Source organism: Odontesthes bonariensis, chromosome 19 (genome assembly GCF_027942865.1).
Source record: "Odontesthes bonariensis isolate fOdoBon6 chromosome 19, fOdoBon6.hap1, whole genome shotgun sequence".
Lineage (NCBI taxonomy): Eukaryota > Metazoa > Chordata > Actinopteri > Atheriniformes > Atherinopsidae > Odontesthes > Odontesthes bonariensis.
The window spans coordinates 8,249,892-8,371,787 of NC_134524.1; the positions used below are offsets into that span (position 1 = coordinate 8,249,892).

General features: G+C 41.3%; 16 protein-coding genes and 1 long non-coding RNA gene across 19 annotated transcripts; 6 read left to right on the forward strand and 11 right to left on the reverse strand.

The window, feature by feature from the left end:
• Nucleotides 1-7,517: 7,517 nt before the first annotated feature.
• LOC142369010 (putative E3 ubiquitin-protein ligase RNF144A-A) lies at nucleotides 7,518-8,612 on the reverse strand. Its single transcript, XM_075451229.1, has 2 exons — nucleotides 8,495-8,612; nucleotides 7,518-7,995 (listed from the first exon to the last, which is right to left on the reverse strand). The coding sequence occupies exons 1-2, from the start codon at nucleotides 8,555-8,557 to the stop codon at nucleotides 7,540-7,542; spliced, it is 519 nt and encodes a 172-aa protein (XP_075307344.1). The 5' UTR covers nucleotides 8,558-8,612; the 3' UTR covers nucleotides 7,518-7,539.
• A 9,842-nt stretch (nucleotides 8,613-18,454) lies between these two features.
• LOC142368667 (E3 ubiquitin-protein ligase RNF19B-like) lies at nucleotides 18,455-21,796 on the reverse strand. Its single transcript, XM_075450869.1, has 3 exons — nucleotides 21,737-21,796; nucleotides 19,535-19,708; nucleotides 18,455-19,001 (listed from the first exon to the last, which is right to left on the reverse strand). The coding sequence occupies exons 1-3, from the start codon at nucleotides 21,794-21,796 to the stop codon at nucleotides 18,567-18,569; spliced, it is 669 nt and encodes a 222-aa protein (XP_075306984.1). The 3' UTR covers nucleotides 18,455-18,566.
• Nucleotides 21,797-32,427: 10,631 nt separating this feature from the next.
• Nucleotides 32,428-36,012, reverse strand: LOC142368825 (E3 ubiquitin-protein ligase RNF19B-like). 2 transcript variants are annotated; one of them, XM_075451023.1, is made up of 5 exons: nucleotides 35,992-36,012; nucleotides 35,594-35,755; nucleotides 35,254-35,354; nucleotides 33,626-33,799; nucleotides 32,428-33,091 (listed from the first exon to the last, which is right to left on the reverse strand). In XM_075451023.1, the coding sequence occupies exons 2-5, from the start codon at nucleotides 35,682-35,684 to the stop codon at nucleotides 32,636-32,638; spliced, it is 822 nt and encodes a 273-aa protein (XP_075307138.1). In that variant the 5' UTR covers nucleotides 35,685-35,755; nucleotides 35,992-36,012; the 3' UTR covers nucleotides 32,428-32,635. The 2 variants fall into 2 exon arrangements, with proteins under 2 accessions (XP_075307138.1, XP_075307137.1); XM_075451022.1 differs by lacking the exon at nucleotides 35,992-36,012 and having other exon boundaries at nucleotides 35,594-35,977.
• Nucleotides 36,013-36,410: 398 nt separating this feature from the next.
• Nucleotides 36,411-39,010, forward strand: LOC142368870 (uncharacterized). The gene is made up of 2 exons (XM_075451072.1): nucleotides 36,411-36,628; nucleotides 38,722-39,010. Exons 1-2 carry the CDS (start codon nucleotides 36,484-36,486, stop codon nucleotides 38,853-38,855), a joined length of 279 nt encoding a protein of 92 aa, XP_075307187.1. The 5' UTR covers nucleotides 36,411-36,483; the 3' UTR covers nucleotides 38,856-39,010.
• A 2,406-nt stretch (nucleotides 39,011-41,416) lies between these two features.
• Nucleotides 41,417-46,431, forward strand: LOC142368495 (uncharacterized). Its single transcript, XM_075450672.1, has 10 exons — nucleotides 41,417-41,544; nucleotides 41,649-41,770; nucleotides 41,974-42,044; nucleotides 42,136-42,261; nucleotides 43,268-43,363; nucleotides 43,471-43,602; nucleotides 43,694-43,825; nucleotides 43,938-43,978; nucleotides 44,464-44,501; nucleotides 44,612-46,431. The coding sequence occupies exons 1-10, from the start codon at nucleotides 41,513-41,515 to the stop codon at nucleotides 46,078-46,080; spliced, it is 2,259 nt and encodes a 752-aa protein (XP_075306787.1). The 5' UTR covers nucleotides 41,417-41,512; the 3' UTR covers nucleotides 46,081-46,431.
• A 6,644-nt stretch (nucleotides 46,432-53,075) lies between these two features.
• On the reverse strand, nucleotides 53,076-55,192 carry LOC142368843 (E3 ubiquitin-protein ligase RNF19A-like). The gene is made up of 5 exons (XM_075451039.1): nucleotides 55,099-55,192; nucleotides 54,673-54,782; nucleotides 54,378-54,478; nucleotides 54,137-54,280; nucleotides 53,076-54,022 (listed from the first exon to the last, which is right to left on the reverse strand). The coding sequence occupies exons 1-5, from the start codon at nucleotides 55,104-55,106 to the stop codon at nucleotides 53,567-53,569; spliced, it is 819 nt and encodes a 272-aa protein (XP_075307154.1). The 5' UTR covers nucleotides 55,107-55,192; the 3' UTR covers nucleotides 53,076-53,566.
• Nucleotides 55,193-57,855: 2,663 nt separating this feature from the next.
• LOC142368649 (uncharacterized) lies at nucleotides 57,856-60,604 on the reverse strand. The gene is made up of 5 exons (XM_075450854.1): nucleotides 60,339-60,604; nucleotides 59,923-60,032; nucleotides 59,719-59,819; nucleotides 59,478-59,621; nucleotides 57,856-58,880 (listed from the first exon to the last, which is right to left on the reverse strand). Exons 1-5 carry the CDS (start codon nucleotides 60,362-60,364, stop codon nucleotides 58,398-58,400), a joined length of 864 nt encoding a protein of 287 aa, XP_075306969.1. The 5' UTR covers nucleotides 60,365-60,604; the 3' UTR covers nucleotides 57,856-58,397.
• A 747-nt stretch (nucleotides 60,605-61,351) lies between these two features.
• LOC142368860 (E3 ubiquitin-protein ligase RNF19A-like) lies at nucleotides 61,352-64,909 on the reverse strand. The gene is made up of 5 exons (XM_075451060.1): nucleotides 64,775-64,909; nucleotides 63,558-63,690; nucleotides 63,330-63,430; nucleotides 62,458-62,601; nucleotides 61,352-62,354 (listed from the first exon to the last, which is right to left on the reverse strand). Exons 2-5 carry the CDS (start codon nucleotides 63,646-63,648, stop codon nucleotides 61,902-61,904), a joined length of 789 nt encoding a protein of 262 aa, XP_075307175.1. The 5' UTR covers nucleotides 63,649-63,690; nucleotides 64,775-64,909; the 3' UTR covers nucleotides 61,352-61,901.
• A 1,262-nt stretch (nucleotides 64,910-66,171) lies between these two features.
• On the reverse strand, nucleotides 66,172-68,939 carry LOC142368651 (E3 ubiquitin-protein ligase RNF19A-like). The gene is made up of 5 exons (XM_075450856.1): nucleotides 68,753-68,939; nucleotides 68,256-68,377; nucleotides 68,009-68,109; nucleotides 67,768-67,911; nucleotides 66,172-67,653 (listed from the first exon to the last, which is right to left on the reverse strand). The coding sequence occupies exons 1-5, from the start codon at nucleotides 68,776-68,778 to the stop codon at nucleotides 67,198-67,200; spliced, it is 849 nt and encodes a 282-aa protein (XP_075306971.1). The 5' UTR covers nucleotides 68,779-68,939; the 3' UTR covers nucleotides 66,172-67,197.
• Nucleotides 68,940-69,847: 908 nt separating this feature from the next.
• On the forward strand, nucleotides 69,848-70,799 carry LOC142368803 (uncharacterized). The gene is made up of 2 exons (XR_012767426.1): nucleotides 69,848-70,016; nucleotides 70,252-70,799. It is a non-coding gene; the product is annotated as an uncharacterized LOC142368803 (long non-coding RNA).
• A 346-nt stretch (nucleotides 70,800-71,145) lies between these two features.
• oxa1l (OXA1L mitochondrial inner membrane protein) lies at nucleotides 71,146-76,989 on the forward strand. The gene is made up of 11 exons (XM_075451908.1): nucleotides 71,146-71,261; nucleotides 72,784-72,918; nucleotides 73,198-73,302; nucleotides 73,389-73,662; nucleotides 73,774-73,917; nucleotides 74,012-74,097; nucleotides 74,993-75,157; nucleotides 75,254-75,358; nucleotides 75,436-75,598; nucleotides 75,703-75,783; nucleotides 76,548-76,989. Exons 1-11 carry the CDS (start codon nucleotides 71,151-71,153, stop codon nucleotides 76,667-76,669), a joined length of 1,491 nt encoding a protein of 496 aa, XP_075308023.1. The 5' UTR covers nucleotides 71,146-71,150; the 3' UTR covers nucleotides 76,670-76,989.
• slc7a7 (solute carrier family 7 member 7) lies at nucleotides 76,916-87,654 on the reverse strand. Of its 2 annotated transcripts, XM_075451909.1 has the most exons (11): nucleotides 87,404-87,654; nucleotides 86,863-86,903; nucleotides 85,227-85,840; nucleotides 82,415-82,540; nucleotides 82,132-82,276; nucleotides 81,019-81,142; nucleotides 80,825-80,928; nucleotides 80,643-80,739; nucleotides 80,386-80,535; nucleotides 80,074-80,257; nucleotides 76,916-77,492 (listed from the first exon to the last, which is right to left on the reverse strand). In XM_075451909.1, the coding sequence occupies exons 3-11, from the start codon at nucleotides 85,693-85,695 to the stop codon at nucleotides 77,419-77,421; spliced, it is 1,473 nt and encodes a 490-aa protein (XP_075308024.1). In that variant the 5' UTR covers nucleotides 85,696-85,840; nucleotides 86,863-86,903; nucleotides 87,404-87,654; the 3' UTR covers nucleotides 76,916-77,418. The 2 variants fall into 2 exon arrangements, with proteins under 2 accessions (XP_075308024.1, XP_075308025.1); XM_075451910.1 differs by lacking the exon at nucleotides 86,863-86,903.
• Nucleotides 87,655-89,942: 2,288 nt separating this feature from the next.
• On the reverse strand, nucleotides 89,943-96,655 carry LOC142369549 (uncharacterized). The gene is made up of 3 exons (XM_075451907.1): nucleotides 96,325-96,655; nucleotides 91,367-94,671; nucleotides 89,943-91,255 (listed from the first exon to the last, which is right to left on the reverse strand). Exons 1-3 carry the CDS (start codon nucleotides 96,398-96,400, stop codon nucleotides 91,031-91,033), a joined length of 3,606 nt encoding a protein of 1,201 aa, XP_075308022.1. The 5' UTR covers nucleotides 96,401-96,655; the 3' UTR covers nucleotides 89,943-91,030.
• A 2,703-nt stretch (nucleotides 96,656-99,358) lies between these two features.
• Nucleotides 99,359-104,040, forward strand: ccnb1ip1 (cyclin B1 interacting protein 1). Its single transcript, XM_075450946.1, has 4 exons — nucleotides 99,359-99,658; nucleotides 99,771-99,917; nucleotides 100,161-100,335; nucleotides 103,726-104,040. The coding sequence occupies exons 1-4, from the start codon at nucleotides 99,362-99,364 to the stop codon at nucleotides 103,890-103,892; spliced, it is 786 nt and encodes a 261-aa protein (XP_075307061.1). The 5' UTR covers nucleotides 99,359-99,361; the 3' UTR covers nucleotides 103,893-104,040.
• A 943-nt stretch (nucleotides 104,041-104,983) lies between these two features.
• ttc5 (tetratricopeptide repeat domain 5) lies at nucleotides 104,984-108,327 on the reverse strand. Its single transcript, XM_075450847.1, has 9 exons — nucleotides 108,066-108,327; nucleotides 107,309-107,441; nucleotides 106,996-107,207; nucleotides 106,734-106,884; nucleotides 106,540-106,631; nucleotides 106,244-106,444; nucleotides 105,644-105,858; nucleotides 105,399-105,543; nucleotides 104,984-105,312 (listed from the first exon to the last, which is right to left on the reverse strand). Exons 1-9 carry the CDS (start codon nucleotides 108,126-108,128, stop codon nucleotides 105,193-105,195), a joined length of 1,332 nt encoding a protein of 443 aa, XP_075306962.1. The 5' UTR covers nucleotides 108,129-108,327; the 3' UTR covers nucleotides 104,984-105,192.
• A 195-nt stretch (nucleotides 108,328-108,522) lies between these two features.
• Nucleotides 108,523-114,339, forward strand: mettl3 (methyltransferase like 3). Its single transcript, XM_075450852.1, has 11 exons — nucleotides 108,523-108,769; nucleotides 109,714-109,904; nucleotides 109,998-110,465; nucleotides 110,557-110,732; nucleotides 111,463-111,676; nucleotides 111,787-111,974; nucleotides 112,434-112,472; nucleotides 112,569-112,677; nucleotides 113,791-113,856; nucleotides 113,939-114,051; nucleotides 114,142-114,339. The coding sequence occupies exons 1-11, from the start codon at nucleotides 108,664-108,666 to the stop codon at nucleotides 114,242-114,244; spliced, it is 1,773 nt and encodes a 590-aa protein (XP_075306967.1). The 5' UTR covers nucleotides 108,523-108,663; the 3' UTR covers nucleotides 114,245-114,339.
• Nucleotides 114,340-114,475: 136 nt separating this feature from the next.
• On the reverse strand, nucleotides 114,476-121,691 carry LOC142368648 (uncharacterized). The gene is made up of 3 exons (XM_075450853.1): nucleotides 121,467-121,691; nucleotides 115,594-115,689; nucleotides 114,476-115,486 (listed from the first exon to the last, which is right to left on the reverse strand). The coding sequence occupies exons 1-3, from the start codon at nucleotides 121,576-121,578 to the stop codon at nucleotides 115,314-115,316; spliced, it is 381 nt and encodes a 126-aa protein (XP_075306968.1). The 5' UTR covers nucleotides 121,579-121,691; the 3' UTR covers nucleotides 114,476-115,313.
• Nucleotides 121,692-121,896: the final 205 nt, after the last annotated feature.

A 121,896-nucleotide genomic window follows, 5' to 3' on the forward strand; every position in this document is an offset into this window, starting at 1 on the left:
TCATACTCGAAGAACATATTATTTACATTAAAGTGTGCATGTATTATTCAGCTCGTCGTTGTTTGAGAGAGGTGTGATTTGTTCTACGAGGACGCTTAATTTTAGAGGTATTGATTCGAAAACTGAGAATAAGTGAATATCTGTCCAACTTTACTGAACCGAAGTGAAGTTGGCGAGACGAGGAAGAGGGAGGAGAAAATAGAAACGCGCATATTAAGTTCAGTTGCATAGTTCCATCTGCTCGACAAGAACAGCGCGGGGGAGAAACCTGGAAAGAAGAGAAAATGGTTGTCCAGGTCAAGGTGATTGGATTTGAGGGGGAAACGATGAGAATCGATCTGTGCAACAGCGAAGAGGAGTTGCAGACCATGACTGTGCTGCAGCTGAAGAAGAAGATAGTTGAATGTTTCGATGATCCTGAAGGTAAAATCTCTGAGTTTGTACACTGACGTGGTTAAAATAAACACTACAGAGTAGTTTTCAGTCAAATTTTATTGTGGCTGTACACCAGTTCAGTTTATTTTCTTTAGTACAGCCGTTTAGAAGCTGTGATCGGTTTTGAAACGGGTGCTATGCCAAAAATGAAATGAATGCCAGAAATGACTGCAGCGAGCGCACCGCCTTCTTTTTCGCGCAGTCTCTGAGATTAAATAAAGAGTTGTCCTTGAATTTATGTTCAAATTTGTGGATTATCTACTGCTCACTGATATAGATCGTTATAAATGTATATGACGCTTAAGTTGCCTTCAATTAATGGGATGGGCATAAAGGGCTAGTTCATTGCATGCTGATCACATAAGCTTAGACCCTGTATTAAAATTACAATCGTTAGAAAGCTCAAATCTGAACATAATCATTCTAAAAAGGGTATACATTCAATAATACCTTATTTGGGATTTGTGAAAACTGAAATAAGGGCCATTTCACTGCTTTCTTTTACCAAATGTATGTGATCAGCATGCGAAAAATGCAGTGAAATGGCCCTTAATGTCCATCCCTTTAATTCGTGATTCAGAAGCTGTGAATCGGAAGACAACTTCAGAGTCCTATAAATGAAGCCACTTTAATCAGATAGTTTTCCATTTACCAAAGCGAGACAGCTGCTCCCAGCTTTTGGCTTTACAAATGTTTCTGCCATAAAATTGCTCGATTTAATTCAAGAGAGTTATATGGTACAGATTGCTAAAGGCCAACTGGTTATTTCCATCCACCAAAATAATCTTTAAACTAAACTTATAGTTGTTTTATGCCAGCAAAAATGTGATTGCAGCATTTCCTTGTTGTCTTTTCCTTTTTGAAATAAACATTGGGTTCACATATGACCCTGCACATAGAAACTGATACTTCTCAGGAAGGAAAGTATCTATTATTATTATTATTATTATTATTATTATTATTATTATTATTATTATTTTATCATTGAATTTGTAGAAAAAGTCTCAAACACCAAAGCTTGGGGCAGAAGGCACGTCTTGGTGAAGTGGAAAGCTCTATTATAAGAACTGACATCACAATATTGAAATGGCTTCATTTATAATGATGTGTGAACAGTTGATAATTGACAAACATTACCATAAATTCAAAGGATACCCTTTATTTAATAAGTTATGAACACACCCTCCATGTTATTTTCACTGTACTCTCTACACACAAACTGGCAGAAGGCAAAACAAACATGGAGCCAAAACGCTGAGAGGAACAGCCCTAATCCACAGAAACTGAGTGAAACGAGCTTTAACAGGCAGCACGCACTCCCTCATGTTTCATTGATCACTTTCTGACAGATCATCACTTTTTGGCACAGCATTGGTATGTAGGCCTGTCATCAATAGTGAGATTAAAAGATATTCACTCTACTCATTTTTTCAGTATTTTTCTTTAAACTTCTTCATAACTAGTGGATTTTTACTTGTTTTCCTTCTGCTTGGATTGTTTTTGCAGCATTCTTAAAAGAAACTGGGGACAACGGCAGTGCAGGTAAACTATTTATGATATTTTCTTTTTTTATAAAACAAAGAAATGGAGATTTAAATAGTTTCACTTGAGGCCAAGTACACAATTCGAAACCAATCGCATCTGAATTCTTGACGAATGAAAGAAAACTATAAAACTTTAGATAATTAAAATGTAGATGCAAGACATACAAATGTCCAAATCTGATTCGTCACAATGGTTGAAATGTTATTTGTTCAGCTAAGGGATTAGTTTAGTCAGTTTTATTAATGTGTAGTTCCCGTGTCAGCAACCTTTCATTAACGAATTATTGAAAGTGAAGTATATGAATTTATAATGATCTTTTTTACTTTAATGGTCATCTGAAGAAGCCAAACTTTATGTGACTCTAAGTTTGGGAAGTAGCAGGTCGAACTACTTCTTACACTTTTTTAGAGTTCTAGATGATAGATAGTTATATAATTATCTTTATCATTATTATTATTTGATTACCCTGGATAAATGCTCAGCCTTGGATGGCTGTCAGAAACTGGTTTTAAAGGCCAACTTCCACTAAAAACAGGTTTTACTCGCTCCTTCTGAAAAAGGGAGGCTCACCCCTAGTTACATACACATACTAGGCTTCCAAGTGTTGCGTCACCTCCACAGGCTGTTTTCCCGAATTTACAGAAACAATGCAGAGCCACGAGCGAATCAGAAAAGCCTGTACATTCTACGTAGAACTGAAAAAAAGGCGTTGCCCACTTGGGATTATGCCCGCCCTCCTCGGACGGGCCCTATAACTAAGCAGAAACCTGTAGTCTGTCATTCCTCCTCATCGAGCCTCTCACTACCACCTTTCCATAAACTACATTTGACACTGAGCATATACAGAATGTTATTTTCAGGAGTTGCTAAAAAAAAACAAGCAAATAACTAGTTTAACCTTTCCTTGGCTAACCTAATACTAACGCTGCACACGGAGACTTCACAGCCACCATGGCAAATTACATAGACCGGGGAACGTGTTTGAACAAGGGGGGGCCACAATTGCAAGAGGGGGTCACCAAAATTTTAGGTCGGGCATTATGCATAGCCGAGGCTCTGCACAGTATACACAGACACGCACGTCAGCCAGCACGGAACAGCGCAGAATAAAATGCACAGAAAGGTACCTCGTTGGTCGGTGGTAACGCAACTGAAGCTGCTTGCTTGTACCAGTACTAAAGCACTATGAGAAACACTGAACCCAGAGAAGTGCACGTCCTGTAAGATGTTAACTCAACTCAAACTCGCTTGTACAATGCAGAATAAAAAGAAGAGGGACAGACAGGGACGTTTGGGTTTCTCTGCTCAAGCTGCTGCCCCGCGACCCGATCCCAGGAAAAGCGGCAGATAATGGCTGGCACACAGCGGTGCTAATAAAAACATTGGCTTACCCTTAAAACTTCCCAAAGGCTTGCCTGCGTCTCAATGTCCACCACTACTCCGAAATCACGCTGGTCGAAGCGCTTATCGTTGTGAAAAACCTGTCCCTTGCACCTTCCTGGTTCTTTTTAGCACATCGGAATTGCTTGGTTGATGAGGCGTTGTAAGATCCCTGCTAGCCTCACTTGAACAGTGCCCATTGCTAGCCTCAGCGAGCTTTGGTTCGGTTAGCGTAGTAGTTGAAGAACATTCGTCACTAGCCCCTTTCACACTGAGACCTGCTACCATCGCGGGTCCAAATTGCCACTTCGACCGCGTCGAGCAATGTGAAAGCTTGGCGTGTTAGGTGACCTGTGTAACTTGATGTTAAACAGAGTGAAATTAGTCCTCACATGTCGCTGTTGTTCTGAATCAGCTGTGCATTCTGTCCTCACGTTACGTCACGCCACTCCGACCCGCGTCAATTGCTGTCACATCAAACTCAGCTCGGCAAAAAGCTTTCCCATCAGATGATGCTGTGCTTTTTACTTGTTTTGCTTTTAAATATTCAAAAATAGGTTTGTGCCTTTTCATTTTGGTTGTATATTCCAGCCACGAACAATCGCGCAATTTTCAGTGCTGCGCGGTATAGGCTCTCGGATACACACAGAGCGGGGAGGGGGGGGGGGTTCCTTCATTCATGGGGGGAGCCAATCAGAGACGCCTCATTATCGCGTCACGGATATGCAGGAGAAATACCGGAAAACCCTGTCGTTTCTTGTCAAGCCATTCTTCCTGCCCACAAAAACAGCTTGAAGCAAAGCAACCATAATGTTTTTTTAAACAGAATCGACGCCTAATGCATTCAATAACAATGGTGAACACAACAGTATTAATGAAATGACGATGGAAGTTGGTCTTTAACCTTTTTTTTGTATGTGTGTGTGCATTTTAGGGCAGATGCTTATCCATGAAGGAAAGCGGTTATGCAGGGACTCTGATCTGCTGTCTGACTTTGGAATCACACACAACTCCATCATACACATGGTTATGAAAATGAAGGGCGGAGGATGTCCTTCGGGAGAGAGCGGTGATGGGATGGGTGACAAGGACGGTGAAACCCGAAGAAGTCAGGAGAAACTTGCTAACTTTCAAAAATGCAACCTACAATAACCTTTTTTTGGCCGTATGCATCATTTCTGTTGGTCGAAGGTTTGTCAACTTGTGATGCACTAACCGTAACCACCACATCCTCACTGAGCGTGCATCAAGCCTCCTTCCCAGGACTTTCAACCCCACAGCAAAACAAGTCACCTGGAGATTTAGCACCACTTGTCATGACAATTTTTAAGTTTCTACAAGAGAAAATGTGCCTTTTTGTTTAAAGTTTTTGTGGTTTACTCTGGCCATAAAGCCTTTTATTTGGGTCCATGGAATTGTAGCAGCACAGATGCATGAACAGTTCCCTCACCTGCCTGTAGGGCATGCTGTCAATTATTCTATCAGAGGAGTGGCAGTATAAAAGGAGCCCTCCCTCCTGCTTTCCATGTCTGCTTCCATCGAATTGTCTGCTTCCGGGTTAGGGGTCATTTTCCCGACAAGGTATGTCTGCTGCTGCCGCGGCATGTTCACATTTTGGTCTCTCCGGTGTGCTGATTGTTTGTTGTTGCTGCAGTGGTGGCCGTTGTGCATCCCTGGCTCCAGTGGCTCTCGGGGGGCTGTCTCCCCTCGCGGTGGTGAGTGTTTGATCTCTCTCTGTGTCTCCGTATATACGCTACATTTTTATGGAGTTAAATAGCTGTCAAAATGTTTGTGTGCATAAACTAGAAATGCATGCATAAATGAGTCCAAAAGTTTTGACATTAAGAATTACGAATTACGAGTTACGCATGCAAGTTCTCTCTTTTTTTTTTAATACAACTTTATTTTGCTTTACAAGATGCAAAAACATGACAACGCATGCAAGTTTTCTGCCGTAACTTTACTGTCAAAAATACGTCATCACTTTACAGACATTACTTATGGAGCAAAAGATACATCGATCCTTCCTCTGCCATCATGTTAGGCTCTTCTTCTTCTTCTTGAATCGCTCTGAGAGGTTTCTGTTCTCCCGGGCAAAGTGTCTCAGTCTTGGGTTTTACCGCGAGACTTGAACGAATGCGCGGAAGTTGGATCAATGTATCTTTTGCTCCATAAGTAATGTCTGTAAAGTGATGACGTATTTTTGACAGTAAAGTCACGGCAGAGAACTTGCATGCGTAACTCGTAATTCTTGATGTCAAAACTTTTGGACTCATTTATGCATGCATTTCTAGTTTATGCACACGAACATCAAAACATATGCATGCATTTCTAGTTTATGCACACGAACATCAAAACATATGCATGCATTTCTAGTTTATGCACACGAACATTTTGACAGCTATTTAACTCCATACATTTTAAGGCTAACGCTAGTATGCTCAGTTGACAGGTGGACTGCCGCCTGGGTCGCTCTCCTCTCCTCCTCCGGAGCGTGTGTCTGTGCGTGTCATCATAAGGTGCCGTTGTAATTTTGGTCGCACTGACCGGTAGGCTGGAGACACTACTGCTCTGCACGGAGCTTCTTATCCTGTTTTGCTGACTGACCATTCATCCAACCTGCTCTGCGTTTTTATCCATGCGGCTCAAATTGGAAGCTGTTAAATTATCACACTGCTGCGCCGATACGTGTGGCCTGAAAAAGGCCAGGGCTTGGGATTCCCTGTTTTATTATTGTTATCGTCTAGTGCTTCAGCCTTAACGGCTGCGCCCGGCGCCGACGGACGGCGGTCTGTGCGCTGTGCCTGACGCATGGAGGGTCTCTGGTAGTTTTAATTGATTTCGAGGTTACACTCCCTTAGTTTCTGTTTTGTTTTCTTTGTTAGTTTCCGTTAGCTACTTTAAGATAATTTGTATTTTGGTTTTGTTTATTTCTTTCTCAGTTGCTAATTTGACTTCATTAATTTTGTTGAGTTATGTTAATTTGTGTATTTTTGGTTTGAGTGTGACCCTTACTAATATTTGTTTTATCTCCTTCTCAGTGCTGGAGTCTGGTGGCTGGGTGCTGGTGGTCCGGGTGGTGGTCTTCCCCCTTTTTGCTGTGTTTCCTTGGGATTTGAGTTTTCTCACATTTGGGTTCCTCTAGAGGGTTTGTTGTTTCCTTTATATTTTTTGGTTAGGATTCTGCCCCCCTTCTCACTAGCCTCTGTGTCCCCAGTCACGCTCAGCACTGTTAAGGTCTTCTCTTCTTTTCCTGTATGAATGTTTTAAATCATGTTATAAAAAAAAGGCAACTATTGTAATAAAAGCTATATCTTTTTGTACAAACATCGAACTACGTCTCCACATTCATCGTATCTTAAACCTGCGTGTCCTTGAACCTAAACTTAATAATTCTCTGGGTGAAATTCCTGGAGTGGCGTTGTTGGATCACACCGAAAACCATTTGAGCTTAACCTAGTCTGCTCGGCTGCCACAGAATATTATGAGACAATCATGTGTTAATGTGAATTTATTGTGTATGTTTGTGTTGTTAATCTCTACTTATTCCATTTTCTGCAACAATTGTTTATTATTGTTCTGTGTTATTTTGCTATGCAGGTATAAGATTTTTAATGTCACATTTAAGGTGGATAAGTGTTGCAGTTTCATACACATTTGAATAAAGATTAACCACAGAATAATGTAACTTGTAAATTTATCTACACAACAAAAAATACGCTCGCATAGATTAAAATGTTCACAGCTTCACATACAGATACGAAAGGTTTCACAGTCTTTACTGAGTTCCCTTATATTCACCAGTGTTTGTGTGTTAATGAGAGCTTTCCAGTGGTTCACATCGAGGTGTCTCGATTGTTTGCGTGAAAGGTCTTCGGTGTTGTAATGCCCCTTATTGGGGCCCTCATGCCATCATGCACTTACTCGGATCAGACATCAAACAGACTTTCTGTTGAAAAGGATTTTTTTTTATTAACTAGAACTGAGAAGAGATCAATCAGGAGTAAAGAAACATAAAACACATCTTCAGTGATATAGTTAGCATCATTAAGGAACACAGGCGATAATGATTGATGCTGTTAAGGAACATGGAAAGATAGGTCTGCAACATTTGTAGCTTCTGAGAATCTTACTTTAAAATTTAAAGGGAAAGAACTGTTGTGAGCATCTGGTGCGTATTTATCTTCTGTGCCATATGGGTATGGAGGTTTGTCTGGGAGCCACACCATCGCTGCAGGGGATGAAGTAGGAGCTCGTCCTCAGGCACTCAGGAGTGAGCTTCAGGCACACGAAGCAGAACTCCACCTGGCAGCGAGGACAGATGATGTTCTTGCAGCCCGTCTTGTCGTGCTCCACCTTGTAACCGCAGGTGGGACAGGCCCGGATAGAGGGACAGTCGGAGACCCCCTGCACCTGAGTGAGGGCGCTGGTCTTGCAGGTCCTGAGGAGTTCAAGGTCTTGGTTGACGCAGCCATCGTTGTCGCAGCGATCAGAGCGTGGAGCCGTACCTTTCCACGGCTTCAAACACTGCCAGCAGAACTGGTACAGTTTCTTCTTGTCTGCCGTGCACACCGTGCACTGAACACAGAGGTTAGTCAGGTCCTCTCTTTCAACGTGAGATTTGCAACCAGGACACTATCACAAAACAAGCAAACAAACAAAACAGGCGCCCCATGTACAGAGGCTACAGTCCTCGCTGCAGCTGGCCCCGGTTCGAGTCCCACATCGGATGGCCCTTTGCTGCATGTCATTCCCCCTCTCTCTGCCCCTGCTTCCTGTCTCTCTTCAAATATCCTGCCCATTAAAGGCATAAAAATCCCCAAAAAAGAATAATAATAAAAAAGAAAAGTTAATTCTCCAGGAAATCTGCTCCTTTCTATTTGATTTTTTTCTTTATTTGATAAGATTCTAACAGTACTGCAGTAAATGCAGCACGGGTGCAGGACCTGGTGCCAGTTTTCCAGCGCTAAATGACTGCACTTACATTTTTACTCTCATCCAGGACTGTTTGTTCACAGTTTGTGTCACAGTGATAAAACAGCTGCCATATAAGGTGGCAGCCTGATCATCGGGATTAATAGAAGGACGAAAACAGCCATCAAACCAATGATTAATGATCAAGCGGGACACTTACGGTTTTAAAGTCGCAGTACTCAGTGGCAGCCAGGCGGGCGATTTTCTGTTCAAAGTCGTGCATTTCTTCAGCTGTCAGCACCGCCAGCCGACGCACCTCTGCATAAGACCACACAGCTCCACACAGTTGCACGGTGCCTTACTTTAAAGCGGGGCACTTGAATTTGTATCGGCCCTGAAAATTTAAGATGACATTGCCATTATAATGCCAGTTAAAGATAAAATGGAACTGGTTGGAGATACTGAGCACCTGTTACAGGTAGATAACAGTGAAACTGAATCAAAACAGGTCCCATAAAGCTGAGGGGCCTTTTTGCTTTGTGATATGATACATATCTATATAGATATAGGTATCTTACAGTAAAATATAAAATACATGCCCACCTTAAAACGACCTAATGAAAATCTTTTAACTTTGTTGTTCACAGTAAGAGGAATTTGACAGAAAGATAAACTGATTTATCTGTATAATATGGGCTTTCGGGTGCCATTAAAATAATTGATGCCCTCAAAGCAGAGGAAGGCTGTGAAAATCTAGAAAAGCATTTCTGGGTGGCAGTTAACAGGGACAGTGGATGCCAGTTTGAGGGCTAGAAAACCAAGATAACTCTCAAATTTCTAGAAATTAAAGGCCTCCATTGATCGTAAAAACACCCTCAGGAAGACGACGCTGAAGTTGGCCTCCGATTCGCAAATTAAAGGGATGGGCATAAAGGGCCATTTCACTACATTTTTTGCATTTTGATCGCCCTAAACTAGGTCCTGTATGGACACTACAAAAGTTACACTGCTCAAATCTGGATAGAATTATTCTAAAGACGGTACAGAGTCTTTAAAACACATTGTATGTTGGTGCACTATGAGGGTGGGCAAACCGTTAATATAATAGATCCATGGGGCAAACGGGTTTACCTTTGGACTATGTGGGGGGAATGAAATCATCTTGCTGTAAAAGTGGGGGTGACGAAACACCACCATCCCCCACAGGTGCGACACCCATGGTCCCCAGGAATGACTGCGAGATGGATGGTTGTTTGCGTCTGTGAGGCCCTGTGATGGACAGGCGACCTGTCCTGGGTGTACACTGCCTCTCACCCAATGGCAGCTGGGATAGACTCCCATCCATCCATTTCCTCACTTAATTCAATCCAGGGTTGACTGTCACATCACACATATATACTTTTATATGTGTGTCATTGTTAACTCATTTTTGTTAAATAATTAAACTGTATACCCTTCTTAAACATTTTATCATTACATTTTCATAATTATTGCACTAAAATACTGGGTCATGAAAGAACATCTGTTCATTAGATGACATAATATTCAGTTTATTTAGTGCATCATACAATCAAGTGATTTAACAGTAATTGACACTTTAATTCCAGGGAAATGGAAACTTTTCATGTTCAGACAGTGTTTTATTCTGTGTTAGCATTAATTTTACCAGTATGCTAACCACTGTTTTCTTAGCTGACCCATTGAATGGGCCTTTTTCTTTGTGTGTTTGAGACATTTGGCTGTCCATAAGGGGTGGATTACCATTGAATTACCATTATTTATGGTGCTAGTTTAGTCTTATTTCTTTCCCCACCACAGCCTCCATAGTAATGCTGGACAGTCTCCCTTTGTTTGTTTTTGTGTGGTCCTCCACGTCTTTGTTGGTCTGCTAAGCATATTTAAATGGAAATATTGTTCCCCTCCTTTTTGTGATAACCAGGATTCAGACCGCCAATTTAACCTTTTAATGCATTTAATTTCATTGTAAATAAAATCTATCTTGTCGGTCACAACAGACTAAATGTAAAATGGATGGCGCATAAATGTGGCCAAGTCACAAAAGTCAAAAAGAGGAAAAATGCAAAGACTCATTATCGTCTGAGTTTCTGTGTTTGACTTCGTCTTTTGGTTTCTTGGTTTTCTATTTTTCATCTGTCGTCTTCCTGCGTTTTATTTTGTAGTATTTATCCTCACGTGTATTCTGTTGCTTCCTAACCAGGCCTGGTCCTCAGTTACTGGTTGCCACACCTGATCCATGTTTGTTCTCACCCCCCTCGGTATGTATCCCCCAGGTTTTCCTTTGTTTAGTGACAGGCTTTCTACTCCTCCCTCTAAATAATTTCCTTGTTCTTTTGAAAGTTAGTGAGTTTGTCTTCCTGTCTTCTGTTTGTTAGTTTGATTTATTTTATGCCTGCCTTGGCTATGCCGTTACTATAGTTATCAGTAAAGCTTTTGTCTTTCGTCATCTTCACCTGTCCTCACCTCCTCAGTCCTGCATTTGGGTCCAAAACCTCCAGTTCCTCCAAGATCCTTAACACTCATGAAGGTGATGAGAGAACCGGAAACATTAAATATCTAACTTACATCGTTGCTTGATTGCTTAAAGACAGATGCAGCAAAAGTTAGAAAGAAGATGGACATCTACAGTGCTACAACATAGTCGTACATAAAACAGTATGGAGCCTCTCAATAGGCATTGTGTGAAAGAACAAAAACTGCCTTTAAGTAATTTGATCATCTTAGGTTACAAGTGAGCAACTGTATTTTATACTTGAGATACAGAACTGTATTAATAGCAATTTTAATCTTAACAAAAGGGGTAAGAAGTCACAAGAACCATGAGTTGAAAATATCTTATCATCCTTTTAGTTATATATATGTATAAATGAGCTAAGTGTCCATCCATTTTCACAAGCATCCCTGGCAAAGTGATCTTAAAAAGTGACTCACCTGATCCATGTTCAACAATGAAAAAGTGATTCAGCCAAATGAAAAGAACCCTCCATAGTTCTTTGAACACAATTGTTATACAAAGTTAGAATTAATTGTATCCGAACACACTTCAACATGGGGAGCCAGGGATCGAACAACCAATCCTCTGATTGGTCAGACCACCGTCCCTCCTGAGCTGCAGCTTCAACCCCCCAAATTTATGAAGTGATCTGAAACCTATTTTACCACAGAAACTTTAACTGAAAGGAAAAGTACTTAATTAACTTGTTGCAGTTTATTATTTACTGAATGAAAAAGAAAAGATTAAACATGGGAACAAATAAAGAAGCAGGTGGATAAATTCTTCCAAAACAAGTTTTTTTCCTGCCACAATGAGATTATAGAAGGTTATGATGGTGTGACCATCTTACCTGAGCAGAGCTAAAGACTGAAGGAACTCGCTATACTGAGCAGAACGTGTCAAGTGTTGTCCAATAAATTATTTCATGTCCATGAGATGGATTTTCCATTCACTTTGACTTATAATAATTCCTTAAAGTGCTGCAAAAAAGGGACATTTGACAATTTAAAGTGTGATTAAACTTAGCTGTTATCAACTTGAGAAACAGGAGGCAATAACAAATACTTGCTTGTTCATATTCTTTTCCAAATGTCTGATCATCAAGCTGTAATCTTCAACAAAAGCATCAACATTAAAGATAGTGTGATAGAAAATGAATAGATGCATTGTCTGAATAGATGGGAAAGTTTTTAATTTGTTCTTTTTTTATGAGCGTGTTCATGACCTTCAGTTATTGTCTCAACTCAGCAAAGAACTCTGTGTGAGCACAACCCTCACGATCAAGATCAGATTAATGCTTGATCTCGAACCTGTATATTCTTCTGAATGTTTATCTGATGTTGCTTATACTTTCCTCTAAAATGAACAGGAATAGCTGCGACTGCAGATTCAACAGATATCCAATAGGTGGCAGTCTAAGTCCATGGCAGACCTGCTGTTTTTTAAATTGAGTCGCACTTTTCCTCACATAAAAGGGGCTAAATCTCTACAAATAACATTAAATACGTTCATCTAAGTAGATGAGCAAACATGGCGTCTAAATGCCTGTTCAAAAGAACAACTTAGAAGAAACATGGTGACTGAATTACAGTTTTTGTGGATGCAAAAATCCCACCACAACTACGCCAAATAACTTCACAAAGGTATGAAATTATTGCACAAACTTGTAGCTCCCGGTGCAAAGTACAGGCTTAATGATCCTCGCTGCAGGAGACAGCTGGTTCCTGATTGGCTACTCAGCTCCTGCAGCTGTTCAGGGTCAGAACATTTAACAGTAACAAAATGATAAACATATGACAGAGAGTACAGAACAAGTTCAAGCATTGCACTATTGTTCCTCTGTTTTATGACACGTTTTTCTATTTCAATACAGTTCCAATCTGTTACTCAAATGTGTGTGTTGACTCAAGCAGGTAAACATTAAGGGGAAACTTGAATACAACATATAAACATCTTTTAAACAAAGGTAGATTTGGTGGCCACACACATGTGAAATGTAAATATTAAGTGTCTCAGAATTGCTTTTATGCTAAATGTATGTTGATGTGTAGCCTACACACACACATATATGTATATATATATGTTCGTATATATATTTACTAGGGCTGGGCAACGATTAAAATGTTTAATCTAATTAATCACATGATTTCCCTGATTAATCACGATTAATCACATTTGTACGCAAAATCCAAAAATGAATTAAAAAGTAGTGTACAGCTTTTAGCAATTAGTTTTATTTTAAATGTGCTGCCATATGAATGAAAGTGCCATAACATTTGTTGTGCAAACACACTTTTAACATCAGCATCTTTCTGTAGTTTTTATGTAGAAGCCTCGCTCCACTGTCTGTTTCCTTGAATGACTTGCTGCTATCAGTTGTGTGTTTTGCCTTTAAGTGATATTTTAGACTAGAACTACTACGCTGAGAAGACAATTCAACTTGGCAGTGTTTACAGATGACTTTGGTTCTGTCGACTCCGCCGTCTGGAAGAACTTTAAAATGAAAATGACAGAGTAAAAGTTCCGTACCCTTCTCCATGTTTGGTGGATCCGCCGATTACTTTCTTTTCCGGTTCCACAGCAGACAGCAGCAGACTTTTACAGAATAAAAGCCTGTGAGCAACAGACTTTTACAAAATAAAAGCCTGTGAGCAACAGACTTTTAAAATAAATAATAAAACCTGCGCTAATGTGCAATAAAATATTTGTCGGCGTTAAATAATTAACGAGTTAACGAGATAATAACGAGTTAACTCGCCCAGCCCTAATATTTACATATACACATTCTGCACTCATATTCAAATATATTCTTGGTACATAATTTTGTTGGGCTTACTTCCAGCCTCTTTCTCTATGGAGCTAAATCAGTTTCAATATTCACAAATGCGCAGGATAAGATTCACAAATGCATTTCTGATGCACACACAAATATAACTTGATTTACAAGCTGCTTCTGGTCTGTGGACTTCGCTGCATTTGTGTGTGAATTTTGAGACTCCCCTGACTTGCGTCAACCCACAAATATCTATTTTTTTTTAAACAAGGAATAAGCCAATAGAATAGAATAGAATAGAATAGAATAGAATAGAATATACTTTATTGTCATGTCAGCATGAAAATTGCCTTTGGTCTCACTGAATAAAAACACAAATAGACAAAAACACATATACAGATCGTTGCATCCACACCCCCCTCCAACCACCCCTCCCAACATCATATACAAGTCAGACAGTAGTTCCAGACCTATACACCACATTAAGCCATTCAAACTGCGCTATAATGTAGCCTGCGTGCCTTTTGCTGCGCATTTTTCCTCTGCTTGTGTTGTGCGGGAATGAAAAACATCTAATTTAACACGTTGGCTACTTAATCCCCTTGTTATGAGAAGTTATTTAGTTATTAATCTTAATCGCTTTAATTGTGCAACGATCAATACAAGCTGGAATCTTTATACGCATTTGTGAATCTTGAATCTGATTTAGCTCCATACTTTCTCTTCTTATACACATCTGTTGTGATATAAACAGAAGCGACTTTGTAACGCCAGTCTCACACACACCAACCCCAGATTAAGCACAAACTGTGTTTGCACAGTCAACAGGAGGCCGCTGATGACTACTTACACTGGTTATGGTGGCAGTAGAATCATTTAGAGCGGAGTTACTGAATATTTCCATAACTGGGTGTTGCACTTTGTAGACGGTCCCTTGCCACTTCCCTCTGCGCGTGGAGTCTCGTTTTATTTATCATACTCGAAGAACAGATTATTTACATAAAAGTGTGCATGTATTATTCAGCTCGTCGTTGTTTGAGAGAGGTGTGATTTGTTCTATGAGGAAGCTTAATTTTAGAGGTATTGATTCGAAAACTGAGAATAAGTGAATATCTGTCCAACTTTACTGAACCGAAAGTGAAGTTGGCGAGACGAGGAAGAGGGAGGAGAAAATAGAAACGCGCATATTAAGTTTGGTTGCATAGTTCCATCTGCTCGACAAGAACAGCGCGGGGGAGAAACCTGGAAAGAAGAGAAAATGGTTGTCCAGGTCCTTGTGTTTGGATTTGTGGGGGAAAAAATGACAATCAATCTGTGCAACAGCGAAGAGGAGTTTCAGACCATGACTGTGCTGCAGCTGAAGAAGAAAATAATTGAATATAAGCCAACACTTCAGGAAGGTAAAATCTCTGAGTTTGTACACTGACGTGGTTAAAATAAACACTACAGAGTAGTTTTCAGTCAAATTTTATTGTGGCTGTATACCAGTAGTTCAGTTTATTTTCTTTAGTACAGCCGTTTAGAAGCTGTGATCGGTTTTAAAACGGGTGCTATGCCAAAAAGGAAATGAATGCCAGAAATGGCTGCAGCGCGCGCACCGCCTTCTTTTTCGCGCAGTCTCTGAGGTATTTATTAAATAAAGAGTTGTCCTTGAATTTATGTTCAAATTTGTGAATTATTTACTGCTCACTGATATAGATCGTTATAAATGTATATGACGCTTAAGTTGCCTTCAATTAATGGGATGGGCATAAAGGGCTAGTTCATTGCATGCTGATCACATAAGCTTAGACCCTGTATTAAAATTACAATCGTTAGAAAGCTCAAATCTGAACATAATCATTCTAAAGAGGGTATACATTCAAGAATACCTTATTTGGGATTTGTGAAAACTGAAAAAAGGGCCATTTCACTGCTTTCTTGAAAATATACTACCAAATTTATGTGATCAGCATGCGAAAAATGCAGTGAAATGGCCCTTAAAGCAATACAGATTGCTTTAAGGGCCACATGAAGGAGACAGGCCAATCGTAATTTTAAAACTCATTCTAGCCGCACAATTTTTTTTCAAGCTGTTATTTTAAGGTAGAAATGTTACATAGCATTACTTTAATGTCCATCCCTTTAATTCGTGATTCAGAAGCTGTGAATCGGAAGACAACTTCAGAGTCCTATAAATGAAGCCACTTTAATCAGAGAGTTTTCCATTTACCAAAGCGAGACAACTGCTCCCAGCTTTTGGATTTACGAATGTTTCTGCCATAAATTTGCTCGATTTAATTCAAGAGTTATACTGTACAGATTGCTAAAGACCAACTGGTTATTTCCATCCACCAAAATAACCTTTAAACTAAACTTATGGGACATTATAGTTGTTTGATGCCAGCCAAAAGGTGATTGCCCAGGAGATGATTCCTCCTTAAAATGACTTGAGTTCAATAAACCCTTTAGAAAAAAGAAAAAAAAAATCCAAACAAATATTCTGGTCAAAACTTACTGGAGCTTATCTCAAGACAAAAATGTGCACAGCATTTGAAATGCAAAATCCAATTTTCTATTATTTAAATGTTGTCTTTTCCTTTGTGAAATAAACATTGGGGTCACATATGACCCAGACACATAAAAACTGATACTTCTCAGGGCGGAAAGTATCTATTATTAATATTATTATTATTATTATTATTATTATTATTATTATTATTATTATTTTATCATTGAATTTGTAGAAAAAGTCTCAAACACCAAAGCTTGGGGCAGAAGGCACGTCTTGGTGAAGTGGAAAGCTCTATTATAAGAACTGACATCACAATATTGAAATGGCTTCATTTATAATGATGTGTGAGCAGTTGATAATTGACAAACATTACCATAAATTCAAAGGATACCCTTTATTTAATAAGTTATGAACACACCCTCCATGTTATTTTCACTGTACTCTCTACACACAAACTGGCAGAAGGCAAAACAAACATGGAGCCAAAACGCTGAGAGGAACAGCCCTAATCCACAGAAACTGAGTGAAACGAGCTTTAACAGGCAGCACGCACTCCCTCATGTTTCATTGATCACTTTCTGACAGATCATCACTTTTTGGCACAGCACCTAATTGGTATGTAGGCCTGTCATCAATAGTGAGATTAAAAGATATTCACTCTACTCATTTTTTCAGTATTTTTCTTTAAACTTCTTCATAACTGGTGGATTTTTACTTGTTTTCCTTCTGCTTGGATTGTTTTTGCAGTATTATTAAAAGAAACTGGGGACAACGGCAGTGCAGGTAAACTATTTATGATATTTTCTGTCTTTTTTTATAAAACAAAGAAAAGGAGATTTAAATATTTTCACTTGATGCCAAGTACACAATTCGAAACCAATCGCATCTGAATTCTTGACGAATGAAAGAAAACTATAAAACTTTAGATAATTAAAATGTAGATGCAAGACATACAAATGTCCAAATGTGATCCGTCACAATGGTTGAAATGTTATTTGTTCAGCTAAGGGATTAGTTTAGTCAGTTTTATTAATGTGTAGTTCCCGTGTCGGCAACCTTTCATTAACGAATTATTGAAAATGAAGTATATGAATTTATAATGATCTTTTTTTACTTTAATGTTCATCTGAAGAAGCCAAACTTTATGTGACTCTAAGTTTGGGAAGTAGCAGGTCGAACTACTTCTTTCACTTTTTTAGAGTTCTAGATGATAGATTAAATAATAATAATTATTATTATTATTATTTGATTACCCTGGAGAAATCCTCAGCCTTGGATGGCTGTCAGAAACTGGTTTTAACCTGTTTTTGTGTGTGTGTGTGCATTTTAGAGCTCTTAATATTTTTCCCTGAAACAAAGCGGTTAAGCAGTGACTCTGCTCTGCTGTCTGACTATGGAATCACACACAACTCCATCATACACATGGTTCTGACATTGAGTGGCGGAGGATGTTCTCCGGGAGAGAGCGGTGATGGGATGGGTGACAAGGACGGTGAAACCCGAAGAAGTAAGGAGCGACTTGCTGACTTTCAAATACGCAAGCAACAATAACCTTTTTTTGGCCGTATGCATCATTTCTGTTGGTCGAAGGTTTGTCACCCTGTGATGCACTAACCGTAACCACCACGTCCTCACTGAGCGTGCATCAAGCCTCCTTCCCAGGACTTTAAACCCCACAGCAGAACAAGTCACCTGGAGATTTATCACCACTTGTCATGACAATTTTTAAGTTTCTACAAGAGAAAATGTGCCTTTTTGTTTAAAGTTTTTGTGGTTTACTCTGGCCATAAAGCCTTTTATTTGGGTCCATGGAATATTATGAGACAATCATGTGTTAATATGAATGTATTGTGTATGTTTGTGTTGTTAATCTCTACTAATTCCATTTTCTGCAACATCTGTTTATTATTGTTCTGTGTTATTTTGCTATGCAGGTATAAGATTTTTAATGTCACATTTTACGTGGATAAGTGTTGCAGTTTCATACACATTTGAATAAAGATTAACCACAGAATAATGTAACTTGTAAATTTATCTACACAACAAAAAATACGCTCACATAGATTAAAATGTTCACAGCTTCACATACAGATACGAATGGTTTCACAGCTTTTACTGAGTTCCCTTATATTCACCAGTGTTTGTGTGTTAATGAGAGCTTTCCAGTGGTTCACATCGAGGTGTCTCGATTGTTTGCGTAAAAGGTCTTCGGTGTTGTAATGCCCCTTATTGGGGCCCTCATGCCATCATGCACTTACTCGGATCAGACATCAAACAGACTTTCTGTTGAAAAGGATTTTTTTATTAACTAGAACTGAGAAGAGATCAATCAGGAGTAAAGAAACATAAAACACATCTTCAGTGATATAGTTAGCATCATTAAGGAACACAGGTGATAATGATCGATGCTGTTAAGGAACATGGAAAGATAGGTCTGCAACATTTGTAGCTTCTGAGAATCTTACTTTAAAATTTAAAGGGAAAGAGAACCGTTGTGAGCAGCTGGTGCGTATTTATCTTCTGTGCCATATGGGTATGGAGGTTTGTCTGGGAGCCACACCATCGCTGCAGGGGATGAAGTAGGAGCTCGTCCTCAGGCACACGAAGCAGAACTCCACCTGGCAGCGAGGACAGATGATGTTCTTGCAGCCCGTCTTGTCGTGCTCCACCTTGTAACCGCAGGTGGGACAGGCCCGGATAGAGGGACAGTCGGAGACCCCCTGCACCTGAGTGAGGGCGCTGGTCTTGCAGGTCCTGAGGAGTTCAAGGTCTTGGTTGACGCAGCCATCGTTGTCGCAGCGATCAGAGCGTGGAGCCGTACCTTTCCACGGATTCAAACACTGCCAGCAGAACTGGTACAGTTTCTTCTTGTCTGCCGTGCACACCGTGCACTGAACACTGAGGTTAGTCAGGTCCTCTCTTTCAACGTGAGATTTGCAACCAGGACACTATCACAAAACAAGCAAACAAACAAAACAAAGTTAAGCCCGGGGCGGTCGGTGGCGTAGTGGGTTGAGCAGGCGCCCCATGTACAGAGGCTACAGTCCTCGCTGCAGCTGGCCCCGGTTCGAGTCCCACATCGGACGGCCCTTTGCTGCATGTCATTCCCCCTCTCTCTGCCCCTGCTTCCTGTCTCTCTTCAAATATCCTGCCCATTAAAGGCATAAAAATCCCCAAAAAAGAATAATAATAAAAAAGAAAAGTTAATTCTCCAGGAAATCTGCTCCTTTCTATTTGATTTTTTCTTTATTTGATAAGATTCTAACAGTACTGCAGTAAATGCAGCACGGGTGCAGGACCTGGTGCCAGTTTTCCAGCGCTAAATGACTGCACTTACCTTTTTACTCTCATCCAGGACTGTTTGTTCACAGTTTGTGTCACAGTGATAAAACAGCTGCCATATAAGGTGGCAGCCTGATCATCGGGATTAATAGAAGGACGAAAACAGCCATCAAACCAATGATTAATGCGGGACACTTACGGTTTTAAAGTCACAGTACTCAGTGGCAGCCAGGCGGGCGATTTTCTGTTCAAAGTCATGCATTTCTTCAGCTGTCAGCACCGCCAGCCGACGCACCTCTGCATAAGACCACACAGCTCCACACAGTTGCACGGTGCCTTCCTTTAAAGCGGGGCACTTGAATTTGTATCGGCCCTGAAAATTTAAGATGACATTGCCATTATATTGCCAGTTAAAGATAGAATGGAACTGGTTGGGGATACTGAGCACCTGTTACAGGTAGATAACAGTGAAACTGAATCAAAACAGGTCCCATAAAGCTGAGGGGCCTTTTTGCTTTGTGATATGATACATATCTATATCTATATAGCTATAATACATGCCCACCTTAAAACGACCGAATGAAAATCTTTTAACTTTGTTGTTCACAGTAAGAGGAATTTGACAGAAAGATAAACTGATTTATTTATCGAGTGCCATTAAAATAATTGATGCCCTCAGAGCAGAAGAATGCTGTGAAAATCTAGAAAAGCATTTCTGGGTGGCAGTTAACAGGGACAGTGGATGCCAGTTTGAGGGCTAGAAAACCAAGATAACTCTCAAATTTCTAGAAATTAAAGGCCTCCATTGATCGTAAAAACACCCTCAGGAAGACGACGCTGAAGTTGGCCTCCGATTCGCAAATTAAAGGGATGGGCATAAAGGGCCATTTCACTGCATTTTGATCGACAGAAACAAGGTCCTGTATGGACACTAGTTACACTGCTCAAATCTGGATGGAATTATTCTAAAGACGGTACAGAGTCTTTAAAACACATTGTATGTTGGTGCACTATGAGGGTGGGCAAACCGTTAATATAATAGATCCATGGGGCAAACGGGTTTACCTTTGGACTATGTGGGGGGAATGAAATCATCTTGCTGTAAAAGTGGGGGTGTCGAAACACCACCATCCCCCACAGGTGCGACACCCATGGTCCCCAGGAATGACTGCGAGATGGATGGTTGTTTGCGTCTGTGAGGCCCTGTGATGGACAGGCGACCTGTTCAGGGTGTACACTGCCTCTCACCCAGACTCCCATCCATCCATTTTCTCACTTAATTCAATCCAGGGTTGACTGTCACATCACACATATATACTTTTATATGTGTGTCATTGTTAACTCATTTTTGTTAAATAATTAAACTGTATACCCTTCTTAAACATTTTATCATTACATTTTCATAATTATTGCACTAAAATACTGGGTCATGAAAGAACATCTGTTCATTAGATGACATAATATTCAGTTTATTTAGTGCATCATACAATCAAGTGATTTAACAGTAATTGACACTTTAATTCCAGGGAACTGGAAAACTTTTCATGTTCAGACAGTGTTTTATTCTGTGTTAGCATTAATTTTACCAGTATGCTAACCACTGTTTTCTTAGCTGACCCATTGAATGGGCCTTTTTCTTTGTGTGTTTGAGACATTTGGCTGTCCTTAAGGGGTGGATTACCATTGAATTACCATTATTTATGGTGCTAGTTTAGTCTGTTATTTCTTTCCCCACCACAGCCTCCATAGTAATGCTGGACAGTCTCCCTTTGTTTGTTTTTGTGTGGTCCTCCACGTCTTTGTTGGTCTGCTAAGCATATTTAAATGGAAATATTGTTCCCCTCCTTTTTGTGATAACCAGGATTCAGACCGCCAATTTAACCTTTTAATGCATTTAATTTCATTGTAAATAAAATCTATCTTGTCGGTCACAACAGACTAAATGTAAAATGGATGGCGCATAAATGTGGCCAAGTCACAAAAGTCAAAAAGAGGAAAAATGCAAAGACTCATTATCGTCTGAGTTTCTGTGTTTGACTTCGTCTTTTGGTTTCTTGGTTTTCTATTTTTCATCTGTCGTCTTCCTGCGTTTTATTTTGTAGTATTTATCCTCAGGTGTATTCTGTTGCTTCCTAACCAGGCCTGGTCCTCAGTTACTGGTTGCCACACCTGATCCATGTTTGTTCTCACCCCCCTCGGTATGTATCCCCCAGGTTTTCCTTTGTTTAGTGACAGGCTTTCTACTCCTCCCTCTAAATAATTTCCTTGTTCTTTTGAAAGTTAGTGAGTTTGTCTTCCTGTCTTCTGTTTGTTAGTTTGATTTATTTTATGCCTGCCTTGGCTATGCCGTTACTAGTTATCAGTAAAGCCTTTGTCTTTCGTCATCTTCACCTGTCCTCACCTCCTCAGTCCTGCATTTGGGTCCAAAACCTCCAGTTCCTCTAAGATCCTTAACACTCATGAAGGTGATGAGAGAACAGGAAACATTGAATATCTAACTTACATCGTTGCTTGATTGCTTAAAGACAGACGCAGCAAAAGTTAGAAAGAAGATGGACATCTACAGTGCTACAACATAGTCGTACATAAAACATTATGGAGCCTCTCAATAGGCATTGTGTGAAAGAACAAAAACTGCCTTTAAGTAATTTGATCATTTTAGGTTACAAGTGAGCAACTGTATTTTATACTTGAGATACAGAACTGTATTAATAGCAATTTTAATCTTAACAAAAGGGGTAAGAAGTCACAAGAACCATGAGTTGAAAATATCTTATCATCCTTTTAGTTATATATATGTATAAATGAGCTAAGTGTCCATCCATTTTCACAAGCATCCCTGGCAAAGTGACCTTAAACACCAAAAACCCACCTGATCCATGTACAACAATGAAAAAGTGATTCAGCCAAATGAAAAGAACCCTCCATAGTTCTTTGAACACAATTGTTATACAAAGTTAGAATTAATTGTATCCGAACACACTTCAACATGGGGAGCCAGGGATCGAACAACCAATCCTCTGATTGGTCAGACCACCGTCCCTCCTGAGCTACAGCTTCAACCCCCCAAATTCCATTTATGAAGTCATCTGAAACCTATTTTACCACAGAAACTTTAACTGAAAGGAAAAGTGCTTAATTAACTTGTTGCAGTTTATTATTTACTGAATGAAAAAGAAAAGATTAAACATGGGAACAAATAAAGATGCAGGTGGATAAATTCTTCCAAAACAAGTTTTTTTTCCTACCACAATGAGATTATAGAAGGTTATGATGGTGTGACCATCTTACCTGAGCAGAGCTAAAGACTGAAGGAACTCGCTATACTGAGCAGGTGTCAAGTGTTGTCCAATAAATTATTTCATGTCCATGAGATGGATTTTCCATTCACTTTGACTTATAATAATTCCTTAAAGTGCTGCAAAAAAGGGACATTTGACAATTTAAAGTGTGATTAAACTTAGCTGTTATCAACTTGAGAAACAGGAAGCAATAACAAATACTTGCTTGTTCATATTCTTTTCCAAATGTCTGATCATCAAGCTGTAATCTTCAACAAAAGCATCAACATTAAATATAGTGTGATAGAAAATGAATAGATGCATTGTCTGAATAGATGGGAAAGTTTTTAATTTGTTTTTTTTATGAGCGTGTTCATGACCTTCAGTTATTGTCTCAACTCAGCAAAGAACTCTGTGTGAGCACAACCCTCACGATCAACATCAGATTAATGCTTGATATCGAACCTGTATATTCTTCTGAATGTTTATCTGATGTTGCTTATACTTTCCTCTAAAATGAACAGGAATAGCTGCGGCTGCAGATTCAACAGATATCCAATCGTGTCTAAGTCCATGGCAGACCTGCTGTTTTTTTAATTGAGTCGCACTTTTCCTCACATAAATGGGGCTAAATCTCTACAAATAACATTAAATACGTTCATCTAAGTAGATGAGCAAACATGGCGTCTAAATGCCTGTTCAAAAGAACAACTTAAAAGAAACATGGTGACTGAATTACAGTTTTTGTGGATGCAAAAGTCCCACCACAACTACGCCAAATAACTTCACAAAGGTATCAAATTATTGCACAAACTTGTAGCTCCCGGTGCAAAGTACAGGCTTAATGATCCTCGCTGCAGGAGACAGCTGGTTCCTGATTGGCTACTCAGCTCCTGCAGCTGTTCAGGGTCAGAACTTTTAACAGTGACACAATGATAAACATATGACAGAGTACAGAACAAGTTCAAGCATTGCACTATTGTTCCTCTGTTTTATGACACGTTTTTCTATTTCAATACAGTTCCAATCTGTTACTCAAATGTGTGTGTTGACTCAAGCAGGTAAACATTAAGGGGAAACTTGAATACAACATATAAACATCTTTTAAACAAAGGTAGATTTGGTGGCCACACACATGTGAAATGTAAATATTAAGTGTCTCAGAATTGCTTTTATGCTAAATGTATGTTAATGTGTAGCCTACACACACACATATATATATATATATATGTTCGTATATATATTTACTAGGGCTGGGCAACGATTAAAATTTTTAATCTAATTAATCACATGATTTCCCTGATTAATCGCATTTGTACGCAAAATCCAAAAATGAATTCAAAAGTAGTGTATAGCTTTTAGCAATTAGTTTTATTTTAAATGTGCTGCCATATGAATGAAAGTGCCATAACATTTGTTGTGCAAACACACTTTTAACATCAGCATCTTTCTGTAGTTTTTATGTAGAAGCCTCGCTCCACTGTCTGTTTCCTTGAATGACTTGCTGCTATCAGTTGTGTGTTTTGCCTTTAAGTGATATTTTAGACTGGAACTACTACGCTGAGAAGACAATTCAACTTGGCAGTGTTTACAGATGACTTTGGTTCTGTCGACTCCGCCGTCTGGAAGAACTTTAAAATGAAAATGGCCGAGTAAAAGTTCCGTACCCTTCTCCATGTTTGGTGGATCCGCCGATTACTTTCTTTTCCGGTTCCGCAGCAGACAGCAACAGACTTTTACAAAATAAAAGCCTGTGAGCAACAGACTTTTACAATAATAAAATAAATAATAAAACCTGCGTTAATGCGTGATAAAATATTTGTCGGTGTTAAATAACTAACGAGTTAACTCGCACAGCCCTAATATTTACATATACACATTCTGCACTCATATTCAAATATATTCTTGGTACATCATTTTGTTGGGCTTACTTCCAGCCTCTTTCTCTATGGAGCTAAATCAGTTTCAATATTCACAAATGCGCAGGATAAGATTCACAAATGTATTTCTGATGCACACACAAATATAACTTGATTTACAAGCTGCTTCTGGTCTGTGGACTTTGCTGCATTTGTGTGTGAATTTTGAGACTCCCCTGACTTGCTTCAACCCACAAATGTCTTTTTTTTTTTAACACGGAATGATCTGCAACCAATCAGATATCTGCCTTGTTTCAGCCAATCATAAGAACGCACCCAACGTGTGAGACCATTTACTCATAAGCCAATCACATTAAGCCATTCAAACTGCGCTATATGATGTAGCCTGCATGCCTTTTGCTGCGCATTTTTCCTCTGCTTGTGTTGTGCGGGAATGAAAAACATCTCATTTAACACGTTTGGCTACTTAATCCCCTTGTTATGAGAAGTTATTTAGTTATTAATCTTAATCGCCTTAATTGTGCAACGATCAATACAAGCTGGAATCTTTATATGCATTTGTGAATCTTGAATCTGATTTAGCTCCATACTTTCTCTTCTTATACACATCTGTTGTGATATAAACAGAAGCGACTTTGTAACGCCAGTCTCACTCACACCAACCCAAAATTAAGCACAAACTGTGTTTGCACAGTCAACAGGAGGCCGCTGATGACTACTTACACTGGTTACGGTGACAGCAGAATCATTTAGAGCGGAGTTACTGAATATTTCCATAACTGGGTGTTGCACTTTGTAGACGGTCCCTTGCCACTTCCCTCTGCGCGTGGAGTCTCGTGTTATTTATCATACTCGAAGAACATATTATTTACATTAAAGTGTGCATCTATTATTCAGCTCGTCGTTGTTTGAGAGAGGTGTGATTTGTTCTATGAGGAAGCTTAATTTTAGAGGTATTGATTCGAAAACTGAGAATAAGTGAATATCTGTCCAACTTTACTGAACCGAAGTGAAGTTGGCGAGACGAGGAAGAGGGAGGAGAAAATAGAAACGCGCATATTAAGTTCAGTTGCATAGTTCCATCTGCTCGACAAGAACAGCGCGGGGGAGAAACCTGGAAAGAAGAGAAAATGGTTGTCCAGGTCAAGGTGATTGGATTTGAGGGGGAAACGATGAGAATCGATCTGTGCAACAGCGAAGAGGAGTTGCAGACCATGACTGTGCTGCAGCTGAAGAAGAAGATAGTTGAATGTTTCGATGATCCTGAAGGTAAAATCTCTGAGTTTGTACACTGACGTGGTTAAAATAAACACTACAGAGTAGTTTTCAGTCAAATTTTATTGTGGCTGTACACCAGTTCAGTTTATTTTCTTTAGTACAGCCGTTTAGAAGCTGTGATCGGTTTTGAAACGGTTGCTATGCCAAAAATGAAATGAATGCCAGAAATGACTGCAGCGCGCGCACCGCCTTCTTTTTCGCGCAGTCTCTGAGATTAAATAAAGAGTTGTCCTTGAATTTATGTTCAAATTTGTGGATTATCTACTGCTCACTGATATAGATCGTTATAAATGTATATGACGCTTAAGTTGCCTTCAATTAATGGGATGGGCATAAAGGGCTAGTTCACTGCATGCTGATCACATAAGTTTAGACCCTGTATTAAAATTACAATCGTTAGAAAGCTCAAATCTGAACATAATCATTCTAAAAAGGGTATACATTCAATAATACCTTATTTGGGATTTGTGAAAACTGAAATAAGGGCCATTTCACTGCTTCCTTTTACCAAATGTATGTGATCAGCATGCGAAAAATGCAGTGAAATGGCCCTTAATGTCCATCCCTTTAATTCGTGATTCAGAAGCTGTGAATCGGAAGACAACTTCAGAGTCCTATAAATGAAGCCACTTTAATCAGATAGTTTTCCATTTACCAAAGCGAGACAACTGCTCCCAGCTTTTGGCTTTACGAATGTTTTTGCCATAAAATTGCTCGATTTAATTCAAGAGAGTTATATTGTACAGATTGCTAAAGGCCAACTGGTTATTTCCATCCACCAAAATAATCTTTAAACTAAACTTATAGTTGTTTTATGCCAGCAAAAATGTGATTGCAGCATTTCCTTGTTGTCTTTTCCTTTTTGAAATAAACATTGGGTTCACATATGACCCTGCACATAGAAACTGATACTTCTCAGGAAGGAAAGTATCTATTATTATTATTATTATTATTATTATTATTATTATTATTATTATTATTATTATTATTATTATCATTGAATTTGTAGAAAAAGTCTCAAACACCAAAGCTTGGGGCAGAAGGCACGTCTTGGTGAAGTGGAAAGCTCTATTATAAGAACTGACATCACAATATTGAAATGGCTTCATTTATAATGATGTGTGAACAGTTGATAATTGACAAACATTACCATAAATTCAAAGGATACCCTTTATTTAATAAGTTATGAACACACCCTCCATGTTATTTTCACTGTACTCTCTACACACAAACTGGCAGAAGGCAAAACAAACATGGAGCCAAAATGCTGAGAGGAAAAGCCCTAATCCACAGAAACTGAGTGAAACGAGCTTTAACAGGCAGCATGCACTCCCTCATGTTTCATTGATCACTTTCTGACAGATCATCACTTTTTGGCACAGCATTGGTATGTAGGCCTGTCATCAATAGTGAGATTAAAAGATATTCACTCTACTCATTTTTTCAGTATTTTTCTTTAAACTTCTTCATAACTAGTGGATTTTTACTTGTTTTCCTTCTGCTTGGATTGTTTTTGCAGCATTCTTAAAAGAAACTGGAGACATCGACAGTGCAGGGAAACTATTTATGATATTTTCTTTTTTTATAAAACAAAGAAATGGAGATTTAAATAGTTTCACTTGAGGCCAAGTACACAATTCGAAACCAATCGCATCTGAATTCTTGACGAATGAAAGAAAACTATAAAACTTTAGATAATTAAAATGTAGATGCAAGACATACAAATGTCCAAATCTGATTCGTCACAATGGTTGAAATGTTATTTGTTCAGCTAAGGGATTAGTTTAGTCAGTTTTATTAATGTGTAGTTCCCGTGTCAGCAACCTTTCATTAACGAATTATTGAAAGTGAAGTACATGAATTCATAATGATCTTTTTTACTTTAATGGTCATCTGAAGAAGCCAAACTTTATGTGACTCTAAGTTTGGGAAGTAGCAGGTCGAACTACTTCTAACACTTTTTTAGAGTTCTAGATGATAGATAGTTATATAATTATCTTTATCATTATTATTATTTGATTACCCTGGATAAATGCTCAGCCTTGGATGGCTGTCAGAAACTGGTTTTAAAGGCCAACTTCCACTAAAAACAGGTTTTACTCGCTCCTTCTGAAAAAGGGAGGCTCACCCCTAGTTACATACACATACTAGGCTTCCAAGTGTTGCGTCACCTCCACAGGCTGTTTTCCCGAATTTACAGAAACAATGCAGAGCCACGAGCGAATCAGAAAAGCCTGTACATTCTACGTAGAACTGAAAAAAAGGCGTTGCCCACTTGGGATTATGCCCGCCCTCCTCGGACGGGCCCTATAACTAGGCAGAAACCTGTAGTCTGTCATTCCTCCTCATCGAGCCTCTCACTACCACCTTTCCATAAACTACATTTGACACTGAGCATATACAGAATGTTATTTTCAGGAGTTGCTAAAAAAAAACAAGCAAATAACTAGTTTAACCTTTCCTTGGCTAACCTAATACTAACGCTGCACACGGAGACTTCACAGCCACCATGGCAAATTACATAGACCGGGGAACGTGTTTGAACAAGGGGGGGCCACAATTGCAAGAGGGGGTCACCAAAATTTTAGGTCGGGCATTATGCATAGCCGAGGCTCTGCACAGTATACACAGACACGCACGTCAGCCAGCACGGAACAGCGCAGAATAAAATGCACAGAAAGGTACCTCGTTGGTCGGTGGTAACGCAACTGAAGCTGCTTGCTTGTACCAGTACTAAAGCACCACTACTCCGAAATCACGCTGGTCGAAGCGCTTATCGTTGTGAAAAACCTGTCCCTTGCACCTTCCTGGTTCTTTTTAGCACATCGGAATTGCTTGGTTGATGAGGCGTTGTAAGATCCCTGCTAGCCTCACTTGAACAGTGCCCATTGCTAGCCTCAGCGAGCTTTGGTTCGGTTAGCGTAGTAGTTGAAGAACATTCGTCACTAGCCCCTTTCACACTGAGACCTGCTACCATCGCGGGTCCAAATTGCCACTTCGACCGCGTCGAGCAATGTGAAAGCTTGGCGTGTTAGGTGACCTGTGTAACTTGATGTTAAACAGAGTGAAATTAGTCCTCACATGTCGCTGTTGTTCTGAATCAGCTGTGCATTCTGTCCTCACGTTACGTCACGCCACTCCGACCCGCGTCAATTGCTGTCACATCAAACTCAGCTCGGCAAAAAGCTTTCCCATCAGATGATGCTGTGCTTTTTACTTGTTTTGCTTTTAAATATTCAAAAATAGGTTTGTGCCTTTTCATTTTGGTTGTATATTCCAGCCACGAACAATCGCGCAATTTTCAGTGCTGCGCGGTATAGGCTCTCGGATACACACAGAGCGGGGAGGGGGGGGGGTTCCTTCATTCATGGGGGGAGCCAATCAGAGACGCCTCATTATCGCGTCACGGATATGCAGGAGAAATACCGGAAAACCCTGTCGTTTCTTGTCAAGCCATTCTTCCTGCCCACAAAAACAGCTTGAAGCAAAGCAACCATAATGTTTTTTTAAACAGAATCGACGCCTAATGCATTCAATAACAATGGTGAACACAACAGTATTAATGAAATGACGATGGAAGTTGGTCTTTAACCTTTTTTTTGTATGTGTGTGTGCATTTTAGGGCAGATGCTTATCCATGAAGGAAAGCGGTTATGCAGGGACTCTGATCTGCTGTCTGACTTTGGAATCACACACAACTCCATCATACACATGGTTATGAAAATGAAGGGCGGAGGATGTCCTTCGGGAGAGAGCGGTGATGGGATGGGTGACAAGGACGGTGAAACCCGAAGAAGTCAGGAGAAACTTGCTAACTTTCAAAAATGCAACCTACAATAACCTTTTTTTGGCCGTATGCATCATTTCTGTTGGTCGAAGGTTTGTCAACTTGTGATGCACTAACCGTAACCACCACGTCCTCACTGAGCGTGCATCAAGCCTCCTTCCCAGGACTTTCAACCCCACAGCAAAACAAGTCACCTGGAGATTTAGCACCACTTGTCATGACAATTTTTAAGTTTCTACAAGAGAAAATGTGCCTTTTTGTTTAAAGTTTTTGTGGTTTACTCTGGCCATAAAGCCTTTTATTTGGGTCCATGGAATTGTAGCAGCACAGATGCATGAACAGTTCCCTCACCTGCCTGTAGGGCATGCTGTCAATTATTCTATCAGAGGAGTGGCAGTATAAAAGGAGCCCTCCCTCCTGCTTTCCATGTCTGCTTCCATCGAATTGTCTGCTTCCGGGTTAGGGGTCATTTTCCCGACAAGGTATGTCTGCTGCTGCCGCGGCATGTTCACATTTTGGTCTCTCCGGTGTGCTGATTGTTTGTTGTTGCTGCAGTGGTGGCCGTTGTGCATCCCTGGCTCCAGTGGCTCTCGGGGGGCTGTCTCCCCTCGTGGTGGTGAGTGTTTGATCTCTCTCTGTGTCTCCGTATATACGCTACATTTTTATGGAGTTAAATAGCTGTCAAAATGTTTGTGTGCATAAACTAGAAATGCATGCATAAATGAGTCCAAAAGTTTTGACATTAAGAATTACGAATTACGAGTTACGCATGCAAGTTCTCTCTTTTTTTTTTTTAATACAACTTTATTTTGCTTTACAAGATGCAAAAACATGACAACGCATGCAAGTTTTCTGCCGTAACTTTACTGTCAAAAATACGTCATCACTTTACAGACATTACTTATGGAGCAAAAGATACATCGATCCTTCCTCTGCCATCATGTTAGGCTCTTCTTCTTCTTCTTGAATCGCTCTGAGAGGTTTCTGTTCTCCCGGGCAAAGTGTCTCAGTCTTGGGTTTTACCGCGAGACTTGAACGAATGCGCGGAAGTTGGATCAATGTATCTTTTGCTCCATAAGTAATGTCTGTAAAGTGATGACGTATTTTTGACAGTAAAGTCACGGCAGAGAACTTGCATGCGTAACTCGTAATTCTTGATGTCAAAACTTTTGGACTCATTTATGCATGCATTTCTAGTTTATGCACACGAACATCAAAACATATGCATGCATTTCTAGTTTATGCACACGAACATCAAAACATATGCATGCATTTCTAGTTTATGCACACGAACATTTTGACAGCTATTTAACTCCATACATTTTAAGGCTAACGCTAGTATGCTCAGTTGACAGGTGGACTGCCGCCTGGGTCGCTCTCCTCTCCTCCTCCGGAGCGTGTGTCTGTGCGTGTCATCATAAGGTGCCGTTGTAATTTTGGTCGCACTGACCGGTAGGCTGGAGACACTACTGCTCTGCACGGAGCTTCTTATCCTGTTTTGCTGACTGACCATTCATCCAACCTGCTCTGCGTTTTTATCCATGCGGCTCAAATTGGAAGCTGTTAAATTATCACACTGCTGCGCCGATACGTGTGGCCTGAAAAAGGCCAGGGCTTGGGATTCCCTGTTTTATTATTGTTATCGTCTAGTGCTTCAGCCTTAACGGCTGCGCCCGGCGCCGACGGACGGCGGTCTGTGCGCTGTGCCTGACGCATGGAGGGTCTCTGGTAGTTTTAATTGATTTCGAGGTTACACTCCCTTAGTTTCTGTTTTGTTTTCTTTGTTAGTTTCCGTTAGCTACTTTAAGATAATTTGTATTTTGGTTTTGTTTATTTCTTTCTCAGTTGCTAATTTGACTTCATTAATTTTGTTGAGTTATGTTAATTTGTGTATTTTTGGTTTGAGTGTGACCCTTACTAATATTTGTTTTATCTCCTTCTCAGTGCTGGAGTCTGGTGGCTGGGTGCTGGTGGTCCGGGTGGTGGTCTTCCCCCTTTTTGCTGTGTTTCCTTGGGATTTGAGTTTTCTCACATTTGGGTTCCTCTAGAGGGTTTGTTGTTTCCTTTATATTTTTTGGTTAGGATTCTGCCCCCCTTCTCACTAGCCTCTGTGTCCCCAGTCACGCTCAGCACTGTTAAGGTCTTCTCTTCTTTTCCTGTATGAATGTTTTAAATCATGTTATAAAAAAAAGGCAACTATTGTAATAAAAGCTATATCTTTTTGTACAAACATCGAACTACGTCTCCACATTCATCGTATCTTAAACCTGCGTGTCCTTGAACCTAAACTTAATAATTCTCTGGGTGAAATTCCTGGAGTGGCGTTGTTGGATCACACCGAAAACCATTTGAGCTTAACCTAGTCTGCTCGGCTGCCACAGAATATTATGAGACAATCATGTGTTAATGTGAATTTATTGTGTATGTTTGTGTTGTTAATCTCTACTTATTCCATTTTCTGCAACAATTGTTTATTATTGTTCTGTGTTATTTTGCTATGCAGGTATAAGATTTTTAATGTCACATTTAAGGTGGATAAGTGTTGCAGTTTCATACACATTTGAATAAAGATTAACCACAGAATAATGTAACTTGTAAATTTATCTACACAACAAAAAATACGCTCGCATAGATTAAAATGTTCACAGCTTCACATACAGATACGAATGGTTTCACAGCCTTTACTGAGTTCCCTTATATTCCCCAGTGTTTGTGTGTTAATGAGAGCTTTCCAGTGGTTCACATCGAGGTGTCTCGATTGTTTGCGTGAAAGGTCTTCGGTGTTGTAATGCCCCTTATTGGGGCCATCATGCACTTACTCGGATCAGACATCAAACAGACTTTCTGTTGAAAAGGATTTTTTTTTATTAACTAGAACTGAGAAGAGATCAATCAGGAGTAAAGAAACATAAAACACATCTTCAGTGATATAGTTAGCATCATTAAGGAACACAGGCGATAATGATCGATGCTGTTAAGGAACATGGAAAGATAGGTCTGCAACATTTGTAGCTTCTGAGAATTTTACTTTAAAATTTAAAGGGAAAGAACTGTTGTGAGCATCTGGTGCGTATTTATCTTCTGTGCCATATGGGTATGGAGGTTTGTCTGGGAGCCACACCATCGCTGCAGGGGATGAAGTAGGAGCTCGTCCTCAGGCACTCAGGAGTGAGCTTCAGGCACACGAAGCAGAACTCCACCTGGCAGCGAGGACAGATGATGTTCTTGCAGCCCGTCTTGTCGTGCTCCACCTTGTAACTGCAGGTGGGACAGGCCCGGATAGAGGGACAGTCGGAGACCCCCTGCACCTGAGTGAGGGCGCTGGTCTTGCAGGTCCTGAGGAGTTCAAGGTCTTGGTTGACGCAGCCATCGTTGTCGCAGCGATCAGAGCGTGGAGCCGTACCTTTCCACGGCTTCAAACACTGCCAGCAGAACTGGTACAGTTTCTTCTTGTCTGCCGTGCACACCGTGCACTGAACACAGAGGTTAGTCAGGTCCTCTCTTTCAACGTGAGATTTGCAACCAGGACACTATCACAAAACAAGCAAACAAACAAAACAAAGTTAAGCCCGGGGCGGTCGGTGGCGTAGTGGGTTGAGCAGGCGCCCCATGTACAGAGGCTACAGTCCTCGCTGCAGCTGGCCCCGGTTCGAGTCCCACATCGGACGACCCTTTGCTGCATGTCATTCCCCCTCTCTCTGCCCCTGCTTCCTGTCTCTCTTCAAATATCCTGCCCATTAAAGGCATAAAAATCCCCAAAAAAGAATAATAATAAAAAAGAAAAGTTAATTCTCCAGGAAATCTGCTCCTTTCTATTTGATTTTTTTCTTTATTTGATAAGATTCTAACAGTACTGCAGTAAATGCAGCACGGGTGCAGGACCTGGTGCCAGTTTTCCAGCGCTAAATGACTGCACTTACCTTTTTACTCTCATCCAGGACTGTTTGTTCACAGTTTGTGCCACAGTGATAAAACAGCTGCCATATAAGGTGGCAGCCTGATCATCGGGATTAATAGAAGGACGAAAACAGCCATCAAACCAATGATTAATGCGGGACACTTACGGTTTTAAAGTCGCAGTACTCAGTGGCAGCCAGGCGGGCGATTTTCTGTTCAAAGTCGTGCATTTCTTCAGCTGTCAGCACCGCCAGCCGACGCACCTCTGCATAAGACCACACAGCTCCACACTGTTGCACGGTGCCTTCCTTTAAAGCGGGGCACTTGAATTTGTATCGGCCCTGAAAATTTAAGATGACATTGGCATTATATTGCCAGTTAAAGATAAAATGGAACTGGTTAGGGATACTGAGCACCTGTTACAGGTAGATAACAGTGAAACTGAATCAAAACAGGTCCCATAAAGCTGAGGGGCCTTTTTGCTTTGTGATATGATACATATCTATATCTATATAGCTATAATACATGCCCACCTTAAAACGACCGAATGAAAATCTTTTAACTTTGTTGTTCACAGTAAGAGGAATTTGACAGAAAGATAAACTGATTTATTTATCGAGTGCCATTAAAATAATTGATGCCCTCAGAGCAGAAGAATGCTGTGAAAATCTAGAAAAGCATTTCTGGGTGGCAGTTAACAGGGACAGTGGATGCCAGTTTGAGGGCTAGAAAACCAAGATAACTCTCTCAAATTTCTAGAAATTAAAGGCCTCCATTGATCGTAAAAACACCCTCAGGAAGACAACGCTGAAGTTGGCCTCCGATTCGCAAATTAAAGGGAAGGGCATAAAGGGCCATTTCACTGCATTTTTTGCATTTTGATCGACAGAACCAAGGTCCTGTATGGACACTACAATAGTTACACTGCTCAAATCTGGATGGAATTATTTTAAAGAGGTTGTAGATTCATTAAAACCTTTTTTGGGATTTGTGAAACCTTTGTCTGATTTGTGAAAATGCAGAATAGGGCCATTTCACTGCTTTTTTGCATTCTGATCACCCTGAACTGGGTCCTGTATAGAAACTACAATAGTTAGACTGCTCAAATCTGGATGGAATTATTCTAAAGAGGCTATAGATTCATTAAAACCTTGTCTGGGATTTGTGAAACCTTTTTCTGATTTGTGAAAATGCAGAACAGGGCCTTTTCACTGCATTTTTGGTAGGTTTCAATGAATCTACAACCTCTTTAGAATAATTCCATCCAGATTTGAGCAGTGTAACTATTGTAGTTTCCATATAGGACCTTGTTTTGGTCAATCAAAATGCAGTGAAATGGCCCTTTATGCCCACCCCTTTCATTCGCGAATCGGATGCCAACTTCAGCGTCGTCTCAGGAAGGTTGAGCAAATTCTGAGGTGGTTGAACTTCTACACAAGTCTAAGATATTTTAAACACAAGTCATGTGGACTGATGAAGTTGAAAATGAGCAAATGTATGTTGAATACTGACCCAAACTGAAACTGAAACATTAATATAAGGAGACAATTAAAATAGTGAAGAAATATCTCGTTTTAGCACTACAAAACCACTGAAAAACTTTTGCATTCCACTGTGCACAGTATAAAAATGATCTGACCTCTCTAAAAAGGAGAGAAAGGGATCAAACTTGCTTTAGTTTGGATAATTAAACCCTCAACAAAAGGTGCTGTGACATGTAAGATTCGGTAGGCCTATAAAAAATAACCCTCTACATGGGAACAGTGGCGTGAGTAAGTCAAATGTAGGACAGCACCTGATCCAGCAGGCTACGACACCACCCAGTCAGAGACTCCGGGGTGACAGCATGGCCGCAGGACATCTCTGCCCGGAGGCACCTGTCTCCTTCCTCGGACGCTGAGAAGCACAGCAAAAAGAGCAGACATTGAACGCAACACTTGCCTTCCATCACCAGAAACAGTGAAAAAAAAAAAAAGTCTTCGTGCACATATTTCTTTTACAACATGACACATGAAGGTTCTTAAATAGCTTTAAATATGCACTCATCATGACAGGAGAACGTCTGAAAGTAACCAGCACGAACTGGTTAGCTACAAAATCTCGGAACATTTCGATTCGGTAGTTTGAGCGCTTACGCAGCGGATCCAGATCATCGGGTCTGTTGACGAACTTCAACGTGGTGTCATTTGGGTCATATCTTTTCTCGTCCTGACCCTGTGTGCTCATTTTGGATCTGAACAGCTCTTCTGCTCTCCGTGGACGATCCTTCTCTCTGCTCGCTCACCGGGGAATGCGCGCTGCGGCGCATAGATGTGTTTTTAGCTTTCAGTTTCTTACTCATATGACTGCAACCCCTTTGTTCCTTTTTACCGAACACAAACATGTATATTTATTATTGCTACATATTCATTTAAAACATTCCAATGAAGTTAGTAGATCAGCTGTAGTTCATCTTTATATTAAGAAATGATCTGTCGATTGCTTTTACTGAAACAACCAGAAGAAACAGCCGGTAAACATCCTAGTTACTTACTGCTGGTAAACACGGTTATTTCCAGGAATCGTCAGCACAGTTGGCATGCAAATAATTAAAAAAGCAAAACACACCCTGGCCATATTGTTTTCGCTCAGCCGCCTCTGTTTTGTTCACATATACTTTAATATGCATAACTCCCTTAATAAACTCAGTGCTGAAAACTTTTATTTCTGCACTGTGTTGTTACAGATTTTAATAAGTTGATTATCTAATAAAATCACATAAAAAAAAGATTTGTTTTTTTTAAAAGTAGAGCTTGTTCTTGTTAAAAAAAAAAAAGACAATATCCAAATGGAGTGGTTGGAATAACAACAACAACAACAACAACAACAATAAAAAAAATAGATGACTTCAAAGATGCTAATAGGCTACTGGTGAAAGTGAAAGTATTCTGCGTCCTCTCTGACGTCAGAGCCCGCGCCCCTTCCCAAACGCCAACGTCCTGCGGGAGCTTCAGAGCGGCAGAAGGAGCGCAGCAAGCGGGACGACATGGGGAAAATCTACCAGGTGGAAGTTTATGGGCTGAGAGGGGAGAGGATGCTGGTCGACCTGTGCAACACCGAAGAGCAAATGCAGAAAATGACGGTGCTGCAGCTGAAGGAAAAAATAGCCCAGAGGATGCCGGACGGGGCAGGTAAACGCACCGAGACACGATGGAGACTTAAATCATTTAAAATGCAGCCATTTGACGAACATAAGTATTCGGCAACTTCCTATTTGTTTGATCTATTTTATATCGACGTATGAAGAGCAAAACAGGTGATCAGCTGATCAACTTTGACACGAAGGCGTGTTTTCAGTGTTGAACTCTAAAGTAGTTTGTTTAGACGAGGCTGTGTCGAAGTTCATGCTGTAAGCTCAAAGTGCAGCTGAAACAAACTGCATTTATATAGCATTTCAAGTACAAAAATGTATACAAAGGTGAGATGTAAACAACACTGAGTGAAAATATCCAAGCAGAGAGCCAATAGCCAACCTGCGTTCAGTGTTGTAAATGTTCAGTGGAGTAAATAATTAAATTTTATTCTATTCCCGCTGTCACAGTTTTTAGTGACAACATATCTCACTCTGCAGGTTTAGCTTTAAGGATGGAAAGTATTTGAACTCTACAATGAAATGAAAGTAACTTCACAATTTGAAGATTTAAGTTTCAGTTTAATTGTTTTTATATGACGCAGCACTGCAAGAATAAGCTTTATACTATCCACCAGAGGCGGTCCTGGCTAGATTTACGCCCTGGGCGAACCCCCCCCCCCCCCCCCAAAAAAAAAAGTGTTGGTCATCTTACTTTAAAAAAGTAATTAGTTACAGTTAAAAATTACTTCTCCCAAAAATTAATTGAGTTAGTAACTCAGTTACCGCATTGTTACTCAGCAAAGTAACTGTGACGTTGTTTTTCATGTTCTATACGCTATTACGTTCTATAACATCTTTAACATCAAAGATGTTTATATTAACTGACTGAAGAATAAAAACACTATAAGTATTGTAGAACATTTGGTATTTATTTGAACTCAATAGATTGCAGCCTGCCATGTTAGCATGTGTTAATGTGAGGTGCTTCATAATATTCGAGTTGCTCGAGGCAGACGTGGATAAAGTCTTTTTTCCTGGGCATAGCGTGTATGTTACATACACATTCTTGCCTTTAATTTCAATGAGCGAGAAGTAGTGCCGGTACTTCCAGTTAGAGAACGCTACCTTTGAATTTCCCTGGCTCTTTGCCATTGTTGCTGTCTTGTTGTGTTTGGCAGTCAGAGCGTGCAGCGAGATAGCTTGAGCAGGGCATGATCCGGCCACCCAGCCAATCATCATCGCATTTGCAATGTGGTCATCATCCCCACCCCTGCTGATGTGACCCGACACCTTGGGCTTCATTCAACCAAATTGTAGTAATGCGCCACTTCACATTCTCAGCAACGGCGTTGCAACAATGGGAAAAGTAATTAATTAGATTAGTCGTTATTGAAAAAAAATAATGCCGTTAGTAACGCCGTTATACTCTAACGCCGTTATTTCCAACACTGGCCACCAACACAACAACATATTATATTATTTGTATTATTTTATCATCTATAATCTTAAATACAAAAAGGTACAAAAAAAACCCCAGAGAAAACACGATAAATAAATGAAATACAGTATATAAATATCAATGACAAATTCTTAAATAACCTAAAAATCCTAAAAAATAACCGTTAACCAATGTCTTGAAATACTGGTGATGGCAACTTCTTCCGTCCAACTCATTCCTGGGGAAAACAAAGTCAGCAGGTGCCTCACTTGGTCCTCTGCAAACCAGATGTGTCCGAATTCTGTCAGTCAGAACTGCAGGCCAATTAGCAGGGTCAGGAGACAGAAGCTCATCCTCAGGCACAGGTGGGATTTTTGGTTGAGGCATTTCTAATAAAGAGAAAATGGTATCGTCATTAGTATACATGTTATTTACAGCATTTATAGCATTTACAAAAGTAAAGAATTATGCAAAAAACACACATAAACACCACACATAAACACCTGAGGAGTCCTGCAAGGAATATGAGGCTGAGGCTGAGGTAGATGGCTCCAGGACCATCCCTGAAGAGGCCTGTGTGGCTGCAGGAAAGAATCTTCTCCTAAATCTGTACTAATGGATTCTACATATAACAGAACAATCAATCTCTTTGGGTGTATTTGAATCCGTTTGATTCTTCTCACCTTTATGTGTGTTTGTTTGTTCGTGGACAGGAACGGATCAAATGCGGCTGATCTTCACAGACAAGATGCTGGATGGAGGCTCAAGCTTGCTGTCTGAATATGGAATCCAGCACATGTCTGTCATCCAGATTGTGATTAAGGTCCCTGGAGGACTGACGGCATAACCGAGACCACCCACACCTTCTGCTGCTGCCGCCGCTGCCTCCTGCGATGGCTCACGAAGACGCTGTTCATAACTGTCTAACCTTGTAATAATCCTTTCAGTGTTTTAAATGTCTGTTTCTGAAGTTGCTCCAAATAAAAAAGTTTTTATTCGGAACACATTGCATTAAAAAGCCTTTATTCAACTTAAACCACGTGAACAGGACATCAAGATAAATATGAAGGAACAGGTCATAATAGAGGACCATCATGGACCCCCCAGAAGTCTGTCACAAAATAAAGAGCACAAATTATCTCAGATATAAGAGCTCATTCAATTTAGGACTCACATTAAGATGAATATTTCAGTGCTGCAGCAGGCAAACCGTCTTTCTATGTTGTGTTGGCAATATTATATAAGTGGGTTTTATTTATGAAATGTGGCAATGGAGAAAGTTTCTTATTAAAGGTAATGCAGTGCTGCAAATGTTGTGTTCAAATCTAGCAAAAAAATTAGACACAACACAATATACCTATATAATCATACAATGTGGGAAATTTCAGGTATTGGTCTCAGTCGAACATAAAGATGAATATGTATTTATATGTTATGTTGAATCTACATTTGACTGTAAATTAAGGAAAAGGCAGGCCTATGTGGCCTTCTGCAATGATCACTGACGTGAAGCCATTTTGCTTTAATAGGAACTGTCGGTCCTCCGACACCCCGTGAATGCAGCCTTCTTGCTTGTTTGCTTGATAGGATGCGAAAGAGAAAGTATGAGAATTAGTTTCAACAGCATTGAATAGCTCGTTCCTAAACGTTTTCTTTAAAGTGTGGATCTCAACCGAAGGTAGGTGCGTGTTTACACGTTTTCCTGGTATTTCTTTTTGATTCTTATATGCAATTTGACAGTTTGTCTCCTTTTTTTTGTTACTGTCAGGGTTGTAGAAGTGGACTGACCGTCAGAAAGGAGTCTACATGAACGTGTAGGAAATGGTCGACAGCATGTCTACAACGTTTACAGCTGATCCAGGTGGGTACAAGCTGGGGAGCGGTTTTGTGCCGACATAAGCAACCCTGACCACGATAAGCGACGCACCGGGAACGCGCTTAGGAAGGTTTTTAAAGGCAGGCCGATGTGAAAACAATGACCTTTGTATTTAATCGATTAAAAGTCGTGAGAACCCTTAAGAACAAAACTGCTCATAAAGATCTTGGGTCGAGTTCCGTTTGCCCTCAAGCTCCGCGTGAAAAGTCATCCTAAAGATGCGCGCGCTCGCTGAAAACTTTTTTTTTTTTTTTTTTAAGAATATGAAAGCAGGTTGAAAACTTTGTGAAAGAAACGGACTTTTTACATGCATTTACATGCATACAATGCATTTTACATTCTGAACAAACAGCTGTCTTCAGCTGTGACAGATAAAGTAATGAACACTACACTTATACTTTACTAATACTAGCACACAATACTTTAAGAGTTTTCTCTTTCAACACAGCCTTTATGAGGAAATGTGTACTCATACAAACAAATATTGTCCTGCTTAAACATGTCAAATCCTTGTTCCTGATCATATGTCGCTTTTTCAAGATATTGTCTTCTATTGTCTTCCTCCCTCACAATAAATAAGTGTAGAATTTCGAATCCTTCTTTTTGTCCATTAAATCAGGGTGAACTCATCTTGATGGCTGGGAATACACTATTAGATATATACTGTCCCCCCTTTGTTTAGATGGACTTGAGGTTCACTCATCTATCAAATTCATCCAGTTGACTTGTTACCTCTCCAGTTATTAATCCTGAAGTTTTCGTACTCCTATGACCTAATTTATTCATTAGTCGTGATGAAAAATGAGAATTTAAGCTAAAAAAACATTAGTAAAAGTAGTATTTTCGACTCTTTAACACGAAATTTCAATCTTTAGCTCTCTGGACCCCAATAAACGGGTTTCACATTCTGTCATGAGAGCAAAACAAGGTGCTGAAATGGTCTGAAAAGTTGCCAAATCTGGCAGCAAAATCATTAAGTTAGCAACACCGGCAGCGTCAATTCTTCTCTCTCTACACCAAAACTTTGTAAGTTTAAAATATTAGTTTTTAGCTTAGCTTGTGAAAATGTGAAAACATGTGGCATAAGAACCTGTGAAAAGTGTGAAATTATGTGGGCTATAGTCATGTGTCAAAGGTTATTATTGCACAATATCTTTTAATTTATCTGGACTGTTGCTTGTTTTTAAATTCATTCAAATAATTTTATTTGTTTCTCTTTATATTCTTTTATGTATTCTTAATGCTTTTATTTTATGTAAAGCACTTTGAATTGTTTTGTACATGAAATGTGCTATACAAATACATTTTATTTTATTTTATTTTATTTTATTTTATTTTATTTTATTTTATTTTATTTTATTTTATTTTATTTTATTTTATTTTATTAAAGACAACAACCTGAACACAACCTGAAGACAACAGGATGCACCTGAACACAGTTTGGGGCTAAGGTTGAAGGAGGATAGATATTTTAATTTTCAAAGTTATTACAGGTTATTACACACACTGATCATATGAAGAGAATTTACACATTTTTTTAAAATCCTCCAGCAGCTCATAGAGAATATCACGGCTTGATCAACCACGGAGCAACATGCTACCTGAACAGCGTGCTGCAGGTGCTGTTCATGACCAAAGACTTCAGAGAAGCTGTGCAAAGGTTTGTTCTTTCCAGATTTACTGGAAACTACTTATATACTATATTTAATTCAGATCAGGCTTACACTTCACTTTTTGGATGGCTAATGGCTGCTATTTCTTCAGGTTTGCCAATGACGATCCAAGGGGTGAATCTATTGATCGAAATCTTAAAGACCTGTTTGAGAATTTACTGAAACAGACAACATCCACACGTGAAATATTGACGACCCTGCGCATCGACAGAGGTACAGTATGAGCATGCAGAACAATCACTTCTTTACTAAACTTTTTATAAATCAAAGGATTTTATGTGAAAGTTACATTGACGAATGAAATTATATCTAGAGGTGTTACAGCAGTCATTTGACGATAAAACTCTTTAAGTATTTATCATAGTGGGTAATTGTGAGGTACATAGGTATGATTTTTATTCTGCCTGTTTCCTCAGTGTATGAACAGTGTGATGCTGCAGAATACTTTGAGAGGATTTTAAAGCTGACCAGTCCCAAAGCAGCGAAGGTAAATACTAAATCAGTATCGTAGAGGAAACTTGAGGTAAATTGATTGAAAAATCCCACTTATTCGGAGGCCTCTGTGCACTTGTTATCAGATCTTTCATGGTAAGTTGAGCCACACGACCACCTGTTCTAGATGCAAGTCAGAGACTTACAGAGATGGGCGATTCTGGCATCTTCCTCTTGGACTGGTGGATTCCAGCGCCGGAGACTACAGTGTGGTGAGGGTGTTTATGTTTATGCATTCAGCAGACGCTTTTATCCAAAGCGACTGACAAATGAGGATATACACGGCCTAAAATGAACATTTTCATACATGAAAAGGACCAAGAGGAGGAAATTGGGATTTGTACTTTATATACTTGCTGTGGATCTCTCTAAATCCAAACATGAAACTTTAAATGGTGAACTTTAAATTACCTTTATCAAGCTATCAAGAAATGATTGGATTGCTGTGCTGGGCATTCTGCAGCAACCCAGATGTCAGTGTTAGCAGTGAGGAAGCTTTGTGTCACCTGGTCTTTAGGTGCTGATTGCGTCACCTGCCATTTATCTTTTAATTTACTTCTCATTATATATTCTCTAGGTTTTTCTTTGTTTTCTGTTGGGCGTAGTTCTTTTCCTTTTCCTTGACAGCCAGTCTTTTGGTCTCTGTTACTTTCTGTAAATAAGTTTATTATTAAAGCCAGCGAAAATCATCTCCAGCTTGGGAGTCTTCCTTTTGGGTCCACTTTTAGCCTCTGGTGACGTACGGATGACACCAGGTGACAGGGAAATTGTAGTTAAACTTCTGCTGTGCAGAAGGAGAACATAAAAAGAAAAAAAAGTTCTTCCAAGTAGCACTTTGGCCGTCAAAGGGCCGGATGGGCCGGTGCTGCAGCATCTTTAGCGACCCCCTCTGGATGCGCATGGACTTGAAACAAAATGGCAGAAGCAGGTTAACGTAACATTCTCACACTTAGATTAAAATCATTTCCCTTGTTTGGTGCATTTTAAACTGTTTTGGATTCATTCTGTCAGTTTACTGACTTCATACATTGTTTTCTTGCATGTCGTCTGTTTGGTCATTGCTTTTTCTCTCTTGATCTGAAGGTTGGAATTGATTAATTCAGTGTTTTATGTTAAAACCTTCCTTCTTATGAAAGCATTTTTTAGCACTATTACACCAGTCATCACTTTATTGTCAGAGCTTATGTCTCAAGTAAAAGACACGGGTGAATTTTTCAGGAGGATGGCATCAAGGAGTTTTTCAAAGGCTCAGAATTCAGTGGAGAGAACCAGATGTACTGCGAGCAGTGCGATACCAAGGTCGATGCTACTGCAGTGAGTGAATAGAAAACGTGTTTGTTTTGTCTGATTTATTCATGTTAAAGTGGAAGCATAACAACACTCTTACACTTCTTGGTGGGGAACTGTGTTCTTTAATTTAGAGAAATGTAGTGGAGCATCATCCAGATGTTTTGATTCTGCTGCTGAAGAGGTTTGACTTCAGCTACCGACACATGTCTTATGTCAAAATCAACGCTGTGGTGGATGTTCCATTCACCCTAAAAATATCAGAGGTATATATTTAATACATTTCAGCACTGGTTATAATCCAGAAAAATGATCATTCCTGATTCTAATGTTTAGCATTTTTTCCTTGTTGATCAGAATCAGACATACGAGCTGTATGCAGTGGTGGAGCACTTTGGGGATCTAACAAGTGGACATTACACGGCAACAATCAAGTCTCCAGATGACGAGGACAGATGGTACAACTTTAACGACACCTGGATCACACCAGTAAGACTTTAACAGCTTTTATGCTCTTTTGCTGAGAGTTGTTGTAAAGTTTTGCATTACAACAGAAAAATTAGATTTACTAAAAACTTGGTTTGCTTGTTCTTTCCACCAGCTTGATGTCCATTCATTAAAGAGCCATGAGAACATCATAAAGTGAGTATTAGTCCCTCTTTTGATTCAAAGAATACGTTTATTAGGGTTAATAACATCATTTAGAAGTCAATGTCGTTATAATCCCCCGTCACTTATCAGTTTAATAAACTCTGGACATCACTGTCAGATGCGTGTAGGTTCACAATGAAATTTATATATGTATTCACAGCCTTACAAATCTAGCAAAAATGATCTGCGTAAACATAACTGCCTTTGTGCGTTCATACAGTTTTAATCATGAAATTACACAAAGTTCCCCCTTATGTTCAACTGACCGGCCTATAAACATGTTGAGCATGATCAAACCAAAAGTATGACAAAGAAATGGAAACATTTGACTAAAAGAAGAGGTGACGTACTGAACTGACATTTCTGTTTATAAAATGAGACACAAAATTAGGTTTTATTTATTCTTATAAATAGCAGCCCAGAGTTTACAATGGGAAGTTGTATCATTTATTTTCTTTTCAAATTTCTCCAATTAGATCTCAGAGTGCCTATCTTCTATTTTACAGAAAGAAAGGTAAGAATCAGACATTTTCAGTAAATCTATGGTGATGTGAATGACTACATCTGAGTATTTCTTACTTTGTCTGCATTGATTTAGTATATTATTTCCAATTGGTTCTGCAGATACTGTCACTCAAGAGTTCCCCATAAATGAAGGTCCGCCACTGACCAGCATACTGACCGATACAGACGAAGCCAGTGATGGCTTTGTGGCTGGTTCCATCAAAAGAAACGAAGACATTACGGAGGCATTGAGTGCTGACCCCTGCTGCAATGTAGATCCAGAAACCACGCATAGTTTTCCAGATGATCTAGTTAGAAAACAGGAGCGTGATGAGGCTAAAATAATGAGGGCTGATGAGGACAGGGGGGGAAACATTCTGATCTCTACTGAAGCTAATCCTAAAGATCAAGTTCCTGAAAATGCAGAACTAGTCATTTCTGAAGAGAGGAACTCAGATGTTAATCATGATGTTAAACCTGCAGTCATTGAACAACCGAATTACAAACAAGATGACATGAGCAATGCAGAGGGAGGCGTATTTGATGCAAAGACTGATGAGAATGAACAGACAGAAAAGAAGGAAAAAGTTAAGGATGCAGTTGATGATCACAGCAAAGGGTTTAGCAGTGTTCAGACAGTCAATGATGGTAGTCAAAGTGATGGAGAAGATGATAACCTTAAACCTGCTGATGTCAACAAAAAGGGCGACGAGAGGATGAAAACAGTTGTTAAAGATCAGAAAGAAGGAGCGACTGAAGCTGCTAAATTAAAACCTGAAAAACAAAGGCTGTTAACAATATACGACCTCTGCAGGCCCGATCATGTCATGAGTAGTGGTGACAGAGAGCAAAACGTCCCCAAAGATGATCAGAGCTGTGAGGAAAACTTTGATAAGGATCGAGATGATAGACAGAAGAAATCAGAGCAGAGTATCGGCTTTTCACGTGGAACACAAAAGGATGATGGCGTGGAGAAACGCGCCCAAAAACAGGACAATGAAGAACATGCTGGTGCCACTCATACACAGTCGGGATCGGACATAAAAGGAGGACTCACAGGGAACCAAGGAGCTCAAAGAAATGAAAAGACAAGATCGGAGATTTTACAGCCAAATACAAGAGGTGGATTGTTTTCAGGAGTTCAAGACAAAAGAGAAGAAGAATCTTTGGAGGTCCTTAGTGGTGGTAACAGAAGCACCGCGACAGAAAACATTATAGCAACTGTAGAGGAAATCTCATTTGGCAGCATTAACAAACAGGCAGAAAATAATGAAGGGAATACTGAGAGGAAGTCTGACAGAAGAGGTGCGAAATCCAGTTTCCCAACACCAGCTGACGGTATTAGGCTCAATGAGTCGCATTTCCCGGGAAAAGCTAAAAAGAAAGTGTCTGATGCAAAGGAAAAAGCAGTTGGAATGAAATATACCAAATATTGGGGCCACTCAGCAACACTAAAGCTAGTAAGAAAAAAAGATAAAGACAGAAGGAAAGACAGAAGGAAACATCTGGGAGTTTTTCTTCCAGGGAAAGACAGAAAAATGAAGACCAGGATTAAGAGACGGATTAGGATGAAATCCACTCCAAGTTAAAGCAAACAGGACATGTCTTTGTGGGGAGTCAGAGAATCTTTTAATATCCGACCTTCAGTAGCCGTGTTGCCATATCAGAAATCAAATAGCAATCAGACTGAATGCCAACCCTACAGACATGTTGTTCTTAGATAGGTTTTTTTGAAGAGTGTTGTTAGCACTCCTGTCTCTGTTCAGTCCATTTACCAGCATGTTCAGTTCAAATGTATGTTCACATTCACTGACTTAATATTTTCTGTGTCTTAGAAGAATTATTTTAAACAATTAAAAGGGTGTTTAGACCGTTTTGTTGAATTCTCTCCACTTGGGCCTGTATTTCGCTTGTCATTGAGCTTATTCAGATTACAGGTTTCATGCATGGTGCTCTCGCTGTGTTGTTGTACAAGTTAAAATTACTGAGAGCAAAGAACAACAAATAATCAAACTGACCTTCAGTATTTACATCAGAAGAGTATTAAAATAAAAAGAATACCAAATTTGAGATTTTTCTTCCAAATGCTTACCTTTTTTTTCTGCTAAATGTACAAAAACTTTGTTTTGTGTCTTGACTTGAAGTAAAAAATCTCTCGATAAACCACTCAAGTTTCCATGAGATTATATTCATTAGATATCACTTTATACGTGGTCAACAAAAACTTTGCCCTGGAGTTAACTTGCAGAGCTGACAAACACCAACATGTCATAAATCTTGAGTTTGATTGTCAATGAATGCCAAAGTAACAGGCAGTAAATTCAGATATACAACCTCAGAGAATGAAATGATTTAAAAACCTCATAAACCAACATTTTGTTCACAGTAGATGATAGAAAACATATCAGATGTTGAAAGTGACACATTTAACCATTTCATGAAATATATATATGCAATATATATACATTTTAAACTCAAAAACGTTTGGGACAGGGTCGTGTTTCCCACTTTGTAGCATCCCCTCTTCTTTTAACAGCGTTCTGTAAACATCTGGGAACTGAAGGCAAGGAGATCATGGGCATCCAATATTGATTTTCAGGTGTCTCCATATTTGCTGAATCTTTGAATGTACTTGGGTGGGATGTAGAGGATGTTCTGTCAGGTTTAGTGGACCCAAATGCAGGACGGAGAAGAGTGACTTCAGATCGTGAACAGACACCACATGAAATGATCCTGCAATGACCAACTGAAAACCTGGAGTCATGAGGTAATGGAAAACCTATGAGGCAATAACACAGGGTGTAAATACAGCTAAAAACACAAGGGGGCAACCTCTACAAAATGAAATAAGACGTACCTATGAAAACACAAAACCCCACAGACATTTACACTCTTTAATTGAGAAACACTCTATTGTAGATGCAGTTTTTTAGCTGAACCTCTGCCCATCATTATTTCTGAGAGACTCTGTCTCCCTAAGGTGCTCTTTTTATTCCCAATCATGTTACTGATATGCTACCAATTATATTCATTATTTGCAACATATTCCTCTGGCTGTTTCCTTTTTCTTGTTCATGTTGCTGCCGTTAAATCGAAGATGAGCTCATATTCAACATGAAATGTTAAAATGTCTCAATTTGAACATTTGATATGTTTTCTGTGTCTTATTGTTTATCAAAAAATATTTAATGAAATTTAAAAAAAATCACTACATTCTGTCATAATTTACCTTTCACAGTGTCCCAACTTGTTTGGAGTTGGGTTTGCATTGTATTCTCTGCCACCATTGTGGTAAAAATACTTCATTAACCACGAATATACTTTTAGAAAGTTACATTTATGCTCACATTAGAGAAAGGGATCCTTTCAGCAATTATTTTAAACTTAATGTCTCATGAAGCCGCCGACATTAATTATAGAAAAATTACAAGACGTTTATCACAAACTCAGTATCACTATTCTATGTTGCCGCCAGGAGGGGCTGTGCATTAAATAATCTGCTCTCTGTTGTGTTCAGAGAAAACAAAGAGAATGCAGGTAAACTAACAGTAGGTCACATGCTGTGTTAATAGACTCAAGGAAACATGTTGGAAGCATATAAGAACTAAACAGAATATTTCAGCTTGAGTTGAATTAATTTAGGTTGTGTTTGGAGACACCTGTCTCCTAATCTCCCCTTCCTATTGGTCACTTGTGTGCCTTTTGTAAGCTGTTGCTGAGCAGGTTTGAACGGTTCACTTTCAGAGCTTGCACTGCCAAATATGAAGGTATGGAAAGAGTGAACCAAAAACAGAATGATATCTGTAGACGTTGAGCTCAAACTTGCTGTTCAACATGCCGAAGCTGCAGATTCCTGTGATCTTTGTGGGTTAATCAGTGGGAGTGACCCCTTTAATGTTTTCTGGTTGTTTTCACAGACATTTAATATAATGTTATAGTTAAAATACAGATTATGCAGCTTATCCTGGTTGTCATGGGGCAAGAAGTGGGTATACACTGTAGATTTATAGCTGTGGAAAATAAAGTGTTTAATAGTACCTTCAGTTAAAAACTCTAAAAGGACTAAAGCTATGTAAAAAAACAATCTAAATCACCTCACCAGACCTCTGTAGGTCTTGTGAAGTAGGTCCAGATTTGTCATAGCAGTTCTAAGATGCCCCAAATCTTGTACTAACACCCAACAATGTTCTCCTTAGAACAAATGATAAAGGACCTCAAATTTACACCTATCAATGCATTCAACGCAGGGAAAGGCAATAAGCCGATACCAAAGGGCTTTCCACTGTCTGATGGGTCATTAAGAGATGTCAGAACCTGCCAGTTTTAAGTTAAAAGGCAAAGAGAGCCTCTATATAACTATTGGAGCAGCATTGTTGCTTAGCAGAGGTACACGATCTAGATATTTTTTAGATAGGCCGGAGCTGTTTGGCAACAATCACCATGAGCTTAATCCTGGGTCCAGGCCCCCCTTTTGCACTGAGCAATAAACTCAGAAGCTGTGTGCATCTTCATGGAATTCCCTGGAGATTTTGTTGACTTTTTATTACTTTCAGTCTCTCCTTAAGCAGTTAAAAAACATGACAGGGCTGCAGATTGGTGATGCGTGCAGATCCCTTCTAAGGCTTTATTTTGGCTATGAATTATTTTATTGCTCTGCTTTTGGAATTCACCTTGTTTTTTTTTTATGCTGAGCTGAAGTTCACTCTGGCACACAGAGAATACAAAGATGTGGCACACCACATTACCAGAAACTGCCCCGGTCACGTGCCAAACTGGTATATGAGGTGGTTTCCAGTTCTCTTTCACCGCTGATTAGCTCTTACCAAACCAAAACAGAAAGAAAAAAATTAGGGAAAGCTTTTGTCTTCGTCATCGTTTGCTGTTTTATCCTTATGATCACAGACAAAACTAAATAAAAGGGGACTTCTGGGGGAATTTTAACCTTCGTCTTGTGTTAGTTCCCTGTTACCATCTCTTATGTTAACGGGTCGGTTTTGACCCGTGTTTTAATTTAGTTGTAAAATACACCAAAAACAATCATCTATCATCCAATTTGTTTTCTCATCTCTTGGTTACCTTGTTAGGCTTCCTTATCCATGAAAATATTGGTTTTAATATTTTTTGTTGTGGGCCCCTGGGCCTTGTTTTTGTCAGTATACCCCTCAATTTCAATAAAAAAAAAGGGTTAGGGTTAACAAGGCAAAATGAGAATCCCCTAAAGCTCACATGATTGGGAGAGGAGCTGGCTGTCAGTGTGTTGGCTGACAGTGAACTTGTGATTTCAGTTTTGGTTCTAATTATTGCTTTATAATCTAATTTTTATAACTGGGTCGAAACCGACCCTAACAACACAAAGGTCTTAATTTCAGCATTTTCTAATTTAGTGAAAACAATTTTTTTTTGTTTTATTTTGTTGAAATAGAGGTTCCTGACAAAGTCATAAAGCCTTGATGCAATAAACAAATTTATATGGTTATTTTATGCATTTAAAACCTAAAAACGGGTCAGTGTCGACCCTAACACAAGACGAAGGTTAAGATAATTACATGCAAATAAGTTATACAACCACAGGACCTTTGCCAAACTGAGCTCACGGTTTTAAGTTGACCTTCAAACAGGCAAACTAATTCAACAATAAGGTTATTGACTTAGTTTACGGAGGTCGTAAATAACAAATGATAAAGTAGATGCACAGGGGAAACTATTTTTTCATGCATTTCACAATTAAAGGACAGGCTGTAAATATTTCTCCATTTCTCTCTGTAATGAATCAGAAAGAATTCAAAGTTATCAGGATTCTTAATGAAAGGAGCCTGTTTTCTCAGGACGAAGACCCGCCCGCTGTACTATTTGTTTGGATTTATGAAAATCGAGTTCTCAGCTGATCTTATGGTTAACTGAGGGAACCTGAAGGGGTCACAGAATAAAAAATTTTTTGCATATATTTTATCGATTTTGCACCATTTTAAAGGTCAGTGGAACACGGACAGTTTGTGTTTGTTTGTAGGAAACTTGTTTCGTGCAGCAACATGTGATATAAAGACAGAAACGACCACACTTGTGTGTTTCACGTCCTAAATCAGAACAACAGCAGCGTTTCATTTAGATGAAAATCTCTTCAGTTTGCTTTAGGAAACTCTCACATACACAACAAAAACACAAGAGGAGCAAAGAGAAACTATAAAAGCATAAATATCCTTCGGTGGAATTTAAGAATAACCATTATGGAAATCTGATGCAAACTCTTTACACTCTTTCAAGTTTGGAACAATAAATGTAGTTTTAATGTTTAGTATTTTAAAGAACAATCACAACATTAAGAATTCGTGTGAGAATGAAAAGAATCGGCAGCTGAGGGAGTGCTGAGTATCAGGTGTTAGACTGTTTGTTCCCAAACCCTCCATCGTGCCTGGACCTTAACCTGGACCCTGGAACGGCTCCAAGGTCAAAACCTGCAGATGTAAGCGGGATTTTCAGATAGTGATAGTGAAAGTTCAGTGTATTCTAACATCTGAACAGATTTTAGATAAAACTTATGATTAAAACTTGTCATCAGCTTTCTCTTTCTTCTCCCCTAAAGCAGGTATCCCTGGCCTGGTGTTGTGTTTGTTTTTGTCACCGCCCCGTCCTCTAAACCCTTTCAACAGGAAGACACTTCCAGCAGGAGGTTTCTTCCTGTTAAAAGGGAGTTTTCCTCTCCACTGTCACGCTGTTCGTGCTTAAGACAGGCGACTGAACACAAAGTGAAGATTCAATGCAGTGTGTTGGAAGGCTTCTTTCTATGAACTGGCATTACATAAATACAGTGAGAATAAATAAATATTAGGGCTGGGCGAGTTAACTCGTTATTATCGTGTTAACTCATTAATTATTTAACGCCGACAAATATTTTATTGCGCATTAGCGCAGGTTTTATAATCTATTTCATTATTGTAAAAGTCTGTTGCTCACAGGCTTTTATTTTGTAAAAGTGTGTTTGCACAACAAATGTTATGGCACTTTCATTCATATGGCAGCACATTTAAAATAAAACTAAATGCTAAAAGCTATACACTACTTTTGAATTCATTTATGGATTTTGCGTACAAATGCGATTAATCATGATTAATCAGGGAAATTGTCATGCCCATGGACTTGGTTTTTTAATATCATGTTTTAAGTTACGTTTTTGTGTTCAGTTCACGCCTTGGTTTTTAATATTACCATGGTTTTTCCCTTCACTTCCCTCACCAAGGTATTTAGGTAATTAGTTTATTCCCCTCACCTGTCCATTGTCTCCAGCTGCACTCACTCTCAATCACTCCCAGCCCTCTATTTAGTTTCCAGTCTCCCCTTTCAGTTTGTCGGTTCTTTGTTAGTGTTCATGACCTGTCTGTCCCAACCTACCCGGCTAAAGCTAAGTATTTATTTATTCTATGCCATGAAAGTTCTTTGTTTTTTTTTTGTTTTGTTTTTTTTTGAATCCGGCTTTGCCGCGCCCTTGGTTTGTACTTTGTTTCTTTGTTTAATAAATCAAGCCTTTGTTTTTTGAAATCCGCGTCCTACCTTCCCACCTTCACCCCCAACCCCAAAACCTGACAAATCATGTGATTAGATTAAAAATTTTAATCGTTGCTCAGCCCTAATATATATATATATATGGACTATAATTGGATTTAATTCAGCTGTATTTAATCAGACTTTCTCTTTATAAGGCTAAAACTGAAATGAACTGAACAGATTTAGAGATACAAAGCACATGATGAAAGAATGAGCACATCCATGAACCCTGCCTGCCCAGTCAGGTCTGTGCATGTTGAAGTCTGTGGCTCTGAACAGATGATTGATAAATCCACGGTTATCTTCATGGTGCTGCCTTGCTCCTGCCTCATAGCAGCCTGTATCGTACTCTCCTTAGAGACGTTTTATATAAGCACCGTTTCACATGACAACATGAAACAGGTCCACAAGCTTCAAATATAGTAGAGACAAGGTTAAGATGATTCACTGCCTGTTGTTTTGGTGACATTATGCTAACCTGTATTTATGTATTTAACCATATTTAAGCCAAGCCGAACCAACCACAACTGGGAAAAGGGTAAAAAAGCAATACCGGGTCAGATGGGACTCGAACTCACCACCCACTGCCTCCCTCATGAGTTAATGTCTTGAAATATTTAAATGTGTAAAATCACATTCATCACTGTTTAATTGTGTCTCCCTTAAATATAATTTCAGGAGAAATGGATATAAAACTATTTAATCTCTATAATTTACAACTATTAAATCCTTTTTTGTTTAAAAAATGCTTGACTGGTTAAATTTAATGTTGACCCACAGTGTTCAGTAAAGAAGATGATAAATGATGAATAGATGTGGTGCTTTGGGTCGAACAGAGAATCAAAGCAGAGGAAGGACACAATCTCCAACATTGTTCTGCATGTCGTGCACACCTACCTGTCCCTTTTTGTAGATGCTCTTCGTGGACACTTTTATTTTCGTGATTTCATTTCATTTATTTTGTGTGTGTGGCTTTTTTTTCAGGGATTGTTACAATGGTGAAAACAGCTGAAAAATAACTCAAAGATGCATTATTTGAGTTGGAACGTCTTATATTTATTTATTTATTGTAGTTTTCTCCCTGTTTACAGAAAAAGAGGCAAAATAAAACTTCATCTGTAGTATTCACGGTCATTATTTGATAGGACCTGTGCAGCTACAGACAGTCTCACATAATGCAAAAAAGAAAAGTTACAATTCTATTACAGCTGTTGACAAATTTGACATTTTTGACCCTTTACTGTTAAACTGACACATTCTGGTTGTTTTATGGATATCATGTATATTGATTTTATTTATTTATTATTCTAGTTTTAACCCTTTTTACTTATTAGAGATGCTTTTTCAGAGGTTGCCAGCTTAATTTTGTGTTATAGATGTCTGTACAATGACAGTAAAGATTATTCTATTCCATACAGAAATTTAATTTCTGATCTTCAAAATCACAGAAAGAAGATACAATAAGGCACAGTTATATTACCTCAGTTATTCTGATCTAAATGAATGGAGACACACAGCTCCAATATGGTGCTCATATTATTTCTTCCACCACACAGGTATAGAGGTCTGTCTGGGGGCGACACCAGAGGAGCACGGTCCAGAGATGCTGCTGGTTTTCCTACATTCAGTATAAATCTTCAGGCACACAAAACAGAACTCCACCCTACATTGAGGGCAGAGGAGGTGTTTACAGTTGTTATTGCCATGCTCCAGCAGGGAGCCGCAGGTGGGACAGGCCCGCATGGAGGGACACCCGGCGACCCCCGTTAGAGACTCAAAGACGATGTCCGGACAGGTTCTCAGTGTCTGCAGTGACAGGTCGCTGCAGCCGTCATTTTCACAGCGGTCTGACCGTGGCTGTGGACCCTTCCACTCCCTCACGCACTGCCAGCAGAAGTCATATGCTCGTCCTCTCTTTGCTGTGCACACGCTGCAGCGGACGCTCAGATTAAATAAATTCTGTCTCGCCATAATGGATTCGCATCCAGGACACTGTGAGGTGGCACATCAGTGAAAACAGAGACTTTAGAGACATTTCTTTAGCATTCAAACACAATTTTTAAGTTAAAATTTTCCACATACAGCCACTAAATACATGACACTTACTGATCTGGTGTCAGTGGCATTGAGAGCCAGGGTTTTTTCAAAGTGCTCCTTTTCTTCAGGGGTCAGAAGAGCCATTTTACGAACCTCTGCATAGGACCACTCTGCACCACAGCCAAACTGGCCACAGGCAAATTTGCTTTCACCCTGTGTTGAATTATTAGAAAGCAAAGAAGTCGACTTAGTCATCAGAGTCACAGTTTGGGAACAAGCAAGTAAATATGTTGTTAGCATGATAGCATACCTCTTCCAACTGCTTCAGGCACCACTTGGTGAGAGACATCGGGGTCACAGCGTGCCCACAGGACATCTGCGCTCTCAGAGAAGCGAAACCTTCACACAAAACTGGAAAAAGCACAAACAGAAAACTATTTAAACTATTTTAAATGATTTAAATTTTGATTTTCAGTTTAATTCACAAGGCTATACACTTTATGTTGTAGTGTTGTGCTCTACAACATCCATATATAGTTTTAGAAAATGATAACTCATTACTTCTTTGGAAATTAAAGAAAAAAATACACTTAATGACTACTTACAGTCCAGATCGTCCTCTGCATCAACAAATCTAAGCGTGAGGTCACGGGGATCATAACACTTCTCCCACTTAGTTGATGCATTTAAGTCCATCCTTTGTTGGATTAATTTACTGCAAAATATACAACATAACAAAAGATCTTCAGTCAGACAAACTGGATGAGTGAAGTCCTTCTGAAATTTATTATCCAAATACGCACACTCGCTTCCGCACGAGCAGGTTTGGTAAGATAGAAAAAAAGCTGCCACGTTTTCTCATATGACTTTCTAACACTTTTAGGCAACCAGCGACTACAGATCTGACCACAGGACTCAGAGTGCAAAGAGTTTCCTGCCATCAATTCAGCTTATAAAAGACAAAGTGGCGGAAAAACCGACAAGAATCGTGCGCGCAAGCGTTGCTGTGTCGATGAATAAAAGCGTTTTACCTGAACATTGTGCCTGAAAGTGACACGAGACCATCAACAGACGTCTGTCGTTTGCTCGTGCTGCACAGAGCTGTTGGGTGACGTAAACACTGACTCACCCCATTATGTGGGTCCAACGCTGCGTTTGCCCCATAGACTGTCCGTGTTTACCATTTTTACTCTGATGCATGAATATAAATGGAAATTCAGAGGACAGAAGAAGCTTAATGTACTGAACATTTACAAAGCTTACTGCTTCAAAGACATTTTAACAGTTGTTGGAAAAAGTACCAACAAACCAAGAATGTCAACAATAATTCACGTGACTTCTTCTAAATGATAATGAAAGTAACTCAGAAAACAAGGGACTTCCCTTGAAAGCGTTTTGTAAATAAAGACTGAACACCTTGGTTTGCATATGAGTGACATGGTACTTTTTTTAAGATAGAAGGAACGTGGCCTTTTTTAAATGTAAGCCTATTTTCTAACCCTATATAATCATATTGACAGCTATTTTAATAACAAACATTTGTGACTGTATAAACAGTGATTTGAGACTCACTCAACCAGGATCTCCTGGGAGCTGAGTGTATGTTGGTTCAAATACTGTTGCCAAATTATTATTATTATCATTTTTATTATTTGCTTTTAATTAGGGCCGGGCGAGTTAACTCGTTATTATCGCGTTAACTCGTTAATTATTTAATGCCGATAAATATTTTATCGTGCATTAGCGCAGGTTTTATTATTATAAAAGTCTGTTGCCCACAGGCCTTTTATTTTGTAAAAGTCTGTTGCTGTCTGCTGCAGAACTGGAAAAGAAAGTAATCGGCGGATCCACCAAACATGGAGAAGGGTACGGAACTTTTACTCGGCCGTTTTCATTTTAAAGTTCTTCCAGACGGTGGAGTCGACAGAACCAAAGTCATCTGTAAACACTGCCAAGTTGAATTGTCTTCTCAGCGTTGTAGTTCCAGTCTAAAATATCACTTAAAGGCAAAACACACAACTGATAGCAGCAAGTCATTCAAGGAAACAGACAGTGGAGCGAGGCTTCTACATAAAAACTACAGAAAGATGCTGATGTTAAAAGTGTGTTTGCACAACAAATGTTATGGCACTTTCATTCATATGGCAGCACATTTAAAATAAAACTAAATGCTAAAAGCTATACGCTACTTTTGAATTCATTTTTGGATTTTGCGTACAAATGCGCTTAATCGTGATTAATCAGGGAAATCATGTGATTAATTAGATTAAAAAGTTTAATCGTTGCCCTTTCCTGTGCAGTTTCCAAAAGAAAATCCCTGGATGTGTGAAATCTGCAGGATTCAAATCATGCGGTGCCACACGGTGCGTTTCAAAAGGATCTGAGACACTCAGATCATTACAGGAAATTTCCCTTCATTTCGCATTTTATTCAATGGAAAAAATGTCGGGTTTCGTCACTGTATAAAATAACATTGAGTGATATTCATTGGCATTTAGATGTCAAACTCATTTGTTTAAAGGTCAACAATGAGGCTCCAAAAACAGACCAACAGTAAACTGGGCAAAAGCTTCTCTTTGGTGAAGTGTTGGCAAAAAACAACACAATATAACCACAATCTGTCGTTAATGCTCTGAGAGGCAACAGCTCAACTCAGTGCAACTATAACAGGTTAGAGAACAGAAGATGATCACCGGATTGTTTCCTCATTCATATATACTTTGTTCTTAAAATACTGAATGTTAATCTTTAAGAAATTATGATTTTTCTAGAAAGACACTTTTGGCAATTAAAAAGGTTACAGAATATAGATCGTGACCAGTGTTAGGCCTCTCTTTACCCTCACTGAGGCAGTACAAGTCTTTGGGTGGTGCAAGGACTTAGGCGCTCTAATTGGCTTCACTGGCTGCACCTGTGAAGGTGAGCATAAATCATGCCTGGTGTGGCTTGAGGGGGTCCCCACCGCTTCACGTGCTGAGGTAAGCCTAAATGGGTTTTTAACAATGAAAGTACTTTCTTTGTCTTTTGAAGAACGGTCGCTGGAAAGGGCTCGCACTCAGTTGATCGGATATTAGAAACCTGAATCATAAAGTTAACCCTTTGCGTTCAGCCGCCTGTGTTGCAGTGTAACGAGCCTGGTTGTAACACAAGTGAGATGAGTACATGTAAAATCGTCCAGCTCAGTCCAAAGTGTGATTTTTCTTGCTGTAAAAGGATTTAAACATGTAGTTTAGGTTTAGGTTTAGGCCCAAAATACATCTGTGATATGTTCAGAGAATATAAAGCCAGCAGAGCTCTTAGATCCAAGGACTCAGGTCAGCTGGTCCAGTCCAGAGTCCAGACTAAACATGGAGAAGCAGCTTTTAGCTGTTATGCTGCAAACAAGTGGAACAAACTGCCAGTGGAGATTAAACTTTCACCAAATGGAGACATTTTTAAATCCAGGTTAAAGACATTTCTGTTCTCATGTGTCTATGCATGAAATCTGCACGATATCTTTGAATTTATCTAGACTGTTGCTTGTTTTTAAATTAATTTGAATTATTTTATTTATTTCTCTTTATATTCCTTTATGTATTTTAATGCTTCTTCCACTCTCTGCTGCAATGCTTTTATTTTATGTGAAGCACTTTGAATTGTTTTGTACATGAAATGTGCTATACAAATAAATTTGATTTGATTTAGTTGTATGTTTATATTTTGAAGAAAGAATCAACCTGAAGAGTTTACATCTGGTTTTCTTTTTTTTAATGGACAAGTAAAGGAAAACTTTATTCCGATCTTAGACTGCAACAGTGGTGGAGAAAGTTTTTATATCGTTTTAGAACAGACGCCACGAGGTAAAAGACATCTTCACAACACCCATTTAAGGACTATAACATTTTATTGATGTGAAATCAAATTAAAAGTAATCTCACTATTAAGCAGAGCCATAAAACAAAGAAATGCAGTTCAGGAGGAAACGCAACAACTAACAAAAATTATTACACATTTTAGTCTGAGATACAGAAATTAGATTTTTGATCCTCAAAATCACAGAAAGATACCGTGAGGCACAAATGTATTACCTCAATTATTCTAATCAAAAGTAATGGAGATACGCAGTGTTTATATTAAGATTACTTTTTATTAAGTACACAACGAATGTTAACACAGAATTACTCCTCCGCATTTGACCCATCCAGGTTGGCAACTGCCATGGTGGGCAGCCAATCACAGCGCCCGGGGAACATGGGGGTAAGGGTGCCTTGCACAAGGGCACTCCGGCCGAGGTGGACTGCCACGCCTCCAGTGGAAAGCGAACCGCCGACCTTTCGGCTGTTGGACCACTCTAACCACTGATCCACGGCCGCCACACATACTTCTTCTGCCACACAGGTATAGACGTCTGTCTGGGGGCGACACCCCTGGAGCATGCTTCATACTCCTCACTTGTTTTTAAACATTTACGCGTGGTCTTCAGGCACACAAAACAGAACTCCACCTTACACCGAGGGCACACAACGTTCTTACATTCTTCTGAGCTATGCTCCAGCAGGGAGCCGCAGGTGGGACAGGCCCGCATGGAGGGACACCCGGTGACCCCCGTTAGAGACTCAAAGACGATGTCCGGACAGGTTCTCAGTGTCTGCAGTGACAGGTCGCTGCAGCCGTCATTTTCACAGCGGTCTGACCGCGGCTGTGGACCCTTCCACTCCCTCATGCACTGCCAGCAGAAGTCATATGCTCGTCCTCTCTTTGCTGTGCACACGCTGCAGCGGACGCTCAGATTAAATGCACTCCGTCTCGCCACAGAGGATGTGCATCCAGGACACTGTGAGGTGGCACATCAGTGAAAACGGGGATTATTTTTAATCATTTCTTTAGCATTCAAACCCAATTTTTAAGTTACAATTTTCCACGTACAGCCACAAAATACACTGTAACGAATTGCTGTATATTTACGGTGGATTTACAACAGTATCCGAGTGTATTTGACAATAATTGTAAAATACTGTTGAATATTCATCCCTCAATTTGGTTAAATCAGTCATTTAACAATACCAGTAGATAACTGTAATTTAACAGCATAAAACAGTATTTGTAATGAATTGCTGTCCAAATCCAAAATACGTTATTATACTGTTAAAAAAATGACGGTAGATGCGCTGTAAAATGACTAAAACACAGTTATCCTACCGTCATGTACTGTAATCCAAAAAAAAAAAACAGTATTATACTGTTTGATAAATAACAGTAGTTGCCCTGTAAAATAACTACAACACCTACCATTATTCTACGGTCATATACTGTAAACCAAAAAACGGTAATATACTGTTAGAATAAGTAACAGTAGTCGCACTGCGTCCCTGCTGCCAGTATTTTACTGTTATTTTACGGGGAAATTATTTACAGTGTACATGACACTTACTGATCTGGTGTCGGTTTCATTGAGAGCCAGGGTTTTTTCAAAGTGCTCCTTTTCTTCAGGGGTCAGAAGAGCCATTTTACAAACCTCTGCATAGGACCACTCTGCACCACAGCCAAACTGGCCACAGACAAATCTGCTTTCACCCTGTGTTGAATTATTGGAAAGCAAAGAAGTCGACTTAGTCATCAGAGTCACAGTTTGGGAACAAGCAACTAAATATGTTGTTAGCATGATAGCATACCTCTTCCAACTGCTTCAGGCACCACTTGGTGAGAGACATCGGGGTCACAGCGTGCCCACAGGACATCTGCGCTCTCAGAGAAGCGAAACCTTCACACAAAACTGGAAAAAGCACAAACAGAAAACGATCTAATTCAACACAAAATGCTGTATGATTATAAAATTTGAGCTAATTATTTTATAAAAATGACTGATGACTACTTACAGTCCAGATCGTCCTCCGCGTTGACAAATTTAAGCGTGCGGTCTCTGGGGTCATAACACTTCTCCCGTTTAGTGGATGCAGTTGAGCCCATCGTTTGTCGGATTATTTGACTAAAATAAACGAAACAACAAAAGCTTTCGACTGAATATTCTTCTGTCAGACAAACTGGATGAGTGAACCCCTGATTCGTTGATGTCGCTGAACATGGAAATGTGGCTGCGGCTGAACAGATCATTTTATTATCCAAATGCGCACTCTCGCTTCCGCGCGAGCAGGTCTGGTAAGAATGAAAACACGCTGCCAAATTTCCTGGTACGACTTTTTAAATAGATAACCAGCGACTAGTTTCCTGCCATCAATTCAGCTTTTAAAAGACAAGTGATAAGCCTTGCTATTATTTAATAAAAGCGTTTTACCTGAACATTGTGGCTGAAAGAGCCATGCTGGGCGATCAACAGAGGTCCGTCGTTTGCGCGTGCTGCACACAGCTGCTGGATGACGTAAACACTGACACCATCAGAGCTTCAGCAAACACAACTTTTTTTCTGAGTTTGCGCCATAAACTGTCCGTGTTTACCATTTATACTCTGATGCATGAAGATAAATGGAAATTCAGAGGACAGAAGAAACATTCAAATACAGACAAATACCAGCAAACCGAGAATATGAACAATAACTCACGTGACTTCTTCACGTTTATGCGAAAATGAAAGTAACTTGGGGGGGAGGGGAGGGGGTTTCCTGCTAAGCTTTATGTAAATAAAGTCTGACCAACTATATATCTTTTGGAGTATAATCCTGAGAATTAATTATCAAATTAGATTTTTATGTAGAAGTAAGCTTTCGACACTTTAAAAGATTACAGAATATAGACGGTGACCAATTGATTTCATGTTAAGAAGTATGAGTACATGTTAAATTATCCATGTCAGTCCAAAATATGCAATTATTTAATTATCTAGGGGGCTGTCCATATATCTGAGGAAGAATCTAACCTAAACAGAGTGCGCACAGGTGCCTTTCTAATGCACTGATGGTAAACTTTGCTCTGATTTTGGAGTGAAACGGTGGATGAAGTATTCATTTCCTTTTAGAACAGATCCCACATGTGAAAAACATCTTTACAAGTCCTGCTTACAAATTATATATATGTAAGAAAATACATTTCATGTATTTAAAAGTAATCGTTGATCTGAAAAAATTTGACCGTTACATTTTATACAAGATAGTTTGAGTCATTTTACTCATTTCTTTGTTTAAAAGCTGGATTTTACTGTTTGAGCTTTTTGAGTCTGTTCAGCAGCTTGTTGTCATTTTATCTTTATTGCTAAAATAAACATTTTTAACATGAACAAGTTTTAGGAATTCAATGTAAGTTTGAAAAGTTAAAAAAAAGAAAACATTAATTCACAATTTGATTAATGCACACTTTATTGAAAACAAAAGCACTTGTGACAATGTGTGAGAACTTTTAGCTTTTTCCTTAATTATGATGTCAGAGTTCATGTTTGGTGCTTATTTCAGACAGACTCATCAATCAGTGAGCTCAGTGCAGTGGGAGGGTTCAAAGGTCAAGTGTGGGGTTAAAGTCCTCACCGATTAGGTTTAAGCAATATTTATAAAACAATAAATAAAAATTGGTGAGCTGCTGACATCCAACAATCAAACCTGATCACCCACTCCTGAAATGTTCAACTCCTTGTAGAAAACACGGTCATTTAAGCACTAATACTTAATATTTTATCCACATGAAATCAATTTAAAAGTACTTTCACAAGTTAAGCAGATAAAGCCAGAAAACTTTTTAAAAAAACATGCAGCTCAGGAATCACAACAACCAAACTTATGACACATTCTGGTCAGTTGTTTTATACAGAAATGTGTTTTTCAAAACCACAGAAGATACAATAAGGCACAGTTGTATTACCTTATATTTCTCATCAAAATGAATGGAGACACACAGCCTGGTGGTGTTCATATTATTTCTTCTGCCACACAGGTATAGACGTCTGTCTGGGGGCGACACCAGAGGAGCACCGTCCAAAAACACTGCTTCTTATACATTTACTCGCGTTCTTCAGGCACACAAAACAGAACTCCACCTTACACCGAGGGCACACAACGTTCTTACATTCTTCTGAGCTATGCTCCAGCAGGGAGCCACAGGTGGGACAGGCCCGCATGGAGGGACACCCGGTGACCCCCGTTAAAGACTCAAAGACGATGTCCGGACAGGTTCTCAGTGTCTGCAGTGACAGGTCGCTGCAGCCGTCATTTTCACAGCGCTCTGACCGCGGCTGTGGACCCTTCCACTCCCTCATGCACTGCCAGCAGAAGTCATATGCTCGTCCTCTCTTTGCTGAGCACACGCTGCAGCGGACGCTCAGATAAGATAAATTCTGTCTCGCCATAATGGATTTGCATCCAGGACACTGTGAGGTGGCACATAAGTGAAAAAAAAGGATTATTTTAATCATTTAATCAATTTTCAAATGACAATTTTCCACATACAGCCACTAAATACATGACACTTACTGATCTGGTGTCAGTGGCATTGAGAGCCAGGGTTTTTTCAAAGTGCTCCTTCTCTTCAGGGGTCAGAAGAGCCATTTTACAAACCTCTGCATAGGACCACTCTGCACCACAGCCAAACTGGCCACAGGCAAATCTGCTTTCACCCTGTGTTGAATTATTGGAAAGCAAAGAAGTCGACTTAGTCATCAGAATCACAGGCTGTGTTCGAAACCGCATACTACATACTTCCATACTGCATACTGCATACTCATTGATCAGCGTTTACCCACAATGCATCTCGCTCCTACCCGAGCTGAAACAGCCGGCCTCGAAGCTGATTTCGCTTAAGCTCTAAACTCTGTAAACTTTAGCAACATTTGAAACATTTTCAGGCGAGAAAGTAGTCGTTTAGATCCCCAACGTGTTGAAAACCTGACAAAATACCGGCTATTTACAATTTTGTTCCCACGAATTCGTCGCTACTAAAGCTAGCCGTAGTGAGCAACTTACTTTCGGTTATTTTCACAAAAATAAAACACCCGTTGCCTTTTATCATAGGGAAAGCCATTACGATACAATTGGTGCTTTTGTTTTGAAAACAGGAAGTGAACCTACCCTCGCTGTAGCTAGCTTGAAACTGCCGTTTTGACAGGAAATGACGATCGGCGACGTCACGTTATGTTGCATCTTGGGTAGTTTGAGTATGAGTAGTAACCTCATGATGCATACCCAACATTTCGGCAAATCTAGTATGGATCCGGGAACTTCTCGCTTACTCAAACTCGCATACTAACTCAAAAAGTGAGTATGAGTAGTAGGAGAAGTATGCGGTTTCGAACACAGCCACAGTTTGGAAACGAGCAACTAAATATGTTGTTAGCATGATAGCATACCTCTTCCAACTGCTTCAGGCACCACTTGGTGAGAGACATCGGGGTCACAGCGTGACCACAGGACATCTGCGCTCTCAGAGAAGCGAAACCTTCACACAAAACTGGAAAAAGCACAAACAGAAAACTATTTAAACTATTTAATTCAACGTGAGATGCTGTAACATATTAAAATGTTGACTTTCAGCTCGATTCATTAGAAAATTAGGCTGTTAATTATGTAAAACTTACAGTCTAGGTCGTCCTCTGCGTCGACAAATGTAATCGTGGGGTCACTGGGATCATAACACTTCTCCCGTTTACTTGATGCATTTGAACCCATCGTTAGTTGGATGAGTGAAGTCCTTCTGATTCATTGCTGTCCCTTGACAGAGAAATGCGCCTAAACAGATTATTATGTTTTCAAATACGCACACTCGCTTCCCCTCAGCAAAAAGTAGTATACTTGAAGTTAATTTTATTAAGTATGCTTGAGTATAAGTATAGCAAGTATACTACGGACCATGTAGTGTACTGGAAAGTATTCTAATTTAATACTTCTTTGGACTAAATTGGAACATTTATAAGTTTACAAAAGTACATTTTCAAGTAAAAACAAGTACACTCAATCTATATACTACTAGTGTATTACGTATATACTTCCAGTCCACATTTTAGTTTAATGAAGTATACTTTAAGTATACTTTTATGAAAAAAAAAGTATACAAGTATGTTTGCTTAGCATAATATTGATGTTAATGCATTTGGCAGAAGTTTTTTGTATACCAGACTGCAATGTAGTTACAAAATCACAAGACAGGATGTTGATAACAAGTTTGATATATTCATATAACATTTAAAAAAATACCACACAAATACCTGCTTAAATCATTAAAGGTGCATTTCAGAAATAAAGAGTCTCTATGAAATCAAGTCGTCCTTTGCTGAATCAACGACTTGACCTCATTCTGTACTTGGATCAAGATAAACTAAGTGTGAGTACTTTGTGGCAGAAAGAAGTAAAAAGTATACTAAGGTACAAGTATTAGCTTAGTATTAAAGTATAAGTGTAGTTTTTAGTATTAATGTCTAAGACTTTTCTTTATACTTTTCACTATAAGCCAAACATACTTTATTATACTATTCGTAAGTCTATCAAATATAGTATATAAAAAGTAAACTTCAGGTATACTCCCTCCGTTTTAGTATAAAATAAGTCGTAGTACACTTGAATAAACTACTTTTTGCTAAGGGTCCGCGCGAGCAGGTTTAATAAGAATGAAAACATGCTGCCAAATTTCCTGTTACGACTTTTTTTTTATAGACAACCAGCGACTACAGATCAGACCACATGACTGAGACTGCAAAGAGTTTCCTGCCATCAGTTCAGCTTTTAAAAGACAAGTAGCGGAAAAACCGACAAGAATCGTGCGCGCAAGCGTTGCTGTCGATGAATAAAAGCGTTTTACCTGAACATTGTGACTGAACGTGCCATGCTGGGCGATCAACAGAGGTCCGTCGTTTGCGCGTGCTGCACACAGATGCTGGATGACGTGAACACTGACACCATCAGAGCTTCAGTAAACATCCTGTTTTATGGAGTCTAAATCTGCGTTTGCAGCATAAACTGTCGGTGTTTACCATTTATACTATAAAGCATGAAGATAAATGGAAAAGGACAGAAGAAGCTTAAAATACTGAACATTTACAAATACAGCTACAAAAACATTTGTAATAGTTTGTGGACAAAGTCCAAAAAAAAAAATAGTTAAGAGGGAAAATGCAGAGAAACAGACGTCTCACGTTTGAACAAACCTGAATAAAGATGTTCGTTAGTAAGTTTACTAAAAATAGCTATAGAGGAAATGGCAAATACAATATCATAACAGTAAGCCACGTGACTTCTTCTAAATATCGAAACGATAATGAAAGTAACTTTAAAAAAACAAGGGAACACAAGGGACTTTCCTGCAAAGCTGCAGGGCACACAGTTTGGGAATAAAGGCTGAACATCAGATGTTGCTTTTTATGACAGAAGGAACAGAGCATATTTAAAAATGTCAGCCTGCTTTCTGACTCTTTATCATCACTTAACCAGGATCTTCATGTGTTTATTCAAACATTTTTTGCCAAATGATTTTTTGATTTTAATGTTTTATGTGCAGTTTCCAAAAGAAAATCCCTGGATGTGTGAAACCTGCAGGGTTCAAATAATGTGGCGACACACGGCGCGTTTCAAAATGATTCGAGACACTTAAATCATTATAGGAAGTTTACCTTCATTTAGCATTTTATTGCCTGACAAAAATCAAATCACATTCAGTGATGTTCAATGAGGTCAAACTCATTTGTTTTAAGGTCAACAGTGAGGCTCCAAAAATAGCCCAACAGTGAACCTGACTCAAGCAGTAACTCAATACAACAACAATGTAACATGTTAGAGAACAGAAAATGATCATTTATAGCTACTTTTAACCAGGATTTGTTCTTTAAATACTGAATATTAATCTATCTTTTTTTCCATTTGCCCCTTATAATTATTTTCCTTGAGGAAATGTATGTTTGAGCATCAAATTTAGAACCCAGAAATAATCCTGATTTAAGCAATAATCTAAAAAGGTTAGTTGTGACGTGTAACAGGTGAAAATGTTCAGCTGCAGAGTCTCACTCAAGTTCTCAGCCTGGAGTCGTACTCGGTGTGGATATGAACCTTTCGTGGAGGCGCTTCATTCCTGCTGGAGCCTTTTTGCCTTTCATGTTTATTCTGTGCAACAAAAATCCCTTTTCAGTTCTTTACAATCTAAATTTTTCACCCAGAAAAAGAAAACAAGAAAGAAAACAAACAAGCAAACAACACAGTTTCAGATGATGGCGATTTAACTTTTAATCCAACACAGTGGGATACAGTTCGACAGCCACAGCTACGTCATAAACAGTTAAAGAGTGTAAATGGAGATCAGCTAACTTTTAGTGGGACAATCAAGATGTCATTAAATCACGTCTCTGCTCAGAGGAATATTGTTTTCTGTACTTTGAATTCTCGGAGCAAAGAAACACCCAAAACAACCCTTTTCAAAAAAACATTCATTATGAATTATTTATCATATCACATTTATTGACATGATGGACGATATTTCTGTGACGTATAGATATTTCTGCTCCCGTCTCTGTGTAGGAAAACAAAAGCAGAGGTTCAAACCACAGCTGAAGCTAAACCAAGAAGCCGACCTCAGCTTCTGCACCTAAAACCTGCGGTGCTCTGAAAAGTGGACCCTGACCCACTATAAACGTCTCACTTTACAACCAAACTATTTGCAAAGCTCATAGAAGCAGGACTGTAAAAAATAAAAAGGGACGTTTTAAAATATTCTTTGTCGATTTCGTAAAACTTTGACTTAAAACTAAAATAAATTATCTCAGTGAAGTGGGAGGATACAAGTGATTTATTTTTTTCAACATGGGGTTAAAGTCCTTTCACCAAACAGGCTTAAGCAATACTTTAAGAAGAAAAATCATACATGTTGGTGGGCTGTTGCTCATATTAGCATCCAACAATCAAATCTGACCAACCGCTCTTAACGGTTGTGGGGTTTTTAAGTATTCGACTCCTCATAAAAAGCATATTTGGACTTGTTTAAGCACTAATACTTCATATTTTAACCTCATGAAATACGTCATTTCCATATTAAGGAGATATAGCCAGAAAATATGCAGCTCAGGACCCACAACAACCAACAAAGTTACGACACATTCTGGTCTGAGAATGAGTTGTTTTAAACAGAAATTTGATTTCTCATCTTCAAAATGACAGAACATACAATAAGGCACAGTTATATTACCTCAGTTATTCTGATCTAAATTAATTTAGACACACAGCCTGGTGGTGTTCATATTATTTCTTCTGCCACACAGGTATAGAGGTCTGTCTGGGGGCGACACCAGAGGAGCACGGTCCAGAGATGCTGCTGGTTTTCCTACATTCAGTATAAATCTTCAGGCACACAAAACAGAACTTCACCTTACATCGAGGGCAGAAGAGGTGTTTACAGTTGTTATTGCCATGCTCCAGCAGGGAGCCGCAGGTGGGACAGGCCCGGATGGAGGGACACCCGGTGACTCCCGTCACACACTTAAAGACGATGTCCGGACAGGTTCTCAGTGTCTGCAGTGACAGGTCGCTGCAGCCGTCATTTTCACAGCGGTCTGACCGCGGCTGTGGACCCTTCCACTCCCTCATGCACTGCCAGCAGAAGTCATATGCTCGTCCTCTCTTTGCTGAGCACACGCTGCAGCGGACGCTCAGATTAAATGCACTCCGTCTCACCACAGAGGATTTGCATCCAGGACACTGTGAGGTGGCACATCAGTGAAAACAGAGACTTTAGAGACATTTCTTTAGCATTCAAACACAATTTTTAAGTTACAATTTTCCACATACAGCCACTAAATACATGACACTTACTGATCTGGTGTCAGTGGCATTGAGAGCCAGGGTTTTTTCAAAGTGCTCCTTCTCTTCAGGGGTCAGAAGAGCCATTTTACAAACCTCTGCATAGGACCACTCTGCACCACAGCCAAACTGGCCACAGGCAAATCTGCTTTCACCCTGTGTTGAAATATTGGAAAGCAGAGAAGTCGACTTAGTCATCAGAGTCACAGTTTGGAACCAAGCAAGTAAATATGTTGTTAGCATGATAGCATACCTCTTCCAACTGCTTCAGGCACCACTTGGTGAGAGACATCGGGGTCACAGCGTGCCCACAGGACATCTGCGCTCTCAGAGAAGCGAAACCTTCACACAAAACTGGAAAAAGCACAAACAGAAAACTATTTAAACTATTTTAAATGATTTAAATGTTGATTTTCAGTTTAATTCACAAGGCTATACACCTTATCTTGTAAAGTGTAATGCTCTACAACAGAAATGAAAGAAATTTAATGACTACTTACAGTCCAGATCATCCTCTGCATCAACAAATTTGAGCGTGAGGTCAAGGGGATCATAACACTTCTCCTGTTTAGTTGATGCATTTGAGCCCATCACTTGTCGGATTATTTGACGGTGCAATATACTGCATAACAAAATCAAACAAAAGATTTCGACTGATTATTCTGAAGCAAAATCGGACAAACTGGATGAGTGAACTCCTTCTGATTCGTTGATGTCGCTGAACAAGGAAATGTGGCTGCGGCTAAACAGATCATTTTATTATCCAAATACGCACACTCGCTTCCGCACGAGCAGGTTTAATAAGAATGAAAACACGCTGCCAAATTTCCTGGTACGACTTTTTTTTATAGACAACCAGCGACTACAGATCAGACCACAGGACTGAGAATGCAAAGAGTTTCCTGCCATCAGTTCAGCTTTTAAAAGACAATTGTCGGAAAAAAACGAAAAGCATGGTGCGCGCAAGCGTTGCTGTCGATGAATAAAAGCGTTTTACCTGAACATTGTGACAGAACGTGCCATGCTGGGCGATCAACAGAGGTCCGTCGTTTGCGCGTGCTGCACACAGCTGCTGGATGACGTGAACACTGATACCATCAGAGCTTCAGTAAACATCCTGTTTTATGGAGTCTAACGCTGCGTTTGCAGCATAAACTGTCGGTGTTTACCATTTATACTCTAAAGCATGAAGATAAATGGAAAAGGACAGAAGAAGCTTAAAATACTGAACATTTACAAATACAGCTACAAATCATTTGTAAAGTTTGTGGACAAAGTCCAAAAAAACAAAAAAACAAGGGAAAATGCAGAGAAACAGACGTCTCACGTTTGAACAAACCTGAATAAAGATGTTAGTTAGTAAGTTTACTAAAAATAACTATAGAGGAAATGGCAAATACAATATCATAACAGTAAGCCACGTGACTTCTTCTAAATATCGAAACGATAATGAAAGTAACTTTAAAAAAACAAGGGGAACACAAGGGACTTTCCTGCAAAGCTGCAGGGCACACAGTTTGGGAATAAAGGCTGAACATCAGATGTTGCTTTTTATGACAGAAGGAACAGAGCATATTTAAAAATGTCAGCCTGCTTTCTGCAGTTTCCTAAAAAAAAACAATCCTGTGTGAAACCTGCAGGGTTCAAATAATGTGGCGACACACGGTGGGTTTCAAAATGATTTGAGACACTGAAATCATTACAGGGAGTTTACCTTCAGTTTGCATTTTATTCAGTCACAAAGAGCAAAGAGGATGCATGAAAAACACTAATGCACCACGTGGGGCATAATACAACCTTAATATGTTGGAATACACACCAAAGAAGGATTAATCAAACAAAATATGCATATATAAGCAACCATGATCGGGTTGTTACATTAACAAACCCGAGTCTTTACAGTTTTACAGCTTGGATTGTATGCAGTTTGATTTGTGTTGTATCATAAATGTTGATTATTTGATTTGGATTGGGTTAGTTTCAAAGGTTATAATCGCAATAGATAATGATGAATTATTCAATGAAAGGGACTTCCCTTCTCTGACGTAATCGGATGGCTATATAAACCGTCTGATCTGAAAAGAACAACACAGACTACAGCTTCCTCCCCACAAACACAGTCAGGATGTGCAGAGCAGGTACACTCACGCTTCGTTCCAACAATGGTGAACTGGGGACAATCAACCTAAACAACAAGCCACAGCAGCACACGACGGTGCAGCAGCTGAAGGAGCTTTCACTCAAGAAGTTTCCCAAGTCAGGTAGGTTACTTAAACTAATGTTTATGTATTTAAATGTCTTAAAAATAATCAGTTAGCTTTTTAAACTACTTTTAAATATCCGCAAAGTTATTTAAAGATGATTAACGACACTTAAAGAGCCTGTTTTCACGAGGACACCATCCAGTAGCACAGCAACAACTTTAAATGCGGCAAACACATAAGAAATATTTAGAGATAACCTGCAAGCTTCCGTTTTTTTTTTTCTCTGCTGCAGGATCGAGTATCGGTGAGGTGAAGCTGATCGTCAGAGACATGCCTCTCGATAATGACTCTGCGCCTCTGTGCCAATGCGGAGTCAAGCCTGGGTCTGATGTTGTGCAGATGGTGCGGAAGGTTAACGGAGGCTGAGTGACAGCAGCCCACCCCAGAGCCTTCATCACAGCGCTTCTTCATCCTGTCATTTCTGGGAATCTCTTAGATGCATTCAGGGGATGTGGGGAATGTGTCAAGACAATGATGTCGCTTTAAAAATTCACTTTGAATGGTTTCGAATAGGAATCATGACTTTGATTTTTGTTGTTAGAGCTTTTAAAATCTTCCTTTTTTATAAAATGTTTTCTGGTGTTTTGCCGTTTTACTGTATAACACCTTGTATATAATCATTCAGGATGTAAGAGGCATGTGATATTTCAATTGAAAAACTTGCTAGAAATATTTTTATTTTGATTCCTCAACATCACTTTGCTTAACGCTTGTTTTTATTTTATTTAAATATTTTTCCAAGCAAATTAACTTTGTGTATAAATAAACTTTGGAAAAATATTCTCCGGAAACATTTATTTTTCTTAAAATATTTCATTTACGTTTCTGTCATAATCAACACAGCATGCACAGCTGCATGTTTTTAATCCAGTTAATCTATCGTCAAACCTGAGAAGTTGATAGTCACAGTATAAGTTTCCAAAATGATTATTTGATGAGAGGGAAATAGTTCTTCATCGGTGACGAGCACTTCTCACTTGTTACCTGGGCTATCTGATCAGATCAGAACATAATTATTTTAAAGACCCTGAGCGAGTAAACAAAAAGAAAAAACCTGCGCAAAGTGCGTTGCAGCAGGCTAAGCGAATTGACACTTCGCGCTTACCGTAGAAGCTTCTTATTCATGCCAACATGGCTGCCATCAGGAGTGGGGTGACTCCGGGCTGCTTAGTAAGATGTTTCCTGCGGCAGACTGGGAAACCGAGCCGGGGCAACCACCATCTTTCAGACGTTTGGAACCACGTATGTTGACATTACAGTTTGGCATGCGTTGCTCTGTTCCTGCATCTGAACCACAGACGTAAACAGCGCTTCTCTGCAGCTAGCAGGCTAGCCGGCTAGCCTCCTAGCATGCTCACGGTGTTACGAGTGCGTGTCTCCTGTGTGACTTTGACAGCGACTGTGGAAAAAAACAGGCGCCCTAGCCGCTTATTTTTGTGAGATAATAGTGGTTTCCAAAGAGGACAGGATAAGTATTTTAGCTGGAGGTGCTAAAGGTTTGCTTTCATAACATGCTGCCGTTATTTATTTTTAGGACATTATTTAGTGAAGTAATCGCTGCATCTCTGTGGCTTCACAGGCCCTAAACAACCGTAAACAGCTACGTGTTTAGTAAATAACAAACAGAGAGTTCCTCATGGAGTAGACGTACTTGTTATGTTGTGAATCGTTGACTTGTTAGGTTTAGTTTTTAACTAGTCGTGGTTTAGTTTACAGCGAACTGCTGTGTGTTGTAGTAACACGGTTCTGCCGTCAGATGTCACTATATCCCAGGTTTAACTTAAACGTTCTTGGCTGTTTTTGTTTGTTTTGTTTGTGTTTTATCTTCATAAAGGGCAAATTGCTCAAATTTAAATTGCTTATTTAATTTGTTAATATAACAAATCAATTGTTTGCTTGACACGAGCATGTTATGGGTGAATTATTACAAATGCCAAACCAGTATCACACCAGTTGATTGTTACAACAGTTAAAGAAATATCTGCCTCAAATCATTTTAGACAGAAATCATTTGACAACAAGAATTATAGCAGCCATCGTTGTTTCTTTAGTGCGTGATGTTACCTTCAGTAGGTACACTAGGTTTAAAAGAAGATGGGTTTTATATAAATAAAACATCTGTCACCTGAAACATACTAGGACAACCCTCGCAGAGTGCATCATCCATGAAGGCCTTTGCACTTTTCTGCAAAAAGTGTCCCAGATGTGCCTCAAATTTCAATATTTACCCACCTATTCACAATGTTTCTTGAAATGAAACCTGGTAGTTGTTGCCAGATGTTGCCAGAAAAAGAAATGCAGCCTTCATGTTCCATCTACTCTCCCACCTTCACACACAAATAATCACCTATTTGTTGTACTACTGCAGCTATTGATGAGGAAAGTCTTGAGGTAAATGGTTAAACTATGCCAAAATTACAGATTTATATATTCGAGGTATTTAATTTTCCTGAACTGTCCATATTGTCAGCCAATCTGTGATATTAGCTGACCAAGTTTCCATTATTACCATTAAACTTGTGGAAAACCAACATGCAGTATTATTCTGCAGCTTCCTTATAAATCAGATTACAGCATGATGCATCCACCAGTCCGGATTAGGTTCTGCTGAACTTAACATTCTTTATTATTTTTGTTATTTCTGTAAAATAACGCAGGCTAAAAATCACTGCAGCTCAGAGCTGTTTAGTCCGACCCATTGCACAGCCTGAGTACTTGTAGCTCACCTTTCTGTAGATGACTGATTTTTATGGTGTCCAAACAGCGGTTACTCCAGACGTCCAACCTGCACACGGTGTTTGGGTGCAGCAGTCGCTCCACCTGCGTCCAGCTGGGCCGCAGACACCAGGGAAAGCTCCTCTGGGTGAACGCAGTCGCAGTCAGACACAACAGCTCACAGGTGAGAGTAACCTCCAGGTTTTCCTCTGCCGCTCAACTTTGCAATAAACGCAGGCATGAAACCTTTTCTATGATTTGTATTATTCCTATATCCAATAGCGCAGTTTATGTTAATAGATTATCCACAGAACAGAGCAAGCTGTACCATCTGTGATGTGATGACGTTGATCCAGCCTTATAAATGTCTTCTCCCTATAAATTCATTGTTTTAATCTTAAAACTCACGTCCCTGTTGGATTCAGCTGCTGCGCTGCGACTGACCTGTGACGGATTCTTACAGATCCCACCTGATGATGGCTCGATGGCGCCTCCTGTCCTGCAGTCGTCCCCCATCTCCGTGCCTGCTGACTCCATCCCCGTCGCCACGCAGACGCTCTCTGAGCAGGTGGCCGGGACTAAATTCACACAGTTCGGGCCTTCGGTTTATCCCCGTTTAAGCTCACAAAGTTTTTCCGTCACTGATGCTTTCAGATCCCAGTTGAAACCATTTCCGTGGCAGCGTCCGTGGCAGACGGCTCGGCTCTTCCTCCACTTGTGGACTCCACCCCTGTTTTAACTCAGCTGGTCGGGGAGCAGATGGCTGATGTGGCCCCCACTGCAGCGGACGTCCTGCAGGCCGTGGCTGCTGAATCTCGGCTCACAGAGCTCGGACTGGGCGGTAACACACCTGTGGGTCTAATCCAGAACCTGTTGGAGTTCTTTCACATGGATGTGGGTTTGCCCTGGTGGGGGGCCATTGTTGTAGGTAAGCAGCAGTTCTTTTAAAGTGGTGAAGGCAGCCTACGTCACCATCTGATTGTCACGTGTTCCTTATATTGATGCGTCGTCTCTCATCTACTTTCTTCTTTCTGTACAGGAACGGTTCTGGCTCGTATGGCTGTGTTTCCCTTCATAGTGAAGGGCCAGAGAGAGGCAGCCAAGCTGAACAACGTGCTTCCTCAGATCACTAAACTAACCAACAGAATGAATGAGGCCAAGCAGAGTGGAAACAAATTTGAATGTGAGTGTTTACTCCTCTCTTTCCTTGTATTGAGGCTTTTTTTTTTTAGGTGTCCAACTCATCCCGAGCGGGTGTGTTTTGTTTTCTGCTGCAGTTGCCAGCGCGTACTCTGATCTGAACTTATTCCAGAAGAAGCACGATGTCAATCCTCTGCGTGGCTTCCTGGTTCCTCTGGTGCAGGTGGGTTCATCTCTTCATGGCGGTGAGGCTGCAGCTCAAACTCGTGCTTCACTACATTTATTTAGCAAAGCTCAAAACCTTTGAGCTGAACAACCCATAAGAAGAAGAAAACATTAACATCAAGTTCTATAAAGGTAGTTTCCACAAGACAAATTTAAACATACATTCATCCTTATAGATCAGAAACAAACGAGTGTTAAAATCCAGGGGAAGCATTTTTAATAGAATAGTTTCCATCGCTTTCAGCTTCCCACTAAGTCAAAAACGCCACAAAAAACTATGTTTCTACATATAAATATTGGATTTTTGTAAGATAAAAACTGTCTGAAATCAAATAAATACACTTTTGTAAAACTGTTAAATTATTAAAAAGTGAACAATGAAGACGTATGAAGTCCACAACACTCATGTGTGGTATTTGTTTTCCTAGAGAAATCAGCAGGCTTTTCTTTAGAGTTCAGGAGAAAGTGGCCTCGCAACTTATTTGGCTTCGTGTCGTCGGTCAGACGCTGATATTTTGACACACTCAGCACGATGTGGTCTCTCTTTATTACCAGCCGTTTTACTTGTGAAGCCCAAGGAAAGGTTTTCCTTGTCACATCTTTTTTTTTAGTTGCATCTTTTGGTGTTGTTTCATCGTTTGCCTGATTTTCAGATCACAAACCTGCAAAAAGTACATTTTATTCAGCCTTTCTGCTCCCATCCCATCATAACTTTGAGCCCTCCACTTTGGGAACCACTGACTCTCATTCTGACTTAAAGTTTAGCGTTTTTACACGGGCTTTTATCTGCAGAATAAGTTTTGTTTGTTTAGTCTTCAGCATTTTTCTTTAACATCAGAGATTTTATCGAAAGCTGAGCTTTCTTTCTGTTTGTGTGTGTTGATGTCCCTCAGGCGCCAGTCTTCATCTCCTTCTTCATCGCTCTGAGGAAGATGGCGTACCTGCCGGTGCCCAGCATGCAGACAGGAGGTCTCCTCTGGTTTACTGACCTGACGGCAGCAGATCCTTTCTATATTCTACCTATTACTGTCACTGGGACCATGTTCTTCATCCTGGAGGTGAGCCAGCTCTTATTTAGCTCTTCTGTTTTCTGAGACGACTAAAAAAGGAATAGCTAAACCTCTTGTGGAGTACTGATCTTACTTTTTCTTCAGCTTGGTGCAGAGTCTGGTTTTGACAACCCCAATCTGCGAGCCATGAAGACAGTGTTCAGAATCATGCCTTTAATCATCCTCCCTCTCACCATCAACTTCCCCACGGTCAGTGTCTTCTGTTTGGACCGTCACTTAAAGCTCTGCTGCAGCAACATCTGAGTTTAAAAATGCTTTTTCCTCAGGCGGTGTTCACCTACTGGCTGACTTCAAACTGCTTCTCCCTGTGTCAAGTCTTCCTACTCAGACATCCCTTAGTCAGAGAGAAGTTCAAGATCCCCGAGAGGATCAAACACCCGGACTCCGCCATGCCTCAGAATGACGGACTTATTGAAAGCATGAAAAAGGGTTTGTGTTACAGAAATGAGTCGCAAGATTGAGATGCGTTTCTTGGTTCATTTACTAAAACATCAGAAAGTTGCTCATTATTTCTGTCTGGTTTTGGTTTTTAGGTTGGAAGAACGCTCAGCTGGCTCATCAGCTGGAAGAGAGGGAAAAGAGAATAAAGAATCACCTGGATCTCGCTTCCAAAGGTCAGTGGGACCAATTATTGTTCCTTATTAGGCTTTATTTGTGTGTAATGACTCTGGATTAGATGAAAGAAAAGTAGAGATTCAATGGAAAAGGTGAAAAATTACATTAAACATTGATATAATACACAATTCAGTGTTTTTTTTAGAACTAAATTTGAATATTTCAGACCATTAAAAGATGACTGACATCCTTTTAAAGAAAAAAAGAGCCTTTCATTGGATGGGGCAAGTTCGCCCTCTTGTGGCTTTTTTGGAGTACTGCACACAGACTGAGACCAGCAATGATCAGTGCTGCTTTAGTTTGGTTTCTGGACTCATTTATCTAAATTTTACAACAGAAAACGGTGTTAAAATGTTGCTAAATCTCTTATTTTCATTGTGAAATACAAGTTTTCTTGGTATAACCACCGTTTAGCGGTTTTATGTCTGCATAGGTTCTTAGCCACCGAGTTTCACAGTTTCAGTGTCAGTTCCACCTGTTCAGATTATTTTCTGAAGTCTTTATGAGAAGCAAACCTTAGATGTTTTGGTCCTTATTCTTTCGGCTTATATATATTTATTGGTGATTAGTGGCAGGTCCTTGTGGCAGCTGTCTTTTTAAAGGCTAAATAATCAGTTGGTTGCAGCCATTTATCAAATACTTTATATGTTCTTTTATCTGGAAGCACTTCCATGTCTAATGCAAATATGAATGCGTTCACATTGAGCTCTGCTGTGTGTATTATTCACTCAGTGGATCTAAGCTTTTCCCTTTTACTTTGCAGGTCCACTGAGGCAGACTTTTACCCACAATCCTCTCCAGCAGACGCCCCCCATAGCCGCAGCATCCACTAAAGAGAAGCCAGCTCAAGGCAAAGCAAGACCGTGGAAGGACACCATAGGATGAATGCCGTCGGCTGTTGGCTCCACAGTATAATGAATTGTGTATATGTTTATACTCGGAAGAGAAGAAATGTCGGGACTTGGTTGTGATTGTGTATTATTCCAGCTAAAATATAAACTCTGCCTTTAAAAAAGTTTGGTGATTGTCGTGATATTCTGCTTAACCGTGAGTGCGCTGCACATCGTCTGCTTATTGGGGATAAAAATTTAAAAAAAGAGTCGTTTGAATCAGACACTGCAGGAGAACGAGTTCCTTTTTGTAAAAATAGCCCTTTACTTCACAGCTGACAGTATAAAACCTTTTACAAACCTTTTCATACATGAGTGAGTGTGGAGTTGCATTGTCTGATATCTTTTATTGCCCATTTTTCTTTGTGCGAATAGTGATGATAACGAGGCTGTTTCGGTTTCAAAGACGCCGACTCGGAACAATTCGACAACGATTTGCAGCCTTCAAGTAAAATCAGAAAAGTATTTCACGCGTGCAATTTCACAAAAATACTTGGTACATCAATTAAATAATTCTCTACAAAGATGAGCAGTCCTGCAGTAGGAAATGGTGGTGACATTTTCAGGAGAGCATCATAATGTCGTCCCGAGTGAAATTCAGCCAACAAGCACCCGATTGATAAGTCGGGGAGCCACGTTCAGCTCGGACCCGAAATGTTCGTCTGATGAGGTGTCGGGTCGGGAAGAGTTCAGGCTCCGACTCTTTGAGTCAGCCGTCTCTGGCTAGATGGCAGATCCAAGCACCTACTCCGCCTTGTCGACATCCATCTCCGTCAGAACTGAGTAGCACACTTTCTGAATCAGGACGCCAGATTTGGCTGAAAGAGGCAGAAACAGGAGGACGGTTAGAAAGGCCACTTTTATCCAGCTGTTCCAACTAAAGTTTACATCAATGAAATCAAAGGCACATATAAAAGCTAAGCATCAAGTCCATCAACATTCATATTCAACCATTTTCTGTTTGTAAACAAAGTAAAATCATTCAGAAATTGGACTCAAATGGGAGCCACAGAGTTGTCTTATGAAATCTAAACGCTGTAATGATTATTCCAAGAAATGACGGTGATGGTGCAAATCAAACTGTCACCTAAAGGGCTTCTAATAGATGGTCAAACAGAAATAACTTAATTCAGCCACAGCTATATATTTGTTATTAAAAGTTATTCACTGATGATGGTAATAATTCAGGCTCGAGTCTCTCTAGAACATGCAATAACTAATTCTATTAATCAGCATCAGGTCAGTAATATTATTTGTAATTAAAATAGATAACAAACTTAAAGTGAGTCTTTCTAAAGTAAAAACAGGGAGGGAGTCACTACTCTGTGAAAGGGAATGAGTGAAAAATGAAAAAAAAAAGTGAGCCAATTTAGTGTTTTACTCTCCAGGTAATAGACCAAAACCTGCTCATGTCATAAAAAACACAAGTTCCCAAAGTAGGATGAATGCTCCCTTGAATAAACGGGTATAAACACAGGTCACCTGAGGAGTCAACTGATCAACAGACAATAAAATCCAGTAGAGACATGAGCAGGTAGCGTTTGTTAGAATTAGAATTGATGTCATCTCTGCTTTGGTTTCAGATGTTCTTTTGTCTGAAGCTTTAAACATCACTGCGAGGTGGAAATTTAATGTTTCTGTCAAACTGTTCAACAGTTTCTCAGGGAATAGTGAGTTCATCGTCTATGGCAGAGATCTGAGAAGGCGGAGTTTTCCTAAAACTCCCCCACACTCGCAATCCTGCACATGCTCAGCAGCCGGGAGCCAAGTTTATCGCTTACTGTTGTTTGATGAAAAATCTAAACTTCATGAAATGCATAAATGGTCTGATATGTACTCTAAATCACTGAAATATTCAGAGAATCCAGAGACAGAAGTGGAAAGCAGTCATGAGCGTTTGTGAACTTCAGCCGTTAAAAAACATGATTCTGCGGAGGAAATCACCCCACGGACTCAGGAACCTCCTGAAAATCTTTGTCCCCGGGCAGAGTTCATGTCAGATGTAGAATTAAACTCATGCCTAACAACCCTGTAAGGCAGGGCGAGTTTATTTGTAGAGCACAATTCGTACACAAGGCAATTCAGAGTGTTTTAAAGAGTGCTGTAAAGGTCCAAAAATGCTGTTTCCCTCTCTGGACCCAAACTGAAGCAATCATGTGGATTGACTTGTAAATCCTTCATTCTTCCTGGAAATGCCTCTGGGATAAAGAGGAGGGGCAGCATCCAGCTTCTTATCTTATTATTGAATGGGTGCATATGTGAAGGCATTATTGATGCTGAACAGCGTTTGCAGCAACACATGCAGCCATCCAGAGGACATCCGTTTGAAGAGAGGCATTGCTTATCTCAGCAAAACAATGTCAGACCACATTCTGCACGTACTGCAGCAGCATGACCGGAGTGAACGAGTGCCGGTGCTAAACTGATGTGGCTTTTGTCCTATTTTCAACTAAATATTGTGGTTTAAGTGATCCACATGTCATTAAAGCAAATCTCTGCGTGAGAGATTTTTTATTAAGCAGAAAACACACTTCACAGGAGAGGTTTCAAGGTGCTGGAGACGGTGTGGGAGCCAGGATGCAAATCACTGGCATATATTCTGGGATTGTCCAGTCATAAAACATTTCTGGTTAGAGATACACAAAACATTGGAAAGTATATTTAATGTGAAAATACCTTTCCAGTTTTGTATTTTTTATTTTAGGGAAAGATGATTTTCACCCAGGGCACTTCAACAATTACTTATTTAGTGTTTCTGTTTGTAAAAAAAACCTTCACTGGGCACTGGCTGCTTACTGACTCCTCCACAATAGAGGAATAGAAGGATATAGTTAATGAAGTATACAAATGAACAGATTTATTAAGTTGTGGTCAGAGTGGGTCTCCTATGTACAACAGTCACGGCCAGATTTCGTGGAGTTAACAAATTGATAGATTTGGTTTTTGTGGTGGTGTTTTGTCTTTTGGTTTGTTTTATTTATTTATTTCTTTAACTCTTGGGATTTATTTGTTTTGTTTCAGTTTTTCTCATAATCTGATACACAGCTCTTCTGTCTAAGGAAAAGGTTGCTCGGTCTCCTGTTTATTTTATTTAATATTTTATTTAATTGTTTATAGAAACCCAGATGTTGATGTCTCAACATACCATGTACATTTCTGTTACATCCCTCTGTTCTTTTTATTTTAATAAAAAAAAGAAAATGGAAGAATTTTTTTGTCATGCTGTAGAGGACACAAAGACACCACCAAAAGACCACAAAAATGTCAACCGGCCGTAAAGGAAATTGTTCTGCTGCAGGGCTGCAAAATGAGTCAGAAGCTCCTCGTTTTAGGGTTCTCGGGCTCCTCTAGTGTTGCTTTAACATGAAAACACGGGGAGAAACCTGCGTCAAGTCTTACCGATGAAGCTGCGCAGCCACAGCGGCCTCTTGCTGGCCGGAGTGTAGCAGCAGAGGAAGTAAACGGGCACCCCTGACAGGGCGATGCCGATGCCGATCAAGGAGTTGATGGTGTCGCTGTAGAGCGGCACCACCACCAGGAAGACGGTAAGGAGGCAGAAAATGATGGGGAAGACCAGACTGAGCTGTGAAAGGAAATGAGAGAGGAACATTCTGAGATGATGTGATCTTTAGCTCCGGAGGACCATGTTTTTAAGGAGAAATCAGTCACAGACTTTAATTAAATCAAATTAAATCAATTAAATCAAATTACCTTTAAGGGTCTCTCCCTGTCGGGCTGCTTCCAGCGCAGATATAGCTGCCCCAGAATAGACAGACCAACAAAGAACCAGTAGCTGAAGCTGTAGTAGTTGATCAGCCTGAAGACGTCCTCAACGCACAGGTAGATAAGAGCCATGAAGCCCTGGAGTAAAAAAAAAAACAGATTCAGATTCAGTCAAACTGAGAAATGTGACGATAAACGGCCGCCGAATGTCAGGACAACAGAAGATAAAATGAGCTCTCACTGACGTTGAAGAGCAACGCTGGGATGGGAGTGTAGCGGTGGACATGGATCATGCAGAGGAAGTCAGGAAGTTGCCCCTCCCTGGAGCCCACGAAGAACAGCCTTTTGAGATAAAAGATAAGACGATGGGACGTGCCGAGTGACACGAGACAGCAAGAGGCGTTTCGTCATCTCGTGTTATTCTCACCTGGAGGCGGCCACGATGGAGGCGTTGAGTCCTCCGAAGCAAGACAGAGCGACGGCGAAGGGAATGGTCCAGTTCATCACGCCGAACACCTGATCTGCAAACGTCTGCAAACAAAAAGTGGATTTTAACGGAAGCTGCGCTGGTTTGATGTACACCTTCAGTTCTATTATTTACTGAGGATCACAGGAACTCACCACAGCCACAGCATCACTGTCTAAGATGGCGTTGATGGGGAGGATGGTGTAGTAGGCGACGTTGGTCAGAATATAGATCACTGTTACGATGGGCATGGAGATGGCAATGGCCAGAGGCAGATTCCTGCAGTTCACAGAAACAAACAGCAGAGGGAGACAGAGGAGAGTGTTTACAGTCTCTGTGGGACAGGATCAGGATGAGGTGAAGTTGTTTGTCACTTAATCTCCCTGGGAACTCTGGGAGAGGCCTTTAGATCCAATCACACGTGCAGTCTCATTTAATCTGATCGGGGTTTGGCTGTGTGAATCAAAGTCAGCTCAAAGCTTTAACACGCACACACTTTCAGACATCCAAACACCTTCCTGATCTTTCTCTGGCTTTCCTAGACCTGTGTTTTATATTGTTTTATGAAGCTCTGGACCAACAGCATTTCTGTTGTGCAGAAGGTAAAACAGGGAGGTTTTTGAAGCTCCACTCATGCATGTTTAGCCTGGGAAAAGTCATGCATAAATCTGTTAAAAGTGGAGGAGGACCGGGTACATTCTGCTACAGGAAATCAAACTCAAGCTCTAAGGGTTGTAGATTTGAGAAATATGAGAAAATTATATATTTTATCCTTAAGCAGTTCTTCCCCGTCTTTAAATGTTGTGTTTGTCACTGCTGTTCATTCCTTTTCTGTGTAAAACTACAGTCCAGGATTTACCTGCTGGAATTTTACATTAGATAATTCATCTTTATGTGCAAAGCATTAGTTACACAAATCAGAAATTTAATAGTAAATCTGTACAGATTTGTAAAATGTGCATTAATCTTAACTTAGACTGTGTCCTGCATGTTCCTGACGCTGACGGATCATTAACCAAATGAGGATTTGTTTACGTGAGGAAGACCTCATTCTGTTCCTGCAGAACATTGACATCAGACTATCTTATTAAACAGAAACATTTTAAACCATAAACATCTCGAGTCTCAGTCAGGTTTCAGGTAGCACAGTCATCATCCAAATTAAAAACCCTGTGTGTTCAGTTTCAGGTGTACGAGCCAGTGATTGTCCCTTTATACATATAGATAAGAAACAACTTCCATCATGTCTTATGTCCCACTTTGCTCACCTCTCTGGATTTTTGATCTCCTCTGTGACAAAGTTGAGCGTGTCCCATCCGGAGTAGGAGAACAGAGCCGAGTACAGAGCCAGAGCGAGGTCTCCTGGATCCTGAGAGGAGCCAGCGAACATGCTCTCAAAGTTCTGAGTGTAACCTGGAAAAACAGAAACTATCAATGACACCGAGAAGCTCACTGAATCCATGGTGCTTTAACCCTGTTAGATGTCATGTGCAGAAGTCTACTCATCATCTAAGCTTTGGCAGGAAGGTGAGTTAGTGACTGGCTTTGTACCTTGTCCGATCTTCACCAGGCCAGTGATGATGACGGCGATCAGGGCGATGACTTTGGCGTAGGTGAAGAAGTCCTGGACCCTCGTGCCCCACTTCACATAGGCACAGTTAACGAAGGTCAGCAAACCTGTGGGCGAGCCACCAGTTACGCACGTTCGGTGTCACTCACAGAAACAATTCGGTCAACGGCTCCAGTGGAGACATTTGCTCTGTAAACTCAGCGCGGCAGCATGTTTCCGTGTGGCTGATTTGAGGAAACGCTGCTGCTGACTCAAGCGGACCGGCCGGACTGTTGTTTGTCCGAGGAGGAAACAGCTGAGAGCAGCACATAGAGGGCCGACACACACACACACACACACACACACACACACACACACATACACACACACACACACACACACACACACACTGCAACATGCACAAAGACACGCAGGTACAGTCGTGGAAGCGAGACGAGCTTTAAAACCTCAGAAACCGCCACCGACCTGATACATTTCAGTTCAAAGTTTCAGCGCTTTGCTCTTACTGATCCCTAAACGTCTGATAAGATATAGAGGTCCAGGCCGCTATTTTTCTGACGTGTTGTTCTCCTTCACCTTGAACAGGGTCGCTGTTCCTGGAGAACATGTTGTGCTTTTCCCTGCAACTTTATCTTTCTCTGGTGTCTTATCAGCACAAGACCTCTCCTTGTTAGGTTCATAAACACTGTTGTTCAGGTGCAACACTGAGTTTCAGTAAAAAAAAGAAAAAGATGTCTGATTTTTATCAAACCTCCCTCTTTGAGAGGAGTGTTTCTCTCGTTGTGCAACCTTTTCCTGACGCCACACGTCTTACGGATGCTGATGAATTAATCCACCTGAGAACGAGCTGACAGGAAATATTTTATCTACATGTGCGTCAACGGTTCATCCACATTGGTTGGATGTTTACATCACGGCTCTCTTCCTAGTATTGACCACTGAGGACGCTTCCAGACGAATTATTCGCAACACTATCCACTGCTTTTACAGCCCAAGGATCATAACAAGGTCTGAGCCCGACAGGACGTCCGGTCAAACATAACAGAACACAACACCTCAGGAGGAGGCAACCGGCGACGGCTGGTGGAGAGGGGAGGCTTTGCCACACAGAAGTAGGGCCGCAGTGTGTTTACAATGAAAGCTTAGGACGGTGGGAGGTGGGAGATCAAGTTTAAGAGGCTGGCTGACTGGTAGTGGAGGTCAAATATAGACCACAGGTGAGACGGAATGGAGATTTTTTTTTAAAGCAATTTCTTCAGCACGTTTGTACAGCCCCGTTTTTCTCAAAAACACAGAATGAAAAGCTTTCGTGTCATTCTAACCAGTGAAAAATAGGACAAAAGCAACATATCAGACAATAAAAATGACCACAATTAATTCCACCTGCTCAAACCTGAGACAACACGAGCGTCAAAAGATGATTCCTTCTGAAAATACTGTCAACATGTTGTGCTTTTGATTAAAAATGCTTCAGTTTTGGCTGAGAAATTAAATGTTCAAGTCTTTGATGGTAAAAAGAGAATCCAAGAGAGGCTTTTAGAAGAAAAAGCAGGAGGAGGTTCGTCACCAATGAGCACATAGATAACAAATTGATATCATATCACATTTTTTAAGAATCAGGAGAGATTTCTGTCTGCGGGGTCAAGGCTGAAGCCAGCACTCAGTGTTCAATGCAATGAAAACAGACACCATTCGGTCGTGGAAATCACTGCATGGGCTCAGGATCGCGTTCCTCCCCTCCGCTCTACAGTCTTTATGTTGTCTTTGACAGGAAATGCGCGCCAGTCTTTTACTCAAACAGTGTGATCCAAACTGTGTTTTAACCTTGACTGAAATGGGCCAACGCGACATTGAAGCAGGTCGTCTCCTAATCTCAATTTCTCTTGTTTTATTTTGATTTTTGTATCAATGAGGCCATCTGTGACAGGAAGTTTTAGCTTGGTTTACTTTTATGGTTGACTCCTGTGCTGAGCTGTCAGAGTGTTTTAGCCTCTCAGCTCAGAGTCTTCCTGCAGTGAGGACTTTACCTCACAGCTATCAGCTGAGCTGAGCGCTGCTTATCAGTGCATGGCACAACTGAGAGTGTGCTTTTATTCATAATGTTAGGCCGCACATTCCTTTCAAGCAGGCGGGTGGATGAATGAGTCTTACTGATAGTAAACGATAGAAACGAGAACAATATAATCACATTACATGGTGAATGTCAGGGTTTATCTGGGGTTCATCACTGCAGTAAGCTCTGCGTTTGGCCTGTTGTCTCGGTGTCCGGTTTCCTAAGTGTTGGTATTTCTTTGCTTCTCAACTTGGTTGCCTTTGTGAGCGGTTAGTTTAATTAATGCACTTTGTCAGCTCTATGTGCTCCTGTTTTTTGTACCGGTTACTTTAGCAATCCAGAGAATTTACCCCCTGTGTGTGTGTGTGTGTGTGTTTGTGTTTCTTGCTGTTCCCCGATCAGAAAAAGCTGTGACATCCCGTGTGAAGAGTATTTCTAAATCACTGCGCTCAGATTGAGCAAAACGACCTTTTTCCCCTTTACTCGTCCTAACTGAGATTTTAAGGGTGGCTCAGTTCCTCTTTCAACTCGTGTTTCAGCAAGATTTTCTGCAGCAGAACAGCTGACAGCAGCCATATCGTCACCATTTTTCACTTCTCCAGTCTCAAAAGCTCACATGCTGCGTCTCAGAAATGAAACAAGAAGACTCTTAGAACTGTTTTTTAAAAAAGAATCATTATAAAATAATTGTTCACAAAAAAAAAGAATCATTATAAAACACACTCTAAACGTTTACTTACATATACAAGCAGCAGCCAGCAGCCTGTTGGCCACGTATGGAGCGATACAGGTGGGAAAGATGGGCTGCACCATGTAGTTGGAGAACGTGATGGCTATGACAGCCTGGCTGGTCGGCTCGATGATCAGCAGGGACGTCCACAGGCGAATGAAGGCCAGGAAGGGCCCGAAGGCCTCCAGGATGTAGGCGTAGGAGGCTCCAGATTTGGTAATGGTGGTCCCCAGCTCGGCGTAGCACAGGGCCCCGAACACGGAGAAGATCCCACCGATGGTCCACACCACCAGAGAGAGGCCATAGGAGGCGCTGTGGATGAGGACGCCCTTGGGTGAGACGAAGATTCCCGAGCCGATCATGTTCCCCACGATCAGGCACACCCCGTTAAGGAGGGAGATCTCCTTCTTCAGCTTCATGGACTCCTGCGCAGACGGTGGTCCCCCATTACTGTCCTGAGCTGGGCTGTCGGACGCCATTGTTCAAGTTCTGACTCTTTATTCGTTGATTACAAAACAGTTTCCAGAGCAGAGTTTCTGTCACAAATGAAGACTGTTTTTTGCCTTGACGTCGGGCTGAAGATGGAACTTTTTCCTCCGTTTATCTGTGTTTATCTCCCGCCATCTGTGAAGGCAACACACAAGGTCATGTCAGGGACGCTGTTGCCGTGGACACTGATTTCCTCCTCACACACACGCCTAACAAATACTTGTGTTTTTTTCAGCCCTGCTCATAGCTGGTCAAACAAAAACATATTTACATGCCGCAGGCGTCAACCGGGGGGAACAAACATGCAAAATAACATATTACAACACTTGTGTGGACACTGTTGGGTTTGAAAGCATGTTTTGGGGATTGCAGAGCCATTAGGCCGCACAGCAAATGGCCTTTTAAGGTTGAGTGTATTTACAGAGAGACGGGGAGAGGAGCAAACATGCCTGAAAACACCGGCTCCTCATTAGTAACCACAAGCGGAGGAAGAAAACCTGACTCAGACACACATTTTGCCTCAGTCGCCCACATCGCCACCTACACACGCGCACAGTTTGGGAGTCAGCACAGTGTCTGATCACATGTTTGCCAAAGTTCATTATCCTCAGCATGTTCATTCAGCTTTCTGCTTATGTCCCGGCAGTGAGTTCAAATTAAAAGGCCCACACTGCTTAATTTCCCTAAAATCGATTCACTGAGGATGAAGTTTTGTTTCGGAAAAAAAACAGCGTGTTACTCTGACACCATATCCGTATATTCATATTCTTTGTTTACTTTTTTAGCCAGGTATATGCCAGTTCTAACCTTGATGTACTATGTTTGACAGAAACAAAGATAAATCAATCAAAAGAGTGAGGACAATGAAAATGGTGCTCAGACACGTGGAATGACAGCATGGAAACACATTTAGTCAGAGGGAATAATGACGTAAAAACTGACCCAAAGACAGTAAACACAAGACTCTAAGTAAAGAGCTCATTTGTCAAGATACTTGGGAGACGTCAGGATCATTAAACCTGGTGACAGAACCTGATACGAGCATGCACCGAGACACATTCTTTACTCTAGATTTGAGCAGAAATTGAGTAATATCAAAGACAATTGTAAAAGTGAGGCTTGTGAGGAGAAAGTAAAAGGCGGAGAGGTTCTGATACCTTGAGTCAGATCAGCAGCACGTGCCTTCATGAAGGAGTCTCTGCAAAGAAGAGGGACAGTAGACCGAATGATCGTGTGCCAAAGACATAAGGGGGGAGGCTCTTACAGAAAGGCAGTGCAAGGTTCAAATGCTGCTGATAAGAATTTCTTGAGTTACGAAAAAGTTAAGTTGTGGATGCAAACAAAATCTTCTGCACTCATCTCTACAACATTAGTGAAACCATTTCAGCGTGTTTTCTTTTCTCATGCGGCAGCTGAAAATCTGAAAGGTGACATGGATGTCATCACCTGGGTGTCCCATATCCAACCAATCTGCACCACTCCAAGGGAACTTTTCCTGATTCCTTCCATTTAAAATTACACAAAATCTCTCCTTTGATCTGAGTCATACCAACCAGCCAACCAGGAACACATGCAATATCATTCCAAGTTAATAAATGATTAGATAAATTGAGTCTGGGTTGTAAACCAGTGTCCTATCAGTGGTGTCCAAGCAGTGATGCAGGAGAGTACAAGCAGCTGGTACAGGAAAAAACTCACCTTCCCCAGATGTCGCTCAGCTCAGTTCTGCTCCTCTTGGATTGTTTAAAATAAACTGCAGCAGCCAGAAAACTGATCACAAAACATGTATAATTCCAGATTTTTATTCTTCACCTTACGGCAGCTTGATGTCTCATTGTTCTTCCTATCTGTTACAGTCGATAACAAGCCCCCCTCCTGCGTGTTTCCTCGACTTTGCTTCGTGCTCCACCTCTGCTCCTCATCTGTTGCACTTGTGGCTTTTATGGACTTCTGGTTTGGAACGTTTTTACTGCCAAGGAAACGAGTCAGAGGGAAGGAGGGCATTGTGTTGTATTAAATACTCTTGAGTGAGTTTCGGTCCAGAATGAAAAGGATGTAATTAAATCATCGCGCTCATCAAAGAGGTATTATCTTTGTGAAAGGAATTGGGCTGTTGAAGGCGACTTTTCTGGCAAAGGTTACGGTGAAATAAGCGCAGTACAGCGTCGTGTTTGGGTGTATCATCATGCAAATACAGCTGGAGTCCGATAATGCGATTATAATGGAAAACACAATGGACGAAACCAAAATAAAGCATCTGAGAGGAAATCTACTTATGCTTATTTTTACAGTATCAAATAATATCACGTTCATATAATGTAAATCATGACATTTTACTCAGTATTTCCTGGTTTACTGTTTTGGGACTATGGCTCCCTCTTGTGGATTTGAAATAAACTGCAGAATAAGAACGAGTTTAAAGCGATCTCAACATGCCATTTTTAATATTTTAGCGTGTCATGTAACATGAATGCACAGATTTTGATATATTCGTTTTTTTATTTGGGTTATAATTTAATCGACTATATACCCAAATGGATAAACTTAAATTGAAAGGAGTTGGGTTGATTGAATTGGATTTTTGTTGTTTGTTTACTTTTAGTGGCTTGTCCTGTGGATTGGCGCTATATAAAATACTTTACCAAGTAATTAAACAATTTTCATTTATATTTAGAGATCAGACATGAATTTTGGATGAAGCCAGGCTAAAAATATTTGTTTTCTACAGCTGGCATCTTTTTGATCAGAGATAAAAATGTCTTGCCTTCTCTTTTAGCATTTAACAGATAGATAGAACAGATTTAACAACCTTTTATAGATTTAGATTTTACATTTTATTAAAGCCACTGTTTACAGGAACAAATCTTATCAAGTGTTACCACCATGAAACTTTTTTTAAGGCTTTTTCTGAAACAATTGTCCGAAATGGTACAATATCAATTCACCCTGTTTTTATAAATCCTGTGAAATATATAATGATAGCAACTAACACACAACACTTCCCCCGCGACCCTAAATTGGATTAAGTGGGCATAGAAAGTGGGTGGATGGATGCACACAACACTTCTTTATCTGTAACTGATCTAAGGGTGTGCTCATGTCACGCTTGAATGGCAGCTTCAGTTACTGTGATTAAATAAATTAATGATCAATGAGAAGTAAGCAGCCTCTTTGTCCTCCTGCTGGGTGTTGATTCATCATTGATGGGGAGCTAAAAGTGCATAAACAGTGCCCTTTATCTGCTTTAAAAACTTTTTACTGAACATGATTGATGTCCTCAGAGAGATGATTAACGGCACTTGATCAGCCGGAAAAGTTAAACACAATCAAAATGTGGTGAAACGCCACCATCATCGCACACACCTGTGGGTTTTTATATTCATCTTATCTCCTGAATTCTTTGAGATGCTGAGAACTGCTAAAATGACTTTTCTCGCGCTTTGTTTTTTTTTGATTGAGACACGTCTCTTGTCACTCATGAACGCATGTGGACAAACTTCTCACACATGGCTCCTTTCACTCCTTTTGTCCTGCTCTCTGCCCCTGGCCATTCTTCTCCGTGGTTACCAGTCGTCATGGTTTCTGGAGCCCCTGTAGGGGTAAAAAACTGGGGGGGATTAAAGGCAGCCATTTTGGGGACAGCTGGGCCAGGTTGGTCCCTGTTGCCCCCTGTCCCGCTTCCAGTCACTCTGGGGGGAAGAGGGGCATTATTGTGTGAGGATTAGAGCTTCCTGTGTGTCAGCTCATTACATGGGGTGGGAAGGGGGGGGGAGTATAGGGGTGAGGGGGTGATGGGGTGAGGAGAGAGTGAGGGAGAGAAATGAAAGAGAAAATGAAAGAGACTGCGTATGAAAGAGAGAATGACACAGAGAGAGGGGAGGGAAAGGAGGGAGGAGGCAGCCTCTACAGCTGCACCCTCAATCACACTCATACAGGCTCTGATTATCCTTTTCACACACACATACACAGTGCCGGGGAGCTGAAACATATTAAAAGACACCGAGCGCATAAAAGACAGAATTAGGAGACAGCCAGCCCAGCGCCTCAGACAAAGGCCCCCCCCACCCCCCACCACCACCCCCCACCACCACCACTACCACCACCAAACCAGACACAGAGAGAACTGGAACAAACAAGAGAAAACTGACCAACAGTGTGCATACAGGCGCCCACAGAATAAGAGTCATGCAACCAGAATGCTTAAACAGATAAATTAATTCACAGAGACGCTGTCTTAACCCGGAGAAGAAGAAAAAAAAACACAGAAGGGCAACAAACAGGTCTCCTCTTCACATGGCCATTGTTTTATTTATTTTATACATCACATGGGAAGCGTGGGAACACATTCTGTCATTGCTACAACGAAAAAAAAAAAAAAAAAAAAAAAGGGGGGGAGGTTACAAAGAGAAGGCAAAGCATACAAATACTAAACTGAGCAAAGCAGGAATGCAGCGAGTGCACACAATTTGTGTAGGAGCAGGGCACTCTCAAGTGCTTTGAGAGAGCAGGGCTGGGGTTGTTGGTGGGGGGGGGGGGCTTTAACGGACGGGGCTCATTCTTGCTGCAGGTTAAACGGCACAGATAGCACCGACAAGAATGAGGAAGACATTCACAATCATCAACACAAATAACGCCACGTGCTGGTGGAAAGGTTCACAGCTGTCAGTAAGGGACTGCTCACAAGAGTCCTCGTAATCTAAAACAACCATTATTATTATTATTATTATTATCAACGGCATCATGGGCGTGATCATTACTTGGGTGGATCTGTTTCAGTAGATGTTTCAGCAGCATGGGACACAGTTCGGCTCTCAGTGCAACTCAGCACGTCAGAGACATGCATTCAGCAGCATCTCATTTGAAAACAAAGACAGTAACAATAAAAAAAAAAGGCATGAAATGTAACCGCAGGTCATATGTACACACATCGGCCGGTAGGAACATGGCCCGTTTTGGTATGGAGTTAATTTTGTAAAATTCTGGACTTTTTTCTCTTCAAACAACAACATCAGCTTGCACTGGTTGCTCGATATCATACAGTATGTGCTGAAACAGGCGTCAGCAGAAAAGAACAAGCAGTTCTCACCATGACAATGCTGTAAAGTGTGTAAGATAAGGCCTCACTGTGGTCTTTGAAATACAAAAATAGGCAGCAGAAATACTACATTCACAAACTTCCCGTAAAGGTACTACGATATAAACTAGATCTACCTGCTTAATACAAAACTGAACTATGAAATCGAGTTAAAGACTCTACGAAACAACTCTCATGCTATCAAAAAAATACATTCCCTTGTCAGGATCCTTTGAAAAAGCAACTACTTTCTACGCAGTGGCATCTGTAGTCTCAGCTGCCACATCAGAGCCAACACTGACCGGAAGAGGATTGGAGCTGTCACCTTTCTCCGGGGCCAGTCCCTGCTTTTCATCCTGCTGTCTGGAGTTCTTACTGGTCGAATGTGAACCAGGGTCTTCTGCAAAGTCATTTTCATTGGTTTGAGCCTTGCAGGGGATGTTGGTCAACACTCCAGGGTGAGTTTTCATATGGCCCTGTTAATGGGACACAACACAAGAGCCAATTACACACAAGTCTGAAAGCATGAAGTTTAAGAAAACTCAACATGATTAATGCACTTCCATGTTAAAACCTCAAACTCTCACCTTAAGTCCGCTTCGGCTGGCATACGCCTTTCCACAGTGGGAACAGCTGTAAGGTTTGTCTGGCCGAGGAGGCTGAGTGTGTGGTGCAGCTGAAGGTGCAGCGACGGGGGGCTCGTGGTCCTCAGATGGTTTTTCTGGCACACCTTCCTTCGTTGGAGTAACCTTCTCCAGCTCTGGGTCAGAAACAGCCACAGACTCTCTGGATGGGATGTTTTCACTCTTCCCTTTACTGTGGGTGGCGTCTCTCTCCCGTAAGTCGTGCGGCCCGCTGCTCCCAGCCTCCTCTGCTGCTGCCACGGCTCTGGGGCTGGCGGGAGGGGTGAGTGCAGGTACAGGATGTTCAGCTGGGGGAGTCGAGCTACTGATGGGACTCATTTTGAACTCGTTAGTGGGGCTCGTTTCATCGGTGTTTGGAATAAAGTTTTCTGCACCGGGCTTTGAAACACAGAGAGAAAGAGGGGTGTCGTCAGTCTCTGAATCTCCATTTCTTACGACCGGGAGAGAGCTTGCTAACGGTGCTTTGAAGGGGCTTGTGCTGCCTGCTTCAGCGAGGGTTTCCTCCTCTGAGTATACCGAGCTGTTCACGGGGCTTTCACCAGCTGGGGTGATGTCTCCCAGACGCATGGAGCTCTCTGCTCCCGCTGGGGGGGGATTACAGGTCAGGGAAGGACTCACGCTGGGTGTCGACACCCCGGACTCTTCGATTTTCACAAAATCTGCATCGTTAGCAGCGGGTTGCTTAAAAGTGGACCCTGAGTTGAGAGCACCCACTGGAGATTTGGGGCCCGTTGTTAAGGCCAGAGGAAGGAGTTGTGCTTTCGACAAGGAGTTTTCAGACTCGACATCTTCAAATACTGCGCTTTCTTTTTCCGGAACATCTTCGGGCGGCATCTCCTCATCGGGTGGTATCTGCCCTCCGAGGTGCAAGCGAATGTGGTGCTGAAGGACCAAAGCATTAGTGAACTTGCGTGGGCAGAGTGGGCAGGAGTTCAGGGCACGGGAATTGGGCGGTCTTGCGCGATGAGTGGCCAGGTGGGCCCTGAGGCTGCCCTTTGTGGAGAAGGAACGGCCGCAAAGCTTACAAGGGAAGGGACGCTCGCCCAGATGTGTGGCCTGGTGCAAACGCAGAGCTCTGGGGCAGCTGAGGACTCGATAACACACTCCGCACTGATTAGCAGCCTGGGCAGTGGGGAGAGATGGGGCGGTCGTGGTAGTTGTAGTTCCTGAACCTGAGACTCCATGGCTGGTTACACAAGGGCTTAGTCCAAGAGCGGCCAACATTTCCCTGCGATACGCGCTGGAGGTGGTGGATAGGTCGTGGGCATCTCCGTTGGCCTCAGAGACGGAGGGAGAAGAGGCAGAAAAGGAAGAGGAGGCACCCCCTTGTGGCTGCTTTTCCAGCTTTTGCACCAGCCGCTGCAACTTGGACGTGTCCGAGGTCTGGGTGGAGGTGGTGGGAGATGACGAGGAGGGAGAGGAGGTGGACGGTTTGGGGAAAGGTGGGAACGGGAAGGGGAGCTGATGAGGGGAAGCGAGGTGGGAAGTGGATGGGTGGCTCGGGGGCCTGAGAAGTGCAAGGTGGTGAGGCGAGGCGCCGCCGGGAAAGAGGATCTTGGGAAGATGGGCCAGCTGGGAGTATGGGGAGGTTGCATGGAGCGCAGAGTGAGGGGGGGTGTTTTCATCAAACCGCTGCTGCTTCGCGCCTTTAAACTGACTGGACGAGGAAGACTGTGACGACGAAGGCAGGCCGGTGCTGGACACGCTGGCGGCGGCTGCGGCCGAGGCTCTGTTCAGCTGCAGCAGCGAATGGGCCGTGGACAAAAGCGCCATGTCCACCGAGGGGGGCAGAGGCAGGGAGGTGGGCGAGGGCCGAGCAGACGCACCGGACAGCAACCCCAAAGCCATGCTCTCCGTCATCCCAGGAACGCTTCCTTTCACTCCATTATACGCCTCGTCATCGTCGGCCCTCCGTTTTCTCCTTCTCTGGATGGCGCTCGGAGCAGTCTGCGTCTGCTCCGACAGCGCGGGGGGGAGCAGGGACAGGGACAGCTCGGGGTTCTGCTCTCTGTGTCGCAGGAAGTGAGCCTTGAGGTTCCCCCTGGTTGTAAAACGGCTCAAGCACACGGGACACTGGTAGGGCCTTTCACCTGTGTGCGACCTCAGGTGAATCTGGAGTGAAGAATCGCTGCTCAGTACTTTTCCACAGAAGCGGCAGACATGCTGGGGGCGTCCGGAGGCGAGAGAGGAGGCCGACTGGAGGTCCTGTGGATGGCTGGTTGTAGCGAGGGGAGAAGTTGGGAAGCTGATGCCGTTACTGTGACCGAACGAGGAAGTGTTGGATGATTTCTCGTGGAGGTAGCGGGGCGGCAGGCCCAGGGAGAGGGACAGGGGGTGCAGGGAGGCAACAGAGGAGCTTAGAGTGGATGAAAGAGCTGAAGAGGAGGAGGTTGATAACGAGGTGGAGTTAGAGGAGGACGCAGCTCTGCTGCCGTTAACATGTGACATGCTTGATTTGGAGATGGCCGGTTGGGGGAAGAGAGACGATGGAAGTCCAGTCAAAAGTGACGAGGCTGTGGTTACTGCCGTTGCTGTGGCAGGATGTGTTGGTGATGACAGTGGTGCTCCTGTGGGCTTCTGGTTGCTGTTCGCACCACTACTCTGTGCGTTAATATCTTGACAAAAGAAAGCCCCTCCAAGCCTGAGGACGTGCCGACATATCTCTTCTGTTATTTGCATCTGGTGGATCTGCCGCTGCTGCAGGACCCTCAGCTCCTCCAAGAGCACCGCCAGGGTTGGAGGCACCTGAATCTGTCCCTGGTCCCCGGGTGAGGTGGAGGCCTGCTGCTGACCAGGACTGGAGCTGTCTCGGTTGGGTTGCTGAGAAGAGGAAGAGGAGGTAGAAGAGGAAGAGGAGGTGGTGGTGGTGGTGGCAGAGCTGCCCATCGGCGGGGAGGTCATGGTGGAGTGGGAGTTTCCTTGGTGGGGCAGGCTGTGGGAACCAGAGGTTTGACCCAGAGGAGGAGGCGAGTGAGTCTGCGAAGACAGCGATGGGTGTGGAAAGTCTGGGGAGAGGGAAGAGTGGGTGTTGGGGAGGGATGTGGTGAAGGGGGCGATGTGGCTGGGCCAGTGGGGAGGAGGTGAGCTCTCACTGGGCAAGGAGGGCGCGTGGAGCCCTCCAGGGGATGGGCGAGGGGCCAGAGGCGGCTGGCAGTCTTGCAGAGAGGTGGGAGACGAAGAAGAGGACCCCGATGAGGTCACGTCTGAGCCCAGAGATAAGGATGGAGACTTTAAGCTCAGCTGGTCTTCTGAGGAATGACAGGAAGAGAAGAATACTTGTTTATCTGCTGGAACATCATTACGCAATACTCTTAACTCCAGTATACACCCGCCATGTCAACGTCGAGTCCTGAAAATGTATGAAAATGTTCTTCTTTGGTAAAGAGGACTGTTTATCTCACTGACTCCAGTTATTGTTTACAAATTCAGTTTGTGCATACCAAAAGATACAATTACAGCTTCAAAAAGAAGCGACTGCAAGGAAACGGCCTTGAACAAGCAAATAAACAAATGGAAGAAACTCGGCACTTTCAGACTCTTTGTAATGTCTTGTCTCAATCGGTGCTCTCTGGAGCAAAACTCCTCAAACATCTTGCGCACACACACACAAAAAAAAAAAGCTTACAGACCACCTTGCTGCTATGGCAACACATTTTGGAGGACAATGGGCATCACCAAGACAACCCATAACCCCTCTTAACCCACCCCCTCCCGGCAGCAGTTACGTCTTTCATCTCTCCATTCACCCTTCCCCCTTACGTCAGAGTGGAGGTCGAGGGTCAGGCCATGCTAAGGCTTCTGGGTACTGTCCACACACCCTGATTGGTCAACTAATCTGACCTGTGCCGCCCAGGGGTCAAATTCTTTCAGAATCTTGAGCACAGAGTGAGAAAGAGTAAAAAGAAAAAGAAGGGGGAGGGTAACAACAATGGAGAGACAAACTAACTACTCCCTCCTGGAGAGGTATAGTGATGGAATGAAAGACTGTACCTCAGCAAAATACCTTCCCTGTTATTTAGAAACAAACCTGTACCTGCTGGAAACACGGAAATTACTCCAAATCTAACCTTCAAACCTCCTGCTATGACAGATTACCTGAGGAGGCAGGCGTACACACTTTGAGCTACAGCCTATCCCATTGTAATGTGGCACAAATGTGAGAAACTTTTTCTCATCCATCCGAACACTCCCCCCCCCCCTCCAACTGTGCAGGAGTATACAGTCAATAGGGCTGAAGGGTGAGAAAGAAAGGGAGGGGGGAAGTATTGTGAAGGTAGAAAATGGGAGAAAAGGGGCACATAAGGAAGAAAAGTATGGATGAACGGCAAAAGAAGAAGACAAAAGAGGGGTGGAAGATTAATCTTAACCAAAAAACACCGCCTTACCTCCCCCCCGCCCATGCACCTTATTGTTGACAATTAGGCGAGTGCTCCATACTAATCAAAGACCTCCAGCAGTCAGAGCTAAGCAGCCTGTTGGTTTCCAAGAGGACGGTCAGCTCAAGAAAATGGCCACAGATGTAAGTTAGTTAATCCGGCTCTATTCACCTCACAAGGACAGGTTTACTGGCAATGAGCAAAGTGCTTCTGGTCTCCTTTCAGTTGGGCCCATTGCACTAAATGACCACATGGGCATTTGTTTGGTTGACAAATTGAGATCCGAAACTTTTCACTTTGTTACATCAGGTGCGATTGTTGAAATGCGGCCACAAAGTTGTAAGATATCAAAAAGGAAGCCACTCATACGTTTGAGTTGTGCTAGCACCAGTCTTAAAGTTTGACTGACTTTGAAACTAAATTCCACACACTGCTATGTGTTAGTATATGTTATACGGTAACAAAGCAGCCTCTCTCAATGAAAATTAAATAAAAACACATGCACACTGGTAAGTGTTTTCTCACCGTGAGACAGCAGCCTCGGGCCCCCCGGATCCGCATTAACGAGATGCTGGGGTCTTTTCTGTTTCCGGCGTGACATGATTCACGGCGAGTCAGACAGAGAGGGGGGCATCAGTCGGTTGAATGGCACCAGGCACGTTTTTGCGCACTTGAACGAGCTCCTGCAAGCATTCAAAGTTCAAATGTAGTGCAGTTCCTTGAGCAAAAGCTGCAATTAGGCAAAAAAAAAAAAAAAATGTATGAGAAGTTTTTGGAAACGCGGCCTTTCATGGAAGAAAGTTTAAAAAAAAAAAAGAGGTGGTGTTTGGAAATCCGCCCGGCAGCACCGTGTCATATGGAGCCACGGTGTGTGTGGCTGTTTCCTAAAGTCTCCTCTCCCCCCCACCCCAAAAAAACTTGTCCAATTTGTGCCCCTCCTCTCGCACTGCTGCTCCGCTGCATGCATATACAGGGACCACGCACACACACACCGCACACACACACAGAACCACTCCTTGTTCTATGATATTTGCATTTCAATGGCGTGTAACACACAGCCTCCCCGGGTCTCTTTCCCCGCAGCTTTATTTTTCTTTACACACTCAAACAGAAGCTATAAACTTTAAATAAAACACGACAATGGCGTCAAAGCCGCTGGACGTCTAAAAACAAATTTAACTGGACACTTACGTCGTCTTTTTTTCAAGATAAATGCTTTTATAATTGCATGGCGGAAATAATATAGTCATGGGTCCAAAATAATATACAGTATGCGAGTTAAAATATGTAACAGGTGACTTAATCAATCAGGTGACACTATGAGTATACACCTACTGTCCAAACCTCAGTGAGGACGATAGATAATGAAATCCTTAGGCTGTAATAATTGCCTGGCAGGTGGCTTCTGTTTAAAAAGGTTTAAAATGATCGCCGAGGACTGCGCTGGCAATATTTATAACCTTTGATTTCCATATAGGGCCAATTATCTACCACAGTGTTGTGGGAGTGCAAGTGGGGCATCCATTCCACATGCATGCGTATAATATGTGTGTTATCACCAAGCGCATAATAACCCCCTCCAAAAAGCATCTTACACTGGAGCTCTATTTAAAAGGCAGAGAATAGATGGGAATCATTGACAATGGCGAGCTGGACACAGTTGAGTGAGCATCTCCCCTCTCGCACTATGAACCCCCGGATCTGCTGCAGCACAGCACAATGCCCCTCTTTCACCCCCTGCCTTTACTCCTGTACCACGTGGAGAGATGGATAAAAGCAAGAGAAAGAGGGGACGTGGGAGGAGGTGGTGGTGCCAAATTTAAGGTGTCCCACATTATACATAAGCTTACTGTAGTTAGTCCATTCAGAGACTGCAAGAAAATGTGGTATTATTCATCAGGGGAGTCGAACCGCCATTCGAAAGGTTAGAGTTTAAACTGCGCAGACCAAAATCAAGCATTTTAAGACCACTCGGGTTTCACATAAAAGGTGTGGATGTGTGAACACAAACTCCCAATCACTTTCTGTTGGGAACAGCAGTTATGGGATTGTTGAAGACTAAAAAGTCAACATTGTTCTTCCAATCCAGCATTGAATAATCTTAATGATGGATTGTAATCTTAAATAATAAGTAAATAAGTATTTTTTTTCATAAGAAGAAACCTAATGTAATGTTTTTTTGTTTGTATTTTACAAAAAGTATCTAATTCTATGTGTTTATCATCACTTTAAAAACAGAACAAAGTTGCATCCAATACTTTTTGGCTGCAGTTTTATTGGTCTTGTTTCTTATGTGCCATTGTGTCTTTTTGCTCTTGCATCAGCAGTGTTTTCAGTGTAAATGGAGAAACTACAACAACAACACCAACAAAAAATGAATGAAGTCATCATTAACACAGCTGAGAGGAGTAACTTTCATAAATTTGAACATTTACATCTAACATTGGTCTGATTAAGGTAGCCTATCCAAAACAGATTGGCAAACAAAACTTGTTGCAATATAAAAAGACTTAATTAAAATGTAATCGGGTACTTTTAAACAATGTAACTGCAATCTACTGACACATTATTCAAAATGTAACCAAGAGGGTTTTCAGTCACTTATTTTTCTAAAATTATCATATATTCTAGGTTGCATTTATTTTGTTATACGTCAAAACTATGTACAAGACCAGAATGTAATAAACTCCTGAGGAAATATGTCGACCTCTTGCCTCTGCGATTGGTTCAAAGTGAGTTGGAACCTACCAATCAGAATACAGGGTTAATTTAACGTCATCTGCTGCCACCTGTTAAGGGAGGAAGGACCAACTGGTAAGATATTGATTTGTCGCTAAACATTAAAATAAGAAAAAAACAAAATTATGCCGGTATTGACAAAAAAAATATTCATATAAACGCCAAAAACACATTTTCTTAACAAGCAAGTAAAGGAAAAATAACTTAACGTTACAGTTGACTAGCTTAGCTTTAGCAATCAGGCAAAAGGTTTTATGCTTTGCTTGCTACTAGCTCACTTGCTAGTAATAGCATCCGATGTAGGTTACTTTTCATCAAGATTCCTCATATAAACTGGTACATTTGGGTTAATCTTGTAGCTCTTTCATTCTGAAACAGATTAGAAGTTAAACTCTAAATATATCAGCTCACAGAGGAGTTAGCATCAGCAGCTGAAGTGTTCTGACTGCAAATTAGCATTTAAAGACAGGCGCTGTATTATTAAAAAAGGACCCACGAACCTAGAAAATAAATTTAGGGATAAGAGAAAAATAGATTAATGGCTTCAAAGTTCTTATTTTTCAAAGTTAACTAAATTGCTTAAATTTGTTGGCTGGTAGCAGCTCTTCATCTTGAACAATTAGGGTAATTTAGCCTAATTAACAAAGGTTAGTACAAGGGTAAAGAGACATAAATTATGACAAATATTTATATTATAAGTTATGTAATATCCTCAAAAAAAATATGCACCATCCTAAATCTTTAAACATTGAGCCCTTAAATTTCATCATGCAGGTCTTGTTTCCATTACTTAACAATTACTGTACTTTTTGCAGTCATGGCCATGTCTCTGGGTGACGACACACTCCTGTGTAATTTCCCAAAGTGTCGGGCCAAGTTGAGCGGCTTTGCCTGGGTCACAGCCTGCTCACATGTTTTCTGTGATCAGCACGGGTCCGGTGAGTTCAGCCGCTCCCCCGCCATCTGCCCGGCATGCTCCTCTGCGCTCTCTGGGAAGCTGGATATTGTGAGGACAGAGCTGTCGCCATCTGAGGAGTACAAAGCCATGGTGCTGGCAGGTCTCCGACCAGACGTAGTTCTTGACATCAGTGCCCGTGCTCTGGCCTTCTGGAGTTATCAGGTCAACTATCACTCTGTCTAAAGACATTCGCAGTCAGTGACTGTCTGCGAACCTTGATAGCATGTTTTTACATCAGTCATGACTACTAGCTTGTCAGTCTCTGTGTTTAAAGGTCCATCAGGAGCGCATGTATCAAGAGTACAGTCTGTCACGCGCTGATACACAGCTGAAGCAGATGGAGAAGGTTTTGACTCAACAGAACCAGAGCAGAGAACTGGAGCTCACTGCCATGAGAGGGGAGATTGCCTCCCTGAAGAAAGTAAACTCTTCATCACTTAACGTTACCAATGTGCCACAAGGACTCTTATCAAGCATGGTTTGAATTTGGTTGATATCATTTGGGAAAACATAGCATCAGGTTGCAGTTAGACATGAAAAAACTACCTTACTTTTCAGATTGTACAAAAGGTCTCCTAGCCGTCATCTCTCAGTATTGAGCTTAAGTTCTGACAAATCATGTCAGATAATACCAGATAGTACTTCTCTTAATTGTGCTCGTCAGGTGATGGACGAGTACAAGAGGAAGTACAGTGAGGTGTCTGAGAGGCTGATGGAGAGGAACAGGCAGTATCATAAACTGCAGAGCCTGTACGACTCGCTGAGGCTGCGGAACATGGTGGTGGGTGTTGGGGAAAGAGACATGCAGCCACAGCCTGGAAACCACGACTTAAACATTGGTAATAACACTTTGTTCATGATTTACTGTACTCAAACATGTCATCACAGAAGTCCATCTCCTTTCTAGCTTGGAGGAAACAGCATTGATGAAATGATTTGGGTTGTGATTTGTCGGAAACAAGACAGTTTTCCATTTCAACCCACATTTCTTTCTTAAGTGAGCTCACAAATGGTCAATCAGTAATTGTTTTAGCTGTGAATCCACCACGTTCTCTGAATTCTCTGAGTCTTTTATTGATCGCACCGGAGCTGAAGTAGCCTCTGGCTGAACGCGTTCTTTGTTGTTCGTTGTGTAGAGGGTGTGCAGCATCTCTGATTATGTTGAGCAGCTTTTGTAACATTCTTCTTTACATAATCAGCTCCAGTGCAGTCTCCAGCACTGAGCCAGCCTTCTTAAACAGTTTGTTCAGTTTCTTTGAGTCACTGGCTCTGATGCAGCTACCCCAACAAATGCTGCAAAGCAGATTGCTGTCTCTAGAGAAGATATGCAGCATATTAGTGCAAACACTTAAGAACTAACTCTTCATTGAGATCTATAGTCTGCTCTGTCTCTTTTCCAGGGAAACTTCCAGGTATTTGTATTTCTCCACCACCTCCTTTCCTAGGATGGAGGCTGTGTTTAGCTTGTTCCTGGTCCTCCTAAAATCCACAATCACATTCTTTTGTTTTGTTTGTGTTCAATATGAGGGGATTGTTCTCCCACCAGGCCAAAAAGAAATGGACCTGTTCCCTCTGCTCAGCCTCTTTTCCATCACTGAAACACCCAACAACTGCAGAGTCAGTGTTGTTGTTCTGGAAGTCTGAGGTGTACAGAGTGAAGAGAAACAATGAGGGTACAGTCTCAGACACACAACCCTTCAGTCTGAGAAGCTGTGGTCTGTTTGTCGGTAATCCAGGTGGTTCCAGAGGAATCTACTTGTATTGTCAGCAGCTCCTTACGTAACAGCAAAGGTGGAATTGTATTAAAAGCTCTGGAGAAATCAAAGAACTCTATCCTCAATGCACCGGCCGCTTTGTCCAGATGCGAGTGGGCTCGTTGAAGCAAGTAGATGATGGCAGCTTCAACACCACCCCCACATTGTTAAGCAGACTTAAGTGGGTCCTCAAAAGTGTTCACTTGCTCACTGAGGTGGACCAATAACAGTCTCTCAAGGAGTTTCGTGATGTGGGAAAGATGTCTGCCACAGCACTGGAACTTTCTCCTGACTCAGGCTTCAGAACCCTGGGTCTGACACCAGCTGCACCTGCAGCCTTGCTACGGTTCAGTCTCTCCAGCTGCTTCTTCACCTGACTGCTGGAACCGGTGGCAGAGTAGGTCTCAGTAGCCGTTTTAATAAAATAAAGGAGCTCTGGAATGTTCTTGAGATGTGCCTGAGCGCTGAGAACACAAACGTCCACAACATCAGATTTAATGCTGAGATTTTCCACCCAGCACTGGGTGAGACACTCAGTGGGGTTACATGGCATTGAAAGGATCAGATTATTGGCTAAATTACAATAAGATTGAGTTATTAAGTGCATGTAGACACCTTAACTGACAAGAAATTGGATCGGATCCGATTAAGACCCCGAGATAACTCGGTTGAAAGTAGACGGTGAAGCACGTGGTGAATTAGACTTTGCGTTCTGCGCATGTACAAGATTTTTTCCCGGGGTCGTGACCCGGAAGTTGGAAGAGACGATATTCCTGTTGTTGTCGCCGTCAGAAACAAACAAACAACGCGATGGAGAATGCTCCGTTGTGCATCGCGTTTGTGCAACAAGCAGCTCATCACAGACGAAATATAGAGGGACGTAGCTTCATCTTGCTCTGCGTTCTCCATCTTTCTCCAATGCCCGAGTTTGTTGTTGGTGGTGAAGAGGTCAACAGGAAGTGGCTCTATTAGCAATAATAAAAATGGGTACAGCGCGGTGAGGTGTGATGTTTGAGTTGCTCAAGGCAGGTGAGTGTTTGCCTGAAATTAACCTTTAGAAATATATGTTGAGCTCATTGGCTTTATCTGTTAGCCTGGCTGACGCGTCCACAATCTCGATGAGATGGTGGTCTGGGAACTAGGTGTGCATTTTCTCGTATTTGAGGCGTGGTTTACTAATGCCTAGAGCCGTTTATTGGGCGCTACGAATATCTATCAAATGACGTCAGGTTCTTCCCATGCTGCTTTGAGCGCGATTCATAGCCAATTGTATCACTTATACCAGATGACGACAGAAATTCGACGAGGAAGAAGAAAAAAATGGAAAATAAAAGTAAACTTGCGCTCTAAGCTACTTAAATTGACAACAAAGTAGGCCTATATGCTATATTCTACATGAATTTTTATGTTGTAGAGTTGTGAATTTATTTTAATAATGGAGAAATTGAGCAGCCTTGCTTTGTTGTCTACAGTAGTAGATCAACCCTCATCTTACTTTGAAGCTCCCAGCTCCCAGAAGTGACGTCGACGCAGCTTTAGCAGCAGAGAAGCTATCGGGCTTGTGTTGATGATAATAATAAACTCCTGGACTATGTACAAACTTCCAAATGCATCGTTTTGTGAGTACAGACCATATTTGTACTACTGTAGAAGTTTGGTGTCATGGCATGTGATTTTAGTGTGGTAATTTTGGAGATACTGCCAGGGTCCGTTATTGCTTGTACGAAGCTATTCGGGATAACTCAGTAACTCAGCTGATGTTCAGCCAATATCGGAAAAACTTCGGGTGGGCTACTTGGCTGGATGTCACGGTTCAAATGACCCTAGGGTGAATCTACTCCGAAACACTTTCTAAGGCTGCATCAAACGGTAACGTTGTGTCCGCTGTCATGTGTGGATTAACGCTCTACAAGCTTCGGTGTAGCGCATAGACGTCGTCATCGTCTTGCTGCCGCCCCCCCCGTTCTGTGATTGGTTCCCAAACTCTGGCAAAAATAAGGGCGATGGTTTCCAGGCTGACTTTGCAGTGAGAATGAAATCGAGCGCAAAGCAGCATGGGAATTCCCAGGCTATTTATCTGTGGCGTTTTTACTGGATTCTGTTTTAAGAACCATTTTAGGCAACATCTCAGCTGTTTAGGACACAGAGTTGGAGGTGACCGAGTAATTAATAGTGAAAATAACTGTTAGTTACGACCCAGAACAAAAAAAAAAAAGAAAAAGTAAAATATGAATCTATCCATCTTTTGAAAGACTTGCTAATTAGATGCTTTGATGAGATCATCACTTTAAAAAGTAAGATGAGGAAATATGTAGAGGAATGTTGAAACGGCCTAAAGGAGGATACAGCTGAAGGTGTTTTGTTTCAAAGAGGTGGTCGTCAGGAAAGATCAGCAGGAGCAAAGAGCTGATTGTGTGTGTGTGAGGGTCAGAGTTACAATGACTGACGTCCATCGACCCCCTGTGTGTTACCCAGCGATGGCACGGCAGGCGACTCCACAGAGAAGCCCTCAGTTCTTCTCTCTCGGCCCCGATGCCGACAGTCGTGTCTTCTCCTGCCTGGAACCCGATGGAGCCAAGACCTTCTTCCAGTTCAGCTCCCCGGCCAGAGATCAGGGCCGCTCCTTCATCAACAAACACTGAACTATTAATGCTACAGCTGCACTGTGCTGCATTCTCTTGTTACTCGTTTAGTTGGAGAGTTTTAGTTATTGTACCCTGAACCCTAAATGTTTTGAGAAGACAAACCATTGAATTTAAGTTGTTTTAACTGTTTATCATTTCTTCTGTGTTCACACACCTGTTCCAGTAAAAGTGAGTAAAACAGACCTGTCTTTGTAGATGGTGTGAGACTCAACAAAATAACCATTTTTTCTACCTTGTTCTTTGTTAGAGAAGTTTGTGAACCTTAAAACGATGCGCTTATGACTTGTTTTAAAGTACATTGACTTCAGTTGTGCAGACTCCGACTCTTGAAACTGCCCTAGTTCACGATTTTGGTTTTCAGAGCCACACCACACCGTTTTATTTTGCGATCGCTTCACATCTTTGTGACTTTTCAACGTGAGAAGTGCACGTATATGTCTGTACATGTGCACAGCCCACATGGAGCTTTGTTTATAGGACGCTGGCGTTACGTCCCACAACTGCAGGGGAAACCAAACTCTCCTGTGTTACTTTAAGAAGAGATTTTAAAGAAAAGAGTACCTGAAAAGTCTTTACAGATTAGGCATAAAGCAGAAGTGCAACCAAAACAACGATTTTGTTGCTTTAACTGATATTTTTAAAGTGTAAATGTCTGACACACAAGACATTTTTGGTTTTTAGATCCAGGTTATAGCTGCATAAAGGATATTAAGTAGTTCTTTAAGAGAGATTTTCCCTTTTATGCCACTAAATACTACAATTAGATGTTCTGTCAATGCTCAATCTGACTTATATCATATATGTTATATTTTTACCCGAGACCCTGATCAATTCCTTATTTGAAATATTAAAACTTTAACTGTCCGACCCAAAATCATGGGTGACTTTTTGAGTAGATGTTTTTTAGAAAATGAGAAAATACAAGATGATCGAACTAGTTTAGTTTTGTGGTCCTGTGCATCATGCCAGTTCACGGTCAGTGTGTTAAAGTAATAAAACCCTGAAAGCTGCGGCTTTACCACTGCACATAAAGTGCTTAAGGTAAAAAAAAAAAAAAAGGTTTTTTTTAGGGAAACCGAAGTCACAACTGAGCTCATCGCAGGTTTATTCATTTACAGAAGATCCGATAAAGACATAAGGGGAAAAAATACTTCAAGAAGTTCATAAATATAGAGAAAAACATGACAGGGTAACTTCTATTTACAAAACAACATGTAAAACAGGCACGTTTTTAGAAACTTTCAAAATTGGAAAAAATCTAACGAATCCAGCAAAAACTTGGTCCTTTTTTCTTGGATCATTCGCTCTGGTGTTTGTAGCTGATGGAGACGGGGATCTGACTCTGGGCGTTCTGCTTCTTCCCATTGACGATGAGGAGGAGAGGAGAGTCCACTCGTATACTTCTAAAATCAAATGTCTGTCACAGAGAAGGCATGGAAGGGTTAAACGAACAATCAGAGACGTTATGGTGCAAATGGTGAACAACATGCGTGAACTACTTACCTTTTCTTTATGTGTAATACTGTGTCGTTTGACATTAGGTTCAGGAATGACCACAGAATCACCTATCAGCACACCCCAGCTGTCTGCTGTGTTATAGACCATCACCACTAGGCACATTCCCTCACTGTCAACCATGCCAAAGGTGCTGGAGAACAGAAACGGTGCACAATTTCAGGCCAACACTAGAAATAAAAAAAAACACTATTTCTCCAAGACTGAAGACGATGTGGATGTAGTGCACTTACAAGGCCATACGACCCTCGGAGGCCAGGCTGAACACCACCTTTCCCAGGGCGGCCACTCCAGCATTGTGACCGTGCGTGAGCGAGGAAAGAGTCTGAGGCTCCAAGCTGCCGACGCGGCCAGACGGGGCGCGAAACTGTGGAGATGAGCAGGGACCCAAAGCTGATGTGTTGAGGTTCGAGAGCATTGTCCGCAACTGGCGTGCTTTCACCTTCCCCTGGAAACACGGACAGATTTGATGCGAGGGAAAACCCCAAAGCCAAACTTTGCTGCCCCCATGTGGTCAAAATGTCATCTGGATAAGAGTCATTTACAGAGAATGAAAAGCACTATCTGGCAATATGATCATTTTTCATATTGGGAAATTTGTGATACTGTTTAATGTGAATAATTTTCTACAATTTATATTTAATTGAAACTAGTGCTAATACAACATTTTAGTTTAGTAAGGCTCTAGAAAAAGTATTTTTTTACGAGTTTATATTTTAGAAACCAGGGATTATATGGGAAATACAACCTATTTGCACAACAAACCATGATTTCCAACACCAGTGAGTGTTGTTATCTACACCAGATTGAGAAAGAGCGATGCCGACTCTCACCTTGTTCTGTATGAGTTCTGTCATCTTCTCCAGGTACTCCAGCAGACGCCTCTCTTTCACCGGCGGCTCCTCCCAGCTCGGGTCCAACGCCGCTGCTCGACTGTAGCCGCCCAGCGCACAGCCGAACATCTCCTCATACTGGAACAGGGTGGCTCTGTTGAAATGCAGCTCCGGGTAATGAGAAGCTGCTCTATCAGTCTCCTATAGAAGGATGTGATGGCAGTCAAATTAAAGCATTCAAATTAATTTCCAATTGTGCAAATTTGCCCTCCGCTTCGGAGTGCGTGTGCACTCACAGATTTTGCGTAGGCACTTAGAGCTTGTTGAGAGAACTGTGGATTCTGTCCACAGGTGAAAAACAGAGACACATAGGCATTTCCAAGGATATCTGTAAAAAAAATGACGACATAAAAGACTTTCTAACGACACTGTCATTGCATCAAGCACAAGAAGCACTTTGACAGCACAAAGACTATGACTCTACACTCACGCCAAGACGTCCCATCTGTGACATCCAGCTGGACAGCTTGCCGGGCCATGTCCACACTCTCCAGAACCTGCTTGCCATGCAAGTCGCTGCTGGCCGCCGGCAGCTGCCTCAACACCATAGACAGGTTGCGTAGGGAGACTTTGTTCTTCTTCTACAAGGGTGGAAGATCAAGCATGGGACAGCTGAGTTTCTAAGTGGAGACGCAGGGAAATTATCTTCTTCTATTCAAACACCGTAAGAGAACCTCCTCTAACTGCCGTACCTGTTGCAAGGCACCAGTGAAGCAGTTCTTGGCACCGGCCAGGTCTCCTTTTTTCCAGAACTGCTCCCCCAGTATATTCCAGGCCTCAACCAGGCCGGGCTCCAGCTTCACAGCACGGGACAGGCACTCCTCTGCTGCAGCACTAAAGTCTGGAGTCACGTTCAGACACCTGCCCTTCTGCAGCAAAAACTCTGCTTTGTGTTTGAAGCACTCTGTTGGAAGTTCGAAAACAGAGATACCAAAGATGGTGATTATATTCCGCCATGACAACCGGATAGTTTTTTTTTTTGTTGTTGTTAAATACAGCCCCTACCTTCATTCTCCTCCAGCTTCTTCAATGTCCGTTCCATCTCCTGTGCTACGTCGCTTTGTTTCTTTCCAGCTTCCTCAACACGGTGAGTCTCAAAATAACCATCTCTGAAATTGTACAGTTCATCCACGAGCTCCTGTGTTCGGGGACAATGGAGCAAAGACAGATGAATAAATCTGTCATTAATAAACAACAAAAAAGTAGATTCTACAAAACATTATTTCAGAAAATGAAATAACATGTAGTGTAATTGTTTTCACTAGAAGCTGTTGTTGTGTAAAGTCTGTACTTTATGCAATGCTGTTGCATATTTTCGGAGCCATCACAGAGATACATATAGACTAACTGCTTGCGTTTGACATCTGAATTGTAGGGAAAGCTGACACTTACAGCATCTCAGAGTCATTCCTTCGTGCATACTTAATGCTTTCACCCCGATAATGTGATGACTCAGCATCAAGTACCCAGATCAAGGCAAAGGATGCGCATAATAATTCATACTGAGGTTTAACGGGATAGAGTAAAATATCTAAAGCCATTCGGTCTATAAAATAATAGGTATTGGAAACGCCTGACAACGTATCAACAATAGAAGCTGAGCACAAAAAGCAATTGTTAGCACGACAGCTGCAGACAGTTGTTGTAGCAACGTTTAATCAGAGACGTTCAGCCTGCCAGAGACTAAACTGACCTCGCAAAACAAAGGCTGCAGACAATTTGTGTAAACGTTTAAGTGTGTAATATTTTAGGGAGGACTTACCGTCATGACTTGCACTTGGTTTTTGTCTTTCACGGGATCACCACTCTCCCCTGTTTCCGCCATCTTTACACTAACCTAAAAAGAAGAAAAGCAACCGTCGGAGAGGAACAAAATGCGACCATATGTTGTCAAAGAAATATCACCTGCAACACGCTACTGTCTTTATAAGGACAGAAACAGTCATTTCTTTAGTGAAATATCAATAATATATATTTTTTTTAGCACATACAAAACAGGCTTTTAATTTCAGTGAAACCGGAAGTGACACGAGTCCGTGTGCAAAACGAATCCGACTAGATTTTTTTTTAAAGATTTTGTGTAATTTTGTGATAAGAATGGTAACTAATGATATGTTAATATTAATGTGATTGTTTCCTTAATTCAGTAAGTATAACTGCTAGCATCAGTCACCTGTAAAGCAAAAGTTAATGCCAGACAGGAACGTCTAATCTCAGTCAAATTGTTAGTACGACCAGTTTCCGCTGTGGACCGCACATACATTGCAGCTCAGAGCGCGAACCAAACTTTGTCTCAGAAACGCTGCTCTGTGTGCCCGGCGTCCGGATTTGATTTGAATTGGTGTTTAACCCAGCTCGTCATGTCAGATACATGGAGCAACATCCAGGCCCACAAGAAGCAGCTGGACTCCCTGCGGGAGAGGCTGCAGCGGCGGCGGAAAGATCCTGCGCAGCTGTCCGCGGCGGGTACGTACAAACCGGACACAGTACAGCGTCTTTAATTCAGTTTGTATAAAACTGAGCTAAAGCTAAAGATTTAAACAATGAAGCTTCTGATTTCACCAGCTATCTACTGCCATTAAGTGGATTACAATGAAGGTAAAACAATGTCAACAAGTAAAATGTCTTTATCCCGTTTAAAGTAAATATTCAAATGATGGATTTGTTTTTATAAATGAGAATTATTTTCAGGATTATGGCACTGAGCTGCAGAATACAACAATATAGGAAACAACACAACAAATTTAAACAAACTGATCTTTTGCTGGGTACTGTGGCGAAGCCCCTCGTGCAAATAAAAACAAGTTGATGAACATCATGTACAATACTACCTAACCTCTGCATAACATAGAGTTGAGAGAATGTGTTCAGTCAGAGGCTTCTTCAGCTCCGCTGCAACGAAGAACGATACGTGAGATCAATCCTGTCAGCAGCAATAACCACACAGTGACGGCTTATAATTGTTGTTGATGGAAAAACACTGCAACATTATAGCTTTCCTTTGGTCTAAATAAAGTTATTATTTTCATTTCATTTCAAAATGCTACAAAACTCAACGATAAAACTTAAAACCGCTCAGAAATAAATGTCATTAAACATCTAAAAATATTATGATTCCTGTTTTTTTTACTTGACTTGATAAAACAACATGCAACTGATATCTGTGTGTGTGTTTTGGACCCATCCAGTTTAAATCCCCACGACTCCAATATGAGATCTATACTTTCACACCATCATTTGACACGTCCATTTAAAAAAACTCTCCGTTCTGTTTTTAATCACGAGGTTCAGATGTAGTAAACAAGAAGTCCAAAAACATACATATTTATTATTCAACTTCATATTGTTTTAAACCCTGAAAGGTTTCATCCTTTTTTGTCTGTGCTTATGTTTTCACTTTGCTTTCACAGATGGTGGAGGCAGCACAGACGGCTCCGTAGCCAGGAGTGACAGTCCAGCTCCGTCAGCTCCATCCGGCTCTCAAGAGGAGACAGAAAAGCCACCAGACCCCGAACTAGAGAAGAGGCTGCTGGGATACCTGTCTGATCTGAGCCTTTCGCTGCCGACAGACTCCCTTGCCATCAAAAATGAACTCAACAGTGTAAGGCTTTGTTGTCCTAATGGAAAATATCACCCTTGAATTTGATGTTTACCTTCTCTGATGTTCTCCCGTTGCATTTATTTCCCATCACAGCCAGAATCAGCTGTTACTCACGGATGCATCCAGAGCCTGCTGCTCAAATTCTCCGCTCAGGAGCTCATCGAGGTCCGACAGCCTACCTCAGCTTCTTCGTCTTCTGCAGCTTCCTCTTCTGCTTCCTCCTCCACAGTCGTCATAGCTGTGGACCACACCAAACTATGGGCTATGATCGGATCTGTGGCAGGAGCCCAAAGGCCCGGAGTTAAAAGAAAAGCAGAAGACCAGACCCACAGCAAAAGAGCCAGTGGCTTCTCACCCTCACTTCAGAGCTCTGCTTCTCCTCCACACTCGTCCTCCTCCTCTCTGACCCCGGCCTCCTCCTCACAGCTGGCGGGGCCTTCTGCGTCAGGGAGCGGGGCCGAGAAAAAGAGCAGGAGCAGTAAAAGCCAGTCGTCCCATTTGGACATGGAGATTGAAAGCCTCCTGAACCAGCAGTCCACCAAGGAGCAGCAGAGCAAGAAGGTAATTATTAGGGGTTATTATGTTGACTGGTGCTGTTTTCAGCAGTGTGGGATTACAGATGAGGCCTCATGTGACGGTCCTCTGTGTCCAGGTGAGCCGAGAGATCCTGGAGCTCCTTAATGCCAGCACAGCCAAGGAGCAGTCCATCGTGGAAAAGTTCCGCTCTCGTGGCCGAGCGCAGGTCCAAGAGTTCTGCGATCACGGGACCAAAGAGGAGTGTGTCCGTTCTGGAGACACGCCTCAACCATGCACTAAGTTGCACTTCCGGTGAGTACCTCTTTTTATCACTTGTGGTTGTGTTGACATAAAAACTGACCCCTATTTTGACTTGGTTTGAGTTTATTCTGTAACAAAAGCCAAACTAGCACCAACAGGCGTTAATGAGCAGTTAAACACCAGGCTGATATCAGAACCAGCACATTGTGACAAATATCATAATGCCACGGTTTTATATACACTGATCTTAATTAGTGTTAAATATGCTGGAAATGATGCTATAAAATATTATTATTTTTGCATTTACTAAAAGCAATTAAAACCACACAATTTCCTGAAGGGTCGATTTGTAACCATGACTGTGGCCGGAAAGGTTGCATTAGATAAATCAAAGCCCTGTTTCTTGACCTTATGTTTAGACATCATCCATTTAAAGAAATATGAGAAATGTGTAAGGATATGGGATAATATCATATAATACCATTTAATACTTTAAAAGCCACAAAAGTGAAACATATTCTTGTCTCAGGTGGTCTGATGTTCAACAGTGTGAGTTTCCCACACGGTTTCTATCTCAAATACATCCTTAATCTAAAGGGACTCACTTTCAAAGCCTCTGACCTTCTTGATTTGAACTTTTTTTTTAAGAATATTGATTTAATTGTAGAAGTCTTTGCACAATTGGTCACAAGCTAGTTCAGAGTAACTTGAAATTTGAAAGGCTGCATTACGTGTTGGAATGTGCAGCTCATGATTATTTTTGAAACCGTCTGTCGTTCAGCCGCATCATCAACAAGCACACAGACGAGAGCCTCGGCGACTGCTCCTTCCTCAACACCTGTTTCCACATGGACACCTGTAAATACGTCCACTATGAGATCGACAGCCCCCCGGAGACCGAGGGCTGCCTGCTGGTGCCCCAGGTGGGGACCACAGAACTCGGCCTCCACGCGGGGGACGCTGACAGCAACGTGGGCACACTCTTCCCATCACAGGTGAGGAAGAGGAGAGAACATTAGATAAACACATATGTGGTGGTATTTTTCTTTGCGAGTACTAGATTTCTATGATGTCGTGCTTCGATTGTTTTTTTTTTTTTTTTTAGTGGATCTGCTGTGATATTCGCTTCTTGGACGTGTCCATCCTGGGTAAGTTCGCAGTTGTGATGGCCGACCCGCCTTGGGACATCCACATGGAGCTGCCGTATGGTACTCTGACTGATGATGAGATGAGAAAACTTAGCATCCCCGCCCTACAGGATGACGGTTTCCTCTTCCTCTGGGTCACTGGCAGGTAACTAAAACAAGTCTCTGTGCTCGGTTTATGGCCTGAGCTGGAAAACCTACTGCTTCGTGTAACCATTTATTTATCCAGGACAGTTTGATTTTTAACAGTTCAGCAGCCATGTTCTTGGTGGTCCTCAGATGTTCATATTGTCCTTAAATGTAGGACCAGCTCAGCTGTTTCCCTGAGTTACATCTCTGGAGGGAATATCAGCTTCTCCTCTAAGCTGTGATCTGGGCATGTTTACTACACTTAGATTAGACTTTAAATGTTTTTTTGCATTTATTAGTACTTATTTTTAAAGTGTCTTTTTTTTATATAAGTTAAACCAAGAAGGTAATTAAGAAAATGAATCTTTTCCCCCTGAAGTGCCAGAATGAAATTTGCCTGAATTATGTGTGTAAATTTATTCTGTTGCCATTGTTATTGTTATTATAACTCCCACTGGTCCTTGTCTTCCTCCCTCAGGGCCATGGAGCTGGGCAGAGAGTGTCTCAGCCTTTGGGGGTGAGTTTTTCTTTCTGTAAACTGACAACCATCATCATTTTGTTGCGACACGGTCTTACTTTTCTTCCCTCGTGTTCCTTGACTTTCTCCTCTCAGCTACGAGCGTGTTGATGAGATCATTTGGGTGAAAACCAACCAGCTTCAGAGAATCATCCGCACAGGCAGAACGGGTCATTGGCTGAACCACGGGAAGGAGCACTGTCTGGTAGGTTTGGAGATGCATTCACATTAGTTTTTGCTTGGGAAAGACGCTCTCGCCGTAGATAGAGCCGAGAACTTCCCTACTGAAGTTTAATTTTATAGCTAAAAAAAAAAAATTAAAACAAGGGATCAGTGAGCATAAAAAGCACAAAATGCAGAAATCAGAATTTTATTTTGTGATCTTGAACTTATTTTCACCTTTACTGACACCAAGGGCCGTTCACATATGCCCTTTCAAGCCGGGACTGATGGGTCTTCGTTGCATATCGTGTCACGTGTGAAAGTACAGTGGCGAAACGGGGGGTCGAAGTTGCTGATGCGCCTTTTAGCCAGCAAGGAAGGCGGTAACAGGGGTGAAACACGCTCGCCTTATGTGTGCTTAAGCCTGATTTATGGTCGTCTACGGAGAGCGACGGAGAGCGACAGAGACCCTCCCGGAGACGCTCTTCGTCGCTTGCGTGCGTCGGCCAACATTCCTATCTATCCGTCGAGGCGACCGCAAGGGTTGTGATTGGTCGGCTAACAACATCGTTTCCGGAATCACTTTTCCGGTTTAGCTCCTTCCTCTCAGAACAACAACGCCGCCATTTTTGAAAGAGTTTACTGTGTGTGACGGTCAACATTTGGTCAAAATTATTTGCATTTCAATATCAACAAGGTCCAACTCCAACAACAGTTTTTCTCTCTCGCTCGCCATCGTTCACTGTGAGGAGTGGAACGGAGCCGGAAGGTGAACAATCAATCAACGACTTTCACCATAGACATCGTGAGATTGGGTCATTTAGCGTAGCAACGCCTACTGATCGGGAGGTGAACTGCCTTGTGTATCCGACATCCCAATGGAAAACTTCGAAAGGTTTACTGACCACGGAGACGGATTGACGGATAGAACCATACCGAGGCCTTTACACACATCGAGCCAGCATCGCAGAACTTTCCATTCTAACCAACGATGTCGTCGTCCCTCAGCTGATTCTGCGACGCCGGCTCGATGTGTGTAACAACACAGCAATGTGGCGCCGAGCGTCCTCTGTTTGGCGTGTCAGGAGAGCAACTGATGTGTGAAATGTTTGGCTGATGAAGAACTGGGACAGAAATGTTTGCTGTTTGTGTTCAGGTGGGCTTTAAAGGAAACCCTCAGGGGTTCAACAGAGGTTTGGACTGCGACGTCATTGTAGCTGAGGTAAATGATTTCGTATCTTCTGACGAACGTACTGTTACCCACACATCTTCAGCCTTTTAAGCGTCTTGTCCCTCCGACTCAGGTCCGCTCCACAAGTCACAAACCAGATGAGATCTACGGCATGATAGAGAGGCTCTCGCCCGGCACCAGGAAGATTGAGCTCTTCGGTCGACCCCACAACGTTCAGCCCAACTGGTAACATACTTGCTTTTATTTTACAGCCCATTTAAAACACTTTTTCATCTATTTAAAATGCCCTTTTAATCCCTTTAAATTCCCACGTAGGATAACTCTTGGAAACCAGCTGGATGGCATTCATCTGCTGGATCCTGAAGTTGTGGCTCGGTTTAAGAAGCGGTATCCAGATGGCGTCATCTCCAAACCTTAAGACACGCTGTGAGGACATCGGTGTGTGAAGTTTGTTTTCGGACTTCTTTTATACTTGTAAATATATTCTTTTTCTAATAAATACTGTCAACAAGATGCATCATCTGTGTCTTGGTTAAGAATGATTAAAACTGCGTGAGGATATAACTTTCTGTTCCCTAAAAGCAAAGTTTTGATGTGTTTTCAGGTTTAATCCCCTCGTTTAACTACTGCAAAGCATCATACTCGCAACTGATAAAAACACAGGAGAAATTCTTTATTAAAAATGCAGTTATTTTGTTAAGAACAGGGATTTTTGATGCACAGAAAACCGCCACTTTCATTCATATCTGATGATTACAGGCCAACGTCCATTCAGCTCAGAACCGGGACTTATTATGAAAATGTTGAAAGGAGTCGAGCAGAACTAACTTATCAAAAGTTGTTGTGCAGCTCTGTTTCCTTTTACGCAGTTTCATAGATGAACTAACTACACAAAAACATCCTCATACAAGGTGTCAATATAACCCCTCGATATTTTAAAAAAAGAAGGAAGTGCTTTTCTTAACACAGTCCAGTAGGAAAAAACAAGTTCTGAGTTTAGCAAAATGATTCGATTACTCGTGATGACGTAACTGATGGAGTCGAGACGGGTTAACTAATGTTGATTAAAAAGCCCTTTTTAGTATCAGCCATGATCTAATCAGCCAACTGAGAATGAATCAAGTTTTTGTTTACAAATGAAGTCCCGCCCCCTCTGTTAGGAAAAAAGAAAAAAAAAAAGGAAAACCTCCACAAGGAAGAAAAGGTAAAGCACTTATCGGTGAACACTGTAAAGAACTTTTTTTCTGCTCTCTAAATCAGTCTGTTGGTTTGGGCAGAGGATCCGCTCGGTTAAGTCTTTTAGTTCTTTTTCTGGAGCAGTCTTATTGATCATCCAGAGTTCTGTGTGTGCAGCAGAGCACAGGAGGTTAGAACTCCAGATGAGGCTCTGAGCGACCACATCTAAAGTCGACAGACTCCTTCTCTGCACCACAGACTCCGAACAAAGACCAAAATCCATTCGGCTCCTCCGCAGGCTGCCGTCCGGCTCAGTAGGTGGCGTCCACTGCGTTGATGTTGCTGTCCAGCTGGTGCCTGAAAGACAGCCTGGCCTTGGAGGAGAAATAGATCTGGGAGCCCCGGCTGAGGCTTCCTGCTCCTTCGCTTTCGCTGCTCCAGGATGTTGTGGAGGACAAACGTGGCTTCATCTCCTCTATGGGAACTGAATGTGGGGGAAAAAAAAAAATACAGTCAAGTTTCATCGGGCTTTGCTGTAATGAAATGGCTGCTTATATGGTCTAGATTCTATTAGATCAAGTTGCCCCTCACCTGCCGCTGGGGGGCACTGCCTGCTCCTGCAGCGCTCTTTGCAGCGTCTGTAAAAAGGGAAACACTGCAGCATCTTCACACCCATGACAAATCCGCCTGCGGACAGAAGAGAGAGCGCAAAAGACATGAATATCAAAGCTCCGATTTCCACTAAATCAGCTCAACGGGGACAAACTTTCTCAACCAAACAAGCCTTCCTCTCCAGCTTACATTTAAGCTGCCTTATCTGACTGCAGGTCTGACAGCTCCTTGTCTGCTCAATAGGTCACAGTTTAATGGAATTATGATGCTGCACTTCAGCACCGCGATAGCTTAATGTAAGCTGACAGTATCGATGAACGGCACCGTGGCCCAGCAACCAGCCCCTCGGTCAGTATTTACAGAGCCATCATCACTGTCATCCTGCCCGCTGTCTAATCCTGGGAAAGGACGTCAGTGTGCTGTGGCAGTCCGTGGAACTGATAAGCTCTCTGACAGCCAGACAGATTACACAGAGCTGACATGAAGTAGACCTTTCATCACCAGCAGGCAGACTTTCTCAGATTTTCCCTCCCAACTAGCTGTTCTTCGTCCTATTGTTAAGCGTCCCTCCACCTGCATGGAAGTCAAAACACCTGTCATGCATTTTGTTTGACACCATGCGGCCGTGATCCTTTGTACCGCGGAGCTGGATTAGTCTGTCAAAAATAAACTTTTCCCTCAATATAGTCAATCAAACTATAGCTGACAAGGTCGCAGCCACACACCAGTGCAAAACCTCATCTGCTTAGAGAGAAAAAGGCTTTTATTTTAGTCTAATCAGGTTAGAAAATGGGTCAGGTGAAATGGAGCAGAGGGAGGTGATGAGCCCGGACAGTTTCTACTGAAATTGTGTTGAGAAGCACGTGGATTGTCCTAGTGTCGGTTTGTCTGCTGCATATCTAACTGACGCATAAGAACACACGAGTCGCCCGAGAGCGAGGCCGGTTTAAAATGCAGTTAAGATAAACAAAGGAAAGAATACAGCTTCCTTTTATGAAAGACTGAAATAGCTTTCAGGAGACTTGGCAATAGGAGGTGATAAACCACAGGATCATACAGAATATATTTAAGTGTTTCATAAGCGAGATCTGATACATTACACAGTAGTTTCCCCTTAGTTTTAAGGCGAGTCTTTTAAGTGCCTGCTTTTAGCCTGACTCTGAGTTACAAAGTCAGAGTCCACACTTTCCTTGAGGGAAAACACTGCTCCTGAACCGCTTAAGACACCTTATTTGTTGTCCTGGCTTTACTGCCTTTACTTAACCACCTCATCATGTAACATATCTGCATAATGCCTGCCAACTGACTCGACTGGAAAGTAAGTGATATTGTTGCTTAATTGACATCCATATTAGACCTAAAAGCCCAACTTATATTAGAAATGTGCCTGACTGCACTTCTGGTTATTTGAGACTTTCCTCCACTTCAAGACAAAGATAGATATCAAAGATATGGTCAATGATTCCTTTCAAAGAATGTCCGGCCTCTCGTGGTCGTGAGAGCAAAGGATGAAAGTGGCGTCCACGGCGGTACGGTCGGATAGCCCTAAGAATGCTTTTTCACCCTAACCATGACTGTTTTTATTCCAAGTAGTTCTGACTTGTATATGCCCAAATGATGTTATCACATGTAACCAAGCCAACTAGCAAAATGGCATCCATCATGGTGTCGGTCACAATGTCAAAAAGATGCATTTTAGACCTGAACATTACTGTTTCCTAACCCTTAACAAGAGGTATTATTGCCTAAATCCAACCAGGAGGACAGAAATAGTTGTAAGGTGCTGCTGTGTTATTGGTGGGACGTACAATGGTCATCTCACAAAGGCCCATGATTGGCTGCTCTAAGTAACCCTTCTCCTTCCTCCTCATGAGGACTTTGTGGCGTCCTAAACGAAGAACCTTGAGAATGACGTCTGCTCTGATGTGGAAACGCTCACATGAATTCATATTTCCCTTCTACGGCAGGTACAGGCAGAACTTTCCATGACGCCGTTATGAGCGGTGTTGAGGGAAATGAAGAAATAACCTTTACTGATGGGGGACTTGTTGGGTTTTTAATTCTATAATTTCTTTATCGTACTTTACAAACCTTTCAAACTGTGACAATATCGAGCTCTGAAGCTTTCAGAGTAAGGTAAATCACTCACATATGATATGTATGGGTATTTAGATCTGTGCCTGACTTATTTAAACCTATAATGTAGGGAAGTTGTACTTTTAATAGATGTATAATAAAGATTTGGGTTACTAATTATTGTAAAGTCACATTACAAAGCTGACAGTCTGTTGTAAAATATGTTTTAAAGAGCCCATATTACACTCATTTACAGATCAATGCTTTGTTTTTATCATTAAAACCACAAATATTCCAAGTGTCTTGCTTGTATAGATGGTGGGGAAATCAGTCTGTGGCCAAACTAGCTGGAAATATATAGTAGAACCTAGAAATAGCAACTATTTGTTGATAAGATTTCACAACTGAATAGATTTATTTAAGTCTCCCTTTATCACTCCAGATAAATAATATTTGGGCTGTTTTCCCCCCTTCAGGTTTAAATCAGACGTCATCGTTTGTGTCCTACGTGTTAATTTCTGCATCCACTGCAGCCAACACACCTCAGCCTGCCAGTGGCATTTTTTCATGGCCATAGCAGGTTTCACCTGAATCCTCCAGGTACTGTCTGAAATTAAACGCCCACCTCGCTGCTGTTCTGATGGGAAAACCCTCAGAATACGTTAATCCCCTGAGCCTCATTGTTCAGTGATCACACCGGGACAGACTTGGATATCTGATGACAAACACTAAACTGGGATTGCAACATAAAGGAGGGCAGTGTTGGCAGAGCACACTTTTTTTTTTTTCTTCTTCACTGTTTGCTTCTGCTTGACTCAGAGAGTTGGTTTCGTGGAGACGTGACAGCTCACACATACACTCCAAGCTGCTGCAGCACATTGCAGACATGCCAGAGAGGGAAACAGTGTCCACTTAGAGAACACAGCCTCCCTATTTCGGATGAAGTCGCACCATAAGAGCAATTTTTTTCTCTCCTCAATTATCAAACATATCATGCCCTCAGTTCTCTGTTTAGCTCAGGTGTGGTTGTGAAACTCTATCTCTTTCAAAAACAGCGATTCCATTATGTTTAGCTCGGTTTAGAGATACTGCCTGCAAGATGAGACCTCGCTGTATAGCAGTGACAGTACAGGCTGAGCAGTTTTTTTCGCCCCCTGTGCCCAGTTTCTCACACAAACACATGCACAGTATTGAGGCCCTGGTCAGTGGTGAGGAATTTTGGGCACTGATCATGATTGGCTGTGGGGGTCTGGCAGCACCCAGCAGGCTGGGAGCCTGGATGAGAAAAACAACCTCAGATGGTACACACACACACACACACACACACACACACACACACACACACACACACACACACACACACACACACACACACACACACAGAAAAAAGAAGAAAAGGAAAAGCAGTGGATTGAAAAGACCAAATAGGAAGGACTTAGAGCATGGAAAACAGCAGAAAGGAGAGTGAAAGCTTGGGTTAGTAAAGACTGGCAATGAAAGTTAGAAAAGGACTCAAACTGGAGGCTCCAGCCTGCAAGCGGCTGCTGATTAATGTGGTTTTACTTGTTCAATCTGTGGCGGCTTGATGATGGAGCTGAAATTTGTGCAACCCCTCCAGAGACACATTGACAGCCAGCTTGATTTCAGGATTTGGGTTTTAAACTTTTGGAGTGCACGTCTGTGCATGCCCGCACTCACAGGTACCTTTAATGGGGTAGTTAAGCTATTTCAACATGCATGTTGAGTACAATCTGAACATTAAGCTGTCACCTCCGTCCACATTTGGCTTCTTATCGGTTTTACATACAGCTCTAATACGTTTACAGTATCGAGATAACAATCACAGCACCTCATTTCCACTCAGTCTTGGGAGCTTTATAGGGGGGAAAATGCAATCTAGTGCTATTAACTTCAACACAAAGTCTCACCCAGGCCTGCCAGGCCGGATGAAGCACACAGTGTGCATGTACGTACCCACACAGTGTGCATGTACGTACCCACACAGGGTGCGGTGCCCATTAATAGCTGCATGCAATCTGCTTTCATTCATATTCATCAGAGATAAAGCAGCTTTTAAAGTGTTTCTAAGAGCTCCAACAGACAGATCAATACTGCATGCTTAATAGTATATTGAAGGTTAGCTTTCTGCCAAATGAGCTCCTACTTTTAACTCTCACAGTTTCCTGATCATATCTGTACTTTCACTCAGTGGTACATTTGCTTAAATGCTACTTTCTGCTTCTTCTTGAATACAACTCAAAGTAAAGTCCAGTATTTTCCACTTCTTTGCATTTCCACAACAGCACCTGTTACATGTTGTTTTTTGCAAATTACGATTCACACAAAGAATGTGATGTTCTGTACCCAACAGCTTGTACAAGTACAGCTGAAACAATTACTCCTGTAAACAGTTACAAAACATACAGGAAATCGGCCTCTATTTGATGGTTGTTTCAAGCATTTCTCATTATTTTCAGAACTTCCAATAACCAAGCAATCTATTGATTGGTGACGAAAAATAATCTGAGGATTAATCAACCATTAAACTAATCGTGATTAGCAGCTGGGTTCAAACTAGCTAAAATCCCCCCCACCTCAGCAACTACATCACCAAGATCCTGCTTTTACATTGAAGGAGGTGAAGTGATAATCTAATCTTGGTATATGACAGTACAGTCACATATAGAAGTATATTCTTTTCATCCATTCCCTCTTTTACACAGAATATGTGAAAATAAAACACAAAACTGTCAGAAATGTGCTCAACTTGCCTCGGTTTACAGTTTATCTGAAACCCGACAGGCAGCTCCAGTTTCAATGCCTCATTATGAGCACAACATTATGATGTAAGATTAATTTTTCTATGCAACTAAACATGTAACTATTTTGATGGAACTACTCATGTAACTATGGGGGGGGGGGGGGGGGGGGGGGGGGGGGGGGGGGGGGGGGGGGGGGGGGGGGGGGGGGGGGGTGAAAGACCTCCCCTTTCTTACAAAATAGCCAGTTACATGTCCCTGTAAGCAGAAAGAAATGACACCTCCCTTAGAATTTCCATGTGGTTCTTTACTTGAGTGCTTTTACAAAGTGATCTAATACTTTAAAAAGTACAAAATACTAACTTTTCAAGCTCTATTTCGATTTTTCATCTTTAACATGTTAATTTGTCCTTTATGGGATTTTAAATGACCTTTATAGCCAAAATCTTGCTCTTTTAAAGGCCCAGATGCGTAGTTTTTAAACAATCTTTCAGGCTACAGCTTTTGGTATAGTTTGGAAGGGTGTGCGGTGCTCGTGCAGGAGATGGAGACGTCAGAGCGCGCGCAGTCGGAAAGTTGAATGGAGAGCGGCGACTGACAGGTTAATCTGAGCTCCCATCTACTACAACACTGCACATCACTAATCCCTGCGACTCTGTGGATAAACGATCAGGTACATGTCTGTGTTTACAAGTCGCGCTACCAAGAAGAGGAAGCGCCTTTTTGCTTTTTTGAGAGTGAAATAGAGTCTGAAGATTCAAATAGAGGCATAAAAGCTTATCTGAATGTAGCTCAGTGTTCCCAATGAAACAACCAGAATAATAGGTAACTTATTCAGGCGTAAAGTATAAAGTTTGACGGGCAGTTTTCAATAACAGCAGCTCGCAAAAAGTTTACAGCATAAGCAGGAACCCTCCCACTGACACACCTCCCTCTGAAGCTGTGTGAATTCAGAAAACTGCAGTCCTGAAAAGATTAAACCTTCTGATTTCTGCTCAAACAAGTAGCTTTACATACCCGGTGAAGTGAACGCGTAGAGTGAAAACGGAGGAAAGATATATTGTAGACACTTTTCCAGCAGAAACGCCCCGATCCGCTCTTCATGCACCGTCCTTGTCGCTTCTCTCATTAAATTTGCGCCTGACTGCGTTGCCGCTGCGTTGCCGCTGCGCTGCCTCGTCCTGCACGTCCTGCTCTGACAGCGTGGGGAGGTTTCCGTGGCGCGGACAGGCTGAACTTTAAATAGGCTGCCCTAATCCCTGGAGCATGGTGAAGCTGGGCACGCCTGCCTTCCTTCGCCCTCCCCTTTTCTCTCCCCCTTTAACTCCCAACCTTCCTCATTCTCTGCTGTCGACCTGCATGCTTCCTGCATGATCTGCATTGTTTTGCCTCCATGGGATCAAAAATAGAAACTGCTTTATTGATAGCAGCTAATGCTCAATTTTGC

Excerpts from the sequence above, each read along its gene's own strand:
- ttc5 (XM_075450847.1), bottom strand. The coding sequence starts at position 108,128 with ATGGCGGAAACAGGGGAGAGTGGTGATCCCGTGAAAGACAAAAACCAA. Across the intron at positions 107,442-108,065 it reads ACCAAGTGCAAGTCATGACG|GAGCTCGTGGATGAACTGTA; the intron begins GTAAGTCCTCCC and ends CCCCGAACACAG. Across the intron at positions 105,859-106,243 it reads CAGAACTCATACAGAACAAG|GGGAAGGTGAAAGCACGCCA; the intron begins GTGAGAGTCGGC and ends CCGTGTTTCCAG.
- LOC142368843 (XM_075451039.1), bottom strand. Across the intron at positions 54,281-54,377 it reads GCCTGAAGCAGTTGGAAGAG|GGTGAAAGCAAATTTGCCTG; the intron begins GTATGCTATCAT and ends AATTCAACACAG. Across the intron at positions 54,023-54,136 it reads ATGCCACTGACACCAGATCA|TGTCCTGGATGCGAATCCAT; the intron begins GTAAGTGTCATG and ends GCCACCTCACAG.
- LOC142369010 (XM_075451229.1), bottom strand. The coding sequence starts at position 8,557 with ATGCACGACTTTGAACAGAAAATCGCCCGCCTGGCTGCCACTGAGTAC. Across the intron at positions 7,996-8,494 it reads AGTACTGCGACTTTAAAACC|TGTCCTGGTTGCAAATCTCA; the intron begins GTAAGTGTCCCG and ends GTTTTGTGATAG.
- LOC142368651 (XM_075450856.1), bottom strand. The coding sequence starts at position 68,778 with ATGGCACGTTCTGTCACAATGTTCAG. Across the intron at positions 67,912-68,008 it reads GCCTGAAGCAGTTGGAAGAG|GGTGAAAGCAGATTTGCCTG; the intron begins GTATGCTATCAT and ends ATTTCAACACAG. Across the intron at positions 67,654-67,767 it reads ATGCCACTGACACCAGATCA|TGTCCTGGATGCAAATCCTC; the intron begins GTAAGTGTCATG and ends GCCACCTCACAG.
- LOC142368870 (XM_075451072.1), top strand. The coding sequence starts at position 36,484 with ATGGGGAAAATCTACCAGGTGGAAGTTTATGGGCTGAGAGGGGAGAGG. Across the intron at positions 36,629-38,721 it reads GAGGATGCCGGACGGGGCAG|GAACGGATCAAATGCGGCTG; the intron begins GTAAACGCACCG and ends GTTCGTGGACAG.
- LOC142368667 (XM_075450869.1), bottom strand. The coding sequence starts at position 21,796 with ATGAGTGTTAAGGATCTTAGAGGAACTGGAGGTTTTGGACCCAAATGC. Across the intron at positions 19,709-21,736 it reads CCAAATGCAGGACTGAGGAG|GGCCGATACAAATTCAAGTG; the intron begins GTGAGGACAGGT and ends TTAAATTTTCAG. Across the intron at positions 19,002-19,534 it reads AGTACTGTGACTTTAAAACC|TGTCCTGGTTGCAAATCTCA; the intron begins GTAAGTGTCCCG and ends GTTTTGTGATAG.
- LOC142368495 (XM_075450672.1), top strand. The coding sequence starts at position 41,513 with ATGACCAAAGACTTCAGAGAAGCTGTGCAAAG. Across the intron at positions 43,826-43,937 it reads ACGACACCTGGATCACACCA|CTTGATGTCCATTCATTAAA; the intron begins GTAAGACTTTAA and ends TCTTTCCACCAG. Across the intron at positions 43,979-44,463 it reads AGCCATGAGAACATCATAAA|ATCTCAGAGTGCCTATCTTC; the intron begins GTGAGTATTAGT and ends TTCTCCAATTAG.
- oxa1l (XM_075451908.1), top strand. The coding sequence starts at position 71,151 with ATGGCTGCCATCAGGAGTGGGGTGACTCCGGGCTGCTTAGTAAGATGT. Across the intron at positions 71,262-72,783 it reads TTTCAGACGTTTGGAACCAC|CGGTTACTCCAGACGTCCAA; the intron begins GTATGTTGACAT and ends GTGTCCAAACAG. Across the intron at positions 75,784-76,547 it reads CCTGGATCTCGCTTCCAAAG|GTCCACTGAGGCAGACTTTT; the intron begins GTCAGTGGGACC and ends TTTACTTTGCAG.
- ccnb1ip1 (XM_075450946.1), top strand. The coding sequence starts at position 99,362 with ATGTCTCTGGGTGACGACACACTCCTGTGTAATTTCCCAAAGTGTCGG. Across the intron at positions 99,659-99,770 it reads TGGCCTTCTGGAGTTATCAG|GTCCATCAGGAGCGCATGTA; the intron begins GTCAACTATCAC and ends CTGTGTTTAAAG. Across the intron at positions 99,918-100,160 it reads AGATTGCCTCCCTGAAGAAA|GTGATGGACGAGTACAAGAG; the intron begins GTAAACTCTTCA and ends TGTGCTCGTCAG.
- LOC142368860 (XM_075451060.1), bottom strand. The coding sequence starts at position 63,648 with ATGGGTTCAAATGCATCAAGTAAACGGGAGAAGTGTTATGATCCCAGT. Across the intron at positions 62,602-63,329 it reads GCCTGAAGCAGTTGGAAGAG|GGTGAAAGCAGATTTGCCTG; the intron begins GTATGCTATCAT and ends AATTCAACACAG. Across the intron at positions 62,355-62,457 it reads ATGCCACTGACACCAGATCA|TGTCCTGGATGCAAATCCAT; the intron begins GTAAGTGTCATG and ends GCCACCTCACAG.
- LOC142368648 (XM_075450853.1), bottom strand. The coding sequence starts at position 121,578 with ATGAGAGAAGCGACAAGGACGGTGCATGAAGAGCGGATCGGGGCGTTT. Across the intron at positions 115,690-121,466 it reads CTACGCGTTCACTTCACCGG|GCGGATTTGTCATGGGTGTG; the intron begins GTATGTAAAGCT and ends TTCTGTCCGCAG. Across the intron at positions 115,487-115,593 it reads GCAGTGCCCCCCAGCGGCAG|TTCCCATAGAGGAGATGAAG; the intron begins GTGAGGGGCAAC and ends CCCCACATTCAG.
- LOC142369549 (XM_075451907.1), bottom strand. The coding sequence starts at position 96,400 with ATGTCACGCCGGAAACAGAAAAGACCCCAGCATCTCGTTAATGCGGAT. Across the intron at positions 94,672-96,324 it reads CCCGAGGCTGCTGTCTCACG|AAGACCAGCTGAGCTTAAAG; the intron begins GTGAGAAAACAC and ends GTCATTCCTCAG. Across the intron at positions 91,256-91,366 it reads CCAGCCGAAGCGGACTTAAG|GGCCATATGAAAACTCACCC; the intron begins GTGAGAGTTTGA and ends TCCCATTAACAG.
- LOC142368825 (XM_075451023.1), bottom strand. The coding sequence starts at position 35,684 with ATGAGCACACAGGGTCAGGACGAGAAAAGATATGACCCAAATGACACC. Across the intron at positions 33,800-35,253 it reads GTCGTAGCCTGCTGGATCAG|GGCCGATACAAATTCAAGTG; the intron begins GTGCTGTCCTAC and ends TTAAATTTTCAG. Across the intron at positions 33,092-33,625 it reads AGTACTGCGACTTTAAAACC|TGTCCTGGTTGCAAATCTCA; the intron begins GTAAGTGTCCCG and ends GTTTTGTGATAG.
- slc7a7 (XM_075451910.1), bottom strand. The coding sequence starts at position 85,695 with ATGGCGTCCGACAGCCCAGCTCAGGACAGTAATGGGGGACCACCGTCT. Across the intron at positions 82,277-82,414 it reads CCTGGTGAAGATCGGACAAG|GTTACACTCAGAACTTTGAG; the intron begins GTACAAAGCCAG and ends CTGTTTTTCCAG. Across the intron at positions 80,536-80,642 it reads TCCCAGCGTTGCTCTTCAAC|GGCTTCATGGCTCTTATCTA; the intron begins GTCAGTGAGAGC and ends TTTTTACTCCAG.
- mettl3 (XM_075450852.1), top strand. The coding sequence starts at position 108,664 with ATGTCAGATACATGGAGCAACATCCAGGCCCACAAGAAGCAGCTGGAC. Across the intron at positions 110,466-110,556 it reads AGGAGCAGCAGAGCAAGAAG|GTGAGCCGAGAGATCCTGGA; the intron begins GTAATTATTAGG and ends CTCTGTGTCCAG. Across the intron at positions 111,975-112,433 it reads TTCCTCTGGGTCACTGGCAG|GGCCATGGAGCTGGGCAGAG; the intron begins GTAACTAAAACA and ends TTCCTCCCTCAG.
- LOC142368649 (XM_075450854.1), bottom strand. The coding sequence starts at position 60,364 with ATGGCTCTTTCAGCCACAATGTTCAG. Across the intron at positions 60,033-60,338 it reads CTTTCAGCCACAATGTTCAG|TCAAATAATCCGACAAACGA; the intron begins GTAAAACGCTTT and ends CGTTTATTTTAG. Across the intron at positions 59,622-59,718 it reads GCCTGAAGCAGTTGGAAGAG|GGTGAAAGCAGATTTGTCTG; the intron begins GTATGCTATCAT and ends AATTCAACACAG.